At 44.6% G+C, this 104,766-nt stretch overlaps 1 protein-coding gene and 1 non-coding gene across 5 annotated transcripts; both read right to left on the bottom strand.

The window, feature by feature from the left end:
• Positions 1–7,324: 7,324 nt before the first annotated feature.
• LOC147098049 (cytotoxic granule associated RNA binding protein TIA1-like) lies at positions 7,325–56,421 on the bottom strand. Of its 4 annotated transcripts, XM_085971272.1 has the most exons (14): positions 56,106–56,421; positions 33,899–33,995; positions 31,338–31,433; positions 29,601–29,690; positions 28,862–28,916; positions 27,401–27,430; positions 27,101–27,188; positions 19,194–19,269; positions 18,281–18,389; positions 17,530–17,625; positions 15,726–15,810; positions 12,515–12,638; positions 11,451–11,602; positions 7,325–10,680 (listed from the first exon to the last, which is right to left on the bottom strand). In XM_085971272.1, exons 1-14 carry the CDS (start codon positions 56,138–56,140, stop codon positions 10,557–10,559), a joined length of 1,257 nt encoding a protein of 418 aa, XP_085827398.1. In that variant the 5' UTR covers positions 56,141–56,421; the 3' UTR covers positions 7,325–10,556. The 4 variants fall into 4 exon arrangements, with proteins under 4 accessions (XP_085827398.1, XP_085827399.1, XP_085827400.1 ...); XM_085971273.1 differs by lacking the exon at positions 27,401–27,430 and having other exon boundaries at positions 56,106–56,419; XM_085971274.1 differs by lacking the exon at positions 29,601–29,690 and having other exon boundaries at positions 56,106–56,418.
• Positions 56,422–58,715: 2,294 nt separating this feature from the next.
• On the bottom strand, positions 58,716–58,786 carry trnag-ccc (transfer RNA glycine (anticodon CCC)). The gene has a single exon. It is a non-coding gene; the product is annotated as a tRNA-Gly (tRNA).
• Between the last annotated feature and the right edge of the window lie 45,980 nt (positions 58,787–104,766).

Below are 104,766 nucleotides of genomic sequence, written 5' to 3'. Positions count from 1 at the left end.
TTTTTCCAGTCTTTCTTCGTATTTGTGCCTCTTCATAGCAGGCAGCATCCTAGTGAATCTGCATTGTAGCCTCTCCAAAGCCGTAACATCCTTCCTATAGCATGGCATTCAATATTGCACACAGTACTTGCTCTAACTAAAGTTTTATATAGGCTCATCCTTACCTCTTGGCTTCTAACACAGCACACATGCACTTAGTGCAGCTCATCCAGATATGCAATGTAAGTAGTAAGGATCAAAGCCCAAGGGCCACCTCTCCTGGATGTTCTGAGCTAAACTAAATCTATGCATTTACACGATAGCAAAATACTGCAGATGTTGGAAATCCGAAATAACAACAGAAGATGCTGGAAAAACTCAGGTGGTCAGGCAACATCCGTGGAAAGAAATTTGAGTTGACATTTCGGGTCGAACCCTTCTTCAAAACTGGAAAGAAAAGAAAATAGATTGAAGGCAGGGCTGCGATCGGACAAAAGAAGTGAAAGAAACAAAAGAAGTAAAAGAGCTAGACGAGATGGTAATAGGCTGAGATTAGGTGTAAAGTGTACTGGCAGGGCAGGAGATAGCTGCCAGGTGGGAGAGAGAAACAAAAGGAAAAGGGGGGAGGGGGGGAAAGGAGTGGAAAAATTACAAGAAAAGATGTGTAATAGGGGCCGAGGTTATGATCTGAAATTGTTGAACTCAATATTGAGTTCGGAAGGCTGTAAAGTGCCTAATCGGAAGATGAGATGCTGTTCCTCGAGTTTACGTCGAGCTTCCATGGAACAATACAAGAGGCCAAGGACGGTGAGGTCCGAGTGGGAATGGAATGGTGAATTAAAATGACAGGCGACCGGAATTTCCACGGAAGCTCAACGTAAACTCGAGGAACAGCATCTCATCTTCCGATTAGGCACTCTGCAGCCTTCCGGACTCAATATCGAGTTCAACAGTTTCAGATCATAACCTCGGCCCCTATTACACATTTTTTCTTGTAATTTTTCCACTCCTTTCCCCCCCCCCTTTCCTTTTGTTTCTCTCTCACACCTGGCAGCTATCTCCTGCCCTGCCAGTACACTTTACACCTAATCTCAGCCTATTACCATCTCGTCTAGCTCTTTTACTTCTTTTGTTTCTTTCACTTCTTTTGTCCGATCGCAGCCCTGCCTTCGATCTATTTTCTTTTCTTTCCAGTTTTGAAGAAGGGTTCGACCCGAAACGTCAACTCAAATTTCTCTCCACGGATGTTGCCTGACCTGCTGAGTTTTTCCAGCATTTTCTGTTATTTCTATGCATTTACATGTGTTTTATTACATCGCTCCAAAAAAATCCAAAAGTGTTTACAGTGAATTATTTTAAGGAGGACTGTTGGGGAGGGGAACATAGGGTCTGATGAAAGGGTGGAACTGAAAGAAATCAGTATTTGTAGGGAAATGGTGTTAGGAAAATTGATGGGACTGAAGGCCGATAAATCCCCAGGGCCTGATAATCTACATCCCAGGGTACTTAAGGAAGTGGCCCTAGAAATAGTAGATGCATTGCTGGTCATCTTCCAGAACTCGATAGACTCTGGAACGGTACCCATGGATTGGCGGGTAGCTAATGTTACCCCACTATTCAAAAAAGGTGGTAGAGAAAAGGCGGGGAATTATAGACCGGTAAGCTTGACATCAGTAGTGGGGAAAATGCTAGAGTCCATTATAAAAGATGTAATAGCAGAGCACTTGGGAAGCAGTGACTGGATCGGACAAAAGGTAAATCATGCTTGACTAATCTACTGGAATTTTTTGAGGATGTAATTGGTAAAATAGATAAGGGAGAACCAGTGGATGTGGTGTATTTGGACTTTCAGAAGGCTTTCGATAAGGTCCCGCATAAGAGATTAGCGTGCAAAATTAAGGCACATGGGATTGGGGGCAAGGTATTGACTTGGATAGAGAACTGGTTGGCGGATAGAAAGCAAAGAGTTGGAATAAACGGGTCATTTTCCGAGTGGTAGGCAGTGACCGGTCCTAGGACCCCAGCTGTTCACAATATATATTAATGATCTGGACGAGGGAATTGGATGTAATATCTCCAAATTTGCAGATGACACAAAGCTGGGTTGGAGGGTATGCTGTGAGGAGGATGTCATGAAACTCCAGCGCGATTTGGACAGGTTGGGTGATTGGGCAGAAACATGGCAAATGCACTATAATGTGGATAAATGTGAGGTTATCCACTTTGGTGGCAAAAACAGGAAGGCAGATTATTATTTGAATGGCAATAGATTGGGAGAAGGGGAAGTGCAAAGAGACCTGGGGTCCTTGTGCACCAGTCGCTGAAGGTAAGCATGCAGGTGCAGCAGGCGGTTAAGGCGACAAATGGTATGTTGGCCTTCGTAGCAAGAGGGTTCGAGTACAAGAACAAGGATGTCTTGCTGCAGTTGTACAGGGCCTTGGTGAGACCACACCTCGAGTATTGTGTGCAGTTTTGGTCGCCTTACCTGAGGAAGGACGTTCTTGCCATGGAAGGAGTGCAGCGAAGATTCACCAGGTTGATACCTGGGATGGCAGGAATGACGTATGAGGAGAGATTGTGTCGATTGGGCTTGTACTCACTGGAGTTTAGAAGATTGAGCGGGGATCTCATCGAAACCTATAAAATTCTGTCAGGCCTGGACAGACTAGATGCAGGGAGGATGTTTCTGATGGCCGGGGAGTCCAGAACCAGGGGTCATAGTCTAAGGATAAGGGGTAAGCCATTTAGGACTGAAATGAGGAGGAATTTCTTCACCCAGAGAGTGGTGAACCTGTGGAATTCTCTGCCAGAGGGCGGTGGAGGCCAGTTCATTAAGTATATTCAAGAAAGAGTTGGATATATTTCTTAAAGTTAAAGGGATCAAGGGATATGGGGAGAAGGCAGGGACAGGGTACTGAATTTGGAGGATCAGCCATGATCTCATTGAATGGCGGAGCAGGCTCGAAGGGCTGAATGGCCTACTCCTGCTCCTCTCTTCTATGTTTCTCTGTGAACAAATGCAGCAGTCTTTCTGCACACAAGATCCCATCAACAGTGTGAGGTGAATGATTAGTTAACTTAACTGGACCAGCCACATAAATACTGTGGTAACAACAGGTCAGAGGCTAGGTATTCTGTGGCAAGTGTCTCACCTCCTGACTCCCCAAAGCCTTTCCACCATCTACAAGGCACAAGTCAGGAGTGTGATGGAATACTCTCCACTTGCCTGGATGAGTGCAGCTCCAACAACACTCAAGCTCGACACCATTGAGGACAAAGCAGCCTGCTTGGTTGGCACCCCATCCACCACCTTAAACATTCACTCCCTCCACCACCGGCGTACCGTGGCGGCAGTGTGTACCATCTACAAGATGCACTGCAGCAACTCTTCGGCAGCACCTCCCAAACCCGCGACCTCTACCACCTCGAAGGACAAGGGCAGCAGGCGCACGGGAACACCACCACCTCCAAGTCACACACCATCCTGACTTGGTAGTATATCACCGTTTCTTCATCGTCGCTGGGTCAAAATCCTGGAACTCCTTCTCTAACAGCACTGTGGGAGCACCTTCACCACACAGACTGCAGCGGTTCAAGGCGGCAGCTCACCATCACCTTCTCAAGGGGAATTAGGGATGGGCAATAAATGCTAGCCTTGCCAGTGATGCCCACATCCCATGAACGAATATTTAAAAAAATCTGTTTGTGGTCATGTTTGATTAAGGAGGGGGGCACCAGGAAAACTCCTGCTTTTCCAAGCATTTTTTTTTAAAAACTTCCACCTTAACCAGCAACATAGACAAGTGGAGCCTCAGTTTAACATCTCAAAGGATAACAAACAGTCCCAACACCGCAAATACTCCCTTGGTACTGCACAGAAGTGTTAGCCTAGATCGTGTGCTCAAATCCTAGGTTGGGTTTGAAACTATAAATTCTGATACAGGCAAAACTGATCAACTAAGCCAAGCTAATACAAAAGTAAAATCTGTCAGTTTATCTCACCCTCTATCCTTTCTACAAAGGACTTTAAATGCAGAATCCATGGTTACATACTGAACTGGGAATGTTGAATATACACCATCTTACAGCCTGCATCTGCGAGTCCCAATACAATTTCTCTGCCCTTTACCAATGTCTGCATCGGTGTGGAGATGCCGGAGTTGGACTGGGGTGGACAAATGTAAGAAGTCACACACCAGGTTGCAGTCCAACAGCTTTATTTGAAGTCACAAGCTTTCGGAGCGCTGCTCCTTCGTCAGGTGAAGTGGAGAGATGCATAAAGAAACAGCTTATATAGTCAGAGAATAATGTCAGATGTTTACAGGTAATCTTTCTAACTGCCATTTATCACACCTCGGCAGAGAGATAATCACAGCAATCAAAGGTGTGAATGGTGTCCAAACAGGTCAGTCAGGAAAACATTACATCAAATGTGATTATCTCTCTGCCGAGGTGTGATAAATGGCAGTTAGGAAGATTACCTGTAAACATCTGACATTATTCTGACTATATAAGCTGTTTCTTTATGCATCTCTCCACTTCACCTGACGAAGGAGCAGCGCTCCGAAAGCTTGTGACTTCAAATAAAGCTGTTGGACTATAACCTGGTGTTGTGTGACTTCTTACAAATGTCTGCATCAACCAGGAGCAAATTCAAGGGTCATCAATTTGCCTCTAGCTCCTATTATATCAGAGAAAACATTACAAAAAACATTCCTAACTACTGTCACAATCTAACATGTTCAGGAGGTGGTTCTTCCCTTCACTTACAAAACGCTTTCCCCCCCATCACACTTATAGAGCTATGTTAGGATCTAAGATCAGGTGAAGACATTTTTTTCCTCAAGTTTAAAAACCACTTGCAAACTTTAAAAAATAAAATTAATTCCAGGTTTCCCCATTTCTTATGAAGGCGGCAATTCATGCTAGGATTATGGTTCCACGGGTAGTTGCAGCCTAAAAGTACCTTGCCCTTCGCTTGCAGACACAATGTATAAGCTTCCATTCTTCAGAAAGCGAGTCAGTTAAGGAGCATCACAGCCAAACCTAATGCTGTCCCGCCCAGACAACCCACCCACCTACATAGCTTTTGATAAGCAGTTAACACAACAGTGTATGACTTGTTTTGAAATAAACTGGAACTCATGCTAGTTTTTTTTGCTGCTTAATTCCCCAAACTGCAAAATGTTCTTCCAGAGCAAGGTAGGAATGCTGTTGAAGAATAAGAGAGATTGTATAAAGATGTGAAAAGGGTTAAAAAGGAAGCGCTGCAAATTTGCACGGTCACTTCATGGAAATATTCACCGGAAAAGACACAACGATGCCACCATCATAGGAGGTTCCACTTAATGACCGACATCAATGGAAAGGAGGGAACCAGGTCGGCTGAACATCAAAAAGGGGAAGAATACAACAAAAGATGCCAAATGATAGTAGGAACAAAATGGGAGAAAGATTCCACTGGCCTGGAAATAAGCCAACACTGTACCCATTTCCAAAAAAAAACCCAGGTAAGTACCGATCCATTTGTCTTGCTTTGGTAATTCACAATGTTAATCAATTGTTTGTAACACATTTGAAGATTACCTTTATGAGAATGATCCAGCCAACATGGTCCAAAAGGGAGATACTAACTGACCAAACTGGATTTTTTTTTAAGGAAGTGATATCCCAAATGTACGTTGGAAATCTTTGAGTATGTGCCTAGACTCCCAGAACCCCATTCAACTTGTATAGCACCTTTAATCTAGCAAAACATCCCAAGCGTTATCAGACAAAATTTGACACCGAGCCACATAAAGAGATTATTAGGAGAGGCGATCAAATCTTGGTCAAGGAGATAGGTTTTAAGGAGCATCTTGAGGAGGGGTTTAGGGAAGAAATTCCAGAGTTAGACAGCTGAATGCCAATGGAGGGCGAAGGAAATAGAGAACTTCAAAAAACGTTTCACTTGGGAAGTGGATAAAAAAATTAGTTCAAAAAGGAAATGACTGGAATGACCTTCTGGACAGAGTAGTGCAGACAAAAAAAATCTGGAATAATTCCAGAGGCAGTTGGATGGTGCAGTGATGTTGATTGTTTGGGGGAAGCTTAGGTTTCTATCAAAAAACAACCGACAGGACCTTGCTAAAAGTTTGAATTAAAAACTATTGTGAAGTGTATTTAAATTACCTCCGTAAATTCTATTATCAACAAATAGACACCTATTTGCACTAAGTTCCTTGCTCCCAATCATCCACTGTAAACTACAACTTCTACCTCGTAATCCTGCCAAGCCAGACTCTTAAAACTAGAATGAGAGTTCATAATGTTGATCCGCAAGATTTTACCTTTACTGCAGGCACTTACACCCTTCATCTACAGGAATCTGAACTTCAGCCAGCTTCAATTTACCGAGAATGGCAAGAGATTGAGATTAAGATTCCCATTTTAACCAATAATAAAAATTTCAAAAGTAGTTGCAAGAAAAATAAATGAGGATTGAAGTTATGAACCAAATAAATTAACTTCAGATTAATTATGGAGTCTTTGGTGAAATAGTACTAGTTCATTTCGATCGATATAGTGTAAATCAAGAAAATCACAGAATCACAGAAACCCCACAGTGTAGATAGAGGCCATTTCAGCCCATCGAGCCTGCACCGACACATATCCCACCCTATCCCCGTAACCCCACGTATTTAATCCCCCTAACACTAAGGATCAATTTATCATAGCCAATCAACCTAACCCGCACATCTTTGGACTGTGGGTTTATCCGTGAGCATTCTGCGTTGTTCCCTTATGGTGACAACTGCACCGCAGCAACGTGTGCATGAAGGCGAAAGCGGTGCATGTGCTCGTTAAATGAGGAAATGTGGGTGCACTATCACATAAAACGTTCGATACGGACCAAATTTATGAACGTCCCTCTTTGCTACTGTGTTTTCTAGTTTACCAGTTGGGCTGTATAGCAATATACTGTGGATTGAAACGGGTGCCGGCTGTAGGTAGCACATCACTGGACTGGAGAGTTTCTCTGTTAAAGGCACTACATGAATGCAAGCCAATGTTAATCTCATCAGGGAAGCGACAACAAAATTGTTGCGGTCGAAGTATCCCAAACAAGCAGTGTGAAAGCATAAAACACAGAATCTTGAGACAATTGAGTGTGGAATGCACTTCTCCCTTAACAAGGCTTATAGTGTGAATTGGCAATAAAGTACATATAAGCATTCATACAATTCTCAATCAAAACAAGCAATGACCACTTTCGCCGCAATCCTCGAGTGCACTTTTTGATCAGTTAAAAAAGACAAAACTAAGCAGAGATCATACATAGCTGTGATAAAACAGAATAAAGGAGTTCAGTATGATGGCCCAATGACCGTTTTATTTATTGACTGTTAATAACTGCTACAGTTATAATACCAACAAGGCCGTGCAGTTAACAAACCCGAATGCAAGTCAATTGGTCCTTCACAAACCTAGTTCATGTGATTTTTGCCTGGAATAGATTTCCCCTGAGGTGAATTTTTTTTTAAATGCTGATGCAGTTTCAACAGAAAATAGAGACTTTATCCCTTTTCTTTATGGCCTGTTTCGGCTGCATTTATTTTCCCAACATCTCGGATCTGAAAACCCGCTCACCCAAGTGTCGCTCACTCCACGGAAGCCTGTGACTGCAGGTTAGTCTGCCACCCATTCCTGTGATGGCGCCAGGGAGACTGTTGGGTGGGAATATTCCACCCCCCTTTCCCAGAATAGAGCATCAAAGACAGTCTCATCCCATGACAAAGTATCATCTGCAACTTTTTCTTCTACTCTCTTAACTAGTGGAGCATATGTACAAGCAGGAGACTTTTTAGGGAGTTGGAGTGAACACATGAAATTGAAACAAATACCACCATCTTTGAAAAGACCGCTGTTCAAATTGTTTCAACTGCCTCATCAGCCAATGAACTTTAATACAGCAAATTTAAAAGTTCCACATCAAAAATTTAACCAAAATGAAAGCAGAGCATCAATTGGAATTGACGTCGTGGTTTCTAAGCGCCAGCCCTTGTAGGTTAACAAAAGGGATACAGTCTCCAGTGCTTTCTAGCTCAGGACTTCTTAAAAAAAACAAAATGATCCAGCAGTTCTGAAAGATTAATCTGCAGTGCATCAGTCCACTCCAAAAAAAAACAAGTTACTTGAACTCCTGGGGCTGTGCCAACCAGTTATGCATTTTGGTAACTAAATGCAGTATCTATTATGAAAAAAAACTTGCCAAACAATCCAATAAAAAATAGATGAACCCATTTTAAAATTGGTTAAATGCGCATATAGTGTATCTCTGACAAGAATTTGCACACAAGTCATCTTAAGAGTAAGTCACAGATGGCCCAGACAACATTTCTTTCAACCAGTACACAGGTTGTCAAGCTAACAATTTAAAAAAAGAAAAAACATTTTCACATTTGATTTACTGCTGCAACCACAAGTATTCTACAGAAGAGGATTAGAAGGACTAGATCTTGTGTGTACAGTACCCTAACCGTGTCTGTACCAACTGACTTACTGACAAACCCATTGTCACAATTTTGTCCATTAAAGTGTTGTAAATTAGTTGGATTGGCACAGCCCTATTTGACCCTTTGATCCAGAAGCCCAGGCAAACATGACAATCACATTAAGACGATATTGAAGAAAGCTTGTGAGGTTAGCAGTCTTCCCGATTTCCTGACTACGGAAAAGAATCTCAGCTGGAAGGACTTCCAAGACAATTGCGTTGTCTGGGAGACAACTGGTGGGAAAATGTGAATTTTCCCCAATAATCCTGGGAAAGAGCATTTTAAAACCAATGTACAACTGATATGCAATAAAATACATTTACAGTACCTCTTATGCATATGCAGCCAATATTGCGAGCATAGCTGATCATTTACACTAGAAAACAACTACATTCTGGACACCCTCGGAAGAGACACGTCAAGAGATCTTTTTTTAAATTCTTTTTTTTGAGGTGCTCCAAATAGCGACTTAGCCAAGAACAGACAAAACATATCAACTGTGGTAGATGGGCTCCGCTACACGGTTCGGGCACCCCCTGCCCATGGAACAGAACCCACAACCGTCTGGTTAAGAAGCCAGTGCTGCGACTGCCGTGCTGGCATATCACTGACAGTATTTAAATTTTGCGCCCCCCCCCCTCTCCAAATTACCATTCGCGTATGCAGGCTGTTATTTTGGTTCGAGATGCACAATGATCCCCAACAATAAACTGCAGCCTTCTTAAGACACTGCTGCGCTAACTTCCTGAAGTGTCTACGAGCCAACACTCAAGTCAGTAGTCAACTACGACAGTGAACTTGATTCCTACCATCAGCCTCTTGAAATCATCAAAAACACACAAAGCCAAAAGTAGAGTTTTACCAAAAAAAAAGTTGCCATGTGTTAACGGCGGAGGTTGTGTATATTTTAATCATCTTTACATGCAAATTGCATATTCTGGCAAAACAGGTAATGTCCCCTTAAATCTGAGTGCATCTGGATTTTCCCTGCCCAATACACGTTGGCACAAATGGTGCCAGTTTTATTTTGCCAGTAGCTACACTTAGGTTTTATATAAAAAAGATGAAAATGTGTATTAATTTTAAAATGGAAACTCAAATTCAGATTTTGGTAGTAAGCAGGTACCCTAAAACTGCCTTGCTATTAATCGTTATACTTCACCTACACATCTGGAAATTTCACTTTTAACCAGTTCCTGAGGATAACGCTCTGCAGTGCCAAGGATAACGCCACGGTTATTTGCACTGCCAGTACCAGGGAACTGCCCTCCCAGAAGATGATGTGCTTCAGATGACACTGGAAGAGCAGCCGGAATCCAAGTCCACACTCAGAAGTGCTTTCTCTACAACATCACTAAGTTTTTACTTGGTTTCTTTAATGAAATGATTAAAATACTACTTCAAAATAACAAAAAGAACACAGAAATAAACATTTTACTATAGGATTTCATTGCTTTAAACTATGCTGTGTACATGCTGAGCGCTCAAGGAACTCTACATTTTTTTCCATGTTCTGAAAGATCATTTTTTTTTTTGAACAACCTCCTACATTTACAAACTATGGCCTTGTACAATAGAAATGTGGAAAACATAGGATTATTAAATTTTACAGTCTGAAATCTGTGGATTTTGTGGAATGCAAAACTAAACTGCCCAGTATCTGTATAGAAACGCGGCATCTAACATTGTGCAATTCGTCTGCCTCATTTTATAAAAGTGGCAGCGTTACTTAGAAATCCCTGCTTTTGTTTATTCTCTCCAATGGCCATAGGAAATGGATTTTAATTTTTTTTTGAAACAGCTCAAAGAAAACTGGACACAAAAATTGGCAGACATCCAGCATCTTTAGACAGAAGCTTGGATGAGACGAATTTCCATGATTTCTAAAATGAATTGCTTTCCTTTTAAAATAAATACAATGCAGTTGACATCTTTCATTGATCTGGCTTTGAAAAAAAAAAATCTTTAAGTAAACAAAGGCTTGACGTGTCCGCTGTGGCAGGAAACCACTGGCTATAGGTAGGAAGAGAGAGTCCTTTCTGCTCACTGGGTTTGGTAGCCTGCCATGCCAAAACCTGCTTGGTTGGCTATCACACTGGGACTTTGACCTTGCGCAGGTTGGACTCCATAGTTAGCACCCATCCATGCGGCGGTGGACGGTGTCTGACTGCAAGAGAAAAAAAGAGCAAACAAAACATTAGAGCGAGATGGAACACAAAATGACTGGCTTTGTGTTTTGAATAAAAAAACAGAAACAGGAGGGATCACAAGTCTTCCCACCCCCACCCCTCCCTCCAAGGCAGCTACAAAGTGTGGATGAGTATATCAACCAAAAGGGCTCTATTATTCAAAATGCTTATACCATCACTAGCTGATTGTAAGAGAAGCTGTAGCAATCATTCAACAAGATGCTTCAAGTAGACAAGTATAAAATTAAACATGGCCCAGTTTTTCCAGGATGATCACACTGGAACCCATATGCATCTTTTAAAATAAAATGTGTTTCTTGCTGGTGCTAGGAGGCACTGGTGAAGTTTTGACAATGCAGGAGTGCGTTGGGGAAAGAAGAGTTGACTTTTATAATGAGAACACCAAACAGAATGGTAAATTCTGCACTCTGGTCACTGCTTTAAAACAAATCAAGGCTCCGATTTGATTTTGTTTCAAATCTTTTACTCTTTAGATCCCCCCCACACTACGCATCAGCTGCCAGTGCTCTAGAGGCCACCATTGGAAGCATGAGAGCAGTCGCAGCCAAAGCCAGGAACTCGGACACATGTCGCGTGCTAAACTTGCACTCAACTCTGATTATTTTGTCTCTAAAGGAAAACCAACTCCTGAAATCTACTCACTTTGAGTCCTGTTAATAGGAAGGGTTGATAGCGCACCCAACAATCCAGGTTAATAAATACAGCTAAAATAAAAAGTATCACTTACTCCATTCTGAATCCTTGTTGGTTCCAAGCTTGCCCATAAACTCCATAGGGTGGCATTTGCCAGCCATTAGGCATATACTGGCCGAACTGTTGAGTATTTCCATACCACTGGCCAAACTGGCTCCAAGGCTGAGCGTAGCCCATCTGATTTTGCTGAAAAAAAAAGGGGGGGGGGGGGGGGTGAGAAGTATGATCACATTTTTCTGAAAATTGTCCAAGAACTTTACAACAACTTATGTTTCTAATAAAATTCCTGGAGCATGCATTAGGCTACAGAACAGTGCCAGATTTGCATTGTGGTACCCTAGTACGCATTCTCCACAATTTCTCCCCTGCCCCAATCTTAACCATTGGGGTCAATTCCACAGAACACTATCCCCATTAAAGTTGCTTCTAACTGCACCCCACCATAACACTGAACCTAGGCTATGGGTAGCTCCATGAAATGCTGTGCTCCATAGATCAGTGAATGAAAAAACACAATTTCAGTCCATGTACTGTACAAACCCCAGTGCAGTAATTCTGCTACTCAAATCTCAATACATTGTTGTACTCCTATGTGCTATGATTAAAATAAGCAAAGCAATGCCTCATCTTCCTTTCCCCATTTTTCTTATTTTTGTTCTATTTTCAACACTAAGTTTTATTTTCAGACTTATCTGCTCCCTGATCAGTTGAGCACCAGCTCCAAATACTAAGTTTTCAGCCACATAAGCCTCGAGGCATAGGACATTAATTTGACTGCGTGACTGAAGCAACCAGTTCAATTTGCCAATGCTCTTTTGAATGAAGCACTGAATGCTTGACAAGACAACTCATGTGTGGCCCAGTGAAGGGGTGGTGTCCAAAACAAGATCTTGCGTTAATAGAAAACATCACACTTTAAGAATGCATAGCATTTAACTCGGTTGACTATTGTCTCCCAAATTACAAACATACCCAAATAGGATCAGCATCACAAACTATTAGAGGTGGTTACTTAATTTCTGTGGAAAGTCGAGCTATTTGCCAGATACTGATTTGCTTTAAGACATTTAAAATAGTAAAAAACTGTATTCAATTCACCTGTTGAAATTGGCCCATTCCGTCAGGTGTTTCTTTCCCCCAGTAGCATTTGACAATGTGTCCTTCTATGGTGGTTCCATTGACTGAGACAATAGCATGTGCAGCACTTTCGTGTGATGAAAAACTATAAGAAAAAACAAAAAACCTTAAATACCGAGTAAGATTGACTTAGCCCATCGTCCATGCTGCAACTATTACAGATCGTGTTTTACACCGGGGTAATATGATACGGTCAGGACATGTTTCTCTAGAATGCAGACTATAAAACTGACAACAGAAAGCAGATTTTGTTTTTGGTCGGCACATCACTGTCCGCCCAGCTTTTACATCACTTCTGAGAAATGTGATTAAGTATTTCTTTTTATCATTCCTTCCTGATTTATGACAAATCACTCCGCTTCTCTCCTTAGCGGAGTTAAATCATCGCTCTCACTCATCATTCATTCCCCGTTTCATTTGGGCTTTCTCAAGGGCCAGCTTTAGGGCACCCGGAAATCCCACAGCTGTGGAGGGCCCTCGACGCATAAAAGGGTCCTCAACCTACTGGTAAAAGCTGGTCGGACATCCAGTGTTGGACAGATATGTACCAAAAAATACACAATCCACTTTCAGCCGCTCGTTGGCAATTTTATTCTCTACATTCTAGAGATGCATGTCCTGTTAGTTTTATACTTGCTGATGCTGTGTCTCTCATGGATTTCAGTTTCAGTGACTGCTACTCAGTCCGATATTAATTCTGGCATTCTTTCCTGAAGCACAGCAACTTCCTCCGTGTAACAAATTAATTCTAAAAGAGGAGGGCAGCTCACTGTTATAGTGAGGCATAGTGGTTAGCACTGTTGCCTCACAGCGCTAGAGACCCGGGTTCGAATCCGGCCTCGGGCGACTGTCTGTGTGGAGTTTGCACATTCTCCCCGTGTTTGCGTGGGTTTTCTCCGGGTGCTCCAGTTTCCTCCCACAGTCCAAAGATGTGTGGGTTAGGTTGATTGGCTATGATAAATTGACCCTTAGTGTTAGGGGGATTAAATACGTGGGGTTACAGGGATAGGGTGGGATATGTGTTGGTGCAGGCTCGATTGGGCCGAAATGGCCTCTATCTGCACTGTGGGGTTTCTGTGATTTCTGTGAAACCTGATAGAGCCCAACTTCTCAAACTGCAAGAAATGTTGTTAAATCAACTTTGAAATCTGCACATGCTGGTTATAAAGCAGTGCCGACAATGAGTTGCTAAGGCTTAGAAGATATTTATCTGAATCCTTATCGGTGTAAAAAGCTTGATTTAAAATTTATTATACTGGATCACTATGGGACTGTTATATACACACAAGCTGTTTTGGAAAATGCTCGTTACTATTTATAGAATTTTATTTCTAAAATACTTCAACTAATACACTAACCGTTAGTGATGAGACTCTTATGTGGTATGCAAGTGTGGGATTGATGGTGTTTATCTGCATCTGGTACGGGAGTGTCATATTGTTACTGTACCTTATATCACTATTATATTCAAGCAAAAGATCTGAATGGCGAAGAAAAAGTGTTTCTCATCTAAAAATGTTTTTACATATGGCATAAGTAAAACATATGTTTGGATGCAGTTATGCACAGTGAATAATCATTCTAAGACATCAATTCTTTTTGTCACACCTGTATTTAATTTGCATGGAAGTAGTTCACTGAAGTTGATGGGCTGGGGTTATAAATTAAACCCTCTGAATGCCACATCCGAGACACCACCACCCCAGATGGCTAAAAATGATCCCTCCAAAACAGATGGGATCCATTCTTTGCGCTCACACTGTACTGTACAATTCATATTTTTTTTTTTTTTTTTATAAAAGGAGGACCACACTGAATAAAATATGCAGAAAGTATTTTCCAGGAACTCAAAAGGAAATTGTGCAGCCAATGCAATGACTGTCAAAAGGCGTAATTTTTTTTGAAGAAAATTCAACAACGGAAAACAAACCACTTACAGAAGGTGAATAGTTCCCAGATAAAAACAGCTTGTACAAAGAAACCAGCAAGATCACCACTGGAATAATCAGACTGCTAAACTGTACTTATTGTCCTTCCTGTAAATTTAGCAACAACCTGAACAACATAATCCCGTATTGGTCTTAACCCCTTTTCCATTGGTCTATTTGGACTGTCACAGGTAACTGAATCATGATTGCATTATTTCATCATGTTCTGTGCCCCTAATGAGGTAAAGTGCAGTGAACGCTTTGCAGTTAAGTGACTGACGCAAGTCTAGCTCTTCAGAGCCAATGGCAAAATCTCCTTTCGGCATTGCCTGAAGCGGACCCATCATCCAGTGGCCTCAAAAGACTGGGTCCCATCCAGCATCTGTACCACATCCGTCGTAGAAAAAGGAATCTACGTCAAACAGTCAACACATTCACAGAAAGTCTTGCAATTAACAGAGCATTTCCCGCAGTGGATCAGAGCAGCCTATTCCCATTGCTTTTGGGACCACAAGTAACAGAGTCCATGCAGCTGAAGTGCTTTAATGCCACACCTGCCTATATCAAATCGACACACAGGCATTCTAACAGTGCATTTAAACAGAAGGGAGATGAGATTTGCTGGATTAGGAGGCAACAGAAGGCCATTTTTTAAAAATATAAAAGCAATTTTTGCTTTTTCCGAATGGAAATTAAATCAGTGCCCCATTTTAACTTTTGTTAGAGAGGTATTTATATTGCTCAAATAGATCTGCAAAATAAACGCCCCCGAGTCCGAAGGTAGGAGTCAATCCCCACTCTACTTCAGCACATAGTCTACACTGACACTTGAATGCAGTACTGAGGGAGTGTTACATTGTCAGAGGTGCCATCCTTCAGCTTAGATGTTTTAACCTGCTTGCCTGTTCAAGAGGACAATAAAGATCCCATGGCACCATTCAAATATGACCAGAGAGTTGTGTGCCCTGGTCAACATTCCTCCCTCAACCAACATTAAAAGTTAACTGGTCTCACTCCTGTTTGTGTCGGCTTGCTGTACTCAAATTGACTGATATGGTTGCCGACACAGCAACAGTGACTGCGCTTCAAAGTAATACACTGTATATGGAGCACTTTGGGAGGCCGGGAGCGATATGATAACATGCAATATTTGCTCTCTCTCCATCAGCCATTCGCTTTTAGTTAATTCTTAGGAAAACTGAAAATCAATTCCAAATGCTAATTAGTCAAAGCCTAAGACATACCGTACAAATGAATATCCTTTCTCGGGAAACACTCTGATCTCCATAATCTGTCCAAAAGGCGAAAATGTCTGGCGCATAAGTTGCTCTAAAAGAAGAAAAATATTAATTTGAAATGTAATACTTAACCGAGACTTCTGCGATTGATTAAGGATTTAATTAAAGTAGTGTGCGTCAAAAATACACGCCATATTGGCAAGGATATAGGCCACCCCAAAGCATACTGTTTTTTGTGCTTATAAAAAGTACAGCTTATGTACGAGTTATTATGGTAGATACACAGCAGTTTAAGCGTTTTCTGTTAAAACAGAAGTCATACACTATTTGGAACTTACTACTGAATATGGAAACTTTCATTCAATTTAACAGACAGGAATTGAGATTTACTACATTAGGGAGTAATGCTACCGTTCATTTACATCCGTCATGTCAGGAGATTCAGATGAAGGCCAGTGGAGTTTCAGATAGGTGAGCTTCACGATCTGGGTAACATAGTGGGTTAGATAAGCCCTGCACCTCGGAGACTCGCGCTTGAATCACCAGCTCAGACTGACTGGATACAAGTTCTCTATGTTTGTTTTCTTTAAGGGTCCACCACTAAGTGAGTTTGGACAGTTCCCAAAGGGCATGGACAGTTGGGGCTCTCTGAGGAAGACTGCTTATTACAGGAAACTTTGGTTTATCCGGAGGTTGTATGTCCAGAATACTCGATCTAACGGCAAAAATCAGGAGCCGTTTTCTGTAAGTTTTTTTTAAGATCTCGTTCATTTTTTTCCCCAGTCAGCCACTGCAAGGTCTGTAGCTATAGCAACAGCTTCAGCTAGAGACGCTTGCAGCTGCAGATGACTTTTTAGAAGCTGTTGCTAAGCAACAGTGTTTGTTGTCAGATACAGAGATGAAAACCTCCGTATGCTTCAACATTAACTTTGTACGTCCAGCAGTTTTGATAGATCGGCAACACGCCGGTCCCGGATAGCACAAAGTTTCCTGTAGTATCAAAATGGTAGATAGTTTGGGGAATAGAAGTATTTCTCAATGAAGTAGCAGTAGGTGTTCTTAGTTATATTCTGTGGCACATTGTTGAGCAGAGACAGCTTTACTCTACATATGACCTGTGCCGCACCTGACTTGGGAGTGTCTGCTCCTGACACGCAATGTTTCATTTCCTAGCATTAACATCTCTCTGCTTTATCAGTCAAAAAAAACTGCAAATGAGCCACCTGGATGGGAATTGATGAGCAATAGTCAGTGAGAGGTAACAATTCCTGAAAAAACAGTGGCTGATGACAGCAACCTTTGTCAGTCAGTTCCTATTCGAACAATTCAATCTTTATTCCAGGTGCTTCAAACAATATAGTAAAATGTGCAGTGACTGCTAGTAGATGACATGTATAAAGGTGATTAATAGAATTCCATGGGAGCTGGATAAATTAAGTGGGTGAATTAAGGAATGGCAGACATATTTTAATGCTGATAAATGTAAAAAAATGTAAGTGCTCCACAACATAAAGAGAATATAAATGACAAAAAGCAGGGTTTTTTAGGATGTAGACAATGCTAGTACGACTGCTTTAATGGTCCATTTGTCATTTCCTTAAGTTGATGGTGATGAGCCTGCACCTTGAACCCCTGCAGTCCTTGTGGATGTGGATGTGTGAAGTGAAAATCATTTGTCAAGATGAAACATCTCATCAAGCAGCTTCACTGGCACAGTTTTTGCAGCAGGTGATCTTTCTAAACCATCGCTGCAGTTCCTCCCCACAACAGCCGCACAGTTAAAACTCAAATCTCAGACATTAATTATTACCTGTAAGTCCAACCGCGATGCCACCGCAATAGACAGTGCAGTTGCTGGGACTGGACTGATTGACAACTTCCTCATAGGAGAGCTGTTTGGTATTTGCTGCAAAAGGGGAAAAAATGCACAGGTCAAAATAAAAAGCTATGGTCACAGACGGCTGAAGATTTTAAGTTAACGTGGTTTTTTTTTTTGAAAGTCTGTTTTTCTGATACAGGTAGACTATCCTTTATCCGAAAACCTCGGGACCAGCCGTGTTACGGTTTTCGGAAAATTTCGGATTTCAGAAGGTATTTTATAAGACTGGGAAATTTGTCGGGGGTGGGGATCGGCGGGGGGTCGGCGTCGTGCGCACGACTTACGCTGAACGAAAAAACTTTTGGTTTTTAGAGGTTTTCGGAAGTTCGGATAAAGGATAGTCTACCTGTATTTACAAAATACGTCTGCAAAAGGAGGACACTTGGAATTTCACATGTTGCCATGACAATTTACTTAATTCGAGAAATGACATAGTCAATGATTCCCCACAAAATATCACTTTCAGGCACATTAAAACAAAACTCGTATCCATGGCCTTCTGGATAAGATGCAGCTGCTACCGACTGAGCCAAACTGCATCATCTAGGGAGTCCGACAATTTATTTTTTTAAACACGCATTCTTGATTGCAAAACTCTTTTTAAACTTTTACTTTCTAACCTTGTATAAAATACCATCACTTGCCGGTACTGTATCTCCAATATGTTGCTTACTGAACTTACGCTCTGATGTACTCTTTGGGGCAGGCGGCTTGCGGGTTGCCCAGTTTGTTCGGATCTGCCTTCCTCCAAGCCACTGCCCACCCATCTGTTGAATGGCATTTTCAGCATCCTGAGATTTGAAATAATAAAATGGAAACAGATCTTCAGTAACGGGATGAATTCACCAAAATGTTTACTAACAAACAATATTTTAGCAATGGACATCAGTAGATGTTCCGAGTGAAACTTCAGCCATCCGACAAGGTACTGTTTCTCCAATTCCTCCACTTCCCTGCACCAATCCCCAGCCAAGAAACTGGCCCGTTTACCTATCACAATATACAGGTCATCAGTCCAAATCTAGTCTCCTTTCTTCCTGCGGGAAAGTGTTCTGCCACTGCTCTGCACCTCCAGCAAGAACTAGGACCGTTATAACACCTTTACTGCAATAAAAGTCCCAAAATGCTTCACAGAGGTGAAAAAATACATAATCGGGACAGTGAACATTGGTGAGAGGGATACCGAAAGCAAAATCAGAGAGTTAGATTTTAAGGAGACTTTTGAAAGAGGGGAAGAGAGGTGGCAAGAGTTCAGGCAGAGAATCCCAAAGTGTCGGGCTAAAACTGCTGCCACCGAAGGTGGAGCCAGCAGGTATACTAAAGGAGGCCAAAGGCGGAATGTTGGATGAAAGTTGCACAGATAGGGAGGGGGGGAGGGCCAATAACCCACATATGCATATTCAAGATGCTACTGCAGGGAGTAACAACCACTTGGTATTTACGGTAGTTTTGCACGGGTTTCTCTGTTCAGTTCATACTCGGACATACAGCTTTCTGTTGTTTCCTTAGATAAAGTGAACACTTGAGATTTGTGAAAGTGTTAGCCAGCTGACAAAGTGACTGCTCACATCCAATATGAACATTCACTTACTTACCCACTTATTGTAGAAGGACACAAAGCCATACCCTTTGGATTTTCCAGTTGCCAAATCTTTGACCACTCTAGCATCACTGGAAACATAAATAAAGAAGACACAATGAATAAACACATTTCTTGCTGGAGCAAGCCTACTGTAGTGAATAAAAGACAGGAACCACACACACACTGCTTATTGTCAAGTCATCACGCCTCACCTTTGATAAAGGGACCACTTATTGCAAGAGCGCCATATTCTACAAAGCACCTTTCTCCCTCTCCACTATAAAATGTACTACGTCTTCATCTGCTAATTCAGTTATAACAGCATTGTTAACTTTAATGTGGTAAACATGCAAACTGTAGCTGAGCTGGCTAATGTTCTTACAGAAGTTTTTCTTTTTCTTTTTAAAAGCTATTCAAATAGTTTGTAAGTTCATTCATTAAAAAAAAAAGTTAAAACGTCTGCTAGGCATGGTCAAAGCAGCTATTCCTAGTCGTATGAATCACCAGGCCAAATCAAAAAGAAAAAAAATCATTGTAGATTGCAAGATTAATTGAATGGCTTTCCTTAACCATGCACATTACTTAGTACTTGTTGCCAACAAGTTTTCTACCTATTCTTAAAAATACAGTATATGAAATAGAAAAAAAACTAGAAAAATAAAAAATAGGAATTAAAAGGCATACATCGCCTGTTAACAATTCTTTTAGTTTCTCGGTAGGGTGAATTCGTTACCCCCTTTTTGGACTTTGGGCAGCTGTAAATTTTGAGAAATTGAGATTTTCAGAAACGGTTGCAATATTCAGAAAAAGTGAAAACACTAATAAGACACTGTACTTCCAAAAGTGTTAAACAGAACTACGCAGACTAGAATAAATATACGAAAAGTGCATTATATACAGACAGGATCAGATCACTAAAGAATCGATCGAGAACTATTTTAAGCACAATAGAAAAAAAAAACAAAATCAATTATATCTGTATACAAAGACAAAAGGAAATAAGAAATCTACAACTGAGTGAACGATTATCCACTGTGACAGTCCCTTGCAGTTAGCCATGGAAATCCTGTCCATTCTTCAGAGACATTCTGTAAAATAACCAGAGCCCTATTATTTGAAATTGATTCAGAACCCAACTATGGTGTATCTTCCTTTCCCCAATTATTGCCAATTATGTGGATTGTTTAGTATAAAATGTTTCTTAGGCAATTTGTTAACTCAAAATAAATTTGTAAATATGCTTTAAAAAAATCTATTGCTAGGATGAATAAAGTGCTTTTTGTTTACCTTCAGGTGTGAATACTTTGGTAACATCTATGACATGCTTCTGTATAAAAATGCATTTGGAGTCCACGTTTAACGTGAGATTACCATGCAACCGCTTGACATGAAAATACCAACTCTGTGTGGATCAAGAGTAGAGGACACAAACTGTCTGTGAGGACATGTGCTGTTTAACCTTGTCGTCACTGCTCCAATCACTTTAAACCAGCTGTTTGAAAGAATCACCCTGAAGACAGCTAATGCCTGGCTTGTTTTTGTTGGCCCACATAGATCGAATTTTATCCAATATCCAAAAAATAATCTCAATAGTACCATCAAGTTGTGAAGCAGCAACCAAGTTGCATCAACATGTGCAATTCTGTAAATTTTATTCACAAACTGCTTCTCCTTGAGAAAACTATAAAGAATTATATATATATTTTTAAAATCAATTCCCCAGGTTAGATTTCCAATGCCATACACAGTCCCCAAGTAAAAGAGGTGCGAGCCTGGTCTGCAATGCCCCATAATCCATCTCGCAGGAGGCAATTGCCAACGACCCAGGGAGATTTCTATTCCAATCAGAAAACATCTCACTTCCGCTTGACATCTGCCAACCATCGAGGCAAGATTAGAAACTCGCCACCGTGTTGGATATTGTTGGTAGAAACCCACATATTACCCTCTGCGGTGTCAAATGCACTTCAGTGTCCATGAACCCGACTGGAAACAGTAACTGAAGAAAACCAGCCGAAGTTCTGAGCTGGCAGTCACAGATCCTCGCCATTTAAATACCCTCTTTTCACACCGTGGTGCTTCCTTCTTTTGCTATTATTGCAGTGATGCACAATAAGCAGAAGCTCAGTTTGAGAGTGAAAACAGGTTGTGCAAAACTCGAGACCAGTTGCCCTGCATAAAAGCTTTTATCCATGAACACCAAAAGGTGATGCTAAAAAGTCAGTAAGGAAGAGGCTAAATCTAAATCAACAGCAACTTGGCCAACAGGTTTTGTTGCTGCAAAAATACTACTTGCTGCTGGACCACATCCATGTAGGCCAACAAACAAAAAAAAACACAAGAAAAAGCCGTAACATCTCCTCAAACTGAAACGGATGAACGTTTAACATTATAAAACTCTCAAGCTGAAGCCAAGACTGTAATGCTGCTCTAGATGTTAATATCATAATATTAATAAGAATCAATAATCTGTACCTTCTACATGGAACAGATGGGCAGCATTCTGCAAACACAGATTGTAGTGAAGGACAACGAGAGGAATGCATTTAAATTCCTAGAGCCCTTTGAGTATTGGAAGATTATTTCAACCATCAAATACACACCCTTTGCGAGAACACCTTCAAAACATTCAATATAAACATAGAGATTATTTTTTCATTTTAGTGCAGAAATGCTTCTGCAGTCTTCCAAAGATAAAGCAGAATTAGTTTAATATTTAAAGCTAAGGTAAGCTTTGTGAGGAAGCTGGAAAATTCCCCCCCCCTCCCCCCGCCCAAAACAAATCTACACAAGGTGCCAATTTTTACTGCCCGACCAAGTTGCAACAGGTTTCACTTAACCACTGAGATTGTTTAAGAAATTCTGCCGTTTGGGTATAGTGAACATAGAAGATCGCAAAGCTCTGCAGTGATGCCGATCTCTGCATTATGCAGATCCAAGTCTATACACCACTCATAAGGCGATACACCCCATGGAGATTTAAATACTAAAATCAATGAAGTACCGGGATGAAATGCAACACAATACAGTAGTATGAAAATGAACCAGCCTCGACTGTGGCTTTTGATGCAGTAACAAAACCTAAGCCTAATGACTAAAACCTGTACATGGCTTCAATGGACAACCGAGTGCCATCTTTGAGGTAAACGACAGCCATGAATGATTAACAAGGATATCATGGCATGAAGGCTTGAATCTATTTATTACAAGTTTTTTAAAAAAAGACCACTTATACAGAATTTCCTTGTTAAGCTTGAAACTCCTGTACAATGCATCCCTGCTAAAGCAGGAGAGACAGAACAGTCCAAAAAATAATGTAGACTCTATATTGATCATGCACAGTTTTTAGCCTAAAAAGAGTCAGGCTGTTCCAAAACAATGTCCTCAAGTTTTAAATGTTGACAACTGTACTGATGGTCCAGCAAGAAAGCTGGAGTTTTCAAAGCTAAACATCAACAGCACTGACAGTCACCATTTGCTATCGAAACTGTCAGCCGTGTGTGGAGCATTAACACAGGGCAGGGCACGGCACAAGTTCATGCCTGTGCCTTCACACACACCTGCCATTTACCAGCGTGGCACCAGCAAAGTGCCAGGAGCTAGCTATCTACTCTCAATCACAAATGATTCATGGTGCAGGAGAGAAAGCCTCAAGGAACCCCGTCTATGCTATTCCCCTCCCAAAAGAAACCTTGAAGACTAGAGGATGAGTCTATCGACATTCACTCTTTCACAACTTTTGGCCCACAGAAAGTAAAATTTCATTTTGTATCCATTTGGATGGTACTCATTCTCCTACTCCCACCCACCCCACCTTTCTTCTTCCTTCAGCCAGGATGGTGGCAGTCGCAGCTGCAAACCTTTCTGTTCGCACATTCTACACCACATTTAGGCAACAGGGTGCACACTGCCGAGGAGGAGTGACGCAGGTCCTGTCAGTTTTGCTCCCATCAAGTTGGAGACTTCTACCTGGTGGCGTTGGACTGTCAAACTTCAATAATGTACGGGAAAGGGAGACAACAGCTATTTTAGTCACAATTCAAACTTTTGCCCTCTGAACTATTCTGCCTCTAAAATTACAACAGTTCTCTCTGCACAAAATCTAGGGGCAACTTGTTATATCCATTTCCATAGCGAAAGTGCCCGTTCCCAAAAAGAAAGTGGAGAAGTGTTTGAAGTTGAAAAAAAATGTAGCAGCAATGGAGTATCGGTGTTTCTCATAGAAAGTGCCATTCTAGCCCGTCACCAACTACACTTAAGGCAATGTTAAGTAGCTTAGTAAAAAAAATTAAACGATGAAAAATTGCCCAAGAAACATAGAAAATATTGAACTCTGATGAATACAGTCTATGCAAAATGCTGTTAAAACCTTTTGAGTATCAAAGAAAATGAACTATATTGTACTTACCTGAACAGAAAACTTGAAAACAAAAGGCTCAGAAGAATACAGCAAAGTAACAGGTATAGAGTTATATTAAACAAGGAAAACGTTGCTTAAAGGGGAACAAATACAAGAACAAACCCAAGTGAAAGAATTTGTTGACATCAATTAACGTTTCTGTTCAAAAATCAGACTTTCCATGCAAAGACACTGTAGTAGGTGCTGAGGCCATCTTTTATGGGACAGAACACTCTCAAACGAATAGTGTTTCACATCAAATATTGACCCTAACTTACTTAAAATGAGTAAGAGAATTTGGTTAACAGTTTCAGAACTGACAAAAGGTCATCGAGCTGAAACGTTAACTCTGTTTCTCTCTCCACAGACACTGCCTGACCTGCATTTTCGGTTTTTGATTTCAGATTTCCAGCATCTTGCTTTTGTGTTGTTGTAGCAAGAGATTGAAATTGACTTGATTCCAATTTCTAAAAAAGCAGCTGGGTTGCTACGTCACACACTTGTTCACAACAGCTACCTGTGATCTTTCAAAATACAATACACTCACATAGAAAATGATCTTTGCTCATTTTAACACTTCATTAATTATCACCTAATAATTTGGCCACCTTGATTGGTCATAGGGAAATTCAGCAGGGCCAACCAACAGAATACAAAGAATGACACATTGCCAACATGTAAAAAAAAGGACTGTATTCAGGCTTGTTAAGAAAGAACCAACACCTTTTACAACCTCAGGATGTCCAAAATGTTTTATAGCCAATGAAGTACTTTTTGAAGTGCAATCACTATTGTAATGTAGGGAAACACGGCAGCCAATTTGCCCACAGCAGGGTCCTACAAACAGCAATGAGATAAATGACCAGATTTTAGTGATGTTGTTTCAGGGATAATTATTATCCAGAACACTGGGAGAACTCCCCTGCTCCTCTTCCACAAAAATGCCATGCCATGTCTACCCGAGAGGGCAGACGTCCAATCCTAAAGACGAGTTAAATAGTTGGGTTAAATAGATCAGAATACAAGTCTCCATTCAAAATGTGATTGCTAATTCCATACTGCAAGTTCTTTCTATGTGCTAGATCCAACAGCAATTTACACCGTAAATCTAGGCCCACTGGGAGCTACATGAAGACTACATCAACCCACTTTATTTGGATCCTTAACCACCTTACGGGGAGAGTTCCTCTTCGGTGCTAGATTCAAACCCATGTCCCACATTTTCACTTTTAACATTCCAAAATATTCTAACACACTGAACCATCTAGTCTTCATGTGTAGAATTTTAAGTTACTCCCGGAGGAGTAAATCCACACACCAGAAACCCCTGGCAACTGTATATTAACACAACCAAGTGTCCGACACAAATTCTTTGCCAAGTTTGAAGTGGTGACACTTAGTGCAAACTCCAGTATATTGCGTTGATTGCCAAGTTCCGAAGTTATAAAAAGTAGTACACACTGATCAAAGAATCGAAGAGCGCAGGAATGTTTTGATTCTTACGTTACAAAAATATTTAAAGTTGATCTTTCCCTTTAGTACTGAAATGGTTAAAACATTAACAGAGTCTTGATAAAGGGCTTTGACCCGAAACGTTGACTCTAATTTCTCTCCACGGATGTTGCCTGGCCTGCTGAGTTTTTCCAGCATGTTCTGTTGTTATTTTGGTTAAAACATTACACAGGTTACAGTTTAACTAGCCAAAAAAACCCTAAACGGTCTTAGAAATCTACTCTAACAACCACCTTCTCCACCCCTCACATATTAAATTTTTTCAAGAAATTTAATTTCTTTTAATTTCTACTTATACTCTCCCTGTAGGGAATGTACCACTACCCCAGTAAAACAGCAGACAGTTGTTTCTTCAGGCTTCTAGCTGGTGAGCACCTGGGGTGACCTTTGCCTCCTTATGGAGAAGCAACTTGCCTGCAACATCTCCTTTTCTCCCCCTAAACAACAGAATGGCTCATGGCCAAGGTCAACAGCTCACTGGGGAATATAGGGCTGCTAGCCTAAGGCTTGCTACTGTTTCTGGCTTCTGTAGTTTACTCAAGGTTAAGGCTTTTGCAATATCAAGCAACTTGCAACTATCCATTAAAAAGGATATTTAAAAAAAAAATTGCAACAGATTACTCCAGGAATTGATTAAAGAGAATTGTTGGGGACTTCAGAATAAAATTATGTTTAACTAAAAAACTTGAGTGAAATTCCTCAATAGATAACCATTAAAACTTTAATTTTTTTTTTTTTTTTTAATTGTAATTTTTAAGGGCTTTTGCACACACAGCTGGATTAACGTTATGGCAAAAGTGGTCATGATACTTCAAAGGGTCTAAAGTTGCCAGTGTTTATTTTGGGAAAAAAAAACTATTTAATCCAGAGCCAGTGTTCAACAGCTGGTGATGTCTGGATGAAGGAACAATAATTTAAAGCATTGTTCCTTCAAAAGGGACAGCCTACTTCCCTCCCATTAACCTATATGGTATTGAAGAAGGATTTTAAGACACCTGACCCTAAAGAAGCCTAGATCACCTAAGTTTTCAGCACAAATTACTCGTGCAATGGAATTTTATAAATTACTCCGTGAAACTGAAAATCTAGTAACATTTACTGTGGTGCACAACAGCAAGAGAGCTGCAGAAACTATTTTAAAAATCTATTTAAAGGATGATCGCCTCCTTCTCAGAAGGCCATGTTCTTCTTCGAGTCCAAGAGAAAGTTCGGATATACTTGTAAATGGATCTTTAAATTCTACGTTAATTCAAAACAACTACTAAAAAAGATAGCTTATTGCATTCAAGCTTTTGTAAAAACAAGTATATTTTTGTTTTCATCTCAGCAACTTTGCACATACAATAACATGTAAAGGAGTTGAAGGAAAAGCTCTGACGAGCTCAAGTGGTTCCTTTCACTATTTTGTATTCTCTCACGACAGAAGAATTTAGCTTAAAAAAAATTGTTCAGAACTTTAGCACAATAGCTATTTTTGAAACTGCAGAACGCAAGGTTGGTTTAGAGTGTCAGCCACTGTTTTCAGCCTGAGTTTTATCAAGTTTAACTACAAAATGGTTTATTAATGAAGATTACACATGCAGTTAAATGCAAAACATATAAAAATGTTCTTTAAAATGTGTAAACCAGCCATGTGTGCATCAGCCATGTGTGCACAATGGGCTGTGTTCTAGGGAGGCGAATCAAGACCATGTACTTACTTAGAGTAATGCAGTGTTTTTCAATTCACTAATATTTAACAGCAAGTTTTAAAGAAAGCAAAAAAGGTGCCCTTTTCTGTCCTTTGATTAAACCCGGGCCCTGTACTTCTAAGTAACAATCCCCCAGAAACAAATTATACAATTACACCTAAACTGGATTTAAGAGGTTCTGAACTGGTAATAGTGATGACACTGCACTGCATCTCAGACAGAAAACTAAAAATCAAGAATTAATGCATTAAACATTATTTAACTTTTTTTTTTTTTTAAAGCCAAACAATGTAAAAATTCACACCAAGATATACTTACGATATTCTTCCAAATGGTGCAAAAGCTGCTTTTATATCTTCTGTGGTGATTTCTGGACTCAAATCGCCAACAAATACATGGAAATGATCTGTTGAAAATTTGAAACAGATTATTCCCAATTAAAAAGGAGGACAATGATAAAATTGTAAAACCTCTGAAAGGACAATTGCCCTGCAGGTCGAGGATTTAACAGAATTTCAGTAGCACTAGAAATACACACTGACAAAAACAGCAGAGCAAAGTGCAGTTGCATGCATAAATTGAGGCATACAGATGATAGAATATGTAAAGTATTCAAACCTCTAAAGGTTCTTCCCTTGAAGGCCTGAGCTGCAAAAATGGGTTTTGTTAATTGCTGACAGTAGACCAATAACAGCAAAAAATTAATGATGCACAATGTGATTAGTCCATTTTGGGATCATTCTTGGCAAACACAACTTAAGAGGCAAATTTGAAAATAAATGAAAAGCCTAATTAAGCTTTTGCACTAGATGTTTTACCATTGGTATCAGTATCAACACCTGATAAGTCTAATTATCACCTCCTGAAATCAGAAGGAATATACAAAATACAGAATATAACAAGATTTGTAAATTATGAAATTTAAGAACCATTATATCCACCTGTAGTTAGTAACTGTGCAATTAGGCATTCCATATGTGCATTGCAAGGTCGTTCTTGTCTGTGCATTTTTTGAAATCAAGCCATAGACTGTCAAGATTGTGGAAATTGATTTTTATGATGCAGCTGGACACAACTGTAACATGTACAGATGGTTCACACACTTGAAAATGACTTTGTAGACCGTAACAATCCACAGGGATCCTTTTCAAAGAAGCTGCCCTCCTCTAAAGCTGGGTTAGACGGGTTGCTTCATGGTGATAATGTACGGTATCTACAAGTCTATGGCTTGATTTCAAAAAGTACACATACAAGAATGACACTGCAGTGCACATATGGAATGCTGAATTGCAGAGTTACTAACCATAGGTGGATATAATGCTTCTTAAATTTTATAATTTACAGATCTCGTTAAGTTGAGGTTTTAGACCCAAGTCTCTTCAGCTGCAATTTAGCCCTGCTTATTCGAACAAAGTGAATTTCTGTGCTTTCTTGGTGAACTGGGCATTTCCTGACTGGGAAATGCCACCTTCTTGAGTCCTACCAAAGAGTGGAATTGTTGAGATCCATAATGCCAGGAGTCATGGGAGGAGGTAACACCATGTCATATTAAGAAAAAATCCCATCCCTTTCAGTGACGTAGCTTAGATTTCAGATTTGTACGTCCAGGAAATGACCCGCTCATGTAAAGAGGTCAGGCAGTATGGAATGACTTGATGCAACACAATGACTTTGGCAAACATTTAATATTTAATGTTATCATTTATCTTGAAACTGCATAAATCTGTAATTCAGGACAGAACTACTGAAACTCCAGCATATCTCTCACTTGATAACATTATACGTAACTAGCTAATAGAATGTTAGACACACAAATTGAATTTGTGACCATTTCATGCCAATCAATCTTTGTGTTTGAAAACTCTTTTAAATGATAACTCTAGCATTTTAACTTCCAGCTGCCTGGGCTTCTAAATCAGAATGACACAAAACGGTTTAAAACACAAGCGGACAAATCACTGAAAAGCTGATAGAAAGGCTGCACCCTTCAAACGCTTTGCAGAATGCCTGCTGCACTGACCATATGAAGTGAAGTTTCGAAAGGAAAGGAAAGGAGAATGGTATTCGTGCAATACTTACTACTTGTGTCTTTCTTCTGGCTACTTGGAGTTGTTGCCCAGTTCACTTTGACTTCCTGAAAAGTATTTCATAGCGATTAGAATACAATAAGTTAGCCAATTTTATTCAATACAGCATTATACACACGCCAACAACATTTTAGTCTGCACCCATACTGTCCATATCTACTGTACTTAAGTTATCTCACTAAGTGGTTAAATATTAAAAAAGAGAGATTCTAAAGTTGAATTGCCACCCTCTTTCACATTTCTTCTGTGAATAATGGATTTCACTGAAACGTGGCCACCTATAACTGGTGGATTTTATCCCCCACGCCTCGTTTGGACAGTAATTTAGGAGAACATATAGCAGCAGCTAGTCTGGAGTGCAGTGCAAAGCTAATGCAATCGAGAGGTTAGATTAATAAATCATAAACCATGAGTGAAATAAACATATACAAGTATACAGTGATGACCTATGCTTTGTTTTACAACACTAGCATTGTCATCAGGATTCAGATCTATTATAATCTTTCAATAGGGGCTCACAGTGGCAATCACTGCAGCCAATTTTGCTTGAACATTACTGGGAAGGCACCATTGTGTGACAGAGGATGGAGACACAGTATTGAGGGTCTTGTACACAAAATACATGGGCAGCAGCAATTCCATCAACAGGATGAGAGGATGTGATAAACCACTAGCATACAAAAATTGTTTTTGTACATTGTATTTATCACAATTAGAAAGTTTTTCCTTACTGTTTTGTGGTGTGTAGCTGAATGCAATTGTGAGACTGAAGAAGCAGGATGTGGGACAAAGGACATTACAGCTAACTCTGACACCTCAACCTGAAGACATATAACATCATAGGACAGGTATTAAGGTATTTTCGGGTTTATTTATTACATAGGATGCATTATAAAGTGGTTTGTTAGATTTTTTTTTTTACAGTTTAGAGATGTGTACAATAGTTTATATATTCACAGCTAGTTTTGCTAGTTGCTGCAACTGCCAACAAGTCTTATCTTCCAAATCCAAGTAAGGCAAGACCACAGTTCAGGATGACAAGTCAGATGTACACTTGTACGTTAAGGCATCAATCTCACTAACGTTTTGCTACCAATTAGGACACCAAACATAATCGTTGCTTCACTGGCATCAAAATGGAGCACTCCATACACCCTTTGATTTGCATACGGATCTCATTATGAGTCCTTGTGCAAGACAGCTATCCCACATGGAAAGTACAGGAATTGTACAGCCACTGCTAATCGCACTGGAGTTAGTCTATGCTGTGCAAGAATGCAGAGAATGGAGTCCGAGCACTGCAAAGCAGCTGATGAAAGGTATGTATTTTGGGCAGTAACGTAACTTTCTCCTTCCGATGTGATGAGCCCATTGTGCATGTTCAATTTCTCCCCCAGATTTTCAGCATTCACGCTTATCTTTTCACCACTGCAAAGCAACATTTTGCTTAAACCAGCACCTTGTGACACCATCAACATTCTGAACAGGTCGGTGAGGTTTTAAGTGAAGCGTTATACATTTCGTCTATTGAACAGGTTGGCATAGTTGACAGCAACTGCAGCACTACATACAGCAAACAAAGCAAGGGCCGGTCTCGGGTGTTATAGATGAAGCTTTGCTTATGAACAACGTTGGACACATAACTCTATTTACAATACTAAAAATGAGGCCACGCTAACTTCCAGTCATGTTGTGACTAAAACTGTCCAGAAGTTCATTGCCTTGTACTCAAGATCACCCACCAATGGCAGTGGTCACTGAATGATAGTCCCAATAATGGAGTAATGATTCAGACCCGAATCTGCAACACACCCAAATCATGTAGTTTTAGAAATAACTTCAGTTTTAATTTCAAATTTTACTTTTACTTAGTCTTAATAAGGAGCGTCAATTTTAATTCTTGCTTTCCATATTTTCATTCAAGTCTTCCAGTAGTTTTCTTTTTGAATGTACATTTCTAGGAAGGACATAAGATGCGTTAATAAATTTGTGCTCGAATGACAAAAAAACTTTCATTATTTCAATTCCCAAAACTGGTTTCAAAAGTTTAGACCACTGTTTTAATCGTGGTTACAATTAGTTTATGTTTATTTTGAATTTTAATCCCAATTTTCAGCCCTTTTGAACAAATGCACTAATTTTCAATCATCATCGGCCCAGAGTGCCTATAGTGCAACTTTTCCGCAGTGAATAAATTTGTTTTTACAGGTGATTGAGGTGATGTGAGAAAGTGGTGGCATAAAACGAATCACGTAATGAAGAAATCTGACTACAAAGATTGAAGTATGACACTTCTTGCCAACTAACTTAAGGAAAAATTAAGTCACTTGTGACTGGAATACTAAAACAAATGATGTCATCAGAGTAATTTTTTCTAAAGACAGCAGAGCATAAAAAAGGGAGAAAAAGTCACACGTACATATTCTCTTCCAATTACAACTCACCCGTTACACTAGATGATAGCTTACCTTACCCATAATTTTCCGCCCATTCATAGCTGCTAATGCTGCTGCTGCATGCCGGTGCTCATAGAACTCCACAAAGCAATATGGATCATTGCCAGTCTGTTAGAATAGGAAAACAGAACCAGATTGATTCTTTCAAGAGGAGTTTTGGTGGGGGGGAGGGGGGAAACCAGAACAGACGAGCAAGAAAAATGCAACAGATCTCAAAAGTGCTGTAATTTCAGAAGTTAAGAGAACCAACATCACATAAACTGAACTGAACAAGTCTAAAACTCTGGCAGTTAATTGAATTCATCTTTCTCTACTTCTCTCCTAAATATATTGATGTCTTGAAGGGCATGACTGCACACTCAATTAGCCATTATTCTGTTCCCTTATCTGAGGAAGGATGTTCCCTTATCTGAGGATGTTCTTGCCATGGAGGGAGTGCAGCGAAGATTCACCAGACTGATACCTGGGATGGCAGGAATGACGTATGAGAGATTGGATCGATTGGGCTTGTATTCGCTGGAGTTTAGAAGAATGAGGGGATCTCATTGAAACTTATAAAGTTCTAACAGGACTAGACAGACTAGATGCAGGAAGGATGTTCCCAATGGCCGGGGAGTCCAGAACCAGGGGTCACAGTCTAAGGATAAGGGGTAAGCCATTTAGGACTGAGATGAGGAGGAATTTCTTCACCCAGAGTGTGGTGAACCTGTGGAATTCTCTACCACAGAAGGCAATTGAGGCCAATTCATTAAATATATTCAAGGAGCTAGATATATTTCTTAAGGCTAAAGGGATCAAGGGATATGGGGAGAAGGCAGGGACAGGGTACTGAATTTGGATGATCAGCCATGATCTCATTAAATGGTGGAGTAGGCTCGAGGGGCTGAATGGCCTACTCCTGCTCCTATCTTCTATGTTTCTAAGTGTAGCATGCTTTGACCATGAGGCTCAACACAGCTGAGCTTGACTGTTTCTCACTTGACACTCACTCTTCCTGCAGGTGTTGCTGGACTGGAATGAGAACTTTGCCCAATTTCCCCTCTCCCAAACTCATGGATGCGGAGACCTGTCGTGGCACCCCAACGGTTGCCCTGGCTAAGATCATCTCGTAGCACAGGTCAGGGATCAAATCTGCGATTTTCCTGGTTTGGATGGACCACAAACCAACTGCACAAACATGCGCAGCTACCACAAGAGTGGCACTTATATATATGGTAGGGTATACGAGTGGAGAAAGTTAAGAGAGATTGAAAACATGAGTGAGTCATTGCTCTTGACCACTGTCAGGCAAATGTCCTATGAGGAGAGATTGAGTCGAATGGGCCTATATTGTCTGGAGTTTAGAAGAATGACAAGGGATCTCATTGAAACATATAAGATTCTGAGAGGGCTTGACAAGGTAGGTGCTGAGAGGCTGTTTCCCCTGGCTGGAGAGTCTAGAACTAGGGGGCAGTGTCTCAAGATAAGGAATCAGCCATTTAGGACTGAGATGAGGAGGAATTTCTTCACTCAGAGGGCTGGTAATTTTGGAATTCTCTACCCTAAAGGGCTGTGGATGCTGAACCGTTGAGTATAGACAAGGCTGAGATCGATAGATTTTTGGACTCTCGGGGAATCGAGGGATATGGGGATCGGGCGGGAAAGTGGAGTCGAGGTCAACGATCTTATTGAATGGCGGAGCAGGCTCGAGGGGCCGTATGGCCGACACCTGCTCCTAATTCTTACGTTATGTTCTTAAATCAAAACATTAGGTTTATGCACAAAATTCCCCCAATTTTTGTATTTGAGGTATCAAATTGCAATGCAAAGAATGGAAATGTCACCTTGCACAAGTAAGGTCAAAGGTTGCACTACAGTAATTAATTCTTGTAGTAAAACTTGATTCATTGGAGCAAGAATTCCTTTCTTAAAAAGCCTTGCGACTTTAAAAAAAAAAATAACAATACAGGAAACTATTATCCGGCACCAACGGGACTGGCGTGGTGCCGGTTTATCAAAAAGTCCGGATTACAGAGGTGTAGTTAAAAAGGTACGAGAGCTCCGTACACAGCAACAAATCCAGGCTTCCCTGTTGCTTAGCAACATGTGCAGGGACTCCGGCCACAGACCAAGCATCCCTGCTGCTTAGCAACAAGTGCAGGAACCCCGGTTACACAGCCACAGATCCAGGAACGGCCACTAATACGAAGTAAAACTTACCTGAACCTACTCCTGAATTTTGCCGGTTAACAGAGGTCCCCGGTTATTTAGATGCCGGTTAAAAAAGAGTTTTTCCTGTATTTTGTGCGACAGTACACCTTCCATTACTTGGCAATAAAAGTTTGAAGTCTATTTTTAAGAAATGATTCAATTTTAATTTTGCATTGCAACATAAGCGCTGAATATTACAATCCAAATTTCTGGGAGCATTTCTTTAAAAAAAGAGTGAAAATGACTTAAAAGAATCACTTCTTGTATCTCTTCCCTTGAATAATATTTGGGTTTAATCCTTCTGTGTCAAAGATGCATCCTTTCAATTAATATATATAACAGACGATCAAACACCCTTCCTTTAAAAAAAAAGGCAATCGTACCTCAACAATCATCTTACAGCTTTTACACGGTCCAATCTGACTGAAAAGTTGAAGAATGAGCGCTTCGGTCACATCTCTGGAGAGATTCCCCACATATCTATCAAAACACAAATACAAAATAAGTAACCACACAAAAGTAATGAATTATCTACACACAGTAACAATTCAGAAAACTAGCAAAAACTTTATCTGCAAATATTTTCTATTACGCCCCCTTACACACCTTTCCCTAGCCAAAAACTAAGTAGGGTAAACTCATCCCTAGCTAAGATTCAGAATGAATCCATGTGTTCCACACCAATACATTACCAAACAATCATGTCACAGTGTTACAAGAATGGCTTTTCTATTTAAAAAAATTACTTTTGATCTTTTGCAAACCATTTTTCGTTTAAAACAAAATAAAATTTCTTGGCTCAAGGTCACTGGAAGCAAACAATATTCAGACAGCAGACAGGGAGGGAATGCCAATGGTTTATGGAGATTTAGTTTTGTTTAAACATAATTCTTAAATAATGAACAGCATTGGTTCAAGGAACAGTGTTGAACATGAAAAACCAGAATTAAAATTCAACATCGCTTCCAACACAGATAATTTTTGCTATAGTTCGAACATGCAACTTCCAAAGTTTCTTCAAACATCAGCAGCCTCTTGTTACATTTTGACAGACCAATTTGATTAGGTAGGGATGTAAAGTTTAATATAAGGGATAATCGGAATACACTTCAAAATACAAAGAAGCTAGATGAGAAGGATTGGGAAAACTAAAGTTTACAAAAACTGAAATACATCAAAGCAGCAAAAAATACTAATGTCAAATTGCAGAAACCAACTCGGCTAGCAAATAGGTTTTCAAATAATTACACAGTAACCTAATGATAAAAGAAATACATACAAGTTAGAACACGGAAACATTTGGCCCAACCATTCCGTGTCAGTGTTTACCCTCCGCACAAGCAAATAGTTTTAATAACATTTAGCCACCCTGTTCCCATATCTCCTCAACCAGCTAGCTATCCAATCAAATCTTCAATGTTGACATAGTTTCTGCTCAACCACTAATCCAGGAAGTGAACTGTACATCCTCACAACTCTGTGTAAAGAGGGTTCTCCTGCCCTCTGTTGTCCACTTAAAAGTGATGGTGAGAAACAGAATTTGAAAAAGAAATAATGCTGTATAACAGTTACTTTGCAACTGTCTTTACAGAGGATTAGGGTAGATCTTTGGACAAGTGCAGAATCAGATTTCCAAGAAAAGCAGACATATCCAGTGCATAAATAATGCTAGAAGTTTTTAATAAAAGGATTAGATGTTTAAGCAAATAAATCACAAGTCCATGCAACTCGCACCTACAAGTTCTAACAGTGCTTTAAACTCAAAACTTCAACCAATGGGAAATGCACTAGAGCTGGAACTGGAAGCCATCGGATTTATCCAGTTCTGATGAAAGGTCATCGACCTGAAACATGAACTCTGTTACTCGCTCCACAGATGCTGCCTGACCTGCTGAGTATTTCCAGCATTTTGTCTTTTTATATCCGATTTCTCTCATTCAGGCAACAGACACCTATTTTTCCACAGGTTTCACAAGCGGCTGCTGGATTTGCACACTCCAATCCTGTGGTGTAAATGGGGGGAAAGAGTGCTGCCAGAGGCCAGTGTAGCGCTGTTGCCTCCAAACCAGTGCAGCAATATTGAAGCACTTTAAGAGGATGTGGACATCAAAATTAGGAAAGCTTAATTTTTTTTTAATTTACTATATTCTGGAGAGATTCTCGATTAGAATATGGAAAACAGAAGTTGACTATTTAAAAAACTCTGGAGACATACCTGAAAATATATAGACCAGTCAACTTTAATACAAGCAGGAAAAACAAAGTATTTTGAGAGATCTAGAGGGGCATGGCTTGAGAGGTCACACATGGAAAAGTACAAGTGAACAAAAGTTTGCCAGCATAGATTCAAAAAGCAGAGATCATACACAACTAATAAAGCAAATATGTAAGTGAGTCCAACAGCCAGACATATTTCTGAACAAAAAGAGGGACATGGCGAGAAGATGGGTTTGAGCTAAGCCCAAAGGCCATATATATCATTTTCCTGTTCCTAAAATATTTTGTTTTTAATCCACGATCTAGCCAGAGTTAGTACGCTATTTGGCACTGTAATCTGTGCCTTGGTGTTCCAACACTGAATGTATCAGCACTGAACCAACTAAAGGGGGCAACATGTTAACAGCATAAACTTCCACCTACATATCTAATGTGCACACGTACCGTCAGAATTTAATTGGATAGCATAACATAGCAACATAAATTATAGGAATGAAAAAGACTTGACAATGGCTCACTGTCTAGACAGTACTGAACTCTGTATCATGGAATTGTTTTTATTCATGTACACAAGCAGATGGTAGTCACTAACTTTTTTTTACTGTAAACAATGTCAGCATAAATATAGGGTATAGTTGGATCCTCTCACTGACTTTGTAATGTTAAATAGTAACAGACAAAGTTTCAACCCAGTTCACATGAAAGTACACCCACAGAAAAAACAACACACAGGAAACACATATGGAGTCAATTTTGATGGAATTCTTCCAAAATTCTGCACATATCCGCTTATTGCGTGCAGGGAATCTATATTGCACAGGGGAAACATTCAAACGTTGTATCCATTAGGATACAAAAACAGTGCTCTTCAAAAAGAGCAATAAAACAGCAATTTAGAAAAACCTTCTAAAATTTGCTAAGCACCAGCGAAGTGCAACAAATGTTGCCCAAATACGAACCTTTCACCCATTTCCAAAGGAACATTTGAGGACAGTATTCATAACCTTTTGAACCATTATTTCAAATCGGACAGTGTTCAGCAGATTTAAGCAAGAAGAAAAAATTAAAACATATAATCTAACTTTCCTTGATTATCAAACAGAACTACAGCAATTCCTACCACATCTGCCCACCCCCAGCCCACCCAAGGGAGGTTATGGCATGCTTTTTTTTGGTTCCATGACATGAATTTTTGCAGTGCTGCTTCAGGCTACCCCGCCAATATTTTATTCAATTTAAAAATAAATTTTGAGCGGGCCTCCTCTCACCCTACTTCATCTCACTATCAGCTTATCCTTCTATTCCTTTCTCTCTCTCAAGTACTTACTAGTTTCCCCTTAAATGCATCTATGCTATTCACCTTAACTACTCGTGTGGCAGCGAGTTCCACATACTCACCACTCTCTGGGTAAAGAAGTTTCTCCTGAATTCCTTATTGGATTTATTAGTGACTCTCTTATAAGTCCAAAGATGTGCGGGTTAGGTTGATTGGCTATGATAAATTGACCCTTAGTGTTAGGGGGATTAAATACGTGGGGTTACGGGGATAGGGTGGGATATGTGTTGGTGTAGGGGTTACGGGGATCGGGTGGGATATGTGTCGGTGCAGGCTCGATGGGCCGAAATGGCCTCTATCTGCATTGTGGGGTTTCTGTGATCTGTGATTTATGACCTCTAGTTTTGGACTCCCCCACAAGGGGAAGAATCGACCCTATCAAACCCTTCATAATTTTCAAGAGCTATCATCAGGTCGCCCCTCAGCCTTCTGTTTTCTAGAGAAAAGAGCCCCAGCCTGTTCAGTCTTTCTTGATGATTATAACCTTTCAGTTCTAGTATCACACTTGTATATCTTTTTTTCACCTTCTCTGGTGCCTCTATACCCCTTTTGTAATATGGAGACCAGAATGGTGCACAGCACTCTTAGTTCCACTGGAAATAGTCCCAGTTATCTCAAATCTCTCAACTAGTTTCCCATCCCTAATCATCCTGGTGAATCTGCATTGTATGCTCTCTATGGCTTTAAAGTTCAGTAATCGGGTGTCCAACACTGTGCACAGTACTCGAACTGCGCTCTAACCAATTCTTTGTATAAATTTATTACTTCTTTAACCTTGTATTCTATTCCCTATTATGAGCCTTGCTAATGTCACTCAAATAGGCTATCATGAAGTGTTTAAGATCAACATCATGTTACTTTTAAACCTCAGCTCAAAGAAACGAAATTCAGTGTAGTGGTCTTGAGAGGAGGCAAAAAATGAGTTGTCGGGAGCACAAATGCACACCCTACTAAACCATGCTAGTAATCAATTCACTGCATTAGCACAAAACCAATACAAACCGAACAGGTGAACACAAACTTACAAGAAATGGTCAAAGAATTTTTGATTGACTTCAAATTTAAAGTTTGAAATCCAATTACTTAAAAAAGTGGTCCTGAACACTTGGTACAGAAATATTTGTTAACAAGTGTAAACTGTACCTTTTAGGACATTCAGTAATTTGTTTCTCTCTTAATTTCCTCCACTCTACTCCCGAAGTTACCAATTCTCACTGGAATATACAGTTTTAAAAAAAAGTCTTGCTGTCCTCATCCAAGGTAAAGTAGTTGTAGTTAATGGTTCCATTCCAAAATGGTGGGTTCACCAAACAAATAACTGCTACCCCAATTTATATATATATTTAAACTGTAGTGGAAACTTTTAACCAAAAAGTTTCAGAAACGTTAGAGGTAGTTATTGTATTAAAAGTAACGATCTTGATGGGATTTCCTCCAAAGGGCCAATGTTATGTGGAAGATATTCCGTGGATTGAAATACGGCAACAATATGTGCCTGTTCTTGCTACCATAGATCAACCAAAGCTGGACAACAATAAAATGAACATAATGTAGTCTGAATAAGGTGGACAGACACCAAAACCAGCAATATGGGGTCTGCTTCAGAATCCAAAAGCTTCATGAAAGCTACACTTGAATGAACAGTCACATATTCTGGCAAATCACAATTTATAGAAGTACGATGTTTATGTGGTTACACACCAAGACACAAATTGGCCCGTCATTTACGGTCAGCGGTGAAGCAAAGGTGCTCGCCGCTGGCCCCGAAGTAAGCTTCCTCCAAAGGTCTCGTGATCTCTGTGGCAAGAAGTTCGGCTTTTCTGACATGCAGCTGAAATCATGGTGGTATAGTGGGAATCCCAGAGTGCGAGCTGCTGTGACGTCAACAAGATGTCTAAGCAGCCAATCACATTGCAGAATTCTCACAGACAAAGAACCAGGAAATAGAAAGCACTAATAATCAATCAATTTTTTAAAAATTTACAGAGCGAAATAAAGATTTTTTACATACACATTGAATTAAGGCAAAAGCTGAAATATCATGAACAAATTTAAAAAAAATATATATTTTTAAATTAATTTTAAAATCTAATAATTTTTTTTTAACTTAATGGAGAAATTTGACATTCCACCAATTTAAAATTAGTTTTTCAGGGCCAGAACGGTTGTTTATCAGTAGATATTACTCAGATTGCGATTAAAAACCCAGTTACACCTCATTTGGATGGGTCTAACTTTTTATGGGGTTTCCAACAGCGATACTTGTTCGGAAAAGGGGATTGTTTTTGTCAGATCAGTGATTTCACCAATTGCCGGCTGTGGTGGAGGGACGGGGTGGGGTGGGGGTCCACTGCACAGCCTGTGGAGGAGCAATAAATGATAGACTGTAATTTCAGGATTTCAGCGTTAGGCTGCGCATGCGCTAAATCCTGACGCTGCAGTCAGTTTCCAAGGTGAAATGACAGCGAATGCTGCCAGTTCACCGTCATCAGGATCGCAAGATCCAGGCCATTATATCTCTAAAACTTCTCCAACTGAATCCTTGGTTGGGGGTGTGTGAAACAAGCCAAAACTACATTTAGGGTGAAGAATGCGCAGATTTACAAGTTAATTTTTAAACTAAATGCTGGGATGGATGCACTATTTATGTACTTTTGCACAATTCCTGGGGATTCTATTGCAATAAGTTTAGAGTTGCAAGATAGATGGAAGGTTAAACTTTATTAAGAAGCTATATGCAGTACTTCTAAGCTATATGCAGCCAAATTAATGTTAACATTGTGTCAGCTGTGGCTCAGTGGGTAGCACTCTCGCCTCGGAGTCAGAAGGTTGTGGGTTGAAGTCCGACTCCACAGACTTGAGCACAGAAATCTAGGCTGACACTCCAGTGCAGTGCTGAGGGAGTGCTGCACTGTCGGAGGTACCGTCTTTCGGATGAGACGTTAAACTGAGGCCCCATCTGCTCTCTCAGGTAGACGTAAAAGATCTCTCAGCACGATATCGAAGAGGAGCAGGGGAGTCATCCCTGGTGTCCTGGCCAATATTTATCCCTCAATCAAACATAACTAAAACAGGTTACCTGGATTGTTATCACATTGCTGTTTGTGGGATCTTGCTGTGCACAAATTGGCTGCTGTGCTTCCTACCTTACGACAGTGACTACACTTTAAAAATACTTCATTGGCTGTAAAGCACTTTGGGACGTCCGGAGGTCGTGAAAGGCGCTACATAAATGCAAGTCTTTCTGGTTAAAAGTAGGACAAGAGTGCAATGCCCCATATCAAACAGTTTAAAGTCGCCACTTCCTTAAACAAAGCTCGCAAGGACTTCAGCTTGAATTTTTGTTTGATCATTTTTATTTAACTGTTCCCAAGATTGCCCCAAAGCTGTTCTCGCAGGTGAATCAGAGTGGTTCAAGGTGAAAGAACAACAATATCACTCCCTCTGCAGAAGTAGCAGACCTCTGGCACCCTCTAGGGTGGAAGTGCAAGCACAAACCTAAACTCTACCAGTTCAGTTCAGTTCAGTTCAGTTCAAATGCTTTATTGGCATGAAAGTTTACAGAGAACCATATTGCCAAAGCTTAACCTCACAATTGCCCAACCAGTATGAAGCTTCATATCAAAACCTAACCTTACAGTAAAAAAAAATCACATTGGTCCATCACAGACGTGTTAACACTTGCAGGAGAGGTTACCTGTGTTTTTCCTCCATAAATCAGCAACTTCATCCAAGTGTGCATTTTTTTAAAAAAAGCTTTAAAATACTCTGTAGTACAACCATTTATATATTTCTAATAATTTCAAGTTAAAAACATGATGCCAAGTTAAATTAAGTAAATCTCCAAACCACCTCCATTTACTTGCTATCCAAGTGCCATTTAAGGCGGTCACTGTACAAGTCTTCATGATGTGATGAGGGATTTCTGTTACTTTTTCTAAAAAAGGGAAAGATCAGAGGAATGTGATGGAACACAGCTCCCAATGCCATGTGAAAAGAGCACTTTTTTTTAAATGCAGAGGGACAAAAATGTATTACCCATGTGAAAGAATGCAAGTAGGGACATTTCCTTGATCCTCACTTCTAAGGAAACCAATGTTTAATGTAGACTTGTTAGCAAAATTGAAGCCCATGGGATTAAAGGGACAGTGGTAGCATGGATACAAAATTGGCTAAGGGACAGAAAGCAGAGTAGTGGCGAATCGTTGTTTTTCAGACTGGAGAGAAGTATACGCAGGTGACCACAGAATTCTGCTCCAATGCCTCTCCACCGTTGTCCAGCTGGGTGGGACTGTACTCGCCTGGTTCCATTCTTATTTAGCTAGTCGTAGCCAGAAAATCACCGGCAATGGCTTCTCTTCCCGCTCCGTTACCTCTGGTGTCCCCCAAGGATCTATCCTCGGCCCCCTCCTATTTCTTATCTACATGCTGCCCCTTGGCGACATCACCCAAAAACATAGCACCAGTGTCCACATGTATGCTGATGATACCCAGCTCTGCCTCACCTCCACCTCTATCGACCCCTCCACGGTCTCCAAATTGTTAAGACTGCTTGTCCGACATCCAGTACTAGATGAGCAGAAATTTCCTCCAACTTAATATTTGGAAGACCAAAGCCATTGTCTTTGATCCCCGCCATAAACTCAGTTCCCTCGCCACCGACTCCATCCCTCTCCCTGGCAACTGTCTGAAGCTGAACCAGACTGTTCGCAACCTTGGGGTTATATTTGACCCCGAGATGAGCTTCCTACCACATATTTGCGCCATCACTAAGATCGCCTATTTCCACCTCTAACATCCCCTGATGCCACCTTTGCCTCAGCTTATCTGCTGCTGGATCCCTCATCCATTCCTTTGTTATCTCTAGACTTGACTATTCCAACGCACTCCTCGCCAGCCTCCATATAGTCCTACCCTCCATAAACTTGGTCATCCAAAACTCTGCTGCCCGTGCCCTAACCTGCGCCAAGTCCCGCTCACCCATCTCCCTTGTGCTCGCTGGCCTAACTTGCGTCAAGTCCCGCTCACACATCTCCCTTGTGCTCGCTGGCCTAACCTGCATCAAGTCCCGCTCACCCATCTCCCTTGTGCTCGCTGGCCTAACCTGCATCAAGTCCCACTCACCCATCTCCCTTGTGCTCGCTGGCCTAACCTGTGTCAAGTCCCGCTCACCCATCTCCCTTGTGCTCGCTGGCCTAACCTGTGTCAAGTCCCGCTCACACATCTCCCTTGTGCTCGCTGGCCTACATTGGCTCCCGGTTAAGTAACACCTCGATTTTAAAAGTCTCATCCATGGTTTCAAATCCCTCCATGGCCTCACCCCTCCCTATCTCTGCAATCTCCTCCAGGCCTACAACACCACCCGCCCGCACCCCCCCCCCCACTCACTCCCCTCCGAGATATCTGCGCTCTGCCAATTCTGGCCTCTTGAACATCCCCGATTTTAATGACTCCACCAATGGTGGCCGTGCCTTCAGCTGCCAAGCCCCTAAGCTCTGGAATTCCCTCCCTAAACCTCTCCGCCTCTCTACCTATCTTTCCTCCTTTAAGACGCTCCTTAAAACCTAACTCTTTGACCAAGCTTTTGGTCATCTGCCCCAATATCTCTATGTGGATCAGTGTCAAATTTTGTTTGATAACACTCCTGTGAGCACCATGGGATGTTAAAAGCACTATATATAAATGCAAGTTGCTGTTGAATACAGTGGTGTTCCACAGGGGTCAGTATTAAGACACTGCTCTTTTTGATATACAGGAAACTTTCGTTTAACCAGAGGTTAAATATCCGGAATGCTCTATCCACCGGCAAAATTCAGGAGTCGGTTCAGATAACTTTCTTTTACTTTTCGTTGCTTTTTTTCTCCAGTCCTGGCTCTGCAAGCGTCTAGCTGAAGCTGTTGCTTAGCTACAGAGACGCTTGCAAGCTGTGCCAACCGTTTTGAGGCTGTGGGTTTGTTGCTTCAGACGGAGCTCAGAAGCTCCGTATGTTTTAACATTAGCGCTCGTTTTTGGGCCGTGCGGAGGAACTTATCAAGATTGGCGTCATGGTCCTGCAGGTCATGGCCGCAGATGGTCACGTTGTCTAGGTAGGGAAACGTGGCCTGTAACGCATTCTCGTCGACCATCCGGTCCATCTCCCTCTGGAAGACGGAGACACCGTTGGTGACGCCAAAAGGAACCCTGAGGAAGTGAAAAAGGCGGCCGTTTGCCTCGAAAGCTGTGTACTGGCGGTCCTCAGGGCGGATAGGGATTTGGTGGTATGCTGCCTTGAGGTCAATGGTCGAGAAAACGCGGTATTGCGCTATCTTATTAACCATGTCGGCTATGCGGGGGAGGGGGTATGCGTCCAACTGGGTGTACTTGTTGATAGTCTGGCTGTAGTCGATGACTAGGCGCTGCTTGTTGCCAGTCTTAACGACTACCACCTGGGCTCGCCAGGGGCTGGTACCACCCTCAATAATCCCCTCCTTCAGGAGCCGCGTCACCTCAGATCTTATGAAGGATCTGTCCCCGGTGCTGTATCGCCTGCTCTTTGTGGCGATAGGCTTGCAGTCGCGGGTGAGGTTGGCGAACAGGGGGGGGGGTGTGATTTTGAGGGTGGAGAGACTACAGGTGGGGCGTGGCGGGCAATTTAAAAACTGCTGGTTGCAGACAGTGAGTGGGGGAAAAGGTCCACCGTATGTCAAGGTGACACTCTTAAAGTGACAATGAAAGTCCAACCCCAGTAGAACGGCAGCGCAGAGATGTGGCAGGACGAAGAGCTTTACATTTTGATATACGGAGCCCTTCACCGAGAGGGTCACTACGCAGTAGCCGCCGACGTCTGCTGAGTGGGATTTCGAGGCCATGGAGATCCGATGGCGCGTTGGCCGGACCGAGAGAGAATAGCGCCGTACTGTATCAGGGTGTATGAAGCTCTCCGTGCTCCCGGAATCAAAAAGGCAAGTTGTGGCGCGGCCATTTACCTGGATGTCCATCGTGGACCTGGCTAGCTGATGGGGTCTGGATTGATCCAGCGTGATGGAGGCCGCTGTGGAGTCGGTAGCGTCGCTGTAGAACCCCGGTGAGGCGGCGGTGGGTGAGTCGGGGGCCCGTTGGCAGAATGGCAGACAAGATGGCGGCGTCGGAGAGGAAGGACAAAATGGCGGCGCCCATGACGATCCCGATCCCCACGAGGCTGGAGGGAGGCAAGATGGCCGCTCCCACGAATCGCACGCGGCGCTGCTGGAGGTAGGGGTCTTCTGGCTTCTGCAGACGCCAGCGTAGTGTCCCTTCTTACCGCAGGCAGAGCAGACCGCGTTTTTCGCCGGGCAGCGCGCCCTGGGGTGTTTGGTTTGGCCACAGAAATAACATTTCTGGCTCGGGCGGGACATCGCTGCAGCAGTTGAGGCCAGGGCCCGTGGCGGCGCCGCGTCCCAAGGTGGCGGCGGCTGCGGCATCCATGAGGCGGCCGCGCGGTCCGGGGAGTAGGCCTCCATGTTCCGGTGGGCTACGTCCAACGAGAGGGTGAGTGAAATCGCCTTCTTCAGGTCGAGCTCGCTACTTTTCAGCAGTCGCTGCCGTGTGTGAGTGGACCTGAGGCCCGCCACGAGGGCGTCCCGGATGAGCTCCTCCGTATGTTCCGTGGCTGTTACTTGCTTGCATTCGCAGGCTCGGCCGAGTTCCTTCAGCGCCCGTATGTATGCTTCTGTGGGTTCCCCGGGCTGTTGTTTGCGAGACCCCAGGAGATGTCTTGCGTAAACATAGTTGACCGGGCGTGCGTATTGCTCCTTCAGGATGTCGATAGCCCCCTGGTAGCTCGTAGCGTCCCGGATAAGGGCAAAAGCTCGGTGGTTTACTTTAGAGTTCAGCACACTGAGCTTGTCGGCATCGGCGGCAACGGTCTCGCCGGATGCAGTCAGAAAGGACTCAAAACAGTGCAGCCAATGCGAGAACTTAGCAGTCGAGTCCGGTTCTTGCGGGTCGAGTTCCAGGCACTTGATCTTAAGAATCTGCAGCATCGTTTTATTTTTTTTTCAGTAGTTAATAAAATTGATGCGCTATCAATTCTAATAAAAGGCTAGGCAGAGTTCAGAACAACAGGCTTTTATTAACTACTGAATTGCACTTCAGACAGATCAGGACTATGCCTCTAGTGGACGACCGAATGCCAGGAGCTGCCATGCGGCCGCTCTTATACTCGGTAGCCCAGGGGCGGAGTCAGCTGAGGCATAGTCAGGCACAACAGTGAAACAAGAGTGAACGACAACAACAACAACAACAACAGTGAACACAGTGAACTACAGTGGTTTACCACAGTTTGTTGCTTCAGACGGAGCTCAGAAGCTCCGTATGTTTTAACATTAGCGCTCGTTTTTCCGGCAGTGTTGATCGACCGGCACCAGCTTGGTCCTGTCAGTGCCGGATACCAGAAAGTTTCCTGTATATTAATGACCTCGACTTGGGTCTACAGGACATCATTTCAAAGCTTGCAGATGACATGAAACTCAAAATGTAGTAAACAGTGAGGAGGATAGTAACTGCCGACAGGAGGAAAGACTGGTAAAATAGGATGGCAGATGAAATTTAATGCAGTGAAAAGTGTAAAAAGTGAAACATTTTGGTAGGAAAAATGAGGGGGGGCAATATGAACTAAATGGTACAATTTTAAAGGGGGTGCAGGAACAGAGAGACCTAGGGGTGTATGTACACAAATCTTTGAAGGTGGCAGGACAAGTTGAGAAGGCTGTTAAAAAGTATATGGGATCCTTGGCTTTATTTATAGAGGAAGAGAGTACAACAGCAAGGAAGTTATGCTAAACCTTTATAAAACACTGGTTAGGCCTCAGCTGGAGTACCATGTTCAATCCAGGGCACCACATTTTAGGATGTCAAGGCCTTGGGTGAGGGGGGGGGGGGGGGGGGGCGTGTGGAAAGAGATTTACTAGAATGGTACCAGGGTTGAGGGACTTCGGTAATGTGGAGAAGCTGGGGTTGTTCTCCTTAGAGCAGAGAAGGTTAAGAGATTTGATAGAGTTGTTCAAAGTCATGAATGGTTTTGATAGAACAAACAAAGAGAAACTGGTAGAAAGATCGGTAACCAGAGGTTACAGATTTGAGGTGTTTGGCAAAAGAGACAGATGCGACATGAGGAATCTTTTTTTTTTAATAAACACAGCGAGTTGTGATCTGGAATGCACTGCCTGAAAGGGTGGTGGAAGCAGATTCAAAAGGGAATTGGATAAATACTTGAAGTGAAAAAAATTACAGGGCTATGGGAAAGAGCAGGGGAGTGGGATTAATTGTCTAGCTCTCCCAAGGAGCCGGCACAGGCACAATGAGTTGAATGGCCTCCTTCTGTGTTGTATGATCATTTTTGCCCTAGAAAAGTGTTACTGATTTTTGCTATAACTTCTCCTTTGATCAAGGTGGACTCGTTCATGTTTCTTATTAAGATCAGATTAATGAATTATAGAAAAGATTATGCACAAATATCAAAAAGCTGCCGCAAATTTCACAGACTGCTTCAAAACTTCTCAAAAAGTACCATTGTTTAACAAAATTGGAAAGAAAACAGATCACAACAGTGCAGAATATGAATGCTGTTGGTTGCAGATCCCACGTGGTTCTTTTCAGTTATCTTGCAATGGTGGAATCAAAAAGTTTAAAAAAAAAGAGAATTTCTAGTAACTTTGACAAAATTCAAGAACCTGGCCAAAAAATGTCAGGTGTCTCAGAAGTTCTAACTCTAAGAATCAGAATTAACAGAAAATCAGATGCTGTTAGACTCTGTGGATCAAAATATTTAGATTTCATATGATAAACGAGGTAAAATTGTCTCGTTTCACCATTCCATTCGCAAAGCACAGCAGCTAAAAACCAGTGGAAAAATGTTCTAAAACACTTGGCCTGTATTGCTTTGGGTGACAGTGAAAGATATTTAAAACTGTAGAAGTTCAATTATGGTCAGTCTCTAGAGTAAAAACGTTCGCACTCCTGGTTTATAATTGCAGCATTACTGTGCAAGGACACACGTCAGCATTGAAACATCTAAACTACCATTTTTGCCACGTGGCAAGACATCACTTATATTGGTACACAAGCTGTGTCCCCATCTCTCAAAATCCTGAGTGCAAATATGACATTGAATTTTACCTCAATGTTTTCTCTGCTCTCCTGAAGGTGGAAACATGCCAAAGTATGGTACCATGGGTAGTGGCAGCCCTCCAGTACCTCACCCAAGTGATGACTTTTCCTTTGTGAACTTGAACAGTGCAGGCTATTTGTCCGCAGGGATCTGATTCTGTTCTCACCTGACGTGCGCACCTGCACTTTCCATCTAGGTCACTGGACAGTGATCAGGAGCAGAAACTCTGACCGCTGCTCCGCCCCTGTATCTGGAGGCCTCCCACTGCTGCAATCAAGTGAGATCAACTGCTTCTGCACAGGCCGGGGATTGAACTTGGACTTTCTTGGTCTGGCAAGACTAAATAACAGACAATTTGGTGTATTTACGCAATGGGCCATTGGGGAAGCGTATTGTCATTTAAAAAAAATGATTACAAGTACAGAAGCCCCTTAAATAATCTTCAATGGGAGATGCGATCTGACTTTCACAGGCAACTAACCACCATCATCTTGGTTGTACAGGATGATCACTGAACCAAGTGCTTATTGTTTCACCATGAGGACAAAGCTAATTGTATGATTCGTTAAGTCTCGAGTTCAATCCAACAATAATATATTTTTTAATTTTTCCTCTGATACAATTGTTTTGCAGTGACCAGGAACTCATCCTGTGAGAAAGTGCAGGCAAGCAAGCACCCACATTTTGCCACTGCACAGCACACCATCAGGCACGGTGGCATAGTGGTTAGCACTGTTGCCTCACAGCGCCAGGGACCCGGGTTCAAATCCAGCCTCGGGTGACTGTCTGTGTGGAGTTTGCACATTCTCCCCGTGTTTGCGTGGGTTTCCTCCGGGTGCTCCGGTTTCCTCCCACAGTCCAAAGATGTGCGGGTTAGGTTGATTGGCCATGATAAAAATTGGCCCTTCGTGTTAGGGGGGATTAAATATGTGGGGTTATGGGGTTAGGGCTTGGGTGGGATGGCTGTCGGTGTAGGGACCGGGTGCTAGGGTTTGGATGATCAGCCATGATCTCGTTGAATGGCGGAGCAGGCTCGAAGGGCTGAATGGCCTACTCCTGCTCCTAGTTTCTACGTTTCTAAAGTAACAATCCAATTGACATTCAGTTTATGTAAATAGCGAGAGTGAAGTTCAAGAGATTTCCAATAATCTAACCATCTGAAAGTCAGACCACTGCCTTGTGTTTACAATGCCACATCAGGGAACTTGTTGAAAAAAAATTCAGGTGATGATTTCAGTTCATCCACAGTGTCAGCTGTGGCTCAGTTGGTAGTACACTTGCCTCTGAGTCAGAAGGTTGTGGGTTCAAGTCCCACTCCAGGGACTTGAGCACATAAATCTAGGCTGACACTCCAGTGCAGTGCTGAGGGAGCGCTGCACTGTGAGGTGCCGTCTTTCGGATGAGACGTTAAACCGAGGCCCTATCTGCTCTCTCGGGTGGATGTAAAAGATCCCATGGCACTATTTCTAAGAGGAGCAGGGGAGTTATCCCCAGTGTCCTGGCCAATATTTATCCCTCAACCAACACAACAAAAACAGATTATCTGGTCATTATCACATTGCTGTTTGTGGGACCTTGCTGTGCACAAATTGGCTGCCGCATTTCCCACATTACAACAGTGACTCCACGTCAAATAGTACTTCATTGGCTGTAAAGTGCTTTGAGACGTCCGGTGGTCGTGAAAGGCGCTATATAAATACAAGTCTTTCTTTCTTTCATCCTAACTCGTTTGGGCTGAAAAGTGGTATCAGTCAAAGTCCCATATCACCAAACAACTTCAAGCACTTCAGCTTAACATTATCACAGATAAAGGCATTCCACCAGGACCCACAGAAATCACAGAAACCCCACAGTGCAGATAGAGGCCATTTCGGCCCATCGAGCCTGCACCGACACATAACCCACCCGATCCCCGTAACCCCTACACCAACACATATCCCACCCTATCCCCGTAACCCCACGTATTTAATCCCCCTAACACTAAGGGTCAATTTATCATAGCCAATCAACCTAACCTGCACATCTTTGGACTGTGGGAGGAAACCGGAGCACCCGGAGTAAACCCACGCAAACACGGGGAGAATGTGCAAACTCCACACAGACAGTCGCCCGAGGCCGGATTCGAACCCGGGTCCCTGGCGCTGTGAGGCAACAGTGCTAACCACTATGCCACCGTGCTGCCAAGCCTCTTACATAAGACACATCACAGTTGAGTGGACATCGCCTCCTACTCTGTCCCAAAAATGTGCATTACTCTCAAACCACAAAAGGGCACTTGCTCCTGCACCAGTGTGACATTTCAACATCACCCATTGTTATGGCCCTTAAGAAATTGTTAGAGAGTCAATGCATGCAAAAATCAGAAAAACTGCAAGTATCTATGAAGAGAACAGACAAATTTCAGATGTAGACCCTTCGTAGTTCTGACAAAGGGATCACACCTGAAAAGTTAACTCGTTTGTTCTCTCCACAGATGATGCCTGACTTTCATTGGCACTGGGTGAAAATCTTGGAACTCCCTAGCAGCATTGTGGGAGCACCGTTACCACACAGACTGCAGCAGTTCAAGTAAGGCGGCCCACCACCACCTTCTCCAGGGCAACTAGGGATAGGCAATGAATGCCTGCCTTGCCAGCGACTCCCAAGAATTAATTTTTTAAAATCTGCTCAGCATTTCAGTTTTTGTTTCAGATTTTCAGCTCTGTAGTTTTTTTGTTTCTGTATAAAGTCAGCACTGTTTTGTGTTTAAGAATTATGTTGAAACTAACCAAACACAAATCACGCAAGAATCTTGCAGCCAACACAGAAAACTTTTAACTCTGGGCCCCAATAGCAAAAGGGTAGTGTATTAACCTACTGCCACACTCAGTTCCCCCTGTTTCACTATATACACCAATTTAATTTTATCAGTTTATTTTACAGACCATGTTGCTCATGTATGGGCAAAGTACATCACACAATAAACCGAATAAGAAATGAAGCTTGAAAAGGAACAATATGCTTTCGTAAAAAAAAGTTATTGTATCTTTATCATGAGGGTACAGTTTTAAGCTGTTGAGTGCTACTTTTTAAATAGTTGCACCACAACAAACTCAACTTAACAGGTTTCTCCACCGTCTCCCGATGGCGTAGAGTGGCACAGTAAGGAAAAACCCCCATCACTAAACTTCAAAGTACCTGGAAAATGGGAGTCGGATTGCAGACAGGAACCGTCACTCTCAGTTCCCTTAGCACACCACAATGAAAATGACAAATCTGGTGGAGGTACATTCCACTCCCCTACAATTTTGTCAACTTAAAATACTGCCAAATAAAAATGTAAACAGCTGCTGTTTGCAGCAGAGTTTCAACATTAGCGATTCCACTGTAAACGATGCCAAGTCAACACATGTTGATCCTTTAAGAATGCTACAATGTTACATTGCCTGCCATTTTTGATATTTGGTCTTTATCCAAACTAAGATTACATTTTGTTTCATTTAATTTGTCCTTTAAACCACCAGAATTGGCACACATAATATTGTACACAACATTGTCATGTTGACTACATGCTATGGAACACTAGTGGCAAAACTGTTACAATTGTAAAACCGATTTGAGTGCACTTATGATCTTTTCAGTATACCAAGATGAGCGACTTGAAAATTTATATTTTATTCCATGGATTTATTTATGACACTTCTGTTCAAGACAATGAATATTTAACCTTAAAGTTATACGTTCTAAGGGGGAAGAAAAGCCATGAAGTCTAATTGGGACATTTTCTATGTTAAAGGCACTATAGAAATGCAAGTTACGATAATCACCAAGGAACATCCCTAGTAAGACAATCAAAGAGCCACATAAACCTCTGCTACTTCAATGAAATCATCTCGCTTTCATGCCGCCCACTTTCTATTTAAAATGAATGCGATTTTAATTTTTACATAGAAGCATAGAAGATAGGAGCAGGAGTAGGCCATTCGGCCCCTCGAGCCTGCTCCGCCATTCAATGCGATCATGGCTGATCATCCAAATTCAGTACCCTGTCCCTGCTTTCTCCCCATATCCCTTGATCCCTTTAGCCTTAAGAAATATATCTAACTCCTTCTTGAATATATTTAATGAATTGGCCTCAACTGCCTTCTGTGGTAGAGAATTCCACAGGTTCACCACTCTCTGGGTGAAGAAATTCCTCCTCATCTCTGTCCTAAATGGCTTACCCCTTATCCTTAGACTGTGACCCCTGGTTCTGGACTCCCCCGCCATCGGGAACATCCTTCCTGCATCTAGTCTGTCCAGGCCTGACAGAATTTTATAGGTTTCGATGAGATCCCCTCTCAATCTTCTAAACTCCAGTGAGTATAAGCCCAATCAACACAATCTCTCCTCATACGTCATTCCTGCCATCCCAGGTATCAGCCTGGTGAACCTTCGCTGCACTCCTTCCATGGCAAGAACGTCCTTCCTCAGATAAGGCGACCAAAACTGCACACAATACTCAAGGTGTGGTCTCACCAAGACCCTGTACAACTGCAGCAAGACATCCTTGTTCCTGTACTCGAACCCGCTTGCTACGAAGGCCAACATACCATTCGTCTTCTTAACCGCCTGCTGCACCTGCATGCTTACCTTCAGCGACTGGTGCACAAGAACACCCAGGTCTCTTTGCACTTCCCCTTCTCCCAATCTATTGCCATTCAAATATTAATCTGCCTTCCTGTTTTTGCCACCAAAGTGGATAATCTCACATTTATCCACATTATAGTGCATTTGCCATGTTTCTGCCCAATCACCCAACCTGTCCAAATCATACTATGCAAGAGGCTTTTGGGGAAATTGCACTAACAGAGAACTAGCATTTTAATTGGAAACCCAACAATCAGGGCAAATATCCTTAAAAACGTGGGTCCCCAATTTAGCTAAGCTTCTGGAAGTCAGTTCTTGTACATTACAGGGTGCAGAAGCAATGCGAGTATCATACTTCTGCTGTGACGACACTCCTTCAATGTAAAAGTTCACTTTAAACATTTTTTTACAACACCTGCCAATTGTCAAAGTTGTATGTTCTTGATCAACAGATTAAATTTATCATGACTTGATCCAAGTGATCAGTCAGAGAACCAGTTTTTTACAAATAAAATTATCCACATTCAAGTAAAGATTTGGGAATAGACTCAAAGTTTATCACAGAGTTAAGATTATCAGAAACCAATGCAGAACATGTGTAATTTTTTATTCACTTAATTTTTTCTTTTTTTGACAAGGAACTTCATTATTACAGTATCACTTCAATTTCTGTTGGTCTGCTGTAGTAGCCCACAATGTACATTGTAGATGGTATCTATAGAAGATTGAATGGTTGATACCCAGTTCAGTCTTACCAGTTACCTTAAGAACCACGATGTAATTTCAATAGTTGGAGTAAAAAAAATCACTACACTGATTTCAGAACATTTTACAAAATTGAAATAGCCTCCGAAAAGGGATAAAACATAAATGTAAAGATGAGAAACACCAGCATTAACAAGCAGGCTAAACCCCCACTACTATCAGCTGTCAAAATCAGAGACTGGATTAAGAGCTATGATGGAGAATCCGGGGCTAACAAACTAAAAAGAACTTGCAATGATATGCCTTTCATGACCTCAGGAAGTTCCAAAGCACTTTACAACCAATGAAGATGAAGTACTTTTGAAGTGTGTAGTCACTGTTGTAATGTAGGAATATAATGTAAATACAACATTATTAAACAAGTACACATGAACACTTTGAATGGGCTGTCCAAGGTAGCATCCATCAGCTGGGGACAGAGTGACCAAGATAAAAGTAATAAAGAGTGGCTTATGTGTCATAAAAGATCCAGTTTGTAATCAGAAGGAGAGGTTTGCTTTATGTCTGAAGTAATTAAATGCAGGTGCCAATCTGAAAGAATCACATGGAAGGAAAAAGCCAAAGCAGTTGTGCTGTGTATGGGAAGAATGAAATACAAAAACTGATAGACAGCTACAAAAGCTGACAGAAGGGAAAGCATCACAGTAAGGTTATTCAGCATTTATGGCCAACCTGGTTGTGACAACTGAGCAACTGTCCACATGCAGCACAACTTATTAAAATGTCTCAAGCATGCAATCTTCCTACAGAAGCTTTTGAAGTGCGACAGCCACTGTAAAAAAAAGTGCTGTCACTAGGATTTTAGCAAAGTACTGCATGATATGCATGTGAACTTTTCATACAATATGCACTTGAATGGTTAAAAACACCCAGCAATACAATTATAGATTCTGCTCTCCTAAACTTTTGTATATCTGGAACACGATTTCAGCTATAGAATAGGATGAAGTACTGGTGGTGGGAGCACTTTGTGATGAATTAAATGCCTCACAGAACATTGAAGGGTCTTCTGTGTAATTTTTCTTGGGCATTGCTACAAATATGCTGAGTATAGAGACAATACAATAGCAGGTACAGTTTGCCATTTTGACAAAGATCATGCTATTTTCAACAGTTCAGCTCACTTCCCACAAGGGAATTGTAAGCTTAACAAAAGCCAAGAGAAATCACACTGCTGAATTGAAACCATTCCTCACATTAGTCCAAGACCCCAAAGTGGCAAGATTTTCTCAAACCAAATCAGACATATTCGCTGTTGGCTGCCAGGTACTTGCCAATAAGACTGATGTCACCAGGTGAGACACTCAAAATACTTAAACCGTGGGAGATTTCTACAATTTTAAGTTACCGTGTGTAGAATATCACATAAGATCATCAGTCATGTACATGTAAAAGTGCACCACTCGCTTTTTCCTCACCTTTTCTAGGGAGAATTGTAAAAGCAGCATACTGTATTTGTTGCACAACTTTTGAGATAATTTGGTCTCCTTGTCAGACATTGCTATATCTAAATGTTTGGATTACAAAAAGGACTAGCGCCAAGGTCTACACTTTGTAATATATTAATTTCAGATTATGCCATTGGATCCAAGACAGTACATCATTATCTGACGCAAACCACAGTGGGGTCCAATACATGCATGAAAAACAACTGGGAATTCTGTTTTTTTTTCTAAAAATAATTTATTTTAAAACCCAACTGTGGCCAACCAATTGGCACAGCAGCGGCACACAAACCTATCTTTCCTAAGGAGGCTGAAGGGATGTAACCTGTCACCCCTGATCCTCTCTAACTTTTACCGCTGCACAATAGAGAGCATCCTGACGAACTGTATCACAGTATGGTATGGCAGCTGTAGCTCCTATGACCGGAAAGTCCTGCAGCGGGGAGTCAAAACTGCCCAACGCATTACCGGCACCCGGCTACCGACCATAGAGCATATATACCAGAAACGCTGTTTACGGAGGTCACGGTCCATCATCAAAGACCCTACCCACCCCAGCCTCAGTCGGTTTGCCCCCCTGCCATCTGGGAGACGCTACACATGCATTCGCACCCGAACTACCAGATTTAGGAACAGCTTCTTTCCCAGGGCTGTCATCCTACTGAACTCCACAAATAAACTCTAAAGCCTGCACATCTGCCAATGCACTTTATTATGTTTATGTTAATGTATTACAAGCCAAATGAATGTTGAATGTTTAAATGTCTTAATCTAAATGTACACTCTCGGGAGCCGCAAGCCTACATTTCGTTGTACTGCACTTGTGCACTAACAATGACAATAAAGTTGATTATGATTATTAGATTCTTAATTGGAGGAGACATTTCACAGTGAGCGGTCATCATTTTAAACTCTCACTATTAAACAGGAGAGCAATTATAGCTGTTTCATTATGTACAACTATGTATGACTTCATATACTGTAGTTTTTCCAGGCACGTCACCCTCAAAGAACAACATTTAAGAATATGCCAGATGATTAACAAAACACTAAGAGCAGGATAGGCACTTCTGACAAATCCCTCAAAATTAGCTATAACTTGTTCTGTCTGCATTTAACCACAATCTAATTCTACCGTAATCCACTGCACTGAACTCTCAACTGCGTAACTGCTCGCCAAGACTTTATTCCAAAAACAGATGATAAAACAGAAAATGTTCAAATTGGCACATTACATCACATTAATCATCCATCCACCAAGTTAATCCACACAGGAACACAAGCCCACTTAAAAACATTGAACACAAACTGTTGGTTTTCTCTGCAATGTGTTGCAACAATCTGCATTTTGATGGGCTATGTTTTTTTTAAAAAAATGCGAATTTGTTTGATCCGCTGGAACTCCACAACTGCATGGGGGACAATGGGCACCGTCTTGTTTTTACTCTTGGGGATTTAAGTTTAAACATGAAAGGAGTAACAGGAGGAGGAGGGCTTCTCACACACGTATAACTTGAGGTAGGGTGAGGAGATGGAGAAATGCCTATCCTCACTTCAACCCCAACATAGACCTTTGCGTGGGCTAAATAGTTCAATCACTAAATAAATAATCCGACATTAAGAATGTCAGTGGGTTAACACTCAAGACTGAGCCAAGTCGAGTGTCTTTTTTGCTTCAAAAAAAACCCCCAATGACTCCTTTCACCAGGGGAGGTTTTCCTTTCAAAGACGATGTTTTATTTTACACACATAGGAGGCCGGGAGCAAAGTGCTGGCTTTCGGCCGGCGCGCTGCTTGCTCTCTCTCTCCCGAGCATCGTCACATCACCAAAAAACCGGTGGACTCGAGGCCTGAGGCCTTCCGGGGAGTTTCGAGCAAATGGGGGGAGAAAAAAAAGGCCCGAGATCTTTAATAAAGAAAGGGAGGGCGAGTAAGGAAAGCAGAGACTCGGGCCTCGGAGCTGATCTAAGGCCTTCCCCCACCACATACACACCCCCATCGAGCTGGGGTGCCGGGAAACCCGGGGGAGGAGGAGGTTGTTTGGGGAGGTGGGTGAAGGCCCGGGCGCCTCTCTCTCTCAGCCGCGTACTCACAGGGTTCTCGGCTGCCCGTCGTCCTCCATCATCATGGTGGCAGCCTTTAGCGTGAAGCGCGCTGAGGGTTGAAACAGGACGGAATTATTTTCTGGGCCAAAAATAATAATATGATCAAAACCACGCGCTTCCCGACTGAGGGGGAATTTAATTTTTTTGGGGGGGGGGGGGGAACAGAGCGGCGGCCGAACAAAGCCGGGGGGAGGCGGGGTGGTTGGTGAGGGGAGGAGGAGGAAAAAAAATAACTCCACAAACACAGCCACAGAGAAAATGGCGGCCCGCCCCACTGCGCCTGCGTGGGCTCCCTCACCGCGCAGCGCGCCACAGCCACAAGTGGAGGCTAAACTTTCCCAAAACTTTTCCGCACGTTGATTGAATAGTGTAAAATGGAAATAAATGTAATGAAAACAGCACATGTCGGATTGCGTTACATTTCATTATTTATATATATAGAAATAAATATATATATATATAGAAATAAATATATATTTATATATATATAGAAATAAATATATATATTTATATAGAAATAAATATATATATATATAGAAATAAATATATATTTATTTATATATAGAAATAAATATAGAAGGAGGCCATTCGGCCCATCGTGTCTGCTGCGGTTCAGTTGGTAGCACCCTCGCCTCAGAGTCAGAGGTTGTGGGTTAATCGTCCCACTCCAGAGACACTGAGCACAACAAAATCTAGGCTGACACTCCAGTGCAGCACAGTCGGAGGTGCCGTCTTTCAGATGAGACGTTAAACCGTCTGCCCTCTCAGGTGGATGTGAAAGGCCCCGCAGCACTATTTTGAAGAAGAGCAGTTGAGTTATTCCCCGGTGCCCTGGTCAATATTTATCCCTCAATCAACATCACAAAAAAACAGATTATCTGGTCGTTATCATGTTGCTGTTTGTGGGAGCATGCTGTGCGCAATTTGGCTGCCGCGTTTCCTACATTACAACAGTGACTACACTTCAAAAAGTACCTCTGTAAAGCTCTTTGGGACGTCCGGTGGTCGTGAAAGGCGCTATATGAATGCAAGTCTTTCTTTCTAAATATAGAGAGAATCGGGGGTTGTTCTCCTTGGAGCAGAGAAGGCTGAGAGGAGATTTGATAGAGGTGTTTAAAATCATGAAGGGTTTAGATAGAGTAACTGTTTCCAGTGGCTGAAGGGTCGATAACCAGGGGGCACAATTTGAAGATGATTGGCAAAAGAACCAGAGGCGACCTGAGGAAAAACCTTTTTACACAACGAGTGGTGAGGATTTGGAATTCACTGCCTGATAGGGTGGTGGATACAGATTCAATAGTAGCCTTCAAAAGGGACTTGGATGCAGGGATACAGCGAAAAAGCGGGGGAGTGGGACCAATGCAGACTTGATGGGCTGAATGGCCACCTTCTGTGCTGTACTATTCTATGATTCTATATAGAAAGATATGTATATATATATATGCCAAGAAAGAAATATATATAAAAACGAAATACTCCGTTTCTCGCACCACAGATGCTGCCTGATCTGCTGAGTATTTCCAGCATTTTCTGTTTTTATTTAAGAAATATATATACAATTTTTTTTCAACAGTGCTGCACTTCATCGTTTTTGAGAGATGGTATATAAGGCACCAATAAATGCACCTTTTTTATTTACAATTTGTTAAAATCTAAATTATTTATACCTGCTAACTCTCCCCGCTCTCCCGCCCCACCATTTTAAAACAATTTTTTACAGGGTTTTGTTTTTCATATTGTTTTGTTTTCTCAGAGGGCTAAGGAATATTTTTGTCTTAAATTATTAATTATGCTTCCCATCAATACTGAAGATTGAAAGGCTTTTCAAATGTTAATTTACACAAGTGTTCTGAATCGGTATCTGCCTGCATCTTTTTATACCTGTGTGTAGTTTTACGGAAAAAGGAGTGTGATGGAATACTCTCCACTTGCCTGGATGAGTGCAGCTCCAACAACACTCAAGAAGCTCGACACCATCCAGGACAAAGCAGCCCGCTTGATTGGCACCCCATCCACCGCCTTAAACATTCACTCCCTCCACCACCGGCGTACCGTGGCTGCAGTGTGTACCATCTACAAGATGCACTGCAGCAACTCGCCAAGGCTTCTTCGGCAGCACTTCCCAAACCCGCGAACTCTTCCACCTAGAAGGACAAGGGCAGCAGGCGCATGGGAACACCACCACCTCCAAGTTCCCCTCCAAGTCACACACCATCCTGACTTAGGAGTATATCGGCCGATCCTTCATCGTCGCTGGGTCAAAATCCTGGACACTCCCTCCCTAACAGCACTGTGGGAGCACCTTCACCACACGGACTGCAGCGGTACAAGCAGGTGGCTCACCACCAACCTTCTGAAGGGCAATGAGGGATGGGCAATAAATGCGGGCCTTGCCAGCGACGCCCACATCCCAGAAATGAATAATAACAAAAAAGTAGGGAAATCAATCAAAGCAATTATTTTATTTTATCAACAGATTTAAAAAAAATAACCTCAAAGTAACTTGCATCGGAGAAACAATGACAAATGCACAGAAAATAATTGAGAATTATAGCAATTAATAATAAAATGGGGCAATTATGTTATTGTAAAATCTTTTGCGCCGCCCGGGAATCGAACCCAGGTCGCAAGAATGGGAATCTTGCATGATACCACTACACCAGCAGCGCACAGGTCAACTAACGGGCGCGAGCCCATAGCACGACAAAAGGCGCCAAGAACTGTTGTCCATTGACCCGATGGCTGCCAGCCCTTCAATCTCCAAATATTTTCATTTTATTCTTTATTTGGGCAAATTGTCAGCAGCATTTCGCCGACCGTCGGCGTGCAACAGGTCGTTTTGGTGGGCAAAGTTTAAAATATTTCTTTCCCCCTTCAGAAACGAACAAATCTGAGGTAAAAAAAATTTTTTTTTTGTGTAAAAAAGAGTAAAAGTGCACGCTGCAAGTACATCAGCCTCTGCCAAAGAGGAAAGCTCGGTTCATGTTTCAAGTATAACCTTTGGTCAGAACTGGCTGCTGATGGTTTGAATGGCCTGCAAAGTGCTGAGCATAACTTTAAATTAGGATGTCTTAAAGTAGGGGTTCAAACTAGTAAAAAGGTAATTTAGGGAGTGATATCAGGAAATTCTTCTTCACACACAGAGTGATCAAAATGCAGAACAGACTTCCAGATAAATCAGTGGAGGCGAAAACTCTTCAATAATTTCAGAAACATGTGGATGCCCTGTTGGGAGGGTGGGGGGACATTAAGATATTTCTGGATGGATGGACTAAGATGGGCCGAATGGATTTCTTCAACCATAGTCATTTTGTAATAGAACTATAACCCTTCATGAATGTCAGAACTAGTGGTATCATGCAAGGGTTGTAACTGTGATGTTAACTGTAGTGTATGTGCTTTAAGTCAGAACTACTTTTTACAGCTCCTGTATACTGTAGTACCGGCAGTAACCACACCGGTACATAAAGCTGTGCGCATGCCTCTGTACTCCAGTCTAGAGATTGCCCTCCTCCAGTAAAGACCTGTTATTTGTTTATGTACAGCATCCGTGTAATTATTTATCCACTGGACCACGGATCTAACATTAACCTGTCTTTCACTTTTACAGGTGCTGACTTACTTATTTAAAATTTGGTCTCAGGATGTGGGTGATGTTGACAAAGTCACATTTATTGCCCATCCTCAGTTGCCCTGAGAAGGTGGCGGTGGGCCTTTTCCTTGAATCGCAGCAGTTGTTATTGTGATGGGGCCCCCACAATGTGTTAGGTAGGAAATTCCAGGATTTTCACCCAGTGACAATGAAGGATTAGCGATATATGTCCAAGTCAGGATGGCGTGTGACTTGGAGGGGAACTTGAAGGTGATGGTGTTCCCATGACATTGTTATACTTGTCCTTCTCAGTGGTAGAGGTCGCAGGGGAGGGGGGTGTTGTTGAAGTGACCTTTATGAGTTTCTGCACTGCACCCTGTAGATCACGCATACTGCAGCCACAACGTGCAGTGGTGGAGGGGGTGGATATTGGTTCTAGAGGAAGGTGCATTGATCTGCCCTGTCCGGGATGTTGTTGAGCTTCTTGAGTGTTGTTGTGGTGCACCCATCCAGGTGAGTGCCAAGTGCTTCATCACACTCTTGACTTGAGCCTTGTACATGGTGGATAGACTTGAGGGGGTCAGGAGGTGAGCCACTCGTTGCAAGTATACTCAGTGTCTAACCTGCTTTTGTAACCATGGTGTTGATATTGCTGGTCCAGTTCAGCTTCTGGTCAAAGGTGACCACCAAACTACTGATGGCGGAAGAATTTGGCAATGGTGGAGACACTGATGGTAAAGGGGAAACATAGAAGCTAGGAGCAGGAGTAGGCCATTCGGCCCCTCGAGCCTGCTCCGCCATTCAGTGAGATCATGGCTGATCATCCAAATTCAGTACCCTGTCCCTGCCTTCTCCCCATATCCCTTGATCCCTTTGGCCTTAAGAAATATATCTAACTCCTTCTTGAATATATTTAATTAATTGGCCTCAACTGCCTTCTGTGGTAGAGAATTCCACAGGTTCACCACTCTCTGGGTGAAGAAATTCCTCCTCATTTCTGTCCTAAATGGCTTACCCCTTATCCTTAGACTGTGATTCCTGGTTCTGGACTCCCCGGCCATCGGGAACATCCTTCCTGCATCTAGTCTGTCTAGTCCTGTTAGAATTTTATAAGTTTCAATGAGATCCCCTCTCATTCTTCTAAACTCCAGCGAGTATAAGCCCAATCGACCCAATCTCTCCTCATTCGTCATTCCTGCCATCCCAGGTATCAGTCTGGTGAATCTTCGCTGCACTCCCTCCATGGCAAGAACATCCTTCCTCAGATGGCTTGACTTTCTCGGGTTTGACATGGACATTATTTGAAATTTGTGGGCTGCGAATGTTACTTGCCACTTGTCATGCATTTCCACCATTTTCTATTTCTGCTTCAAATTACCAGCATTTGCAATTTTGTTTTCTTTTTAAGAAAACAGTTTATTAAATAAAAGGTCATGTACGTGGGGTACTGGAAAGACACCAAAGAACAAAAGGATGTGAAAATAGCTAAGACAGTGAAAAGGTATGGGACAAGTCAAACAAGGAAAATAGGACAAATTGGTTAAAATAAAACCTACAGTGTAGGAGGTCTGAAATAAAAAAATGCTGAAACACACAGTCGGCCAGTCTCAAAAAAGAATGTGCAGATAATCAGTGAACATCAACAACAACTTGTATTTAACTAGAGCCTTTAATGTAGTAAAACTTCCCAAGGCCCTTCATAGGAGTGTTATCAAACAAAATTTGACACCGAGCCACATAAAGAGATATTAGGGCAGAGGACCAAAAGCTTGGTCAAAGAGGTAGGTTTTAAGGAGCATCTTAAAGGAGGAAAGAGAGGTAGAGAGCAATGTTCCCTCTCATTTGTTTGTGTGTGGTCCCTATAAATTTGCTGTGCGATGTCCTTTCCAGCGGCAACACATCCACGCACCTTAGGGGGAATGTTGGTAGTGAGGCGGAGAGGTTTAGGGAGGGAATTCCAGAGTTTAGGGCCTTGGCAGCTGAAGGCACGGCCGCCAATGGTGGAGCGATGAAAATTGGGGATGCTCAAAAGGCCAGAATTGGAGGGGCGCAGAGATCTCGGAGGGTGAATGTGTATCAATGACTGTATCTCTGGCAGTAGTCATCATTCTTTTATTTTTTAAAAACTCACAAATAAAGCTATAAAAGGGAAAAAATGCAAATGCTGCAAACAGAAACCTGAAATTAAAAACAGAAAATGCTGGAAGTACATAGCAGACCTGGCAGTGTCTGTAAAGAGAAAAGCAGCTTATGACTATTCGGATGTGTACCCTTCCTTAGTACTGACCATTATGTAACCCTAACAACATTCAGCTCATTCTCCCATAGAAACCTCTGATCTCCTCATTACAGCATCTAATTGCTTCTTGAACGACTCCAGCACTTTTGTCCACGCTATCTACCCAGAGACCATTCCAGTTTTCAATCACTCTTTATATAAAGTGCTTCCTGGCATAGAATCATACAGCACAGAAGGAGGCTATTTGGCCCATTGTGCCTGTGCCGGCTCTTTGAAGAAGCTATCCAATTAGTCCCACTCCCCTGCTCTTTCCCATACCCCTGCAGATTTTCCCCTTTCACGTATATATCCACCTCCCTTTTGAAAGTTACTATTGAATCTGCTTCCACCACCCTTTCAGGCAGTGCATTCCAGACTCGCTAAGTAACATCAGTCCTGAACTTGCCTCGTACCATTTTGTCCTATGGTTTAATGCCATTTTTTCTTAAATTCATTCATGGGATGTGGGTATCACTGGCAAGGCCAGCATTTATTGCCCATCCCTAATTGCCCTTGAGAAGAGGGTGGTAAGCCGCCTTCTTGAACCGCTGCAGTCCGTGTGGTGAAGGTACTCCCACAGTGAATTTGTCGTAGTGGTTTGGTACAACTGAGTGGTTTGCTAGGCCATTTCAGAGGGCAGTTAAGAGTCAACCACATTGCTGTGGGTCTGGAGTCACATGTAGACCGGACCAGGTAAGGACGACAGATTTCCTAAAGGACATTAGTGACCCAGATGGGTTTTTACAACAATCCGGTAGTTTCATGGTCACCATTACAATGAATAATGCTCAGCATTAATCTTTTCCATGTCACTTACTATATCTTGTATCATTCTGTCAAATCCCCTCTTGTTCACCTCCTTTCAAAGAGTTTCTCCAACCTTTCCTCACAACTCAATCCTCTGACACTAGGGAACAGACTTCTTTCCATTACTTCCATAACTTGAATGTTTCCCCTGTGCCTTAGTGACAAGTAATGAATGCAGTATTCAATTTGTGACTTTTCCAGCAATGAAACTTATAAAAAAACGTATAAAATTCTAACAGGACTAGACAGACTAGATGCAGGAAGGATGTTCCCGATGGTGGGGGAGTCCAGAACCAGGGGTCACAGTCTAAGGATAAGGGGTAAGCCATTTAGGACAGAAATGAGGAGGAATTTCTTCACCCAGAGAGTGGTGAACCTGTGGAATTCTCTACCACAGAAGGCGGTGGAGGCCAATTCATTAAGTATATTCAAGAAGGAGTTAGATATATTTCTTAAGGCTAAAGGGATCAAGGGATATGGGGAGAAGGGTACTGAGTTTGGATGATCAGCCATGATCTCATTGAATGGCGGAGCAGGCTTGAGGGGCTGAATGGCCTACTCCTGCTCCTATCTTCTATGTTTCTATGACTACTCTTCAAAAAAGTACTTAATTGGCTGTAAAGCGCTTTGGGACGTCCTGAGGTTGTGAAAAGGCGCTATATAAATGCAAGTCTTTTTTTTTTCTTATTTTACAGCTCTGTGCCTGGATTATTTGAAAAGAATGCTAAACTGGAATGTTGGTTGCTTGGAGACCTTCTGAAGCCCTTGTGACAGCCTAGACACCAGGTGAATGCAGGTACAGCGACGAGTTGCTAGTCCATGTGCTTGCTTTGTTAGGCCAGAGCGAACTGAGCATGCTCATAGTAAACCATGTGACAAACTATGTGATACTACATTACACTGCTTTCCCCCCTTTAAAAAAAAATGTATGCATTCCCCTCTCAAATACAACAGAACTATGGTCCCACCTTTTCCAGCGTCAGATGTACAACATAACAAATCTCCTGGCTTTTTTCTTTTAAATGAACTACAAATCCAGTTTAATAACAGGTTTGCAGAGCCTTCTTGATCTCCTCACAGAAGGTTTTGGTGTTGAACCAATTTTTGGGCTGTTTTGTTTTGGTTCCAAACTCAAAGATGATCCCGTTTCTATCTCAGACTTGTTCTAACCTATATGCTTCACTTCAATCCACGTTGCTGACAAGTGATTCAAGATCACTGTCCAATCCAGGCCAGTAAACAAAGCTTCTTGCAATTGATTTCATACTGATGATTCCTTGATAATTGGCAAATGAATTTCAACATAGATAAATGTGAGGTATTACATTTTGGTAGGAAGAATAGGGAGGTCACTTATTACTTGGAGGGTGTGAGTCTGGGTGGGGTAGAGAAACAAAGGGATCTCAAGAGTACAAATACTCAAATTGCTAAAAGTAGCAACACAGGTTAACAAGGCCATAATAAAAGCAATACAAGCACTAGGGTTTATTTCTAGAGGGATAGAATTGAAAAGTAGTGAAGTTATGCTAAACTTGTGTCGAACCTTGGTTAGAACACACTTGGTCGCCATATTATAGAAAGGATATAGAGGCACTGGAGAGGGTGCAGAGCAGATTTACAAGGATGATACCAGAAATGTGAGGGTATACCTATCAGGAAAGGAGGAACAGGCTGGGTCTCTTTTCACTTGAAAAAAGAAGGCTGAGGGGTGACCTAATAGAGGTCTTTAAAATTATGAAAGATTTTGATAGAGTGGATACAGAGAGAATGTTTCCACTTGTGGGGAAGAGCATAACTAGAGGCCATCAATATAAGATAGTCACCAAGAAATCCAATAGGGAATTCAGAAGAAACTTCTTTACCCAGAGGGTGGTGAGAATGTGGAACTTGCTACCACAGGGAGTGGTTGAGGCAAATAGTATAGATGCATTTAAGTGGAGGCTTGATAACCCTATGAGGGAGAAGGGAATAGAGGGTTATACCGATAGAGTTAGATGAGGAAAGACGGGAGGAGGCTCGAGTGGTGCATAAATGCCGGCATGGACTGGTTGGGCCGAATGGCCTGTTTCTGTGCCGTATATCCTATGTAATCCTATGGATGTTCAGTATAAAGTTCAGTATGAATCCAGAATTCTATCTCTCCAAGAAGTAGGTACCACAACTCTGTTTCCCAATTGATACAGCTCTGCTCACAAGACAATTCAGTACGACGGTTATGGAATGGTTTCAATTCTGTGTCCATACACTGATCAGTCCATCCATTCAAGGTGTTTACATACAGTCTTTTCAGTACTGAGTCCTTCTGAGTCTCATCTGCAATCTCAGTTGCATTCACGGGAAAGTCTTTGTCAACTGCATCTAGCGTGAAAATCGCACCATCATTCCCAACACACGAGTCCTCATGTGGCAACGTGGACAAGGCAGCTGCGATTGTGTTTTGCTTTGAAGTGCGATATTCAATCGTGTAATCTTATTGTGACAATAACACTGCCCAACGTTGCATTCTTGATGCGGCCATTGCAGGGATGGCAGATTTGGGCCCCAATATTGCTAGGAGCGGTTTGTGATCGGTTATCAGGGTAAACTTTCTGCCAATCAGGAACTGTTGGAATTTCTTGATTCCAAACACTATGCTTCCTTTTCAATTTGCATGTAGTTTCTTTCGCTCTTTGTGAGGGTTCGCGATGCGAACGCGATTGGTTTCTCTTGGCCGTCATCCATTATGTGGCTTACGACAGCTCCCACACCGTAACTGGAAGCATCATACGCTAACTTAAGCTCACGCTCTGTGGCTCTGTGTCATACTGCACAAGTAGAGCATCGCTAGAGAGACGTCTCTTACAAGCGTCGTAAGCGTTTTGTTGCGCTTTTGTCCACTTCCACTGGACATCCTTCTTGAGAAGCGTGTGCAATGGAGCTAACATGGTCGCTAACTCAGGTAAGAAACGTGCGTAGTACTGGACCATTCCTGTGGTGTCCGTGTATAATAAGACACAGACTGCAGGAGAACGGTATAACAGGTGTTTACTCAACGTGGCTCACAGTGGAACTGATCTGTACAGATTACTACTCAGTGCTATATACAGGTGTGGTCACTGCCGGTACTGCAGTATACATGAGCTGTAAAAGATAGTTCCCCTCTTAAAGGTATATACATTACAATTCCAAGGAAAGATCTTAACTCAGACATGTTCTGTGACTTTGGATCATTGATGACAGCATCAACCTTTTCCTTCACTGGTTGCAAGCCATTCGCATCAACTTTCAGACCAAGGTACACAACCTCGGGCTGCACAAAGGCATATTTGCTCCTTTTCAATTTGACATTGTGAGCATTCAACCTTTGAAGCACTATATCTAACACTTCTAGATTTTCCTCCTCACTGCTTGTTGTGATCAGCACATCGTCTTGATTTCATAAGCAATTTGGAACTCCTTGCAAAATCTTATCCATTGTAGCCTGGAAGATTTTGGGGGAGGACTTTACACTGTACGGCAGCCTTGGTGTATGAGTACAGACCCTTGTGTGTGTTGATGGTGAGATACTGTTGACTCTCTTTGTCAACATTCAGCTGAGTGTACGGGTGCGACAGGTCAAGCTTAGAGAAAACCTTTGACCTAGAGAGTGCTGCATACAAATCTTACGATGTAGGTAACGGGTACTGCTCATCGTCAACTGCTTGGTTGATAGTAACTTTGTAGTCACCGCACAAGTGTACAGTTTTGTCTGCTATGGGCACTACCACAATCGGGGTAGCCCATTCACTTTTATCAGTTTCTGCTAGCATTCCATTCTCTGAGCTTCGCTAGCTCTTCATCCACCTGACTTTTCAACGCATAGGGTTACAATAGACAGGCTTTACGTTGGCCTTGATGTGGATATGCGTGTCATACCTAGTGATGCCCTAATAACTGTCTGAACATGCTGTCGTACTTGTTCAGCATTGTATCGAGTTGCTTCTTTGAAGCGTCTACACTGAAGATGTTTTTCCAGTCTAGTTTTAACTTTCTCAACCAGTCTTTGCCCATGAGAGTTGGCCTGTTGTAGCTCACTACAATAATAGGCAGCTTTACTGATTGGCCATTGTGTTGAACTGTACATTCCATTTGTCCACATGTCTCTAGGATTTCTCATCTTCCTCAACGCTCTTCTCGATCTTCCTTGCTGCAATGCTCCATCTCACCCTCAGTAAGCTCCCCGCTGGAGTGGAGCTAATTTACAGAACAAACGGGAAACTGTTCAACCTCCGTCGCCTCTAGTCCAGATCCAAGGCCGTCCCATCCTCTGTCGTCGAATTACAGTATGCAGATGACGCTTGCGTCTGCGCTCACTCGGAGGTCGAACTCCAAACCATCGTCAACACCTTCACTGAAGCGTATGAGAGCATGGGCCTTACACTAAACATCCGTAAGACAAAGGTCCTCTACCAACCTGCCCCGCCACACAGTACTGCCCCCGATTATCAAAATCCACGACAAGGCCTTGGACAACGTGGACTACTTTCCATACCTCGGGAGCCTACTGTCAACAAGGGCAGATGTCGATGACGAAATCCAACACCGCCTTCAGTGTGCCAGTGCAGCCTGAGGAAGAGAGTGTTTGAAAACCAGGACCTCAAACCCGGCACTAAGCTCATGGTCTACAGAGCAGCAGTGATACCCGCCCCCCTGTATGCCTCAGAGACATGGACCAGGTACAGCAGGCACCTCAAAGCACTGGAGAGGTACCACCAACGCTGCCTCCGCAAGATCCTGCAAATCCATTGGCAGGACAGGCGCACCAACGTCAGTGTTCTCGCTCAGGCCAACATCCCCAGCATCGAAGCTTTGACCACGCTCAATCAGCTCCGATGGACGGGTCACATTGTCCGCATGCCCGATACGAGACTCCCAAAACAAGTGATCTACTCGGAGCTCCGGCACGGCAAGAGAGCCCCAAGTGGGCAGAGGAAATGCTTCAAGGACACCCTCAAAGCCTCCTTGAAAAAGTGCAACATCCCCACTGACACCTGGGAATCCCTGGCCCAAGACCGCACAAAGTGGAGGAGAAGCATCCGGGAAGGCGCCGAACACCTCGAGTCTCTTTGCTGGGAGCAAGCGGAAGCCAAGCGCAGGCAGCGCAAGGAGCGCACGTCAACCCAAGCACCCCACCCACCCGCCCCTTCAACCACCGTCTGCCCCACCTGTGACAGAGACTGTAGATCCCGCATTGGACCCATCAGAGAACTCATTTTTAATGTGGAAGCAAGTCATCCTCGGTTCCGAGGGACTGCCTAAGAAGAAGAAGGTTATGGTACTGGATGAGACAACTGACACCAGTTATTGCGGTGTTAGTAAATCTATTTACAGTGAGATGAATGACCGGTTATATTGCTCTCAGTGGTGTTGGTAGAGGGAGGATTGCTCACCAGGATTCTTTGCAAACTTCCTGCTCTACTTTGAATGGTGCTGTGGGATCTTTATCACCACCTGAATCAGCAGACAGACCCTGGTTTTAACATGTCATCCGAAGGACCGCACCTCCTCTGGACAATTAGGGATAGCCAATAGATGCAGCTTGGCCAGCATCAGCCACACCCCCGAGAACAAATACTGGCCCAGATTTTGCTGCCAAAACAATGGTGAGTTTAATGCACGCAACCTCAGGTGAGGAAGAGATACTCCGTGAAATGCGAATCCTCACAAGTTGCTCCTCCGTTAGCCTCGCGAAAACGGCGGCGCGCCCTCAACCTCCCTGTGAGTGCCACGAATTTGCTGCATTTGCCCATTAATTGCCAATTAAACTCACCACAGAAAGTTAGGGCTAGAACTTGACAGCATAAAGTACCCTTTTAACAAGGAAATTTATGTTCCTGCAATGACACTCAACCTCTCCGGCCCAGAAAGGGAACAATTTAAACCATGGAATCTCATTCCTACAGGTAGTAAATTGTGCCTAGAGATTTTTTTCATTTTAAATGTTTTTCTTTTCCTTTTTATTTCTTTTTTCCTCTCTTAATCCAGTCTTTCTTTCCCTCTCATTTCCTTTTCTGTACCTGATTTCACTCTAATTCGCTATTTCCTTTCCCGCCGTTCCTCTGCTTCTTTCTCAACTCTTAAATCTTATTGGTTACGGAGATAGATTGTTGGTCCCGTTGTTCACCCAGGTGCCAGATGCCCCGTTACCAGCTCGCACTTCCAGCAACTTGCAGGACAAAGATGATTTGAGCTGAAGGGCGAGGGAAAAAAATCTAACTAATGAGGCACACCACAAGATGCCCCGCGCCAGCAAAATCTGGGCCAATAATAATACAAAAAACGTCCTGTAAAGTTACCTAGATTAGGCATTCAGGTGGGAGTGGGACTTTGCACCATCTGACCAAGGTCCCAGAGTTGCCAACTGAGCTGAGGAACCCCCAGTAAGGTGTGTGTTGGAAATAGAAGAACAGTAATAAAACTGAACAAGAAGAGCTGATGCTGACTGATGCAGACCGGTATAAAGTCATCCAGAATTACCCTGAGGATGAGGCAAACAAAAATGAAACACCAGTGGTTCAGTTATATTGCCGTGAACACAGGATGAGATTGCAGCCTGACATTAATTGCTAGTATTTAAAGAAAATATTACTGTAATGGCTTTATAGTAGGTTTGTTAGCAATCCTCGCGTGCAACTCGACAAAACGTTTACCCCTGGTTTTTTTGGCAGACCATTCACATTACTGTTGCCGCATTGTGCTGCATGAAGCAACGCTGTATCTTATTACAGTGTCGGACCAAATCTCAGCCACCAGGTGGCGGTGTCCTCAAGTAGTTGGAATTATTGTGGTATATTGTTCTGATTCAAGCCACCAGGTGGCACTTTAATCGTTTACACATGGATCAAGGTTAAATTGCCTGATTTGGGGGTTAAACCCGATAATTACCCAGATTATTTTCTATTTTCCCTAGTTTTCTCGACCGTAAACTTCAACACTATAAATCCAGTCGAAATTCTCCAAATTAAAAAAAAAGTGAATGGTTAAATGGCCCCCAGACACTCAATGGCTGGGCTCACAGAGGCAGAATGGCCACTTGGCTGAGGAGACCAGAAGGTGGCTACACTCTGTGTAACACCTGCTGGGGAGGACAAGGAGGTCAAGAGGCCAGAATTGGAGGAGCGCAGAGACCTCAGAGGTTTGTAGGCCTAGAGGAGGTTCCAGAGATAAGGGGAGGGACGAGGCCGTGGAGGGATTTTAAAATGATGATGAGAATACGGCAAGCCCATGTAGGTCAGTGAGCACAGGGGTGTGGGTGAACACGACTTGGTGCGAGTTAGGATACGGGGCAGCCCAGTGTAAATTGGGTTTGCTCTGTTCAGACAAAGGGATGTAAGAAATGATTTCGACAGCTGAAAAAATATCCCACGGGAATAGCAGAGGCTGAGTCAGACTCTGAACATACAGATGCAGCAGAAATTATGTATATGGGAAGAGAGTGAAATACATTCATTCAGGCTCCAATTTATGTGTACTGCAGCTGCACAGAATCTAATTTGCACAGGATGCAGCCGTAGAAACAGGCTTAGAATGTTCACAGGGCCTGCATTAACTTAAAAGTTGCAGCGATTTTGTCACATTTGGAAAATAAAGCTTTGCGCAAATATATTTATCCACATCTGCAGCGGCAAACATTTGGCCTCGTCATTCTTTCCTATTTTTAATGATTGCTTTCCTTTCTTTTGCACCCCCCTCCACCCGAAGGTGTTACACAGGCAGTGGCCGCCTTCTGGTATCCTCAGGCAAGGGGCCATTTCTGCCTCTGTGGGCCCAGCCATTGAATGTCTGTGGGGGGGCCACTTAAACAGTCACATTTTTCTAATTTGGAGAATTTCGCTTGGATTTATAGCGTTGAAGTCTACGGTCGAGAAAACGAGGGAAAATAGAAAATAATCTGGGTATTTATCGGCAGCACTTGAACCCATGTGTGCTGGGTGAGTGACTCTTCCCCGTGCCAGCACCAGCTGATACTGCTCTCCGCCTCTCTAGTCTGCATTTGGAAAGTCCTTCCTTTGGACATTTGAGTGTTCACCAATCTCCAGTTCTGTTTTTTTTGCCTATTGCCAGGGCCATTCGCTTCATCTGAAATGTGGTGACTTTTAGCATGGCCCAGGTTACAGAGTGACAAGGGGAGAATTAGGCTCTGTAGCGCCTGCTTTTTTTTTTTTAGGCACTAATTAACCTCCTTCAGGTCAAAAATCGGGTCCCAGATGCGCGTGCACACTTCTGACGGGAAGCGCGCTGGAAGCCATCTTGGTACAGTGGTGTGCGCGCACACGCACCTACCAATCGGGGGCAGCATGCAGAGCAGGTAAATGACGACGTCAATCAGTGCACAACGCTGATTTGACACCAGCGCTGCTACTTTGGAATGCCATGCTTCCAGCCAGTAGGCTTCGCCGCCAGATCCTGCTTCTCATTGAAACTTATAAAATTCTGTCAGGACTAGACAGACTAGATGCAGGAAGGATGTTCCCGATGGTGGGGGAGTCCAGAACCAGGGGTCACAGTCTAAGGATAAGGGGTAAGCCATTTAGGACAGAGATGAGGAGGAATTTCTTCACCCAGAGAGTGGTGAACCGGTAGAATTCTCTACCACAGAAGGCAGTGGAGGCCAATTAATTAAATATATTCAAGAAGGAGTTGGATATATTTCTTAAGGCTAAAGGGATCAAGGGATATGGGGAGAAAGCAGGGACAGGGTACTGAGTTTGGATGATCAGCCATGATCTCATTAAATGGCGGAGCAGGCTCGAGGGGCCGAATGACCTGCTCCTATGTTTGCTTCATTCTCCACCGCAATCTTGTTTGGGATCGCAGAGGAGAATCCAGCCCTCAGCTTTCTACGAGGCCGACTAAAAACAAAAGGTTGAAAATTGCGTCCGCGATGCGAGTGCACACAACTGGCGGGAAGTGCGCTGGATGCCGTATTTGTCAACACTGATTTGATGTCAGCGCTGCCATTTTCAAGCTCCACACTGCAGCCAATGCCCTCCCTTAACCTCCCACAGCTGAACACGACATTAAATGGCACGATGGCCCCCCCCCTCCCCCCACCAGTGCTACTAAAAATGATCATGAACTACTTACAGGTTAGTTGCTGGATTATTTCTTCTGGCTGCTGTAATGATATCAGCAAATAGTGATGGTATTTGCCTGTTTGATTATGATGCCTTACCAGCATATTTGCCTGATAGAGTATTTATGCCTGACCAGCAGAGGGCATGTGAGAGACAAGCAGTTTAGTTTAGTTTCAGTTTCACTTTTAGATGGATCACTAGCATGGTGTCTCCTGTAATGCTGTTAAAAAGAGTTGAACAGACTTTAGATTAAAAGACATTCTCTTTCATAAATGTCTCGTCATTGAACCCACATACAAATCGATACATGGTGTCAGAAGTGATTGAAAGAGATGAAGAGGAAAAATCTGAAGTTAAATCAGCTCTCCACATATTAGCAAGCCAAAAGAGAACATCGTTACTTACCATTGGAGAATAGCTAACGAAGTGAAAAGATGGAAGGTTTACACCCACCGGCGAAGCTTCAGTTGACAGGTAATGTGGCTGAAAATTGGAGGACATCTGGGAATCGAAAAGTGTAAGAAAAGAGCACGAGAGGTGATGTACTGGCCACGAATCAACCAAGATGTGACAAATGAGGTGTCAAACTGCACAATATGCCTGAAATATCGAGCAAGCAATCCGGTAGAACCACTACAGCCACATCCAGCGCCAGACAGACCTTACCAGAAGGTAGGCGCTGACCTATTCGTATGTCAAGGGAAGGACTATCTTGTAGTCACAGACTATTACTCCCTGTATCCAGAGGTTGGTAGACTGTACAGCACCACTGCAGATGCTGTGATAACATGTATGAAAGCCATATTCTCCAGACATGGCGTGCCAAGCGAGGTCTTCACAGACAACGGACCCCAGTTTTACAATGCAAGTTTCCGACACTTTGCCAAAGAGTGGGACTTTGTCCACACAATGTCAAGTCCTCACTTTCCACAGTCCAATGGACTAGTGGAAAAATCGGTCCAGACAGTGAAAAGACTGATGTACAAGGCAAAAGACAGTGGAACTGACTTCTACCAGAGCATGCTTGTATACCGCACAACGCCGCTCGAGTGTGGTATGTCACCAGCCCAACTCCTTATGGGACGTCGGCTAAGGTCAAACCTACCCATCCCGGAGAACCTCCTGAAAACAAAAGAGGGGGAGAAAGTGAGGAAGTTCAAAGAACAACAGAAAGAAAAGCAAAAGTACTACTACGACAGAGGAACACAAAACCTACCTGAACTCCACACTGGTGACCAAGTAAGGTTCAAAGACAAAACAAACATATGGACTCAGAAGGGAACTGTCTTGAGTGAAGTTCAACCAAGATCATACACCATTCAGACGGATGAGGGTGCTGTTCTGAGAAAAAATCGTCGAGATCTTCTCATGGGACCAGCCACAGCAAGTCAAAAGACTGATACTGTTGAACAACCTGATCACATAGCTGAGAAACCATCATCTGAGGCAACAACTCAGATTCAAGGACAATCAATCAGAAAATCCTCAAGACACATGAAGCCTCCTGAGAGACTCATTGAGCAAATTTAAGGACTATTGTTATAGAAGGAAGTAATGTTATCTTATTCTTTCTTCAAGTTCTAGTGTATTTACATATTTCATGTGAACACACAAAGCAAGGTTAAAAAACCTTGATAATGATAATGTTAATGTAAGTTCATTAAGTGTTACAGTTAAAATGCAGATTAATACAAAGAAAACATGTTGTTAGTTAAAAGTAAAATACTTTTGTTTTAAGAAAGGGAGATGTAATGATATCAGCAAATAGTGATGGTATTTGCCTGTTTGATTATGATGCCTTACCAGCATATTTGCCTGATAGAGTGTTTATGCCTGACCAGCAGAGGGCATGTGAGAGACAAGCAGTTTAGTTTAGTTTCAGTTTCGCTTTTAGATGGATCACTAGCATGGTGTCTCCTGTAATGCTGTTAAAAAGAGTTGAACAGACTTTAGATTAAAAGACATTCTCTTTCATAAATGTCTCGTCATTGAACCCACATACAAATCGATACAGCTGCTGATGCAATTGTACGCATTTTTGGTGTTTTCTTATAGTTGTCTAAAGTTGCACTACTCTGCAGGGAGTGGTCTGACTGCTGCTGAAGTTCTTTTTTTTGGTCATTTACAAGGTTGTGCTGGAACAAGTTGCTTCCCGACATGGGTGGCTTGGTAGGGCTTCCTCTGGGAATTGAACATGACTGGGAGAATGAAGAGAGGCCACGTAGAGCAGGACAAGCTGCTAGAAGAGGGAGGAGGAGGGGGGGAGGGTAGAAGGGCTCTCAGCAGGAGGCCATATCTGTCAGGGGTCTAAGGAACAATTCTCTTACCAGAACTTAAGTGAGGGTCAATGCATGAGACATCTTCGCTTGACTAAAGAGGTTGTGACTGAAATCTGCCAACTGCTGCAGCCACAACTGAAACCTCAAAGCAGGGCCAAGGACTGCATTGCCTACGGCAGTCAAGATGAAAGTGGCTTTTAACTTTTATGCGTTTGACTCCTTCCACGCTGCTGCTGGAGATATACGCCACATCTCACAGTTTGCAGTACATTGCTGCATTAGGGAGGTCACTGAGGCTCTCTTATACAATGTCAGAGACAAGCGGAAGTTGGGTGGGAGTTGTTTACAGGCCCCCAAACAGTAGTTGTAATGTAGGGCAAAGTATAAATCAGGAAATTAGAGGCGCATTTAACAAGGGTAATACAGTAATCATGGGGGACTTTAATCTGTACAGGAAACTTTCGATTTACCGGCACCCAAATAACCAGAATTCTCTATTAACCGGCAAAATTCATACTCCGAAAACACCTCAATAACCAGAATTGTTGTCAAGTCCAAGTCCAAGTCTCCCATGGTGGCCGAGTTAGTCAGTGGGGGTAGTTCTCTAAACTGCCACTACTCGGCTTCTTGGCACTGTCAGAGGTTAGAACACCTCAATAACAGGAGTCTGACTCTTTGTTAAAAATAGCCTCGGTAGATAACCCTCTCCGTCATCCGGAATTTTTAATCAACCGACACCATCCCGGTCCCGTCGGTGCCGGATACCAGAGAGTTTCCTGTATATAGACGGGGCAAACCAAATTTGCAGTAATAGTGTGGAGGAAGAGTTCATGGAATATATACACAAGATAGTTTTCTAGATCAGTATGTTGAGGAATCAACTAGGGAACAGGCTATTTTAGATCTAGTATTGTGCAATGAGAAAGGGTTAATTAATAACCTTGAGGTAAAGGAAAGAGTGACCATAATATGATAGAATTTGAAAGTGATTTAGTGAAGTCCAAAACTAGGGTCTTAAATTTAAAAGCAAACTACGTAGGTATGAGGAGCGAATTGGCTAAGGTAGATTGGGAAACTACATTAAATAAAACGTATGACAGTAGACAAGCAATGGCTAGCATTTACAGAATTAATACATAATTTACAACAAATATACATTCCTTTAAGGCACAAAAACCCCACTGGAAAAGTGGTCCAACTGTGGCTAACAAGAGAAGTTAAAGATAGTATTAGATCAAAGGAAGAGGCTTATAATGTTGCCAAAAAGAGTAGTCAGCCTGAGGATTTGGAGGATTTTGTAATTTAGCAAAGGAGGACAAAAAAAATTGATGAGAAAAAAAAGAGTAACTTAGCAAGAGACATAAAAACATAGGAAGAGATTAGTGAAAGTAAGTGTGGGCCCATTAGAGACAGAGACAGGAGAAATTATAATGGGCAATAAGGAAATGGCAGAGACATTAAACAAATAATTTGTATCTGTCTTCACAGTAGCAGATACAAAAAACATTCTGGAAATAATGGAGAACCAAAGGTCTAGAGAGAATGAGGAACTTAAAGAAATCAGTATAAGTAAAGACACAGGGCTGGATTTTCATTCAGCAGTCGGGAAGGAGGCGGGACTACAACTTTCGGGTTTTAGTCCCGCCTCCATCGACGTCCGGCCAATCCACGCGATTTTCCCTTGATTGACCTTGTTGAGCTCGCCCAGCGGGCTCAGCAGGCCAATTAAGGGCCACCCGGCAACAGGTGACATCACAGACTGAGATTTCATCTGTCAGGACGTGCTGACAGATGAAATATCAGTGTTTCACAGCTGTTGTTTGAAGCTGTCAAACACTGACAGTCTGACTTCTAACCTGAGTCCTTCTACGCAGACTCAGTTAGAACTCTCACCGGCACTGAAAGCTGAAGGCTGTCACTTTTGACAGATCGCAGCCATTCTGCTTTCAGTGCCGGCTGAGTGATGGACTCCCGACGCCTAGAGGAAGAAAGGCTGTTAAGGTAAGTACAGGTAATTTAAACTTCTTTACACACTTTAGACACACCAAACACACTTACCTTTGCACTCATGCACCCATTGTGATGAAATATGCCATTCATCACTCATCGGTATTCTCTGCCTGTGACTGTGGTTTGGTTTCAGTTTCATTTCGCTTACCTCAGTTCCGTTTCCTCACCATTGTATTGTATTGTGTGTAGGGCTCCGCCCATACCTGGCCCCTATGTAAGCAGGCCCAGCCTGCCTCACATCCAGTACAGCAGACCTCTGGATGGAAGATACCTCTCCACTGTGTGTTACCTTCTAAGTTAATAAAAGCCTTGTTCCGCTAACATTGAGTCTCGGATTTATTGAGGCACACCAATTTTATTAACTTACTTTTCAACACAATGGATCAACTCTTGAAACCCGAACGTTTGGATTTGGACCAGCATGCTTCGGACGCATCGGCATGCTTCGGACACTGGTTTATGTGTATGGAATTCTTCCTGGACAATTCCGCAGCCGTCACAGGCGCTACGGACGCTGCAAGTATGAAACTCGGAATTCTGCGGAATTGGGTAAGCCACCGGGTTTACCCCCTCATCCAAGACGCCGACACGTACCCGGCCGCCTGCGACATCTTAAAGGCGCATTACCAGCAGCCTACGAATGAGGTGTATGCTAGGCATCTGCTCGCTACTCGCGCACAGCGACCTGGGGGAAATCGCTGGATGAGTTCCTAGGCACCCTCAAAACGCTTGGCAAAGACTGCAAGTGCCAAGATGTAAAAGCCGCAGTGTACACTGACGAGCTTGTTCGCGATGCCTTTATCACAGGCCTCAGCTCCACTTACATCCGGCAGAGACTGCTGGAAAAAACGGGATTGGACCTGAAACAGGCTGTGGACACAGCGCAATCCCTGGATGTGGCCCAGAGAAACTCGGACGCCTACTCTTCAGCCCACGCCGTCCACGCCGCCACGTGTGCACCAAGGGCGCCGCCATCTTGGAAGGCATCTTCCCCGCCCGGCAGCCCGACACCGTCGGGGCCCCGCTCTCCCCCCAGAAGCCCTACGACAGCCGCGACGCGTCGGGGACCCAACTGCTACTTCTGCGGGCAGCCGAAGCACACCAGAAACCTGTGCCCGGCGAAAGGCACCACCTGCTTTAAGTGCGGTAAGAAGGGGCACTTCGGGAAGGTGTGCAGAGGGAACGCCGCCGGAAAACCCGCCACCGCCGCGTGTGCGCCGTGGGAGCGGCCATCTTGGACGCCATCTTGCCCGACCTCGTGGGGTCCGCCATCTTGTGAGCAGACAGCGTGGACGCCATCTTGTCTCGATCAGGGCCCTACAGTGGCATCGGTCACAGTGGACCAGACCAGGCCGCACCCGCTATCCAAATCAATGGTGGACATTGAGGTAAACGGGTGCGGGGTTAAATGTTTAATTGACAGTGGAAGCACGGAGAGTTTTATCCACCCTGAACTGGCACAACAACTCTCCCTAAAGGTGGTCCCTACTCGGGGTACCATCCCTATGGCTGATAAAACCCAGACATCGACCATTATGGGTTACTGCACGGTACAATTGTCCGTTAACGGGACTGTATACGATAATTTTAAAGTACTAATCATGAAGAATCTATGTGCGAGCGTGATCTTGGGCCTGGATTTCCAGTGCTACCACCAAAGCATCACGCTCGATTACGGTGTGTCCCAGCCACCCCTCACAGTGTGCGGTCTGGCTACCCTGAAGGTAAAGCCGCCTTCGCTATTCGCGAACCTTACCCCTAACTGCCGGCCAATAGCGACCAAAAGCAGGAGGTACAGCTGGGAGGACAGGCGGTTTATCGCGACCGAGGTAGACAGGCTCCTGAAGGAGCGCATTATTGAACGCAGCAACAGCCCGTGGCGCGCCCAAGTGGTGGTGGTAAGGGGTAGCGAGAAGAAACGGATGGTGATCGACTATAGCCAAACGATCAACAGGTACACCCAACTAGACGCCTACCCGCTACCCCGCATATCAGAAATGGTGAACCAAATCGCCCAATACCGGGTGTTCTCCACCATCGACCTCAAGTCAGCGTACCACCAGCTCCCTATCAGACCAGAGGACCGCCCGTACACCGCCTTCGAGGCGAACGGACGCCTCTACCAATTCCTCAGAGTCCCCTTTGGGGTGACGAATGGGGTCTCGGTCTTCCAGAGGGAGATGGACCGCATGGTCGATGACCACCACTTGCAGGTAACCTTCCCCTACCTCGACAACGTCACCATCTGCGGTCACAACCAGCAGGATCACGACTCGAACCTCGAGAGGTTCCTGAAAACCGCACAAAAACTCAACCTCACCTACAACGAGGACAAGTGCATTTACAACACCACGCGCCTCTGCATACTAGGCAGCGTAGTGGAGAATGGGGAAATCGGACCAGACCCCGACCGATTGCGCCCCCTACGGGAGCTGCCCCTGCCCAACACTCCCAAAGCCCTGAAAAGGTGCCTGGGGTTATTTTCTTATTATTCCCAATGGGTCCCCAACTACTCCGACAAAGCCAGCCCCCTCTTGAAAGCATCCTATTTTCCGCTCTCTGCTGAGGCCCACGCCGCCTTCAAAAGCATTAAGCGGGATATTGAGCGGGCCACGCTACAGGCAGTGGACGAGAACACTCCCTTTCAAGTGGAAAGTGATGCGTCTGACTTTGCCTTGGCGGCCACCCTCAACCAGGCAGGGCGGCCCGTAGCTTTCTTCTCGAGGACCCTCCAAGGGCCCGAGATCAGACACTCCTCCGTGGAAAAGGAGGCCCAAGCCATCGTGGAGGCAGTACGCCACTGGCGCCACTACCTAGCCGGCAAACGCTTCACCCTACTTACCGACCAGCGGTCGGTAGCGTTTATGTTCAATAATAAACAGAGGGGGAAGATTAAAAATGATAAGATTCTTAGGTGGCGGATCGAGCTCTCCACCTTCGATTATGACATCATTTACCGGCCAGGGGCCCTTAACGAATCCCCCGACGCCCTCTCACGAGGGATGTGTGCCAGCGCCACCGGGGATCGGCTACAGACCCTCCACAATGACCTCTGCCACCCAGGGGTCACGCGGCTGTTCCACTTCATAAAGTCCCGCAACTTACCCTACTCGATTGAGGAAGTTCGGTCTCTGACCAGGAACTGCCGCACTTGCGCTGAGTGCAAGCCTCGGTTCTACCGCCCAGATAGAGCCCACTTAATCAAAGCTACACGGCCCTTTGAGCGGCTCAGCTTAGATTTCAAGGGCCCCTTCCCGTCCGTCGACCGCAATGTTTACTTCCTGAACATTGTGGACGAATACTCCCATTTCCCATTTGCCTTCCCCTGCCCAGACATGACCAGCGCCACGGTCATTAAATGCCTCAACAGCCTGTTCTGCCTGTTCGGTATGCCGAGCTACATCCATACGGATAGGGGGGCGTCCTTCATGAGTGAAGAGCTACGCCAGTACATGCTGTCCAGGGGGATCGCCACGAGCCGTACCACCAGCTACAACTCCCGGGGTAACGGTCAAGTGGAGCGAGAGAACGGGACAGTATGGAAAACAGTCACTCTAGCTCTAAGGACCAAGGGCCTCCCTATCTCCCGCTGGCAGGAAGTCCTCCCAGATGTGCTCCATTCGATACGGTCGCTATTGTGTACTGCCACTAATGCCACGCCTCATGAGCGAATGTTTGTCTTTCCCCGGAAATCCACCTCAGGCGTATCCATGCCGTCATGGCTCTCCTCCCCAGGTCCGGTATTCGTGCGAAGGCATGTGAGGGGCCACAAGACGGACCCTCTCGTGGAGTCAGTGCACCTACTCCACACCAACCCCCAATACGCGTATGTCCGGCAGGCCGACGGAAGGGAGGACACCGTGTCCATAAAAGACGTCGCCCCAGCCGGTAACGACAACAACCACGACAACAGCAGCAACAACGACCACAGCAACTCTTACCCACCCACTACTCTTTCATCACCCCCGGAAGAACATCGACCAACGGTACCCCCACCAACTACCCCTTCAACCACCCTGGCGGCACCCCCGGCAGAGACCCAGGAGGCCACCGGGGACACCCAGCCGACACCCGTGGCACCACAACAGCCACGTCGGTCACAGAGGACTATCAAACCCCCGAACAGACTAAATCTATAGAAGGGGTGAATGTGATGAAATATGCCATTCATCACTCATCGGTATTCTCTGCCTGTGACTGTAGTTTGGTTTCAGTTTCATTTCCCTTACCTCAGTTCCGTTTCCTCACCATTGTATTGTATTGTGTGTAGGGCTCCGCCCATACCTGGCCCCTATGTAAGCAGGCCCAGCCTGCCTCACATCCAGTACAGCAGACCTCTGGATGGAAGATACCTCTCCACTGTGTGTTACCTTCTAAGTTAATAAAAGCCTTGTTTTGTTCCGCTAACATTGAGTCTCGGATTTATTGAGGCACATCACCCATCACTCACCTGAACACCGACATCGCGACCCCTCCAAGTCCTTCAACCCGACGGCCCGCCTGCTCTAACCTGGCGTGGTTTGGAGCCGTCGGGAATCCCACACGACACCCTTCAAAATAGGGATTAGGCTAAAAACTGCCTGTTAACTACCTGTTAACAGACAGTTAATTGGCATTAATCCCTTCCCGCCTCGGGTCGGCGGGTCCCAGTGCGGGGTGGGTACCCGCCTCCTTTGAAACTTACGTGGAGGCTGGTTTTGGGCGGGATGGTGTCGGGACCCCCGATTTCAGGATTTTAGCCCCCCCCCCGCACGCCTAAAAGCCCGCCACACGGCACACTGAAAATCTAGGCCATAGTACTGGAGAAATTAATGGGACTAAGTGGCGACAAATCCCCATGACCAGACCACCTGCATCCTAGGGTTTAAAAAAAATTGGCAGCTGCAGCGATAATGGATGCACTCGTATTAATCTTCCAGAATTCCCTAGATTCTAGAACAAGGATTGGAAGGTAGCAAACATAACCCTGCTATTTAAGAAAGGAGGAAGAGAAAAAACGTGGAACTATAGGCCAGTTAGCCTGACATCAGTAGTGGGCAAACTGCTAGAACCTATTATTAGGGACGTGGTAACTGGGCACTGAGAAAATCGTAATATAATTAGGCAGAGACAACATGGTTTTATGAAAGGGAAATAGTGGTTGACAAATCTGTTTTTTGAAGATGTAACTAGCAGAGTAGATAAGAGGGAACCAGTGGATGTAGCATATTTGGATTTTCAAAAAGCATTCGATAAAATGCCACACAAGAAGTTATTACACAAAATTAGGACTCATGGGATTGGGGGTAATATGTTAGCATGGATTGAGGATTGGTTAATCGACAGAAAACAGAGTGTAGGAATAAACAGGACTTTTTCAGGTTGGCAGGCTGTAACTAGCGGGATACCGCAAGGATCAGTGCTTGGGCCTGACCGAGTGTAACGTATCCAAGTTTGCTGATGGTACAAAGTTAGGTGGGAAAGTAAGCAGTGAGGAGGACACAAAGAGGCTGCAGAGAGATATAGACCGGTTACTGAGTGGGCAAGGACATGGCAAATGGAATACAATGTGGGGAAGTGGGACGTTATCCACTTTGGCAGGAAAAACAAAAAGCAGAATAGTTTTGAATTGAGAGAGACTGAGAAATGTTTGCATTCAGAGGGACCGGTGTGTCCTTGTACATGAAATCACAGAAAGTTAACATGCAGGTACAGCAAGCAATTAGGAAAGCAAATGGTATGTTAGCTTTTGTTACAAAGGGATTGGAATATAAGAGTCAAGATATCTTACTACAATTATACAGGGCATTGGTGAGGCCACACCTGGAGTACTGTGCACAGTTCTGGTCTCCTTACCTCAGGAAAGACATACTTGTCTTAGAGGGAGTGCAGCGAAGGTGCACTAGACTAGCTCCTGGACTGAGGGGAGTGCCCTTTGCGGAGAGATTAAGTAGACTAGGCCTCCATTCCCTAGAGTTTAGAAGAATGAGAGGTGATCTATTTGAAACATATAAAATTCTTAAGGGGCTTGACAGGGTTAATGCTGAGAAAATCTTTCCCCTGGCTGGGGAATCTAGAACCAAGGGTCACAGTCTCAGAATAAGGGGTCGGCCATTTAGGACTGAGATGAGGAGAAATTTCTTCACTTAATGGGTTGTGAATCTTTGGAATTCTCCACCCCAGAGGGCTGTGGATGCTCAGTCCTCAAGTATATTCAAGATAGAGGTTGATAGATTTTTGGGAACGAAGGAATTAAGGGATATGGGGATAGTGCGGGAAGGTGGAGTTGTGGTAGAAAATCAGCCATGATCTTGTTGAATGGCGGAGCAGGCTCAAAGGGTCAAATGGCCGACTCCTGCTCTTATTTCTTATGTCCTTATACCATCCAGTCCTTTAATATGCATATCTTTGTTAAAAATCATAATTGAAAAATTCCTGAACGGGTGAAAGCACTACACAAAATAGCAAGGGAATTAAGAAAAACATTTCTGAGTAAAGAAGGAAGCAGAAAAATACTAATTTACAATCTTTTCTTATTTTTATATGAAATTTTAAGATTCAATAAAATGCTAGAATATCAGGGCAAAATTTGCAGATATTGAAACCCAACACGCACACGCACCTTTGAGTCACATGGTTGTGGCCTGAAGTCCCAGTCCAGAGATTTGAGCACATAATATAGGTTGATATTTCTCTGCAGTACTGTCAGAGCACTGCACTGGAGGTGCCGTCTTTCAGAGGAGACGTTAAACGGAGGCCCCATCTGACCTCTTGGGTGGATGTAAAAGATCCCATGGTACTATTTAAAGAGCAGGGGAATTGTCCCTGGTGTCCTGGCCAATGTTCACCTCTGGAAAAAAAAACCCAGCTTGCTGTGTGAAAATGGACTGCAGTGCTTCCCTATGTTACAGCAGTAAGTACTTCATTGTATGGGAGGTGCTTTGGGACATCTCAAGGTCATGAAAAACACTATACAAATGCAAGTTCTATCTTCTAATATCTCACAGCAGACAGCTATAAAGTTTTCCCTACCCTTGGAAGTGCTTAATACCCATTTTTCTTCCTTTTTACTGCTTATGTATCAAGCTGTTGCACAAAGAAAATATATTGCATCCAATAAACTGGCTCAGGGAAATTGTAATTGCATGCTGTGTAAATTGGCTCTGCTGGTTGTCAGGACAGGGGGAAAAGTTGGGTTTAGCCCATTTTGGGGCACGTACCTCCCCGAAAAAGTTAACACCCCTACCCCATAAGTTCAGTAGTAGCTCCCCAAGGAGGTGGAGCGCTACTTGAACCGCTCCACCTCCTTGTTCGGGCACTACTATTCAATGTCGTGGTGCTATGTGCAGCAGTGCCGCGTCGTTGCAGACCTCCTCCCCTGATTAAAGGAGAGGGGCCGAGCGCTGTGCGCACCGGGGCCCCGCCGGACCACCGGGGTGCTATGGAAAACAGCCGGGCACTCAACGGTCGCAGCCGGTAACCCACATACAAATGTGAAAGGGGCAGGTGCTGGCAGTCAGCCAAAATAAAAATGGCCACCCAACACCTGCCCTTTAAATTGTGCCGCCACTGCAAAACCGCCCCCTGATCCTGTAGCACATAATCGCCTGGCGATAGGTCAGGGGGTGCAAGGGAAGTTTGTGGCCAGGGCGCTGCGCACAGCAATGATCATCATCGGCGGTGGAGCAGGGCGCTACCGGCTACCGCGAACCTCCCGCTGAATTTCACGGGAGGAGTTAGCGGCACTGCACCCAGGCGCTAGGTCATTTGCGCCCCAGGGCGCTAACAAGAGGCGCAAAGCAACCCAATTTCTAGCCCCTAGGTTAGGAACACAAGTCTTCCTCTGTGTTTCATCAGAAAGCACAAGAGATCAATGCAACTAATATCACTTCACTCAGCAGATTACTGGTCCAGTGCAACTCTTTTTGCCTGGTTTTCTTCCCTTTCCTGAAGGAGCAAACTCTTGCTGGGTGTAGACAGACGCACACCAGTGTCACTCCAGTGTTTCGTCCAAGTGGCTGTTCTTCTTGTGTTAGCCTAGACAGCGAGTATCAATAAACTGTTCAATCACGGAATACGATACAGCTAGGGTTGGCAACTCTGGTTAGACACATTCCAGGATGTTTCATCGCATGACCCCCTGCCTCCAATCATCCTACCCTCACAATTGGCTGCCTGACATGTCCATCCTCACGGTGCAGCACCTTCCCTCACCAAATGGAGAGTAAACACGCTCTGTTACCCAATTGTTGTTGATTGGGTGATTCTTGACCGTCAGCCAAACAGCCATTTTTCCCCAAATAACTAAATAAACAAAAAGGTTTTTTCTCCCGGGTTGCTTGACTCATTAATTCCTGGAGACTCCAGGGCAATCCTGGAAGGCTGGTAACCCTCGATACAACCGAGCTCTCACACATTATCCACACAAGCACACCAACCAACAAAAGTCACCAGGATTCCCAATCTCGCAAAACCTTGATGGGAATACCCACTGTAACAAGTTGAAGTGAGCCCAGGACCCAGTGCTCCTTTCAACACACAGACCAGAGCTTTAATGGTGAAAATAAGTCTGGTTTATTCACCCACGGCAGTTGTGTCTTTCAGTGCAGCGATGAACAAAACCATAACAGGGATTACTTTCCAGCATACACCTTCTCACTCTCAGCTCCTTCCTCTCCAATCTCCTCTCCTGAATTATTTCCCTGTCTTTTATCCTTACAGGCATTCCTGATTAAAGGCAATTAAGGTCAACGATTTCTTAAAGCTATGCCGCCTTCCCTTGGTCATTCTGACATTTTATATAACTTCTTAAAGTTGTACCCCGATTGTACAGAGCTCTCAAAAAGCCTAAGATTCCCATATTGTCCCTCTCTCACTCTGTTACGCCGCTCACAGCAGCATTCCATCTGTGGAGCCGTGGGAGGGAGTATGGAGCAGTGGGAGGTCGGAGTACGGAGCAGTGGGAGGTCGGAGTACGGAGCAGTGTGAGGTCGGAGTACGGAGCAGTGGGAGGTCGGAGTACGCAGCAGTGGGAGGTCGGAGTGTGGAGCAGTGGGAGGTCGGAGTATGGAGCAGTGGGAGGGAGTATGGAGCAGTGGGAGGTCGGAGTGTGGAGCAGTGGGAGGTCGGAGTACAGAGCAGTGGGAGGTCAGAGTGTGGAGCAGTGGGAGGTCGGAGTACGGAGCAGTGGGAGGTCGGAGTGTGGAGCAGTGGGAGGTCGGAGTACGGAGCAGTGGGAGGTCGGGGTATGGAGCAGCAGGAGGTCGGAGTATGGAGCAGTGGGAGGTCGGAGTACAGAGCAGTGGGAGGTCGGAGTACGGAGCAGTGGGAGGTCGGAGTATGGAGCAGTGGGAGGTCGGAGTACGGAGCAGTGGGAGGTCGGAGTGTGGAGCAGTGGGAGGTCGGAGTATGGAGCAGTGGGAGGTCGGAGTACAGAGCAGTGGGAGGTCGGAGTGTGGAGCAGTGGGAGGTCGGAGTATGGAGCAGTGGGAGGTTGGAGTATGGAGCAGTGGGAGGTCGGAGTGTGGAGCAGTGGGAGGTCGGAGTATGGAGCAGTGGGAGGTCGGAGTATGGAGCAGTGGAAGGTCGGAGTACGGAGCAGTGGAAGGTCGGACTGTGGAGCAGTGGGAGGTCGGAGTGTGGAGCAGTGGGAGGTCGGAGTATGGAGCAGTGGGAGGGAGTATGGAGCAGTGGGAGGTCGGAGTATGGAGCAGTGGGAGGTCGGAGTATGGAGCAGTGGGAGGTCGGAGTGCGGAGCAGTGGGAGGTCGGAGTATGGAGCAGTGGGAGGTCGGAGTATGGAGCAGTGGGAGGTCGGAGTGTGGAGCAGTGGGAGGTCGGAGTATGGAGCAGTGGGAGGGAGTATGGAGCAGTGGGAGGGAGTATGGAGCAGTGGGAGGGAGTATGGAGCAGTGGGAGGTCGGAGTATGGAGCAGTGGGAGGTCGGAGTATGGAGCAGTGGGAGGGAGTATGGAGCAGTGGGAGGTCGGAGTATGGAGCAGTGGGAGGGAGTATGGAGCAGTGGGAGGTCGGAGTATGGAGCAGTGGGAGGGAGTATGGAGCAGTGGGAGGTCGGAGTACGGAGCAGTGGGAGGTCGGAGTGTGGAGCAGTGCGAGGTCGGAGTGTGGAGCAGTGGGAGGTCGGAGTGTGGAGCAGTGGGAGGTCGGAGTGTGGAGCAGTGGGAGGTCGGAGTACGGAGCAGTGGGAGGTCGGAGTACGGAGCAGTGGGAGGTCGGAGTGTGGAGCAGTGGGAGGTCGGAGTATGGAGCAGTGGGAGGTCGGAGTACGGAGCAGTGGGAGGTCGGAGTATGGAGCAGTGGGAGGTCGGAGTACGGAGCAGTGGGAGGTCGGAGTACGGAGCAGTGGGAGGTCGGAGTACGGAGCAGTGGGAGGTCGGAGTGTGGAGCAGTGGGAGGTCGGAGTGTGGAGCAGTGGGAGGTCAGAGTGTGGAGCAGTGGGAGGTCGGGGTATGGAGCAGCGGGAGGTCGGAGTATGGAGCAGTGGGAGGTCGGAGTATGGAGCAGTGGGAGGTCGGAGTATGGAGCAGTGGGAGGTCGGAGTGTGGAGCAGTGGGAGGTCGGAGTGTGGAGCAGTGGGAGGTCGGAGTATAGAGCAGTGGGAGGTCGGGGTATGGAGCAGCGGGAGGTCGGAATACGGAGCAGTGGGAGGTCGGAGTATGGAGCAGTGGGAGGTCGGAGTATGGAGCAGTGGGAGGTCGGAGTATAGAGCAGTGGGAGGTCGGGGTATGGAGCAGTGCGAGGTCGGAGTATGGAGCAGTGGGAGGTCGGAGTACGGAGCAGTGGGAGGTCGGAGTACGGAGCAGTGGGAGGTCGGAGTACGGAGCAGTGGGAGGTCGGAGTATGGAGCAGTGGGAGGTCGGAGTACGGAGCAGTGGGAGGTCGGAGTACGGAGCAGTGGGAGGTCGGAGTACGGAGCAGTGGGAGGTCGGAGTACGGAGTAGTGGGAGGTCGGAGTACGGAGCAGTGGGAGGTCGGAGTACTGAGCAGTGGGAGGTCGGAGTATGGAGCAGTGGGAGGTCGAAGTACGGAGCAGTGGGAGGTCGGAGTACGGAGCAGTGGGAGGTCGGAGTACGGAGCAGTGGGAGGTCGGAGTACGGAGCAGTGGGAGGTCGGAGTACGGAGCAGTGGGAGGTCGGAGTGTGGAGCAGTGGGAGGTCGGAGTATGGAGCAGTGGGAGGTCGGAGTATGGAGCAGTGGGAGGGAATATGGAGCAGTGGGAGGTCGGAGTATGGAGCAGTGGGAGGGAGTATGGAGCAGTGGGAGGTCGGAGTACGGAGCAGTGGGAGGTCGGAGTGTGGAGCAGTGCGAGGTCGGAGTGTGGAGCAGTGGGAGGTCGGAGTGTGGAGCAGTGGGAGGTCGGAGTGTGGAGCAGTGGGAGGTCGGAGTACGGAGCAGTGGGTGGTCGGAGTACGGAGCAGTGGGAGGTTGGAGTGTGGAGCAGTGGGAGGTCGGAGTATGGAGCAGTGGGAGGTCGGAGTACGGAGCAGTGGGAGGTCGGAGTATGGAGCAGTGGGAGGTCGGAGTACGGAGCAGTGGGAGGTCGGAGTACGGAGCAGTGGGAGGTCGGAGTACGGAGCAGTGGGAGGTCGGAGTGTGGAGCAGTGGGAGGTCGGAGTGTGGAGCAGTGGGAGGTCAGAGTGTGGAGCAGTGGGAGGTCGGGGTATGGAGCAGCGGGAGGTCGGAGTATGGAGCAGTGGGAGGTCGGAGTATGGAGCAGTGGGAGGTCGGAGTATGGAGCAGTGGGAGGTCGGAGTGTGGAGCAGTGGGAGGTCGGAGTGTGGAGCAGTGGGAGGTCGGAGTATAGAGCAGTGGGAGGTCGGGGTATGGAGCAGCGGGAGGTCGGAATACGGAGCAGTGGGAGGTCGGAGTATGGAGCAGTGGGAGGTCGGAGTGTGGAGCAGTGGGAGGTCGGAGTACGGAGCAGTGGGAGGTCGGAGTACGGAGCAGTGGGAGGTCGGAGTATGGAGCAGTGGGAGGTCGGAGTATGGAGCAGTGGGAGGTCGGAGTATAGAGCAGTGGGAGGTCGGGGTATGGAGCAGTGCGAGGTCGGAGTATGGAGCAGTGGGAGGTCGGAGTACGGAGCAGTGGGAGGTCGGAGTACGGAGCAGTGGGAGGTCGGAGTGTGGAGCAGTGGGAGGTCGGAGTACGGAGCAGTGGGAGGTCGGAGTACGGAGCAGTGGGAGGTCAGAGTACGGAGCAGTGGGAGGTCGGAGTACGGAGTAGTGGGAGGTCGGAGTACGGAGCAGTGGGAGGTCGGAGTACTGAGCAGTGGGAGGTCGGAGTATGGAGCAGTGGGAGGTCGAAGTACGGAGCAGTGGGAGGTCGGAGTACGGAGCAGTGGGAGGTCGGAGTACGGAGCAGTGGGAGGTCGGAGTACGGAGCAGTGGGAGGTCGGAGTATGGAGCAGTGCTGAAGTGCGGAGCGGAGAGTGGTGCTCAATCTCAGCAACCATAAGGAAGAGCGAAGATAAATGGTTATTCTTTAAGTGTGTGTTTTTTGTTGTTGTTTTCAAGTGCTGGGGTAATCGCAAAACAATAGCACTCATTGCTGTAAACTTTCATGAATAAGTAATACCCCATTCTAAAGAGAACTAAATGTCACTATAAGTCACTAATGGAGAATCAGCGGCCCGATTGCCTGCCTCCCTTTCGTGGCTATGTTCGCGCCTGGGTGGCCCTGGAGATGGAGCACGCGGTGTCCGCCGGCACGCTCGAGGCCTTCCGAGACTGGTGGGCGCCGCGGGGACTGGAGTGCATCATCTCCCCGACCGATGCAATTTTGATTTAGGTCGATGGGCCTTGTTTGACGTTTTATTGAGTTGTAGTTCGGTGGCACACCAAAAGAGAGGAGAATCAGCCAGTGGTCGTGCATTGAAGGTCTGTTGGCAGTAACGGTGCACCAACTACGTACCACTGAGTTATTTTTCATATTCTTGTATTGCTGATGATCAGTTTTAAGGTATCTAAGGGCAAGTTCAATGCAATCATGCGCTGGCGTTGTCCCGCTCTGTTGGCCCCCGCTGTTTATGGGCATCCCTGGCGGCTGCCTGAAAGCAGCGTTGGTACGATTTAAATATCCGCTCGTTTCGGGGCCCTTCTGCAATATTCGTCAAAAACTAGACGGCGCACTTCTACAGCGGACTAACCTGAACAGGCCGCTGGATGGGAGCATGCGGGCACCTCCCAGTTCACACAGCACTACTGCGGGCTTCTGCCGGCCCACCATTGCCCCAGCCCACCCCCCTCCTTGGACTTACCCGTTGGTCGCTGCCGGCGAGGCAAGCGGTCCGAATTGGCCCCGCCGGGGAGTGGCGAGCTGCCGCTGGAGGCGCGACAGATCCCCAATATCTTGGGGCGATTATTAGGACGAGGCCCGCGGACCAATTTTGGGGAATTCTCAGCCAACCTCTTTGGGTGCGTACTTGCAGTCGCATTACCCGCTTTCTGCCCATAGTCGGGTGCCAACCAGTCTCTACCCTGCGTCACAAAATTCATTCTATCCTTAAATCCTAGGTCCCGCTCTCTGAAATGTTGTTTAGCTGCAGCATCTTCAAACAGAACTGGAAAAAGGATATTCCAGTTCTGCAAAAAAATAATTTCAAAGAAAGTTCACTGCCCTGTATATGTTATTATAATTGGTTTCAGATAATGAAGGGACTCACAGGCAAGGTTTCCAACATAATCTGAATCCTTCAATTGGTTTACTGTCTAGAAGTTGTCATTAATTATTCGCTGAATAACACATTCACAAAAATCCATTAACCTCTGTGAAACACAGGTCCAGCTAGCTTCTATTTTTACCCCTTTCACACCTCTGCTCTTGCTAGGGTACAGTTACATGGGGGTCCCCAGGACTCCGGTAATTGGCCCAAGCACCAATTCTCTGTGGGTGGGCCTAGAAGCAAGTATGGGCAGACTATTACACCATGGGCGGCATCACATCTGAACCCAATCATTCACCTGATGTCAACAAACACTTGTTTTACATCATAGGAGCAGGAGGAGGCCATTCAACTCCTTGAGCCTGTTCTGGCATTTAATTAGATCATAGCTGATCTGCATCGTATCTCCATTTACCAGCCTTGGTTCTGTAACCTTTATTACGCCGCATAACAAAAATCCATCAACCTCAGTTTTGAAATATTCAATTGACTCCCAGCCTCAACAGCTTTTTGGGGGAGAGAGTTTCAGATTTCCACTACCCATGAGTGAAGAAGTGCTTCCTGACATCAGCCCTGAACAGCCTGGCTCCAATCTTGAGGTTATGCCCCCTTGTTCTAGACTCTTCCCACCAGAGGAAATAGTTTCTCTCTATCTACCCGATCAACTCCTTTAATCATCTTAATTACCTCAATTAGTTCATTTTTTGGGGGGGAATACAAGCCTAGTTTATGCAATCTGTCCTCATAATTTAACTCTTTTAGCCCCGGTATCATTCTGGTCAATCTGCGTTGCACCCCCTCCAAGGCCATTAGGGGTGATTGGACAGTAACTAGGAAGGGGAGTGGCTGTAGAGAGGGCTTTAAACTAACTAGTGGGGGGAGGTTCCTAGAGAGCAAATAATAAAAATGACAACAGAGAAGGTCATAGACTTAGGTAGCAGTGGGGAAATTAAAAACCAGAGCGTGTCAGGAAGGGGCAGAAGGTATGGAGTAAAAGGTAAAGTAATAAAAAGGGCAAAAGCAGGAACTAAGTGTCACAAAACATCTTTGAAAGTTCTCTATCTGAATGCACGTAGCATTCGTAACAAAATAGACGAGTTAATGGCACAAATAACTACATATGGGTATGATCTTGTGGCCATTACAGAAATATGGCTGCAGGGTGACAATGCCTGGGAATTAAACATACCAGGTTATTTAACGATCAGGAAGGACAGGCAGGAAGGAAGGGGAGGTGGGGTGGCTATGTTAATAAAGGAAGGAATCACTGTAATACAGAGAAATGATATTGGGTCAAAAGATCAGGATAATGAAACAGTTTGGGTGGAGGTAAGGAATAATAAGGGGAAAAAAACACTAGTGGGCGTAGTCTATAGGCCTCCAAACAGTGGCAACTCTGTTGGACGGAGTATCAATCAGGAAATAGTTGAGGCTTGTAATAAGGGAACATCTATAATTATGGGGGATTTTAACTATCATATTAATTGGACAAATCAAATTGGGCAGGGCTGCCTTGAGGATGAGTTCATTGAGTGTATTAGGGATGGGTTTCTTGAGCAGTATGTAACTGAACCGACCAGGGGGCAAGCAACCTTAGATCTGGTCCTGTGTAACGAGATGGGATTAATTAAAAATGTCCTAGTAAAGGATCCCCTTGGAATGAGTGACCATAACATGGTTGAATTCCATATTCAATTAGAGGGTGAGAAGGTTGGATCTCAAACAAGCGTGCTAAGCTTGAATAAAGGAGACTATGAAGGTATGAGAGCGGAATTGAGTAGAGTGGATTGGGAAAATAGATTAAAGGGTAAGACGATACATGATCAGTGGTGTACATTTAAGGAGTTATTTTACAACTTCCAAAAAATATATATTCCACTGAGAAGAAAAGGGTGTAAAAGAAAAGACAGCCATCCATGGCTAAGTAAAGAAATTAAGGATAGTATTCGACTAAAAACAAGGGCATATAAGGTAGCCAAATCTAGTGGGAGGATAGAAGATTGGGGAAACTTTAAAAGACAACAAAAAATAACAAAGATTGATTAAGAAAGGGAAGATAGATTATGAAAGTAAATTAGCAAAAAATATAAAAACAGATAGTAAGAGTTTTTATAGTTATATAAAACGAAAAAGGGTGGCTAAAGTAAATGTTGGTCCCTTAGAGGATGAGACCGGGAAATTAATGGTGGGAAATATGGAGATGGCAAAAACACTGAATGAATATTTTACATCAGTCTTTACAGTAGAAGACACTAAGAATATCCCAACACTGGACAAACAGGGGGCTAAAGGGGGGGAGGAGCTAAACACGATCAAAATCACTAAGGAAGTGGTACTCGGTAAAATAATGGGACTCAAGGCGGATAAATCACCTGGACCTGATGGCTTACATCCTAGGGTCTTGAGGGAAGTGGCGGTAGGGATTGTGGATGCATTGGTAATAATTTTCCAAAACTCCCTGGACTCGGCAAAGGTCCCGGCAGACTGGAAAACTGCTAATGTAACACCCTTATTTAAAAAGGGCAGTAGACAGAAGGCTGGAAACTATAGACCGGTTAGCCTAACATCTGTGGTAGGTAAAATTTTGGAGTCCATTATTAAGGAGACAGTAACAGGACATTTGGATAATCATAATTTAATAGGACAAAGTCAGCATGGTTTTATGAAGGGGAAATCATGTTTGACAAATTTGCTGGAGTTCTTTGAGGAAGTAACGTATAGGGTGGATAAAGGGGAACCAGTGGACGTAGTGTATTTAGACTTCCAAAAGGCATTTGACAAGGTGCCACACAAAAGATTATTGCTGAAGGTAAAAAATCACGGGATTGGGGGTAATATTCTGGCATGGATAGAGGATTGGCTATCTAACAGAAGGCAGAGAGTTGGGATAAATGGTTCATTCTCAGACTGGCAATCAGTAACTAGTGGTGTTCCGCAGGGGTCAGTGCTGGGTCCCCAACTCTTTACAATCTATATTAACGATTTGGAGGAGGGGACCGAGTGTAACATATCAAAGTTTGCAGATGATACTAAGATGGGAGGGAAAGTAGTGAGTGAGGAGGACATAAAAAACCTGCAAGGGGACATCGACAGGCTAAGTAAGTGGGCAGAGATTTGGCAGATGGAATACAATACTGGAAAGTGCGAGGTTATGCACTTTGGCAGGAAAAATCGTAGAGCAAGTTATTATCTTAATGGCAAGAAACTGGAAAGTACTGAAGTACAAAGGGATCTGGGGGTCCTGGTGCACGAAACTCAAAAGGCTAGTATGCAGGTGCAGCAAGTGATTAAGAAGGCCAATGGAATGTTGGCTTTCATTGCTAGGGGGATAGAATATAAAAATAGGGAGGTATTGCTTCAGTTGTACAAGGTATTGGTGAGACCGCACCTGGAATACTGCGTACAGTTTTGGTGTCCATACTTAAGAAAGGACATACTTGCTCTCGAGTCAGTACAAAGAAGGTTCACTCGGTTAATCCCGGGGATAAGGGGATGGACATATGAGGAGAGGTTGAGTAGATTGGGACTCTACTCATTGGAGTTCAGAAGAATGAGAGGCGATCTTATTGAAACATATAAGATTGTGAAGGGGTTGGATCGGGTGGATGCGGGGAAGATGTTCCCGATGATGGGTGAAACTAGAACTAGGGGGCATAGTCTTAGAATAAGGGGCTGCTCTTTCAAAACTGAGATGAGGAGGAACTACTTCACTCAGAGGGTGGTAGGTCCATGGAATATGCTGCCCCAAAAAGCTGTAGAAGCTACATCATTACATAAATTTAAAACAGAAATAGACAGTTTCCTAGAAGTAAAGGGAATTAAGGGTTATGGGGAGCGGGCAGGAATTTGGACACGAGTCTAGGTTCGGATCGGTCATGGCCCTGTGGGTAGCGGAGCGGGCCCAGGGGCCGTGTAGCCTGATCCTGCTCCTATTTCGTGTGTCTAATTCTGTTAGATTCAGGAGATGGTTCTGTGATAGTGGATTGGCGGTTAGGATCAGATCAGCCATGATCTTATTGAATGGCGGAGCAGGCTCGAGGGGCCGATTGGCCTACTCCTGCTCCTATTTCTTATGTTCTTATGTTCTTAAGGGGAGCCCTGGCTGACAGTTTCCTTTGTCTAGAGCATGGACTCTGAGGCCATTTGGAAGCTCACTCAGCACAGACTAGGGATCAACGCTGGTACCTTCTGTATCGCCAATAATACTCTAGGCAGTGCCTTTCCCCCACAGAGTCAGCAGGGAGCAGCTTCTATTAAATAAACTAATCAAGAGAAGCATAAACAATTTGCAGTTGCGAGGTCTGCCAGATAGTCCAGAGCAATGTTCCCGCTAAGCTGCGCTTTGTTCTGCGCAGCCTGTTTCTTTTAATGCGCGGTCCCTTTAAATGTCTGTGCCTGCGCGGTAGTTACAATGTAAAAGCCGGTGAATGGCCTGCGCGGGACCTTCCAGATTACTGCACGGCCGTGCACAGGCGCACCTTAGCGGGCACATTGGTCCAGAGATATTTAATGTGCTTTACCAGTCTGCTACACAGCAGACTGTGAAGATGGTGCATCTGCAATGCAGGCATCTATATTTAGCAACATTCAGATTAGGAGCAGGGAGGCTGTAGCAGTGGGGCTCACACACTTACTTTTTAATACACACACACATGCTCACACACTCACACTCACACTCACAAGCTGTTCGTCACCATTACTTTCTGGTTGTGCCAAAAATCAACAAGACATCTCAGAAGTCAATGTAACAACTCCACATATTTAACTTTTTGATAATTGACAGATTAGTTCAAACTGCACTTTCTTTGTTTTCATTCTCGCAAAAAAGGTGGAACATTTGTGAGAACGAGCGAGAATTGTCCCATAATTTCTGGTAATCCTTCATGGGATTTGTGCTAGAAACAGTAAAACGTATTGAAAGCAGCCCAATATATTACTTATTACTATTACTTGCTGAGTCATCCCAGACTTGCCATGCGGGGAATGATCAGCTTTGAACCCACATCCTGCCACTTGGTAGTGCATTGGTTTAACAGCACATTCAATAGATTTAATAGAGGCGTTCAAAATTACGAGGGGTTTTGATAGCGTAGATAGGGAGAAACTGTTTCCACTGGCAGGAAGGCCGGTAACCAGAGGACACAGATTTAAAATAATTGACAATAAAAAGGGGGGAGATGAGGAGAATTTTTTTTATGCAGCGAGTTGTTATGATCTGGAATGCACTGCTCTGTAGTGGTGGAAGAAGATTCAATGGCAACTTTCAAAAGAGAATTGAATATATACTTGGAAAGGAAATATTTGCAGGGGTATAGTGAAAGAGCAGGGCAGAGGGATGAATTGGATAACTCATTCAAAGAGTTGTCACAGGTGCGATGGGCCGAATGGCCTCCTTCTCCGCTGTATGATTCTATGGGGGAAAAAATTCAGTCGCACCCACTTTGGGGCGCTAACTTTGCCCAAAAAAGTTAGCGCCCCCCCGCGCCAAAAGTTGAATGGTAGCGCCCCAAGCATGAGGTGGGGCGCTACTGGAAGCGCGCCCCTCCCTCCTGGGGCACTAACATTCAATATCGCGGCGCTACGTGCAACAGCGCCATGCGCGCCGGCATGTAGCACCGCGGTATTACAGGCCTCCCTCCCCTGAGTAAAGAGGAGGGGCCTCGCGCAGCACGCATGGGGCCCTGCTGGACCACCGGGGAGCAGGGTACCAGGAAAAGATCGCGGGCAGCACCCGGCATGAGGAGGCGAAAGGGGGCAGGTGCTGTCAGGCAGCCCAAAAAAAAAATAGCCGCCCGGCACCTGCCCTTTAATTACTGCAGCCGCAAGAACACTACCCTGACTCTATCGGACATATCGTCCAGCGGTAAGCCAGGGGGCGCGACCGAAGTTTGCGGCCAGGGCACTGCGCATGGCGATGACGCTGAATATCGCGGGAGGCGTTAGCGGCACCGCGCCCAGGTGCTAGGTGCTTTGTGCCCCGGGGCGCTAACGGGAGGCGCAAAGCAACCCAATTTTTCCCCCTATGAGTTTAGAAAGCCACCATGCTTCTAAACAGTTTAGTTCACTTGTTTTGCCTGGCATTAATGGGGCAGTAACGGCCTCAGAATGGGATCAGTAGCCTGACCGCCTCTTTAACACTGGCGAAGAGGCCAGCTCCATTTTGAAAGTGGCCTACTGCTGGGTGCCTGAAGGGCTCGCATGTCTCAGGTGGTAGGCAGCTTTTAATTTGCAAATCGGGATCCTAGGGCCCTGATGGCCATTTTAGGTCGGAACTGACAGGAGCCTGTGCCATGCACACCGTGACCAATTCCACGGGTGATGGAGCCGAAGTGCCCCGGTCAAAGGTCGCTTTGGAATTATTTTTATATAGTAGGAATGATCCTCTGAGCCCCACAAAATAATCTGGGCCTCCGTCGCTCAGGGACCCATTACCCTCCCCAATTGCAACCCCCCCCCACCCCACCCCCGCCGCCACCTCCCCACAACAACCTCCCCAAATACAACCCCCACCCTCCCACACACCTGGTTGGCAGTCGGGGCTGCCCAATGTTGGGAAGCCTCAATCCGGTGAGCTGTATTGCCATGCCCGTTTGGCACTCCACAGCTTGCCAGGCCGATGTTAATGAGGCCGGTGACTCAAAATCGCGGCCGTCTCTTCGCCGCGACTACGGGCGATCAGCTGGCGGCGCACTCTACCGATTGGTCCCCCAAAGTCAAAATCAACCCTATAAGAGATGGTCGGCAAAATACTACACCCATTCCAGCACAGTGTGAAGTGCAGGAAGTTCAAATCCTAAATTACCTAAATTTGGCAGAATTTATAGGTTAATTTACCAACGTTCCAGTTTTTGCTCTATTTGACCGTTTTGGAATCAGGTGAATTCCATCCTGCTGGTACAGCCCTCTCCATCCCTACACATCAGTACGATAGCTCTTGCATTGTTCCACGGAAACCCAGCGTAAGCTCGAGGAACAGCACCTCATCTTCCGATTAGACACTTTACAGCCTTCCGGACTCAATATCGAGTTCAACAATTTCAGATCATATCCTCGGCCCCTATTACATTTTTATATATATTTTTTATCCACACCTTTGTTTTGTGCCCTTCCCCCTGTTTCTCTCTCCCAAATGGCAGCTGTCTCCCATTCTGCCAGCGCATTTCACACCTAATCTAGAGCCGCCTTTTGTCTCCACTAGTCCTATCACCATCTCGTCTGGTTTTGAATACCTCTTAATGTCTCTTCACTTCTCTTTTGTTCTTTCATCCCCATTTCCCAGCCCCCAAACTGGCCTTTTAATCTGTTTCATTTCCTGTGTTTTTTCAGTCCTGACGAAGGGTTTCGACCTGAAACGTTAACTCTGTTTCTCTCTCCACGGATGTTGTCTGGCCTGCTGAGTTTTTTCAGCATTTTCTGTTGTTATTTCCTACACATCAGCATTATCTGTAGTCCTTATTAGTTTCTTTTTGCCATGATTAGAGGCAAGCAAAAAAGCCAGGAAAGATGCATGTTTAGTTGCATAATGCTTTATTTTTAAAACTGGTAATCTTGTGTTTGGGAGGCCAGCCTTTGGTGTTCACCTCGGCAGAGCAGGCTGCCCTGGGGTGGTCTAGCGGGATGAACCCTGATGGTTCAGTGCAGAGTATGAGCAAATTCCCAGTGGCCTGGAGAGATTAATTCCTGTTGGTGAACATGGCATTCATTTAACCGGATTTTATGTGACAGCTGATTGATCTCTTGGAAACATCACAAAGCTGTAAGGAATTACTATGGTGCGCACTGATTGTTTAAAAGTTGTTCTGTAGGCAAATGCTGCAGCCATCTAGCACAGAGCAAAACCTCCAAACCAGCAGTGAGTTAAATGATTAGTCAATCTATTTTTGGTGGTGTTGGTTGGGTGAAGAATGTTGGCCAGGATACCAAGAGACCTCCTTTCTCTTCTTGAAATAGTGATAGGACCTCTAAACACTGGAACAGTCCACTCATGGCTTGACACAAGTGTGACTGACGATACTTGCACCAGGTGGTTTACGCCACAGGATTGCTTGCTGTTAAAGGCATCCCACTGAGTTAGAAGGGGCATTACTCGTGCACCTTTTTTAGTGGGGTAATCGAAACCACTGTCAAACAACCACAATGATAGGCACTCCTACCATTTCCCAAATAGTGGCCGGAATTTTCCCTACCTGGGCGGTCCGGTGTGGGCGGTGGCCATGGCGGGTCACGACCCCGTTGCTAGCTCCATCCCGCTCCACAGAACAACTTTACTAACGTTAATAGGGCCTATTAAGCCCGCCCTGTGTGTTACCTGGCCCAATTAAATGGTGCGGGTCTGGTGATGTCATTCATGATGGGTTTTCAGCCGGGGTCTTTAAAGGGGCCATGGCCACATTACATTTGCAGGTTAATGTAGCGTAGTGCTGTCAGTGCACTACAGCACTGGAGTGCTGCAAACACTTTGACAATGACTGCACAGAGGTGCAGGGCTGCACCCAGGTCCTCCAATGACTCCCTCCATATGCTTATGGAGGGAATCAGAGCACGCAGGGTGGTCCTGGTGAAAGAGATCTCCCCAGGAGACCAAAACAGCCTGGTTGGAGATTGCAGAGGAGGGCACCAGCAGGAATGTGGTCAGGAGGACCTGGGTGCAGTGCTGCAAACGTCTCAATGATCTCATTAGATCAGGAAACGTTAGTACAAAGCCACATTCAACTTCATCCTACTGTGCCTCTCATCACATCCCCATCACTCTGACTTCCTAACCCTACTCCTGCACATCCTTACTCACACCAACATACCTTGCATATCCACCCATCCCTCTCTCTCTATCTACATTATCACATCCCCATCTCACTAGCCACCCCTTACACTCACCCTCATCCTAGTGCAATCATACCAACTAACAACACACAAGGGTATCACAGTATGGTATGGCAGCTGTAGCTCCTATGACCGGAAAGCCCTGCAGCGGGTAGTCAAAACTGCCCAACGCATTACCGGCACCCGGCTACCGACCATTGAGAACATCTACCAGAAACGCTGTTTACGGAGGTCACTGACCATCATCAAAGACCCTACCCACCCCAGCCACAGTTTGTTCGCCCCCCTGCCATCTGGGAGACACTACAGATGCATTTGCACCCGAACGACCAGATTTAGGAACAGCTTCTTTCCCAGGGCTGTCATCCTACTGAACTCCACAAATAAACTCTAAAGCCTGCACATCTGCCAATGCACTTTATTATGTTTATGTTTATGTATTACAAGCCAAATGAATGTTGAATGTTAATGTCTTAATCAAAATGGACACTCTCGGGAGCCGCAAGCCTACATTTCGTTGCACTGCACTTGTGCACTAACAGTGACAATAAAGTTGATTATTATTATTATTATTATTATTATTATTATTATTATCACTCTCACTCAACCTTCTCTTCTTTTCCTCCTTGCAGGAAAAGAGAGCCCAAAATAAGAGGGAGAGAGGGAGAACTGCCTTTGGCCCTCCATCATTGGCAAACCTTACAGCAGCAGAGGAGGCTGCTTTAGAAATATCTGGAGTCGTCGAGCAGCTGGAGGTGGGAGACGGAGAGAGGAGGACATCTCAGCAACCTGGTGACAGAATTACATATTATACAGCTCCATGGCATGCATCAGTCACTCATATGGGGACTGATGTCAGCAGCCAGTGAATGGTCATCATGTGCGTAATGGTATCTGTACCCATTCTTCATATGACATATCTAACTCATCTCTTTACTCTCCCACAGGTCCATCAAAGGCCTCCCCCGCCCACCCCCCCCCGCCCAACTGTCCAGGAGGAAGAGAAGACAACTCCTCAGAGGAGCCTCCAGCCTCTGAGGGCACGCCGTCACCAGACATAAGCGCACCCAGCACCAGCGCAGATACGCACACCTGGGTGGGTCCCATGCGAGATAGAGTAGTGTTGTCACCTGGTGTCTCACAACTCACAAGTGAGCAAGAGCAGATGGTGGAGACAGGGACAGCAGTGGAGAGTCTTTGCCGGAGGGCGCAGGGCACTCCTAGCTCTGCTCAGCTGCATGCAGACATAGAAACATAGAAGATAGGAGCAGGAGTAGGCCATTCGGCCCCTCGAGCCTGCTCCGCCATTCAACGAGATCATGGCTGATCATCCAAACTCAGTACCCTGTCCCTGCTTTCTCCCCATATCCCTTGATCCCTTTAGCCTTAAGAAATATATCTAACTCCTTCTTGAATATATTTAATGAATTGGCCTCAACTGCCTTCTGTGGTAGAGAATTCCACAGGTTCCCCACTCTCTGGGTGAAGAAATTCCTCCTCACCTCTGTCCTAAATGGCTTACCGCTTATCCTTAAACTGTGACGCCTGGTTCTGGACTCCCCGACCATCGGGAACATCCTTCCTGCATCTAGTCTGTCTAGTCCTGTTAGAATTTTATAAGTTTCAATGAGATCCCCTCTCATTCTTCTAAACTCCTGTGAGTATAAGCCCAATCGACCCAATCTCTCCTCATACGTCATTCCTGCCATCCCAGGTATCAGTCTGGTGAATCTTTGCTGCACTCCCTCCACGGCAAGAACATCCTTCCTCAGATAAGGCGACCAAAACTGCACACAATACTCAAGGTGTGGTCTCACCAAGGCCCTGTACAACTGCAGCAAGTTCCTGTACTCGAACCCTCTCGCTACGAAGGCCAACATACCATTTGCCTTCTTAACCGCCTGCTGCACCTGCATGCTTACCTTCAGCGACTGTTGCACAGGGTCACCCAGACCTCGTTGCACTTCCCCTTCTCCCAATCTATTGCCGTTCAGATAATAATCTACCTTCCTGTTTATACCACCAAAGTGGATAACCTCGCATTTATCCACATTATACTACATCTGCCATGCATCTGCCCAATCACCCAACCTGACGCTGAGCCTCGGGGGCCATCCAGAAAGAGGGTGATCCTGGAGTTGCAGGAGGAAGTGCAGGGGGCTCTGATAGATTTTGCGAGCATGATGTCTGCAAATGTTCAGAGAATGGAGGAGTCCATCTCCAACATGAGTACCACTGTGTCGCAAGTGGTGGCGACTGTAGGCTCCTCCATGGATAGGATGGCCACCTACATTGAGCAGCTAATGCGCCACTCATAGGAGCACATGGTCTCTATGGAGAATAGATGGCTATCTGTGGAGGATAGATGGCTATGTATGGGGAATAGACGGCAGAAGCTCATACACCTCCTCTCTAAGAGGGATGTCAGCGTAGACGTGGGTCCTTATGGCCCCACTGATGTGCAGCAAGGTGCTCTGCAGCTCCTTGGCAGCAGGGAAGTGAGCAAGCTGCCTCTACCTCTGCTGAAGCCACAGGGCTAGCACCTCATAGAAGCACGCGGAAGAGAAAGATGACACACAGGTACATTCACCAGGGTAGCCACTTGGGTGTTTTATCCAATGTTTATGTAAAGTTTCCGTTAATGTGCTGTCAAACATAAAAATCTTTATTTTCACCACTTTCCTGTCTTGGACACATTTATGTCCACCTTTGGAAGTGGCTTAGCGAGTTGCAGTGAATGGTGAGACATAACGGTACCCCCCGCAATGGTGGTGAGTGTGAAAGGAATGGCTTGGTCATTGCAGGGATGCTTTATGGTGTTGGTGTGGGGTGGTGCCAACCTGGCTCATCATGTAGCAGTCATATGGGTGTACAGCGTAAAGTTAACTAAATCTGACCTTGATGAGGCCATGCCTGGCCTCCCGGACAGCAATGTGCCCTCTGTCCTGTGCTGCATCAGGTGATTGTGGAGAAGGTTGGTGTTGTTGTTGTTGGTGCTGCTGGTGTGCCTGGTGCTGCTGGTGTTGGGGCTCATCATGGTCAGATTCTGAGGACCAAGGTGAGACAGTGTAAATGGCACCTATGTTGATGGAATAGATGGTAGGCGAAGTAGAGATAACAGAAGCAATCTGTCAATGGTGAGCGAGGTTCTTCCAATGAGGTGACACTGGATGGAGACTTTGCTGGAAAGACTTGCACCCCACAGAATCTGTGCTGGGAATGCAGTGAGCAACAGCTGCTGCCTGAGGAAAGTGATCAGCAGTCAGGTGGGAGCTTTTATCGTACATTTCATGCTGTCTAATCAGCTGGAGCAATGGCCACTCAACTCCCGCCTCTGGTTGACAGACGTGGTTTCCAAGCAGTGTGGTTCCCCTGGCCATGCAGGTAAATTTAAAATGTAGGGGGATAAAGGCGCTTAAGTGTCTGAAAACAAGGTTATAATGATTTCAATTAGGTCGCCCGCGCCTGCCAGTTGGGTCGCTGCCACACCGTCAAACGCGCCCGAGGGAAAGGAGTGCGGGGCGGGATGACGGCAGCTTCCCGACCCGCTCCCAAAAATATAAACATTCCCACCCGACCCACCTCCGATCGTGTCCGCAACCACCCCGGAAAATTCCGGCCAATGATCCACTTTCTGATCTGCAGAAATAAAAAAGCAAAGCCAATCCTTCAATGATTGACTCTGCTTGAAACAAACTGCTGTTGGAGATTGACCTTTTCTCATTACTGGCCCCAAACTCATTCTTGGCTCCTTCGAGAAATTTCCCTGCCTCAGTACCCTTATCTGTCTCTGTAACTGAGTTGACATTTTCCTTTCATGCCTTGTTGTATCAGACAGCTGTCGCTGCTGATGGCCTTTGCCTGGCCACTATTGCCTTGTATCAAGCATGACTGCACTCATACACTAACACACATCTCGAAACAATGCTGTGTTTTGGGACTCTTACTCCAGCTAATGTATCTGCTTGTAGCTTCTTGTATTACTGGACTTTCTGACAGACAACTCTCAATACTTGAAAGTCACTTAACATATACACAGAGAGCCCCAAGGGCTCAATAGATCAGAAACTCTGACAACAAGAAGAATCATAGAAGTTTACGGCACAGAAACAGGCCATTCGGCCCAACCAGTCCATGCCGGTGTTTATGCTCCACTAGAGTCTCCTCCCATCTTTCCTCATCAGCATAACCCTCTATTCCCTTCTCCTTCATACGCTTATCTAACCTTCCCTTAAATACATCGATACTATTTGCTTCAACCACTCCCTGTGGTAGCGAGTTCCACAGTCTCACCACTCTCTGGGTAAAGAAGTTTCTTCTGAATTCCCTATTGGATTTCTTGGTGACTATCTTCTATTGATGGCCTCTAGTTATGCTCTTCCCCACAAGTGGAAACATTCTCTCTGTATCCACTCTACCAAAACCGTTCATGATTTTAAAGACCTCTATTAGGTCACCCCTCAGCCTTCTCTTTTCAAGAGAAAAGAAACCCAGCCTGTTCATCCTTTCCTGATAGGTATAACCTCATATTTCTGGTATAATCCTTGTATTGTAGGAATGTCTAGTTCCTATCCAAAAGACTGACATCCACTCAGGCGATCAAATAAACGAGGTTTAATGAAAACTAACAGAGTTTAACGGATAACTACAGGAGAACATCGAATATAGGTCTAGTCAGTTCGGAGGCTCCACGAGGACGTCATCACGTTTTTCCCGCCGGTGGGGGATCACGTGATGAACGGCGTTACGTCATCGCGTTTACCCGCGCTATTAAAGTGATCGCGCTCTGTACATGTAAACAGTGAAAACAAAGATACAGACTCAGGCTGTAGCCAACATATTATTAAAGGGAATTATATACAATTGATCAGAGTCCCTTAGTGGCTCCGCCACATGCGCCCCCCAGAATTGTCTTTAATAGCAAAAGTAAAACGGCGAGGAGGCCTGACAAGCCTGTCAGATTGACTTCTGTAGCCTTGAAGTGGAAGCTGATGGACGGCGGGCGAGCTGGCGGGCGGTTGCGTTTGATCTGGCATGGTGACTGTGGGCGGTCGGCCACGTTTCGGCGGTTGTGCGATCTCGACTGGGCGGTCAAGGTCCAAGTGAGCCGGCTTCAACCGGTCAACCGAAATGTGGTCCGGTTTACCTCCGACATCGTCCAAAAAAGATTTGTCTCCCGGCTCTATCACGCGGAAAGGACCAGTGTAAGGGGGTTTGAGCGGGTCCCGATGAGCGTCGTGGCGGATAAACACATAGTCGGCGTTCTTCAGCTCAGCTGGGACGTGGGAGCTCTGCAAGCCGTGATGTGACGTAGGCACTGGAGCGAAACTCCTGGCCGCCTCCTGGTATCTGATGAGCTGCTGGGATGCGGACCATGGTTCTGTTGGAGTCGGAAGGAAATCCCCTGGTACGCGTAGCGGCTGGCCATATACGAGCTCCGCCGTGGACAATTGAAGATCTTCTTTAGGCGCCGTACGAAGACCCAAAAGGACCCATGGAAGCTTGTCCACCCAGCCCGCGCCTTGAAGGCTGGCTTGCAGTGCGGCCTTGAGCGACCTGTGGAATCGTTCGCACAGGCCGTTCGCCTGTGGATGGTAGGCAGTGGTGCGATGTAGCTTGACGCCGAGCCCCTGAGCCACAGCGTTCCAGAGCTCCGAAGAAAACTGCGGCCCACGATCAGACGAGATTTCCGCCGGTACCCCGAAACGGGCGACCCAAGAGGAGATGAATGCCCTGGCGATGTCTGTGGAAGTGGTGGATGACAAAGGAACCGCCTCCGGCCATCGAGTGGTACAGTCCACCATTGTAAGAAGATGAGTAAACCCGTGCGAAGGCGGAAGTGGCCCCACCAGGTCCACATGCACATGATCAAACCTACGTTCCGGAACAGCGAAAGTGGCCAATGGAGCCTTGACGTGACGCTGCACCTTGGCGTTTTGGCAGACCACACAGGTATTGGCCCAGTCGCGAACATCCATGTGCATGCCCCGCCACACGAATTTGGACAACATTAGCCGTTGCGAGGCCTTCATGCCAGGGTGTGACAACCCGTGTATGGCGTCAAAAACTTTTTGGCGCCAGGCGACCGGGACGATAGGGCGAGGATCTC

This window comes from Somniosus microcephalus, chromosome 30, assembly GCF_052327205.1.
Source record: "Somniosus microcephalus isolate GS21.2 chromosome 30, FLI_Smic_1.0, whole genome shotgun sequence".
Lineage (NCBI taxonomy): Eukaryota > Metazoa > Chordata > Chondrichthyes > Squaliformes > Somniosidae > Somniosus > Somniosus microcephalus.
The sequence above is the reverse complement of the archived record's forward strand: the minus strand, read 5'-3'. Positions and strand labels throughout refer to the sequence as shown.

Coding starts and splice junctions, on each gene's coding strand:
- LOC147098049 (XM_085971272.1), bottom strand. CDS start 56,140: ATGATGATGGAGGACGACGGGCAGCCGAGAACCCT. Junction 15,811..17,529: donor CATCGCGGTTGGACTTACAG/GTAATAATTAAT, acceptor TTCTTCTTTTAG/AGCAACTTATGCGCCAGACA. Junction 11,603..12,514: donor GAATGGGCCAATTTCAACAG/GTGAATTGAATA, acceptor TTTTTTTTTCAG/CAAAATCAGATGGGCTACGC.